We start from the raw sequence: 144,179 nt of genomic DNA on the forward strand, positions 1-144,179 counted from the left end.
AGAGGTGTTAGAGGGGAGAACATCAGTCTTAAGGCATAAATCGATGTTGAAACAGGCCAAATCAGAGTTGAAAAAGGTACATTTTCTTTCAAACGCATCATAAATAAATAAATGATAAATTATAAATGGGTTATACTTGTATAGCGCTTTTCTACCTTCAAGGTACTCAAAGCGCTTTGACAGTATTTCCACATTCACCCATTCACACACACATTCACACACTGATGGCGGGAGCTGCCATGCAAGGCGCTAACCAGCACCCATCAGGAGCAAGGGTGAAGTGTCTTGCCCAAGGACACAACGGACGTGACTAGGATGGTAGAAGGTGGGGATTGAACCCCAGTAACCAGCAACCCTCCGATTGCTGGCATGGCCACTCTACCAACTTCGCCACGCCGTCATGCCACAAAAGTCTCACTCTTGTCATTTTCTGAAACTTGGCAGCCCTGCTTAACTATCTTACTTAATATGGCCATTTTTTGGTTTACAAAATGATGCAGTAAAGGCATCCACTTCCCCATTTTATTTCCAATAATAAACTACAAAAGCCTTAAAAGGTACGCACTTGTTGCAATGCAAATCCCAATGAAGTGAAGATTTATGAGACTTTTCAGTACAGTATTCAATGTAAGAGTGATGGGTTGTTTGCGGAATATCCGGGTCTGTGGAGCGAAAACAAAGACTGAAATCACCACTAGGAGTGCAATGATCCTCAGGGTGATCAGTCCTATAGTCTCACTTCGTCCCATATGGCAAAAGGGCTTACCACACCCTGTCTTTAACTCAAATTGTTGGAGGATGTCCCTCTCACATTCCATCGGTTCATCACAAGGTTCACAAATACTTTCAGTTTTATTCTCAATCTCCCACTTCACATCCTCATCACATCCATCATCTTTTCGTACCTTATTTTTTAACTCGCTTACAATGTTTCTCAGGTGCTTTCTGATTTCTCTTAAAGATCACTCAGTAGGCACGTACACTGAGATTTGTGGCAAAATTTGCTTCATTTGGCAGGTGTTTGCCAAACTTTTAGTCCATAGTTAGCGGACAGTGCTACATGGAACGGCCCTAACCAGCATGGTTAGTTCCAGTTGTGGCAATGTTGTTTCCTCGAGACCCAGTATCCTGTGGAGACTGGAGGTGGCACTTGTTCTTTTGGGATCTTGTAGAAGACCCCAAAAGTGTCCTTAGTGTCAGCACGGGACGGGGCGGTATAGCTCGGTTAATAGAGCGGCCGTGCCAGCAACTTGAGGGCTGCAGGTTCGATCCCCGCATCTGCCATCCTAGTTACTGCCATTGTCCTTGGGCAAGACACTTTACCCACCTGCTCCCAGTGCCACACACACTGGTTTAAATGTAACTTAGATATTGGGTTTCACTATGTAAAGCGCTTTGAGTCACTAGAGAAAAGCGCTATATAAAATATAATTCACTTCACTTCACTTCAGAACAACTTATGGCTGATGATAGCATCCAAGTATATTCAGAGATATCTTCTTGCTGTACTTTCAGGGTTGCTAAGTCAAAAGTCGGAGTTGTTGTGAATTGGACTCTTACTCAGGTCAGATCAAAGAACAGCAAAGTCCTGTTTCACAGAATAAGTTGTATAAGGTCGACATGTAAAATAATTAAGCTTCAGTTCAACTTTAAATTCAATAGTTTGTGTACTTTAAGATTATTAAATCTAATCTGATTATGTTCACCATAACAAGGGCATGGGAATGATCTTAACATTAAATTGGAAACTTGATACCTTACCAACAAAGCGATAGAACGGTGTAATTAATGAAATAAATAATAAAAGTGCATCTCTAAAAAAATCTACTTACCATCTGTCATCATATGTTCTCCTTTCTGGATCTATTATATTTAATAATATATTTTTTAATGTTTATGATCCAACCTCACACCCTGAAGCTCCTACTGGCACTCATATATCTTCCCTGACTGTATTACAGATCTTCTCTTTGTTCAAATTTGGTATGTTACAGGCAACATACATGTTTTCAGTGATTTATGATGTCCTCACCAGCTTCCTGAATCACTCCAATTTGCTTTGCTTCAACTGCCTCTCTATTATGTGTACCATCATCTTCCTGGGACGGCGTGGCGCAGTGGAAGAATGGCCGTGCGCGACCCGAGGGTCCCTGGTTCAATCCCCACCTAGTACCAACCTCGTCATGTCCGTTGTGTCCTGAGCAAGACACTTCACCCTTGCTCCTGATGGGTGCTGGTTAGCGCCTTGCATGGCAGCTCCCTCCATCAGTGTGTGAATGTGTGTGTGAATGGGTAAATGTGGAAGTAGTGTCAAAGCGCTTTGAGTACCTTGAAGGTAGAAAAGCGCTATACAAGTACAACCCATTACATTTATTTATTTAATAAGACATTGTTCACATCATTTTTAACTAATTTTAGACGCAGACATGAAGACAAATGGTCCAGTATGATTAAGTGTTGTCCTTCTGCTGTGCCTCTGTTACTCACACTGGCATTAGCCTACACTAAAAAAACAACAAAAAAAACAAAAAAGTCCTGCAGTTGTTTCAACCTTTTTGTGGTGGTGTACTTAGTACACCACCACAAAAAAGTGTGGTGGTGTGTACCACAGTGTACTCCATATTGTAGTACACTGTACTGCAGTATGGAGGTTAATCTGTGTCTTTATTACAAAAGCTATTTTATGACACTGAATTTATGTAACTGAATTTTTTGCCTTTTAATTTTGTGAATTGAATTTTTTTTACATCAAATTATGCTGACAATTTAATTGAAAAAATCGGGGTTTTAAAATTCATTGTATAAAAATTCAATGTAGAAAATTTAGTGTAAAAAAAAATCACCTTATAAAAATTCAGTTTAAAAAAATTTAGTGTATAAAAATTCAGTGTCGAAAAATTTGCTGCTTCAAAAGACAAGACTCACTTCTGGTAAATTAAGACCGAAGCAATCGATCCTGTTTCAGAACCAGCCAATGAGGTGTCAAGTTTGAAGTCGCACACACACGGGTCTTGTAAAACAGCATAAAAAAAGCAGTTAACATTATATAACATACTGTAATTAACATTTCAATGCGGCGGAGGGGCGGTGAAGGAGGAAGGCGGAAGTAAACCAAGGAGCGGTGGCTAACAGTGAGAGTATCTAAATCTTTTTGGCGGTTGTGCATAAACTGTTTTGTGCCTGGATCGAGATGGAAGGGGATAGTGACGGGATGTATGAGGAAGGTATGAACATTAGTGATGGGTTGATGAAGCCTCATGAAGCGTTTCGACACATTGCAAAACTGTATTGATACTGTGTCGATACCGTGTCACTAAATACTGACATCTGCTGGACATTAAAAATCCCTACAGGCAACCTATGGACCGACTCAACTGACACTGATTTTATGACCTAGTACAGTGGTTCTCAAATGGGGGTACGCGTACCCCTGGGGGTATTTGAAGGTATGCCAGGGGTACGTGAGATTTTTAAAAAATATTCTAAAAATAGCAACAATTCAAAAATCCTTTATAAATATATTTATTGAATAATACTTCAACAAAATATGAATGTAAGTTCATAAACTCCGTGAAACACAAGCTCAGGGTTGTCACTAAAATGTCTGTCAAAAAGAACTGTGAAAAGAAATGCAACAATGCAATATTCAGTGTTGACAGCTAGATTTTTTGTGGACATGTTCCATAAATATTGATGTTAAAGATTTTTTTTTTTTGTGAAGAAATGTTTAGAATTAAGTTCATGAATCCAGATGGAGCTCTAGTCTAGTACAATCCCCAAAGAGGGCACTTTAAGTTGATTATTACTTCTAGGTGTAGAAATCTTTATTTATAATTGAATCCCTTATTTATTTTTCAACAAGTTTTTAGCTATTTTTATATCTTTTTTTCCAAATAGTTCAAGAAAGACCACTACAAATGAGCAATATTTTGCACTGTTATACAATTTAATAAATCAGAAACTGATGACATAGTGCTGTATTTTACTTCATCTTTTTTTTTTCAACCAAAAATGCTTTGCTCTGATTAGGGGGTACTTGAATTTTAAAAAAATTCACAGGGGGTGCATTGCTGAAAAAAGGTTGAGAACCATTGACCTAGTATATACAATAATATAAAGCAAGTCATTGTATTTCATTTAGGATTATTTCATAACTTCATTTAAATAAAAATATATTTTTTGTCTTTTTTAGATACAGTCAATAAATAATGTGAACATGTATCATAACATGGAAATCTAAGAGAACGTGTTGTGAATGAGGATGCTTGTGGACCTGGAAATTATTATTTTTTTTTTTTTTACACATTTTTATAAAAAAAAAAAAAAAAAAAGTTTTTCCAACGTATTCAATTTTAGACGCTTTCTCTTCTTAGTTATTATTTCTCCGGCTGTAGAAAAGACCCGCTCACAGGGCACAGAGGAGGCGTCAGTGCGACACAGTTCGCGTATCGGTCACGTGACCAAAACAGCTCATGATCGGTCACGTGACTTTCTAAAAGCGATACGCGCACCGACACAGGGTTTCGCTCTATGAGCTCGACGCATGCGCCGATGCATCGGTGTTTCCGGACCCATCACTAACATGGATAGGACTAGAGGGGATAGAGGAAGGAAGAGGAGTGCAGGGCATCAAGGAAAATCGAGTGCGAAAATTTATTCAAGTTTATTCACAATACCATATAACAAATACAATAGTAGTAAAATATCATCATTTAAAGATGTTGGTATGTGAAAGGGTCCCCCAAATAAGCTAGAAGAAGCTTTTGACAGGGGGTCCAGAGGATAGAATATACATGAAATGATGGAATATACATGGAATGATGGAACATGGTAGCAAGTACAACAACAAAAAACAAAACAAAAAACAACGCTATATGATTAACACAAGATAATAGTACTAAAGCAAGCATACACATACATACATACATACATTCATTCAACCATGCAAAACCCAACAGTAGTCTACCCTACATGAGGCATTAAATATAGGTGGTTAATAGATACGTTTTTAGTTTATTTTTGAAGTTGGAGAATGGATACAGCATCTTGAGGTTCTCATTAAGCCGGTTCCAAATCTTTGGTCCCCTGCATACAACACTTCGAGCGGTACAATCCAGTAAACGATGTTTCCCTGATATCAAATCTAAGTTACGAGTGTTGTGGGCATGCTGGGGATGGTAGATAGGAACCAAGCTACAGAGCCTTAAATTCAGCCTGTAAATGACTTGATAGGTTAAACAAGCATTTTGATAAATATTGAACTCTGTCAGTCTTAAGAGATGATAATTATGGAATAGATGTCGAGTGGGGGCATTAAACTTGGACCATGACAGGGCCCGTATAATTTTCTTTTGCATAGATTCTAATTTGTGGAGGTAGGTAGGGAAGGTGTTACACCAGATGACATTACAGTAGTTTAGATGTGGTTCAAAGAGAGTTTTATATAGTGTGAGTAGAGCATAAAGAGGAAGATAATGACGAAGGTGAAAGAACAGGCCAACATATTTGGATAATTTGTTTAACAGATGGCTAATGTGACATTTGAAATTGAGGTATTCGTCAATGATGACCCCCAGGAATTTTGTGGAGTACACTCTCTGTATTTCCTGCCCATTGATGGTGTGAGTAGAGTACACGAAGACGATGAAGAAGTAGAAAGGAGGAAAGCAATTATGGAAGATAATTACAGGATCATATATACATTTAAATCAGGTCAAGACATGAATGACATGAGTTTGATGACACTGGTTAAGGGGTTAAAGAAGAACATTGGAGAGGTGGAGATAGCGAAGGTGCTTAGGGATGGACGAATTTTGATTAAATGTAAAAATGGAGAGCAAAATAATAAAGCAATGCGGTTGCAAAAGCTGTGCAACAAGAAAATAAAGGACAAATTGAAGTGGGAGAACGAAAGGGGGCAAGAGGAGTCGTGACAGGAATCCCAAGAGGTGAACATTTAGATGATTTGAAAAGACAAATAAAAGGGAGTACTGTCAAAATGATGACGAGAATGATAGCATTTAGAAACGGAGAAAAGACGGAGAGCGAATCTATGCTAGTACAGTTTGTCGAGGAAGTCCTCCCGCAAAGAGTTATGATTGGGTTTTTAAGCTTTTACGTTAGAGCTTACGTCCCACCCCCAGTACGCTGTTTCAAGTGCCAACGCTATGGGCACATAGCTAGTGTGTGTCATGCTAAGTTGAGATGTGGAAGGTGTGGAGGGGAGTATGAATATGGACAATGTGGAGACAATGAACAGGTCAAGTGTTGTAACTGTGGCGGGAATCACACAGCAGCGCATGGGGGATGTGTCATTAGGAAACAGGCAACAAAAGTACAGCAAATCAGAGTAGAAAGAAATATTACACACGCAGAGGCAGTTAGAAATCAAGAAAGTGCAGAACAAGATAAAAGTGAGAATAGTTCAAGTAATAAAAAACAAGAGGCAGCAAATACAGGAATTTCCATGGACAAACTAGTTGTGTTCCTAGCATACGTAACAAACTGTACGGAACAGGCAAGAAATAAGACTGAGAAGATCAAAATAATCTTTAAAGCAGCAGCAAAGTTTTTAAATTTAAAAGAACTATCTTGGGAACTTAGACTTAGACTTAGACAAACTTTAATGATCCACAAGGGAAATTGTTCAACACAGTAGCTCAGTTACAATGATGGAAAGTGTAAGGATGGAAAGGACAATGCAGGCATAAATAGACTAATATAGCGATAAAAAAATCTAACATATGTACGAATATATACATAATATGTGTACAGAATAATATATGTACATATATATTATATTAAGTCTATAACATATATACAACATATACCAATGACCATGTACAATATTACAGTATATACAGTATATGTGACAGCAGCAGCATAAAATAGAGAGTAGATCCAGCAGAAAATAGAAAATAGACGTTAAAAACAAAGAGAAGTAGCTAACATGTCAGGTGTCAGGTAATAAGCAGATATCATCTATTGCTGTATGGCGAGTGATTATACAGCTGGATGGAGTGTGGAATGAAGGAGTTCTTGAATCGCACAGTGCGGGAAGGAAGCTGGAGGAGCCTGTTGGAGTATGAGCTCCGCTGTCCCTTAATTGTCAGGTGGAGTGGGTGGGCAGGATTGTCCATGATGGCCAGCAGTTTGTTCAGTGTTCTCCTGTCCCTCACTGACACAAACGCCGGTTTGAGTCCCTTTTGCTGGTGTTTCTCCCCCAACCAACCACTGCAAAGTACAGGGCACTGGCCACAACAGACTGATAAAATATCTCCAACAGCTTGCTGCACATATTAAAGGACCTAAGCTTCCTCAGGAAAAAGAGTCTGCTCATGCCCTTCTTGTAAACAGCTTTGCAGTTGTCCTTCCAGTCCAGTCTGCTGTTCAAGTGGACTCCCAGGTACTCGTACTGCTCCACTACTGCCACCTCCCGGCCCTGGATCTTGATGGGCTCCACCGGGGTCACTCTCTTCCTGAAGTTGATGACCAGCTCCTTGGTCTTGTCCACATTAAGGACCAGATGGTTCGCCTGAGACCACTCCACAAAGTCAGCGATCAGTGTCCTGTACTCCAATTCCTGTCCCTCTTGATACACCCGACCACAGCAGAGTCGTCAGAGTATTTCTGCAGGTGGCAGGACCTGGAACTATACCAGTCGGACGTGTACAGGGTGAACAGGAAAGGAGACAGGACGGTCCCCTGTGGAGCACCTACACCACTGACCACAGTATCCAACAGGGAGCTCCCCAGTCGCACAAACTGGGGCCTGTCAGACAAGTAATCAGTGATCCAGGAGACAATGGATGAACTGACACCCATCCTGAGCAACTTGTCACTCATCAGAATCGGCTGAATGGTGTTAAAGGCACTGGAGAAATAAAAAAACATGATCCTCACAGTGCCCTTCCCACCATCCAGGTGAGAGTGAGCATGATGCAGCAAGTAGATAACAGCATCATCCACTCCTACATGGGGCTGATATGCAAACTGTAGAGGATCCAGGGAAGGTGCAAGGTGAACTACAGAGAGTAGACGAGACGGAGTCATGTTACCACAACCCAACGCCATGTTAATTGTTCAGTGGAATGCCAGAAGTTTAATAGCAAACGGACAGGAATTATATTATTATTATATTATTATAATTATTATTATATATTAATAATATGAAAACCAAACCACATATATTATGTATTCAAGAAACATGGCTGAAGCCAAAATTGAAATTTATAATAAAAGGATATATAACAATACATAAAGATAGGGATGATGGGCAAGGAGGAAGATGTGCCATATTTATTAAAGAAGACATGAATAATACAATATTAAAAGTAAAACAAGAACTAGAAATAATAGGGGTAGAAATATGGAATAATAAAGAAAGGTACAAAGTGCTAAACTTCTATAATCCATGCAAGAAATTACAAATTTATCAACTAGAAACAATAGTGGAGCACTTGAGTGGCAATATAATTTGGTGTGGTGACTTTAACGCACATAGCACAATGTGGGGTGAAAGGGATGACTGGAATGGGGAAACATTGGAAGAATTGTTGGATGAAAAAGAACTGGTCTGTGTGAATGATGGGTCGGGAACAAGGTTAGATGTAGTTACGGGTAAAGAAACAGCAATAGATTTAACACTAGTGTCACAAGGGTTAGCAGGAAAGGTGGAGTGGGAAGTAAATAAAGACAGCACTATAGGAAGGGATCACTACCCAATCTTCATTCACATAAACATAAACCAAAGGACAGAAAGCACTAAGATAGAAGGAAGATGGAAGTATAGTCACGGTGACTGGGGACAATTTAGGGAAATTACAGACATGACATTAAAGGAAGTGGATATAAATCCAGATATTGAACAACTAAATAAAGATATTACAAAGTGCATAATGGAAGCAGCCAAACAGAGCATACCAAGGAGTAGAATAGGGAAAACAAGGAAGATAGTGCCGTGGTGGACACAAGCTTGCGCAGACGCAATAAAAGAACGGAATAGAGCATTTAGAATATTGAGAAGAACACATAATTTCCAAGATATGATCCAATATAAAAGGCACCAAGCTAAAGTAAGGTACGTTATTAAAAAAACAAGGAAACACTATTGGAAAACATTTTGTGAATCACTAAATAGAACTACGGTACTCCTTTAGGCCAAGTGTGGGGAATGATCAAGAAAATGTCAGGGATCAGAAGTGAACATAAAAATCATGTGATGAAAGATGGGACACGGTGTGTGGTACAAAATAAAGAAAAAGCAGAACCATCCATCCATCCATTTGTTAAAGTGTACAGTAATGATAATTTGAGAAATGTAGGAAAACACAAGAGAGAAGAAACAATTAGTTTAAATATTGAGAAATGATGGAAGACAATGATAATAGCTTTACTAACACTGTAGATATCAAATTTTCTTTGAATGAAATGGTTTTAATATTGAAAAAGGTTAAAAATACGACACCAGGAAAAGATCAGGTGAGTTATCAGATGATCAAAAACTTAGGTAGCATCGGCAAAGAAGTAGTGTTGAAATTATATAATAGGATATATGAAGAAGGAAAATTACCAGCTGAGTGGAAAGAAGCTGTAATAATTCCAATAGGCAAACCAGGGAAAGACCCAAAAGAGGCAGGTAATTATAGGCCGATAGCATTGACCTCAAATTTAGGCAAAGTAATGGAAAAAATTATTAATGAAAGACTAGTATATTATTTAGAGTCAAAAGAAATAATAAAAAAAACTACCAAAGTGGATTTCGCAAAGCAAGAAACACAAACAACCCAGCAGTGCAGATGGAAAAGAAAATTAGAAAGGGACAAATAAATAAATAAAGTATAATTGCAGTATTCTTTGACTTAGAGAAAGCTTATGATATGTTGTGGAAACGGGTTGCTGATAAAACTAAACTAAATTGGGATTAGAGGGAAAATGTATAGATGGATAAAAGACTTCTTAACAAGCAGAACAATATTAGTAAAAATAGACAATGCATATAGTAGAGAATATGAAGTGGAAAATGGGACCCCGCAAGGGAGTATAATAAGTCCAGTTCTATTTTTGATAATGATAAATTCAGTTTTTAGTGAAGTGGAAGGATTGGTGGAGGTGGCACTGTTTGCTGATGATGGAGTGATGTGGAAGAGAGGTAGAAATACTAAGCATATAGAAAAGAAGATTCAAAAAGCGGTTTAATAATGTTCAAGAATGGGGAACGGCTTGGGGTTTAAGATTCTCTGCTGGAAAGAACGGTGGCAGAGGGGTTAGTGCATCTGCCTCACAATTAGTGATGGGATCGGCAGTTCTTTTGACTGTACTGAATCACTAGAATCAGTTCCTTAAATTGAGTCGTTCAAAAAATTTGTTCACCAAATCCCCCTCGCCCCCCCCCCCCAAAAAAAAGGAGGGGGGGGGGGGGCGTGCGTAGTACAGTACAGTGCAGACATTCGCGGGAGAAGCAGCAAATAGGGTGAACGCGAGTCCCTACACAGCTCTGTGCATGCAGTACATCAGGCAGTGAGTGACTGACACAGCGCCACAGTCAGCACGGTTCAGTACGTGAACCTGAATCACTTCTGCAGCAGCAGTTCTGTGTGCAGGTCGGCGAATCATGAGTCAGTCAGTAACAGCTTCCCCAGCGGCAGATCTCGGTGTGTGTCAGTTCGCGGACGACACAAGCCCTCAGCACCCAATGAACGACGCGCACAGTGACTGAACGAGAGCCTCAATGTGACGTCCTCCTCTGCGACACAGTCCGTTCTCTGTGTCAGTAGGTTCGTGAGTCCTGATGCTGTCATTCACTGAGTGATTCATGTCGTTAATCCGCGGTGAACGAATCGTTCGCTCAGTCCCTCCCCCCGCCCCCATGATGAGTAGCTGGCTGCGTCGTTCGCCGACGTCGAGGGTTCAGTGAGTCACAGAATGCGCCAGTTCCACTCATACTGGCATGGTCGCGGCGGGGCTCAAATGAACTGAGAAAGGAACGAATCAGTTCATGAAGTGATTCGGTTCAGTACGTTCACTCAAAAGATTCGTTCGTTCGAACGAATCGTTCACGAATGACACAACATTACTCACAATACGAAGGTCCTGAGTAGTCTTGGGTTCAATCCAGGGCTCGGGATCTTTCTGTGTGGAGTTTGCATGTCCTCCCCGTGACTGCGTGGGTTCCCTCCGGGTACTCCGGCTTCCTCCCACATGCACCTGGGGATAAGTTGATTGGCAACACTAAATTGGCCCTAGTGTGTGGATGTGAGTGTGAATGTTGTCTGTCTATCTGTGTGGCGACTTGTCCAGGGTGCCCGATTGTAGCTGAGATAGGCTCCAGCGCCCCCCGTGACCCCAAAGGGAATACGCGGTAGAAAATGGATGGATGGATGGATGTTGGAAAGACAAAAGTCATACATTTTACAAAGAGGAAAGTACAAAATAAGCTCCAAATTAAACTCTATGGAGAAAATATAGAAGAGGTACAAGTATTTAAATATTTGGGAATATGGTTTGATACAAATATTAACTGGTCAGCAAAATAGTGGAGAAAAATAAAAAGGTGTTAAATATAATGAGGGCTTTGAGGGGTAAAGATTGGGGGGTTGATACGCAGACATTGAAAGCAATTTATATCACTTTAATTCGATCTGTTATTGATTATGGATGCATAATTTACCAATCTGCTTCAAAAACATTACTTGGAAAAATAGACAGGATCCAATCACAGGCTTTAAGGTTATGTTGTGGAGCTACAAAATCAACCCCAGTTGCAGCATTACAAATAGAAATGAATGAAAAACCTTTAGACATGAGGAGAGATCAACTATCAGCAGTTTATTGGGCAAACTTAAAAGGGTCCAAGCAAGGACACCCGACTCATCAAGTGCTACTAAATTGCCAAGAAAAAGAGAAAAAAAATGAATAGTTTTGGGTGGATAATAAGAGACATATGTAATAAAGCTCAAATTGACAATATTAAAGTTAGCCCTACAGTACCAATCCCTGCAATACCACTGTGGATGTATGAAAACCCAAAGGTAAACATGTAATTACTAAAGAATAGAAATAGTTACCAGATAGAACAATGGATTGAGGAAACGTTTTTAGACAACATCATAATATACACAGATGCATCAAAAAATATAAGTAATAAAGTAGGAGCTGCAGCAGTTATACCACAAGGAAACATAGTATTAAAAAAAAGAATCAGCGATAAGTTATCTGTTTTTACGGGGGAAGTGGTTGCAATTTATTTGGCAGTTAACTGGATAGAGGAAAATAAAGCAAGAAAAGCAGCCGTGTGCTCGGACTCCAGCAGTGCATTGATCAGCATTAAACACATTGTGTCAGAAACAAGACAAGATCTAGTTTATGAAATAGTGCAGGCAATATACAGAATAAATAAAGCGGGCAGGCAATATACAGAATAAATAAAGCGGGAGGTGTGGTAACATTTCTTTGGGTTCCTGCTCATGTAGGAGTTGTGGGGAATGAATTAGCTGATAGATACGCAAAACAAGCAACTAATAAAACAGAAGTAAATATGGAGATTAAGCACAGTAAAGAAGAAGTGAAGAACATCATTAAGATAGAACACAATAAAAAGTGGCAGGATAATTGGAATAAGGAAACAAAAGGTAGAGAGTATTACAAAGTCCAGAGGAGAGTAGGTGTAATGAGAGGAGGCAATAGAAATAGGAAGGAAGAAGACATTATTACTAGAATGAGATTAGGACATACATACTTAAATAGTTCATTAAAATTGATAGGGAAACATACTACAGGACTGTGTGATTCTTGCCAACAGGTAGAAAGTGTAGGACATGTTTTAATACATTGTAGGAAATATAATAGAGAAAGGGAAATACTGTAAAGTAAGTTAGCGAAAGAAAATATTAGGTTAGCAGTGGAAGATATATTAGGATTGAATTCAGAACATATAGGATATAAAGCAATATACACATATTTAAAAAACACTGGTTTAAATAAAATAACATAGAATAGGGATCCATCTTGGTTCACACTGCATTACAGTAGGTGGCGGTAATGCACACCACAAGGTTGCTTTCCAACCGCCATAAAAAATCAAAAGAAGAAGAAGAAATTTAAATGCGGCCCACTGGACATTTTCAAACTAAAGAAATGATTCCAATGGTTAGAATCTGCACTTTTGTGTGAATTACGAAGCACTGCTTCATGCAGACGAGGCACAAACCAAGTGGGGCAGAGTGCAGTTGACGGAGCAGCAGGTGTCAGATGGAGGCAGAGTTCTAAAGCAAAAGTTCTGCAGAACAGTGATATTATATCGAATATGTAGATGTTTTTTACTTGTTATTTGTTTTTTGCGTTTGTGTTTCGCAGTGTTTGTTGCATCTTTGTTGCTCTTGCTCGATTATAGAAGATGTCGATCAAGGAGGTGGTCTGCAGTAGAGGAGCAACGTTCATATATTCTCAATATTTAGTGTTTTATTGTTAATAGTTAGTATTTTAAATCACACATTATGTTTGTTCATGTACATTTTGACATGTACATCTTTTCAGTAAAAAACTGAAAAGACCATCTCAAAAATGGAATGAAGTTTAGTTTTTTTTACTGAACTAGATGACAGTCAGAATGTACAATAAAATATAGAATGAGGGATTAAAAATATAGTATATATATGAAGAATAAAACTCTGAATATATGAACAGTGCTCCTCTACTTCCCAGACAACCTCCTTGATCAACATATTTTATAATTGTGAAACAGTAACAAAGATGCAAAAAACTTGGTGAAAAATAAAGGCAGAAGAATAAAAAATATCCACTTATTCCGCCCGAGTGCCCGAGAGTGACACGGGATAGAAATGGATGGATGGCACTTATTCGATAAAATATCACTATTCTGCAGAACTTTCTACAACAATGTTTTGCAGAACAGTGATATTACATCTAGATCTCAGGCTTGTCGCTTCCCCGTACTTCGTCTTCTTGAAGCAGCCCTTTCTATGGTTACCGTAGTGTTTGGTTAAAAGGTCTGTCTTGTAAACAACAAGCTTACACTCAAACATTTATTCCTCCCTCCATGAATGCATCCAAACATCTAAAGAAACCTTGAAAGGGACCACAGATGTGGGGATCCCCCCTTGCGTGACCAGTGCAAGGGATGCTACATAGTTATATAGTATAGTTCTAACTTATATACGACAGTAGACTAACTATGGAAGCTAAAAACCACAACAGGGAGAAGAAGTTGTTGTTGAAGGAGACCTTTTTGTCATTGTCTGTGAAAAATACATGACAGGCAGGAGGTTTGCAGATCAGGTAACTTTTGTAATGTATGTGCTTCTGCCAGGTGAGATTTTACTCACATTTTTTTATTTATGAAGAACAGAATGTATTGCACATGTCACACTTGAAGCAACGCTTTACATCCAGAAGAATTGTTTTATTCCATTTTCTCATGTCAAATAACACACGGCACCTGCAACATGACTTATGTTTAGTTGTTTATTTACTTTGTATTTTTGGATATAATAGTTGAAGTGTGTTTTTTATGGCACAGACAACAACAGGCCAAGCCCTGCCAGCTGTGTTTCCCTTAAGAACAAACAAGGACCCGAATACGACTGGAGATAAGCTGCTTTATAACCTCAGATATACAGTATAAGAAATTATCAAATTACGTAATAAACACTTGTTTTACTTTGTTGTTCTAACAGTGAGAAACAACTGCTTGCCCACTATCTGACCAAGAACCTCAGTGACAAAGTCCAAGAAAGACTAAAACAGTCTAAGGACAATTTTCGAAAAGCTTTGCAGTCTAGGAGGAGGAGTTTTTAAATGGACTTTGATTGTTGATAAAAATACATTTGTCCAAGAGTTTCTATTGTTTGTTGTTTTACTACTGAGCATATTTTTACACACACACACACACACACACACACACACACACACACACACACACACACACACACACACACACACACACACACACACACACACACACACACACACACACACACACACACAGATATTCACTTAGTATTACTTTCTTTAAAACATTTATTCTGTCACACCTGGGTGAAGTCTTGTCTGGGTTTCGTCTGGTTTCATGTTGTCTTGTCATTTCCTGTTTTATTTTGAAAGGTTAACTCTCCCTCTCGTTTCAGGTCACTTGCTCTTCCTCCCATTTCACTGGTCTGATGTCTCCTGATTGCCTGATTGTGCCCACCTGTGTCACCCTCCCTCATGTGTATAAATGTCTCGTCCTCCTCTTGTCTTGTGCCAGAGTATATCGTCTCGTCACGTACCTCCAGCCTTCGTCCACAGTCTCGAACCAAGTTGCTAAGTATTGCCTCGCCTTATTTATTGATTTCTTTGTTTCCTCTGAGAAAGAGTGATTTTCGTTTGCTAAAGTTTTTGGTCAAGTTTTTTGTGTGTTATTTCATAGTGCCTTGCCTTCCTTTTTTCCTCCTCTTGGAGCGCTTTAGTTTGTAGTTATCTCAGCTCTTTATAGCGTACTTTCTGTTTATAGTTTCTTGTCTCCTCTGCATGATTTATTTACCTTTTTGTAGCTAATCATAGATTGTTTTTTTTTTGTTATTAGATTCGTGTGTAATTTTGCTATTGCCTTTTTCCTCCCTATGGAGTGATTTTCCGTTTATGGCCTTATGCCTATATGTCTTTTGTTACTCTATTGTATCAAAGCTAGATTCTGTAGCCGCTTTGTTTTAATCACTCTGTTCAAAGAGATTTCAAAGAAAACTGTTTAAATAAAGCCTGTGTCAATTGTCCCCCTTCTGCACCTGAGTCCTCATTCTCGCCAAGGCATAACAGTATACTCTGGCCAGTATGGACTCTAGTGATGGGATCGGCAGTTCTTTTGACTGTACTGAATCACTAGAATCAGTTCCTTAAATTGATTCGTTCAAAAGATTCGTTCACCGAATCACCCCCCCCCCCCCTCCCTCCCCCCCAAAAGGAGGGGGGGGGCGTGCGTAGTACAGTACAGTGCTAGTGATGGGATCGGCAGTTCTTTTGACTGTACTGAATCACTAGAATCAGTTCCTTAAATTTATTCTTTCAAAAAATTTGTTCACCGAATCACCCCCCCCCCCCCCCCCCCCCCCCAAAAAAAAGAGGGGGGGGGGGCGTGCGTAGTACAGTACAGTCCAGCCATTCGGGGGAGAAGCAGCAAATAGGGTGAACGCGAGTCCCTACACAGCTCTGTGCATGCAGTACACCAGGCAGTGAGTGACACAGTCAGCACAGTTCAGTACGTGAACCTGAATCACTTCTACAGCAGCAGTTCTGTGTGCAGGTCGGCGAATAACCGAATCACTTCTGCAGCAGCAGTTCTGTGTGCAGGTCGGCGTATCACCGAATCACTTCTGCAGCAGCAGTTCTGTGTGCAGGTCGGCGAATCACCGAATCACTTCTGCAGCAGCAGTTCTGTGCGCAGGTCGGCGAATCACCGAATCACTTGTGCAGTACCAGTTCTGTGCGCAGGTCGGCGAATCACCGAATCACTTGTGCAGTACCAGTTCTGTGCGCAGGTCGGCGAATCACCAAATCACTTGTGCAGTAGCAGTTCTGTGCGCAGGTCGGCGAATCACCGAATCACTTGTGCAGTACCAGTTCTGTGCGCATGTCGGCGAATCACCGAATCACTTGTGCAGTAGCAGTTCTGTGCGCAGGTCGGCGAATCACCGAATCACTTGTGCAGTAGCAGTTCTGTGCGCAGGTCGGCGAATCACCGAATCACTTGTGCAGTAGCAGTTCTGTGCGCAGGTCGGCGAATCACCGAATCACTTCTGCAGCAGCAGTTCTGTGCGCAGGTCGGCGAATCACCGAATCACTTGTGCAGTAGCAGCTACAGTTCTGTGGGCCAGCGGGCGACAGACGTGAATCGCTCTCTGCCCTGACAGACTCCCCTTGACGTTCGCAAATTAACAGACATTGCAGCTGTAGAGATTCCGTTACTTTTAAAAACACTGTGTGCGTTTCCGGCCTGTCCAATAAACAAAATGTGACTAAATGTCTTGGTTGTTAAATATGTTTTATTGCACTGAAATGAAAATAAGAAATAAATAAAAGTAGGAAATAAAAAAAATAGTAATAGCCTACTAAAATGCTTGCAATCAACAGTTAAATAAATAGGCCTCGTTTGTTTAGTGCAAAAACAAATATTAAATTAAGAAACGCTTCACAAATGCCAACATAAAAACTAAATGTTCTGTAGCAAAGAAAATGTAAACTTAAATATGCAAACAAAAACAAAATAAATACCTTCAAAATAAAACAAATAAATTAAGAGCCAGAAATGCCAACATAAAAACTAAATGTTCTGTAGCCTATGTTTAAAAATATAACAAAGAAAATATTAACTAACTAGCTAAACCCATTAGGGCCAGGTCTCTAAATGGTAAGGAGCTTTTCACCATCACACACATCAGTGAACCTTTGCAAATGAACATAGATGGCCATCAGGAACAAATTCGTCCATACCTGATTATTTCACCCTCTCAATCGCTAATCTTGGGGTATCCATGGCTGTACCAGCAAAACCCTCGTGTTGACTGGAAAACAGGGAAGATCAGTGTATGGGGAAGGGAATGTACCCAGAAATTTAGTTTTTCTACTGTCCAAAAGAAAAATGTCAAGGAAATTAATATTTTTTTCTGCCAATCCTGCCACAGACTCAGAATTTCCAGACCTGAATTCTGTTCCCTCCTGTTACCACCACCTACGACAAGTCTTCAGCAAGACAAAGGCTCTGTCACTTCCACCCCACAGTTCCTACGACTGTGCCATTGATTTACTGCCCGGGGCCACTTTTTTCCAAGGGTCGCCTGTACTCTGTCTCTGGTCCAGAAAAGGCAGCCATGACTGATTACATCTCTGCATCACTGAAAGCTGGCTTGATCCGCCCGTCATCATCGCCAGCAGGAGCAGGGTTCTTCTTTGTGAAGAAGAAAGATGGGTCGTTAAGACCCTGCATTGATTACAGCCCACTCAATGACATTACCATCAAGAACTGTTACCCTCTCCCCCTCATGTCTTCTGTCTTCGACCAACTCCAACAGGCCAAAATATTCACCAAACTGGATCTACGCAACGCTTACCATCTGGTCCGAATTAGAGAGGGAGACGAGTGGAAGACTGAATTCAACACACCCAGCGGCCACTATGAATACAGGGTCATGCCCTTCGGACTCACCAATGTATCCGTCGTGTTCCAAAAAATTATCAATGATGTTCTAAGAGACTTCCTGCACCATTTAGTGTACGTCTACCTTGACGATATATTGATTTATTCTCCTGACAGTGACACTCACCAAGTCCACGTAACTCAGGTTTTAAAGAGACTCTTGGACAATGACTTGTATGTTAAAGCTGAAAAGAGTGTTTTCACTGTCTCTTTCCTGGGCTTCATTGTAGCTCCTGGAAGAGTGCAGATGGATCCGGCTAAAGTTAGCGCTGTGGCTGATTGGCCTACACCTGACAACCGCAAGAAGGTTCAGCAATTCTTGGGTTTTGCTAACTTTTACAGGCGGTTTGTCAGAAGCTTCAGCGCAATAGCTGCATGCTCTTACCTCTCCCCAGGTGCGGTTCCACTGGTCTCCAGAGGCAGAGAGGGCCTTCCAGACACTCAAACACCGCTTCACCTCAGCGCCCATCCTCACCATTCCGGACCCGCAGCGCCAGTTCGTCGTGGAAGTGGACGCTTCTAATGAAGGAGTAGGAGCGGTCCTGTCTCAACGTTCTCAACAGGATGGCAAGATTCATCCCTGTGCCTTTCTGTCGCGGCGGCTGTCCAAAGCTGAATGAAACCAGACGAAACCCAGACAAGACTTCACCCAGGAGCAGTGTTGGGACTAACGCGTTACAAAGTACTGTAACATCGTTAGTTTCGGCGGTAACTAGCAATCTAACGCGTTATTTTTTATATTCAGTAACTCAGTTACCGTTACTACATGATGCGTTACTGCGTTATTTTACGTTATTTTTTATGTAGTATCGGCTAGAAACTGAGGATCTGATCGTGTTTTATGGCAGCGAAGCAGAGACGTGCTTCTGATTCTTCCTCTGCGCTCTCTGTGTGTGTGTGCGGGTGTGGGGAGGGGAGGGGAGGGGAGGGGGGTGCGCAATACAATGTAAACCGTTGGCCAACAAAAAAGTAACCACAGAACACTATACGACTATACGGTATAGTGTTCTGTGGTTACTTTTTGGTTGGCCAAGCGGACGTGACGGCAGGCTGTCCTCACTCAGGTCCGTACGGACCTGAAGGGGCGTGCCTTAAGTCCGGCTGGAAATCGGGAGAAATTTGGGAGAATGGTTGTCCCGGGGAGAGGCAAGTATGAGATATTCTCACTTCTTTTCTTTTGTCGAGCACAATTTAGTTAAATGTAAGTTGTGTCTTGGATCAGAGATCCCGTCTACTGCCCAAAACAACAATTCAAATCTGTCTGGTTAGGCTTTGTGTATGTCAGGTGTGCCTTCCTTAGGTGAAGCCAGGTTTACAGCTATGTTGTTGATTGATTGATTGATTGAAACTTTTATTAGTATGTTGCACAGTACAGTACATATTCCGTACAATTGACCACTAAATGGTAACACCCCAGTAAGTTTTTCAACTTGCTTAAGTCGGGGTCTACTGATTCATGATACAGATATATACTATCAAATATATACTAACATCATAATACAGTCATTACACAAGATAATCATCAGGGTATATACATTGAATTATTTACAATCCGGGGTGTGGGATATGGAGGACGCGGGGGGGGGGGGGGGGGGGGGGGGGGTGTTAGGTGTGGTTGGTATCAACACTTCTGTCATCAACAATCAGCATCAACAATTGCATCATCAGAGAAATGGACATTGACACAGTGTAGGACTGACTTGGTAGGATATGTATAGCAAGTAGTGGACACAGAGAGAGAGATCAGAAAGTATAAGAAAAAATGTCTACATTTGATTATTGTAGTTGCCTGGAGATGTTCTTTTAGTGCGGTTTTGAAGGAGGATAGAGATGCCCTTTATTTTACACCTGTTGGGAGTGGATTCCATATTGAAGTGGCATAGAAAGACAATGAGTTAAGACCTTTGTTAGTTTGGAATCTGGGTTTAACGTGGTTAGTGTTAGTGTTAGTGTTATTATGCTGTTTGTTACTTATGTATGTTATGTTGCAGCTATTTAAAATAGTTTTGTCAATTTGTTCTGGCCTGAAATAAATTGGCCCTTTGAAACATATCTTTGTCTTTGTGTGTTGTATGTAGAGCACATTGCTTAGCAGAGTTCAGTGATGCAAATGCATGTCAAGTTGATCAACAGATTGTGTTATTCTCCAGTGCAATAACAGTACTGAAATGAAGGCTAAAAGGGCATTTATTGGGAGCTTTAAAAACAAAAAGTAGAAGAAGTAACTAAATGATTACTTTTCACAGTAACGCATTACTTTTTGGTGTAAGTAACTGAGTTAGTAACTGAGTTACTTTTGAAATAAAGTAACTAGTAACTGTAACTAGTTACTGGTTTTCAGTAACTAACCCAACACTGCCCAGGAGTGACATATTCAGTATTTTTTTACTTTAGAAAGTTGTATGGTTTAAAACGATAATGATGCCAAAAAACATAAAAAAAAGATGGGAAGTCCATAAAGGCTTATTTTGAAAATGTAATTTTGTTTATAGATTATATGCTATCTGTTGTTGTGTTCCTTAATTTGGGTGTACAAAAATGACGGTGTGTGTGTGTTACTGAGTCTGACCTGGACATAATCTGTAGTTTTGTTTATAAATTATATGTAATCTGTTGTGTTCCCTAATTTTTCAGTGTACATGGATGAAGGTGTGTGTTGCTGAGCCCGACTTGGACATTATCTGGACTGGACCTGGTTTTAAAAACCCTTTAAACAAATCTAATTTCATTGACAACCAGGTCTGGTGAAGATAAGGTCCTTTTTAAAAGAAATAAAAAATAAAATAGGATAAATAAATAAAAAACATTTTCTTGGATAAAAAAGAAAGTAAAACCATATAAAAACAATTACATAAAAAATAGTAATTAATGAAAATGTTAGTGGACCAGCAGAACACACAATCATGTATGTGTTTCAGGGACTGTGTCCCTTGCAGACTATGTTGTTCTATGTTGTGGGAACCAGAATATTGGTAGCAGACAGAAACAACCCCTTTTGTGTGAGTGGGTGTGGATGAGTGTGAATGGGGGATGGAGGTTTTTTGGGTTGATGCACTAATTGAAAGTGCATCTTGTGTTTTTTTATGTTGATTTAATAAAAAAAATTAATAAATAAATAAAGACACACACACATACACACTGGCAGGGCCCATTTAGGCGTTTCTCTTTTTAATGACAGTTATTGTTAATTTAAGGATTAGGTTTACAGGTTAATGAAATGTTGACTCTTGAGTCTAGCATCTCACCAACTTCATTCAAGAGTATCCTCTAAACTGGACAATGCACCAACAAGTCAGTTCTTTACAAAAATTCAAACTGAGGTTGGAAACTATAATAGTCAATCCCCCTCTTCATGACTCAAGCAAGTTTATAAATAAAACAGTAATAGGAGATTGTAATGAACAACGTATTTCACCACATATCTTGAAGGAAATTTGTACTGAGGAACGTTTAATGACAAATTCTAATATTTGGTCAATAATTTACATGGAAAATAAATACTTCTGGACCTGGACAAAAGGCTTCATGTTTGATAGAGCAGGGAGAAGGTGACAATGTGAAAAGGAGGTTAGTTAGGTGACTGGCAGTTAGTTGGACCTTTGAAATGTTTTCTGCACACTACTAAGAGTTGCCTTAAAGGCAACTTTAATGATCCCATAATGTGATGTTTGCAAAATATTAAATTCTTCTGATTTTGAAACATAAATTACACTTGGATGTTCTTAAATATAGATACTATACAATCTACTGTATATGTACATAATTTTAACAATTAGGCTAACCCAATTCATAGTTTATTCTAATTAGTTCTGCTTAGTGATTACTATAATGACAATATATCTACATACATGTTTAAATTAGGTTAATTGGCAGCACTAAAATTGGGCCGTGAGTGTGAATGTTGTCTGTATTTCTGTGTTGGCCCTGTGATAAGGTGGCGACTTATCCATGGTGTACCCCACCTTCCGCCCGAATGCAGCTGAGATAGGCTCCAGCACCCGCCGCGACCCCGAACGGGACAAACGGTAGAAATGGATGGATGGATGGACATGTTTAGATTTTTTTTACGTCACCTTTTGTTTGTGACTTTGTTTGATTGATTATATCAAATTATTTGCGTGAACATACTTTACTGTCTAGGCCAAGAGATTTTACTTTACTGTCACGTATTGTCTTTGAAATTTTACTTCCGTCAAGACATGCTTCATTTCCGTTGTCGTCGCCCCTGTGGTCGTTCTATTAACGTGGGCGTTCGTAAAGGCGTGTTCCACGAATTGTTTTCGGTACCGCAGCTATTTGTACTTGGAGCTATAAACCCCCTCTTCCTTCCCGCCCCCCGCGTTTTCTAGCCACTATATAATATTTTTATACACATTTTTATTTTATTTTTGCATATAAAATACAACGTTCAATCCAGAACAGTGCTGTATGTATGCGTCCTTGTTTTGTCCCAGAGACAAAACCTGCAGAAGAAACGAGAACGCGGAACAAGGAAATGACCTAGAGCCTGCCTCATGACGTCACCATTTCAGCGGACATGAGGAGCTATGGAAGATGAGTGCCGGTAGGGTTTTCAAGGATTTCCTGGAGTAATAGACTTTGTGGAAAGCTACCCGAGCCATAGTTTGCGTAAAACAAGGGTAGTGATCAAAGCCACTATCATGTCGGAGGAGGCGACCTCTCCGGTAAGTGTAATTAAGTATTTTCCCACCATGTGTGCAATACGTTCATGGCTGACTATGCTCGGGCCAAGCAACGTTTCCGTATGGGATCAAGAGAGGAAATGCGATTGGCTAATAGTTAAGTCTGTCATGGGGTTCGCATCCACCATTGGTCTTCAAGGAATAAGTGGGCGGACGTTGACAACATAGTCCTGCAGGAAATAGATAAGGATGAATGAATTTCCCTGTTTCAAACAATACAATACTATATAGTGCTTACAATGTCGAATGAAAGCTATGTCGATACGACCAAGTAAACAAATAACTGGTTCATCATGATTCATGATATTGAGTTGCGGATACAGTGGGCAGCATAAAGTAACACTTTATTGGTTGCAGTTGACGACGCCTCTGACTTAAGCACACGGAGCGAACAACAAGCGTCCAGGATTTGAAAAATACAAAGGTCAAAATTTGGTAGTCAGAGGTCAGCGCTGAAAGGTCCAATCCAAAAAGACTCGGTAAAATTAGGACCTAATGTGTTGGCCCTGCGTTGAGGGGGCGACTTGTGCAGGGTGTACCCCGCCTACCACCCGAATGCAGCTGAGATATGCTCCAGCACCCCCCGCAACCCCAAAAGGGACAAGCGGTAGAAAATGAATGGCTGGATGGACTCACGAGCCAGGTGGCTCTTAATGACAGCATCTGGTTGGAGATAAATCTTAGGGCCTTAAAACACTCATGTATTTTAATCCATTCTCCACTGTCAGTTCAGGCTTGAATTTGGCTCCAGCTACCTGCAATGCTTGAGCCAATCACAACTACATGTGTTGTGAGGTCAATAAGTAAAAGACCTGCCTTTCAAAACAATTATTCAGCTCAGTAGTCTTTGAATAAAACCCTTTTGAAAAGAAAAAACATGACGAGTACCGTACATTTCAGGATGAATGGACAGAGGAATTTGCCGTTGTGGACAGAGCAGGTTCGGCGGTGTGTCTAATATGCAATGATAACATTTTCTCAATGAAACGGTCAAATGTGAAGCATCACTTTGACATATGTTGCATAAAGGTAAGATTACTTCTTTCATATTTACTCTTATTTGATTTATTATTGGTTCGCTTCAGTATAACAACATTATTATGAAGAATACATTTTGATTTATCAGAGCAGGGACTCTGCTGAAAATCTGTGTCTACTGAGCAGGCCAGATTTATTTTTAAGTATTTGGAACAAAATAATGTATACTCTAAAATAAGGTTGCACAACTAATGAAATTTTAATCAGGATGACGATTTTTGGTTGCCACGATTAAATGAGGATGATCTTCTGCGATAATAACATTCAAAAAGCAGGCTACGCTGCATATCAAATCTGCTGCATATTAAATCAAGCACTTTCACAACCGCGCCGGCGGAAAACAAGACGATATGTAGCGCGCGCCCGTCCACGCCGCCATTGTGTATGCGCACAAAACTCCTTTACCATGCCCTACTGAACATACACGCATACATAAGCTCATAACATGCAACTCAATATATTTTAAACCTTCTTTTGATATAGTTTTGATGATTATGGCTAAGAGCTTATGAAAACCTCAAATTGAAAATCTAAAAAAATTAGGGGTTTTCAAAATAGTAAGCCAAACAAATAATTTCTCACTTTGCATGTAATGAGTTTATATCACATATTAATTTCACATTTGAAGTTGATTTGCTGACATGACATGCTTTAACACGATATTAAACATTTTTGTTTCACCTGAACAATGACAATACAAAATTTTGCATAAACTAATCTTATACAGTGGTACCCAGTTTATGAGGTTAATTGTTTCTGTGTTGTAGCTGGTAATCCAGAAAACTCCTATCCTAAATCAATGTACTCTTTTAAACTTAATTGAAATGCCATTATTGCATTCTACGTCCAGTTTCAGCATCTATATAATTTCTTGGATAAAAGTCCACTATTTAATAATTATTTTAACGCAGTTCGCTGGCGCTATCATTTTTGAGTCGTCTTCAGAATAGTGCAGATTATTGTACCAGTGCTGTGCTTGTACTGCTTCTTCAAATCAGCTACACATACACCTTGGTACAACTATTTATTTTTTATTTCAATGAATATCATTCACTACTTCTTCTCGGCACCATCCTTCACTTTCTTCGTTCCCATGTTTGGAAAAAACTAAATTATGTTGATCTCCAGCCATTAGCTAATCCTAGCAAGGGAGACGCCATTTGTCATGTATCCCAAAAAACTTGAGTGAGTTTGGGCACTGGTAAGTCGACGTACTAGGGTTGCCACGATACCAGAATGTCAGTAGTTGGTAGGGGTAGTTGTGAATTTCAACAATTTTGTAATTTATTGATACCACGATGAAAATGAAAAACAACTGAACCCATGTTGTTTTAAATTCACTACTTTATTGAAAATTGTTCAAAAAAGTTTGTGACCACACCTTATATGTGACCGCTCCCTTCTTCTCATAACGGACTTGGATGACTTGTACTTATCTTTTGGCACCAGACATCTATTGGGGCGGGGGTTCTGAAAAAAGAGGGTTTGTCTTCCCTTTTTTTAGGTCTACTGTTCAGTATAGAAAGGCTATATGACCTCAGCACTGGTCCGCGCTACGACTCAGCAGGCTGACACAATAGCTTCTACAGTGCAGAAGCCTAGTAATGGAGGAAGGACTGTTCAAGTATATCAGGGTGAGGTTGGATACTGGTTTAGTGATGCTAGGAAAGAGCTGTATCGAAGCAACAAGTTGACTGAAGAGGAATGTGAAATCTAAAACTCTTTTTGATATTCTTGCAGAATGGGGATGGTAAAGTTAGCCGTATCTTTCGCATCGGAACCCGAAAGAGTCAGGTAAATGAATGAATGAATGAATAATAAGTTTATTTCGGTCATATAATCAACCATTAATCATTTTGTGTGACCAGTTTAAGAGTACCGACTATACATATATAACAATCATACACATTTACACACAAAAGGAAAAGAAAAGAAAAAGAATGACCGAAAAAGGAATAGGCTGAAGCCAAAGCTTATATTTGCCTATCCTATACCTTCACTGAAAATAAGATTACCTGGAACATCGATGTTAAAAAAAAAAATCAAAATCAAAATCAATGGGATGAAAGTAATTGTTGCTATATTTTATAATTTTCAATTATCTCACCTTTCAATGTTTTCTTAAACCTTAACAAAGAAGTACATGTCTTCAGCTCATCACTGAGCTTGTTCCACCATTTAACTCCTAAAACTGAAATACATTTGTATTTAATATTCGTTCTTGCTTTACTTATTTCAAAAATCAATATCCCCTGTAAATTATAGTTTTCTCCTCTTAATTGAAATAATTTAAGAATACAAGCTGGAAGGCTGTTGTTCTTTACTCGAAACATAATTTCCATTGTTTTTAAAAAAACAATGGAAATCTGAAAATTTTAACACATTAGAACTTATAAATAATGGATTGGTATGTTCATAGTAGCACGCTTTGTGTATTATTCTAATTACCCTTTTTTGAAGTTTAATTATTGGGTATATGTTTGTTCTATAAACATTTCCCCAAACTTCAACACAATATGTTAAATATGGAAAAATAAAATAATAATATAACATATGAAGACATTTCTTATTCAGCGTGTTTTACTTTATAAAGAATGGCAATGGATTTGGATATTTTTGCCTTTATATATTCAATATGCGGTTTCCAACATAATTTATGATCAATTTTATTCCCAAGAATTTAGTTTCATATACTCTATCAATTTCCACTTGATTTAATTTTAATTTTACTTCACAATTTGTTCTTGCACCACTAAACACCATAAATTTAGTTTTCTTATCATTTAATGATAACTTTTTGATATCAAACCATTTTCTTAGCTGAATCGACTCAACCTCTATTACCCTTAACACTTCCTTCAAGTCTTCTCCTGAACAATATACATTTGTATCATCTGCAAACATAATAAATGTCAATTTATTAGATACTGAACAAATATCATTTAAATATAGTATAAATAACTTAGGTCTCAATACCGAGCCTTGTGGAACCCCACAAGTTACTCTTCTTGGCTGTGATTTAGTCTTATTAATTTCCACATATTGAGATATATTACTTAAATAACTACTTAACCACTCTTGTGAAACACCTCTTATGACATAGTTTTCCAATTTTTGCAGAAGTAAGGAATGATCGATTGTGTCAAAAGCTTTACATAAATCAATAAATACTCCAACGGTGTGTTGCTTTTTTTCTATTGCTGTAGCTACGTTTTCTACAAAGTCCATCACTGCTAGGGATGTAGATCAATTACTCCTGAACCCATACTGATGGTCATTCAGTAGCTCATGTTTGTCAATGAACTTATCAAGTCTATTTACAAATAATTTCTCAAGAATTTTTGCAAAGTGAGGTAGTAGAGACACAGGTCTATAATTTGAGACCATATGTTTATCACCATTTTTATAAATGGGAATAACTTTAGCAATTTTCATTTTGTCAGGAAAAGTTCCAGTTGATAAAGATTTATTACATATGTAAGTAAATGGCTTCAGGACACAATCCATCACTTCTTTAACAAGTGACATATCCACGTTGTTACCATCGACATATTTTTTTGTTTTTAAACTTTCTTACCACTTCTAACACATCACTTTCACAAACTCCGCCAAGAAACATTGAATTTTTAATGTCAGATACACGATTTAACTTTTTCTCAACATTCGTATTAAACTTAATATTTTTTGCCAAATTTGGGCCAACATTCACAAAAAATGTATTGAATTCCTCAACTATTTCTTCTATATTTTCAATAATTGAGTTGTCATCTTTTACCAGATAAGCTGTAAAATCCTTTTTGCTAGATTTTTTAATCATAGTATTATGCACGCTTAAATTTTGTATTTCGACAACAGTAAACTGAGTTTGAGATTTCCACCTCCCCTGAAATCTACAATACGTTGCTTTTGTGTTGTCCCTTTAAACACAGCAGAGCTACTTATAGACATAACTACATCCATCTATTGCCATTTTAGTGATTATCAAACACACATTTGCAATTACACTGCATGTAGTTTTGTTTTGTTTAAATCTGTCTAACCAAAGGAACACTGTTGTCTTTTTCTTGTAGTTGGCTCGCATTCAGACTGACAGTGTTGCTGACAAACTTAAGGAGCTGTACCCTGATATCATTTTTGAAATTGGTAAGAAAACTGCTTGCCTCAATGACTCAGGAAATCCATTTGGTTATTTGTCCACCTTCAATACCTATTTCAAAACTCATCTTTATAATCTAGCGTTTAGTCTTTGATGCATCCAACTTTATTCACTGCCTAGTTTTTTTTTCTGTTTTTCGGTGAAAGACTGTTATTTCTGTTTGCATTTTTTTTTTGTATTCTACTAATTCAACTTTTTTGGTTCTTTTAAAGGGTCTTTGAGTTTTCAGAAAAGTACCGGTACTTGTAAATAAAATGTATAATTTTTTTCCCTTCCCTATTTAATGGTGAAAAAGTTATTTGTTGCATCCGTGTCAGTGTTTCCCATACATTCATTCATAATTACACAGAAAGATTTGGCATCTGGTAGATGTTGTTGTTGCAACTCCGTACAGTAGATGACATCATAACGCTGCATCTTAACACATCCGTACGCACATATCAAAGCTGATTTATGGTTACAGTAATGGTTGTGTTGTTAGTTCATTTCGAACATGCATACAATTATGATATACAGTATTACATTAGTCAAGCATAATAACATATTTGATCATCAATATAATAATACAATAGACGCACAGTGACGTGTACATTAGCTTTAAAATCGGTGCACACTTATATGCAGCCCAGGGAACAATGTTTGTTTTTAAATCGCTCATGCATGTTATAAGATGCATTTAAAAGCGTTTATCGCTGCACAAAATATAACCAAGAAATGGAAGCCAATAACTTAATGTTCTGTTGTTGAATAGGGTTTAAAATTTGAGATAATTTTGCCAATTTTTTTTTTTTACACAAACCAAATAGCTCCGTTTTGCACGCCACATATAATATATATAATAAGATAATTTATGCCTAATGTCCAATTATGCAAATTGGATGATGATGCCAATTTATTAATCTACAAATTCCCCATTGCAGGATAAATACAATTTATCCTATCTCTATGACATTGTCGAACAAAATGTTCTTTAATTTTCAAGTTTTTTAATTCGCAGTAAACTGGGCTCCCCTTTTATCTGTAATTGTCTTCTCAATACTTAAAATTGATCAATCACTGAAATAAATGAAAATTAAAAAAACACATTTGACAAACTCTTAAATTAAACTCTTAAAAACTAGTAATAACACTAATCAGTTATTAAATCCAACAAGTTTAAAAATTGCCCGCATAATACATTTGAGTTGGTCCAACAAAATGATATCACTAAAATAGGTGATGCTGTGAGTGATGCAACTGCAATGAACGATATTCTAATCTATAGTTTTTTTAAAACTAATTTCAATGTGGCATTGCAATTAATTTGTGTTTAAATATTGATACTACCATAACTACCACTACCAGAAATTGCGAACACGGAAAAGTTGCGAAACCGTTGGAACCAATATTTGTCATTGATTGTCACTGTATTCTCTCTTTTAGTGGGTATGTCCACAATTGGAGATAAAATCCTTGACACAGCTTTATCAAAGGTAAGACTTGTCATCAATGTGCACATTAAAAAGTACTAGTCATGATCTCTTTATATATTGAATTGAAAATGTATACACCACTGTAACAATCAAACTGTTCTTAAGATACTGTCTATTGAGCACACTCAATACTTTAGTTGCCACGATATTACAATTTCAGTAGTTGACACCGATACCTGTGAATTTCCACGATTCGTGAATTTTATTCAATACCATCCATCCATCCATCCATTTACTACCGCAATACCATGATGAAAAAAAACCTGAACCCATGTATGTTTAAATTCGCTGCTTTATTCAAAAACTATTACGTATTCAAGATCACTGTGCCTTAACATCACCAGCATTAACCACCAAATGATTCCCGGGCGCGGCCACAGCTGCTGCTCACTGCTCCCCTGTGGGGGTGGGTCAAATGCAGAGGATAATTTCACCGCACTTAGTGTGCGTGTGACAATCATTGGCACTTTAACACTTTAACTTTAACACCATTTTGCACAAAATTCAAATCGCAGTAGCAGCTGCCAAGAGGTAATTATTCGTTCAGAAAAGAACAGCAATGACTTATTGCCTCCAAGTACAGTATATCAAATAAACAATACTGTGCTTAGTATGGTCATAAATAACAATAGCCACTATTTGCCACAATATTAAAAACAATATTGTTCTTAGTATTCTTTCAATATGGTAGCATGACGTCATCATGTAATTTGTAATTTAAAGACCAATCTGTGTTTTTGTTATTATACAGTAATATTATATAATAATTGATATACTTATATTAATTTCTTAGCCTTTTCTCAGTACTTTATGCCTTTTTGCTGTATTTCCCTTTTTTGTTATTTTGTTTATTTTATTCCTATAATATGCCACAGACTCATAAGATATAGTTGCATTCAACAAATGCCCCCTAAGCCACACTTTGTCTTCCTGGTGTAATAAGTAAACTAGTGGTGTTCAAAGTGTTGCCAAATGACAGATACCGTATTTTCCGCACTATAAGGCGCACCGGATTATTAGCCGCACCTTCAATGAATTACATATTTCATAACTTTGTCCACCAATAAGCCGCCCCGGATTATAAGCCGCGCCTACGCTGCGCTAAAGGGAATGTCAAAAAAACAGTCAGATAGTTCAGTCAAACTTTAATAATATATTGAAAACCAGCGTTCTAACAACTCTGTCCCAAAATGTACGCAAATGTGCAATCACAAACATAGTAAAATTCAAAATGGTGTAGAGCAATAGCAACATAATGTTGCTCGAACGTTAATGTCACAACACACAAAATAAACATAGCGCTCACCTTCTGAAGTTATTCTTCATTCGTAAATCCTTCGAATTCTTCGTCTTCGGTGTCCGAATTGAAAAGTTGCGCAAGCGTGGGATCCAAAAATGGCCGGCTCCGTCTCGTCGAAGTCATCGGATTCAGTGTCGCTGTTGTTGTGCAGCAGTTCTGTGAATCCTGCCTTCCGGAAAGCTCGGACCACAGTTGTGACCGAAATATCTGCCCAGGCATTTACGATCCACTGGCAAATGTTGGCGTATGTCGTCCGGCGCTGTCTGCCCGTCTTAGTGAAGGTGTGTTCGCCTTCGGAGCTGTGTGAAAAAAGCCACCCGGCCTCTTCGCGTAAACTTCCCTTAACCACTCGCTCATCTTTTCTTCATCCATCCATCCCTTCGAGTTAGCTTTTATGATGACGCCGGCTGGAAAGGTCTCTTTTGGCAAGGTCTTCCTTTTGAATATCACCATGGGTGGAAGTTAGCATGGCAAGCTAGAACCACAGTGAAGGATGACTTCTCATTCCCTGTGGTGCGAATATTCACCGTACGCGCTCCCGTTCCACAGTGCGGTTCACAGGAATATCAGTTGCTGTGAAATACGGTAGTAATCCGTGTGCGGATGGAGAGATTGCGTCTTTTTATGAACCGGATCCTTTTCGCTTAGTAGGAGCCATTTTGTGGTCTTTACAGATGTAAACAGGAAATGAAACGTACGGTGATATCCGCGCGTTTTTTCTTCTTCTTCCGGGGGCGGGCGGTAGCTTACAGTAGAAGAAGAAGCGCTTCCTGTTCTATGGGGGCGGGTGCTTACCTTGGCGGTTGCTTGCGTAGAAGAAGAAGCGCTTCCTGTTCTACCGGGAAAAAAGATGGCGGCTGTTTACCGAAGTTGCGAGATCGAAACTTTATGAAAATGAATCGTAATAAAGCGCACCGGGTTATAAGGCGCACTGTTAGCTTTTGAGAAAATTTGTGGTTTTTAGGTGCGCCTTATAGTGCGGAAAATACGGTAAGTGTCTCTCAGCTGTCTTTGTACTTTTAAAATCGATATAGGTTGGGTTGCACACTTCTGGAAGTTTTCTGTACGCTGTGGTAATACACACTCCCTGGTGCGCTCTCACTTGCGCAGCGAATGCTTTTGTGAATGCTTGTATTTGATTGCCAAATACATGCACAGTATAATGGAAGATACACCTATTTTTTACTTTTAGTATGTAAGTCTACACGTTAAAGAGACAAAGTCACTAAAGTGCATCACAGATCATTCTCAGGCAAACCAGGCGTGTATGAGGTGAGTTGTAATTCCGAGTTACGCTACACTTAGTTATGCTACTTTGCCTCAGTTCCATCATAATTTGTTTATGAGCGAGGGTGAATCGGAAGCGCCAAATTTGCATTTGTGACAGTAAGTAAACATATGGGAAACACTGGCCCATATTTTTCCAACGTCAGGCGTTCTTCTTTGGCGCTGACACACTGCTAACGTGCTGAGAATTGACAAGGTTCGCCGAGGAAAAGTAAGCATCAATGTATTTTGTGCGTGTTGGTATCAAAGTATTGATACATTTGACAACCCTGCTCATTACAAATCAGTCATCATGAGATTACATTCATCACGCTATGACTTTGTGTGATTATAAGGTTCCATTAAATGGTTCTAAACTTACAATGAAACACATATTTTTTTGTTTAATACAGATTGGAGAGAAGAGTTTGTTCACCAAAGAGTTGGAAAATGCTCTGGAGAAAAATATGTAAGTATTTTGGAAACCTGCATATTTATAGTTGCTGGTACTTACTGAGTTGGTATGAATCAAGTTCCAAAGCAGCATGTACTGCAGATGAATGAGAAACACTTGACTTACAACCTTTTGATTTCTTCCGCAGCTTGAGATAGAGCCTAGGCCTTTAAAGGGATTTAAACCTATTCTAAATGGTTGTATTATACTGTGAGGAAGTGGGGCATGTCAACATGACTGTCTCTCTCTGTGTCCCTCAGGGTGGATCTGGTCGTCCATTCACTGAAGGACCTTCCCACCACTCTGCCTCCAGGATTCACCATTGCAGCTGTGCTCAAGTGAGTCATACATCAAACTGTTTGATGTTGTGTGTCAGTTGTTCATACTTGCATATTAGAAAGGCAAAAAAGAAAACAAACGTGAGAAGTTAGTCCTTTGAGGCGAGACTAAGGTCTTTTGAGATTCTGTGAGCATATTTTTGCCGGTAGACATTCAACAAAATCATCATGTGATTTTGAAAAAACTAATAATAGTTATTAATTTCTGTCTGTTAATTTTGTTATTTTGTACAAAAAAATTATTATTGAACAATTAGTTTCCTGTGTATCCATATTAATCCAAAAACATGCATCGAATCCCTTCAAGTCATGCCTACCTCATACCTGCCAACTACTCCGGTTTTCCCGTAATTAGTACGGTTTTCATCAACCTATTCCGGGTTACGGTTGCAGTGATAAAAAATACGGTTTTTCATTAATTAAAAAAATTTTTTTTTTTTAAATGCGCGAGGCTAACAGGTGCCTCGTGCCAAGCACGAGGCACCTGTTGCCATTGTTTCCAAACAAGCGAACGATCATGGAATCAGCCGGAGAAAAATCGCAAACGAGTCTTAAACCGAAAAGAAAACTGCAGTCATTCCGTGAAGAATATTCAAAAGCCTATCCGGGAATAATTATCTGTTCCAAAAAGGGTGAAAACTACGCGAATTGCACCTTGTGCAGACAAGATTTTTCGATCGGACACGGAGGAATTAGCGATGTAAAAGACCACGTTGGGACAAAAGAACACAAGTCTAATGCCGTTGCTAGCGATACAAGTGGAAAACTTTCAACGTTTTTCGGATTTTAGCCACAAAAAGGTAATGACACCAATGTTATCTATTGGAATTGTTTAGTACTGCTATACTGTTAAAAGGGTTTATACTATTTATGCTTTCAAGTCCAAGTTGAAGAAATCTTGTTAAATGTTGACAGCATAACTACCAAAATACAGAAGTATGTCCTTAATATTTTTGCAGTGCTATTTCTGTTGAAAAGTTAAAATGATTACATTAGAGATGTGATGTGCCACTTTTCAAGTGTCTGATGGCTTAAATTAATTTTCATTAATTTTTCATATTTTGAATTCTTTTGAAAGGCTTACAAAAAAACTACATTTGAATTGTAATTCCATGCTATTGACAGGACTATTAATTTTAATGAAGTTAGCTTACCATGTTTACAGTATGATAATTGTGATAGAAATGTGAATTTTAGGCACAGAATATTTTATACAATTGAACAAGGCAGTAGATTATACAAGCTTGGACAGAAAGTTAATAATGACACCAATTTATTTTTAAATGGACTTGTTTAGTACTGTTTTACCATTTGTTTACTGTAAAAAGTGTTTATACTGTTTATACTTTCAATTAACAAATTTAAGTCTTGTGAAAGGTTGACAGGATAACTGGCATTAACTGTCAAAATAATTTCAAACTATTGAAGTTAGCTTACAGAATAAACATGTCAATCAACCCATATGATTTTTGCTGTAATATTTTTGTTTTGAAAAGTCACTGTGACTGATATAAAAGTGATGGTTTTAGCAACATTTTAACCTGTCTGAATGCTAATAATCATTTTGCGTCGGGGGGCGAAGCCTGAACCCCCCACCAGGACTTTGTCCTGGACCTACCGGGGCCTGCGGCCCCTGGACCCTGGCTACTAGGTTTTTCTGATTTCAAAAGTTGGCAGGTATGCTACCTTACTCAAAGCAATTGTGTCCCCCTCACATCTGAATTCATGTTTTGGCCCTGTTTTTTGCTTACTACAAGGTATCTGCGGGATCTTAAAGTTTTAAATCCAACAATTTGAAATGAAGGCCTAAAAATGTCAACAATTATCTTAAAATCTCATAAAAGGTCTTAAATACGATTTTGAAATGTCTTAAATCTAATAACGTTACTTTTATTTAAAACATGCATACACTTCAGTCTTTCTTTTAAATGTTTCGATTTTTGTGGACGCTATAATGTAACTAGAAAACAACTAAAGTAAGCTACTTGTGCTGTCCGGTCAGAATTTATCACACACCATCAGCTTGTGTGCTGTGTTGTTACAGCTTAGCATAGCAGTGGATAAAACTTAACTAAAGCCCCCACAGCAAGGCTATATTACTTGCATAAGATGCGTAAGTGCAATTTTAACGATTTGTGGCTCCAGAACAATCAAATTAATGTATGATTGAATCCGGTGGATGGAAAAGTATACAGTGTTTAGGACCCAGCTGTGGACCCATCGAGGAGGGAAGCGTTTGTAAACATTGTGGTGAAAGTCAATGGAATGATAATGTAAAAGTCAAAAGTCCGGGATAAGTCCGTGTCAAAAGATGCTGAAACGCCACAAACACTTGCACAACTATACAAGGACCAACTTAACCCCTCCCCAAAGGAGTGTTATGTGGGTAAAGTGGTGTCAATTGCCAAAGGTGATCAATATCAGATGTTAACTGGTGAAATCATACTATTACACACAATAAGCACACGCTAATTTCTCTGTCGTAGTAGTGTGCTCACAGCAGTTAAGCTATAAAAAAACCTAATTATTTTTATTCCAACAATTTCATCTTTTCTAATCTTTTCTCCAAGTTGTCTGTTGAGTGTCTACTCAGTTTATTGTTGGGAAAAGCAAGGAAGATTTGCGAATGTCATCTTGTCATGCTTAAATAAAAACTTGTCCTCGTTTATTCACGATATTTTTTCATATAAGTCACAAAAGAACAGGTAAATATGAGATACAAAATGAGCTAAGCAAATTTAAATGTTATCCACATTATCCATCCATCCATTTTCTACCGCTTATTCCGTCACATCCAAATTCTGTTTGAGGCTTGCAAGCCATAATCACCTTCTTTCTTTTTAGACAAACGCTCTGTCTGCACTCTGTTTTTCACAACTTTTTTGCGGATACAGTAATACTGTAGATATTTTTATCTGTATGCCCAATTCTGACAGCTGCAAAAACATTGCAAAAGTTAACCATTTAGCTTTAGCGGCGATGCCAACATTCCCTTTCAAAAATGATAGATTGTTTTGCTTTTTGCTATCATTTCTGAAGTTCTGGTTGTTGTTGTTACATGGAAACACTTGATATAAAGCACACTGCACCTTTTGCAAGAAAACATTTTCATGGCAAATCCGAAACATTTTATGACTTTTGCTAATAGTTTTTTTTAATTACATTACAATAGAGAGGCTTCTGATGTATTTAGTTAGTTTAACCATTTGGTATTCCAATGTGAAAGAGCAGTGACTTCATTAATATACTTACAATTCATTCTGGCCCTCTGATTTTCCTTTGTCGTTGTACTTTTTTGTCCACATTGATGTGAAAAGGTCTTAAATTATGGTTTTAAAAAAGTCTTAAATTTGACTTGTTGGAACCTGCAAAGACCCTGCAATGGCCAGACGGTTAGCTACTGCTAACATTAACAGTTAAAGTATATACCGGTATGTGTTTCCTACAGGACTACAATACAGGTCACAAATTATAAACAGAGAAAATTAAAACAAGGCAAGTTAATCTTACACTGCCTGAATTGAGAGAATATCAAAGCTACATGCCATTTTGACTGCCAAGTCTATGTGTGACTTTTACATTATTTCTGAATGTTTTTGCTCAAATTCCGACTTGCACAACTTTTACGTTTTTTAGGTTTGTAGGTTTCACTGTAACAAGGTCTTTTTTGCTTTCTTTCAGGAGAGAGAATCCTCACGATGCAGTGGTGTTGCATCCAAAAAATGTAGGAAAATCCTTGGAGACTCTTTCAGAAAACAGGTGCACTCCGCTTGCTAATACACCCATTTACAGTATGTGCAGGGTGTCACTTATGGAAAATACAACTTCATGTTGTGTATTTGTGCAGTGTGATTGGCACAAGTTCACTGCGTCGTGCTGCTCAGTTGAAGAAGAGATTTCCTCATCTGGAGTTTAAAGATATTGTATCCTTTTGTAGATGAAGCACATTTATAGGTTAGAGTGGGCTCTTCATAAAGATAACTATTCCAAACAGGACATTAGCTACTCCTTTTAGAGTAAAATTTTTCTGAGCGCTGTACGTCGGTTTTTTATCAGCAATTAGTTCTAAAAGATCAGATGAAGGTCGAATTGTATGAAAACCGACACAAATTTTCACAAAATAACTGATGTAATTCCATTTAATTAAGACTTTTGTTGGCAATGGGGGAATAAGGCAAGGGGAGAGCCAAGTATATGCCATTTTCTCAATTCAATAGTACTTCTCATCTTCTTTGTCAAATTGCTGGCGCTCACAACTTTCGTTGGCCCAATCGATTTGGTGGTATACGCAATTTGGTACAAGGGCAAACAGTCTAGTTTGTTATGTGCAATGTGTGGCCATACGGCAATTGACAGTAGGGCAGTAGGCCATACAAAAACCAGGGCAAACAATTTGCAAAAATGTTAATTGAAAACTATAGAAATTAAGTGATTCTAGAAACCGAGATACCACTGCAATTTATCTGCGATAGCAAATGTGTCCTACAACACATTTGTATCAAATCCAAATGATATTGTGCACCTGTGTCTGATGATGTTGTTGATCATTGGTCTTTGGGAGGTGTTCTTCCTGAGTGCTCATTTCCAGCGTGGAAACTTAAACACAAGGTTAAAAAAGCTAGATGAGAAAGACGACTTTGCCGCCATCATTCTTGCTGCTGCAGGGCTCAGGAGGATGGGTTGGGAGAACCGGATCAGCCAGGTTTAATTATTTTTCAATAACACTAAGTCTTCTCCGCCTGCTAAGCTGACCGGTTATCTTACAGTGTGTCTGTCCTTGCTAGATCCTGGAACCCAAAGACTGCATGTATGCTGTTGGACAGGTAGGAGCAGGTTGCAGTATTTATCAATTATGTGCGTGTGTTAAAATCATAAACGTATGTGACGTTAGGGCGCTCTGGCAGTGGAGGTTCGAGCGAGGGATACTGACATCCTGGAGATGCTGTCTGTGCTAAATGACGGTGACACTGTGTTACGTTGCATAGCTGAGAGAGCTTTTCTAAGGCACCTGGTACACACCTCCATCATGTTAATGTTGTAGACATGTATGGGTACTGACATCGCTGTATGTTCACTGTAAGTGTCCTTTGTAGGAGGGGGGCTGCAGCGTTCCTGTGGCCGTGCATACAGAGGTGAAAGACTCTCAGGTGAGAACAGTTAGGACACTTAGTGCTGTTTTGTTTGTAAAATTAAACAAAAATAATAGATTCAAATGCAAACATTTAACATTCGACAGTTATGTTACAAAGGCTGCAAACTATGTCATCTAAAATTTTGATGGAGGGTTAATGCAATGGCCCCCGGGTACAAAGCAAGTTTCATAAAGGCATGATTGGATTAGTTTAGTATGGAGGAACAGTTTACAATGTAACACCATTTGTATTTCTTTTCACAAGCAACTCATTCAGGTCTTATCCCCTAAACCCAGCACTGTCGTCAAGTGCTCCAAAATCACAAAGAGCACATTTCCGGCCTTCACAATAAAATCGTTGTATGTTACATCTGTCTGACTACACTAACAAAATATGGGTTTGAGAAAAATGTGCCTATATATTTGCTGTTATGTTGCACTTGAAGAAATAATACTTTATGTAAGTATGGAATATTGCATACAAACACACTTTCACATTCTTTTTTTATTTCAAAATTGCACTTTGAGACTTGAGACAGTTAGTTTAAACGATCCAATTTTCAAGTCTGCACCTAACACCGGTTTAAACTGAACAGAAACCAAGTACATTGTATTTTGTAAGAGAGTTGAGACATTGTTCTAAAATATATGTTTATTATTTTAGTTTCAAAATCTACAACAACATTGTAGCAAATCAGATCTGAAGCCAAAAAAATCACGTTGGATCAGAGTCCAAAAAGGCTGATCGGTACTTCCAAACTTTGTTTAGAGAATAATTATATATTTATAAAATTTTCACATATAGGAAAATGAAAATGCGTAAAAATGACAGATGAATGAACAGTTAAAATCACTCTCTCCTTTCATTAAAGACTCTTGACGGTAATGAGCAGGAAGGAAAGAGGGGACAGGGAGAGCCCCACAAATGTCACCCATACTTTGCTACGACATCAGGTCTCTCTAACAAGGGCTGGCACTCGTGTTATATCCACCAACGTGCAAACAACAACAACAACTTTGTGCTTACACAACTTCGTTTACATCAACTGATGCAATACACACAGGCGCCAGACAGCTTTGTCTCTATAAACTACGGAAGACAGTGTCTAAATGCCATATAATTCTTGATTGTTTGGCTTATCATCGGGGTGTGGGGCCTTCAGTGGCACTCTGGAAACAGACTTGCATGCTCTTGTTGATTTTGATTGGCCTATTACTGTATGCTACAACTTTATTTGGCTCTATGATGGCTTATATTGCAGCCATATTTAGTGAATCAATCAATCAATCAATGTTTATTTATATAGCCCTAAATCACAAGTGTCTCAAAGGGCTGCACAAGCCACAACAACATCCTCGGAATAAAGCAGAGATTGAGTCACCAATGTGTGTAATCCTACTAAAAGGAAGACTGTGTATGAAAACCAAGACATATTTTTGCAGAAAATTTTCCCCGAGAACCAAATCATACTAAAACTAGGGAATATGTAAACTAATGAATCACTGTATATACCGAGACCCCTTCATGGGCCCTGAGATCCTCAGGGCTCCGTAGAACGTTCAGGTTTTTGATTTGGCTTTTTCCTAGTAGTAATATTGTATTCGATTTCTAATAGCGCTTTTGTATCAACTAGATACATTCACACACGGGGGTGAAGCTACATTTGTAGCCACAGCTGCCCTGGGGTACACTGACGGAAGCGTGGCTGGCAATTTGCACCTACGGCCCCTCCAACCACCATCATTCACTGCACTGGGGGCAAGGGTGAAGTGTCTTGCCTAAGGACACAACAGCAATCGATGGCAAGAGGCGGGGAGCGAACCTGGAACCCTCAAGTTTCTGGCTTGGCCGTCCTAATATTAAATAATTTTATTGAATTAGGCTCCAGTACCCCCCGCGACCACGAGCAGGACAAGAGGGAGAAAATGGATGGATGGATGGAATTCATTCGTACTTTACTTTTTGTCTTTTTCCTTATGCAATATTTTATTTAGTTCTATTTATTTATTATATATCCATCTTTACTGTATATTCATTTTTATTTTTTTATTTTTTTTTAAACCTTTTTTTTTTAAATTTTCATATGTTTTACTTGTATTTTGTCGTTACTCATGGTTCTAACTTTTACAGGTTTTATTATTTTTACTTTCCAGCGTTCCTCAGAGGGAGCCATCTGCATCAGAGGTTATGGGCCGTGCTGTGGGGGCGCTTTGTCTCAGCGTCCTGGTGCAGATGGCTCCTGTGATAGTGTTTACTCACATGTCTCTGTACTCAGCCATGCATTCATTTGTTCGTATAGTTGCATATGTGTGTGTGGGTGTGTTTGTGTTTGGTATTTGTGTCTGTGCGTATGTAATAATGGGGAATCTGGGTCATCGGGGTATTGTTTTTAAGTTTGTAAAGCACTTTGCGTTGCATTTCTTGTAGCTTTATACAAAACCCAAAACCAGTAAAGTTGGCACGTTGTCGTAAATAAAAACTGAATACAATGATTTGCAAATCATTTTCAACTTATATTCAATTGAATACAGTGCAAAGACAAGATATTTAATGTTCGAACTGAGAAACGTAATTTTTTTTGCAAATAATCATTAACTTAGAATTAATGGCAGCAACACATTGCAAAAAAGGGGCATTTTTACCACTGTGTTACATCACCTTTCCTTTTAACAATACTCAGTAAACGTTTGGGAACTGAGACCAATTTTTGAAGCTTTTCAGGTGGAATTATTTTCCATTCTTGCTTGATGTACAGCTAAGGGTCTCCGTTGTCATATTTTACGCTTCATACTGCGCCACATGTTTTCAATGGGAGACAGGTCTAGACTACAGGCAGGCCCGTCTAGTACCCGCACTCTTTTACTACAAAGCCACGCTGTTATAACGTGCAGAATGTGGCTTGGCATTGTCTTGCTGAAATAATCAGGGGTGTCCATGAAACAGATCTTGCTTAGATGGCAACATATTTTGCTCTAAAACCTGTATGTACCTTTCAGCATTATTGGTGGCCCCCATCACAGATGCTGGCTTTTTGCGCTTATAACAGTCTGGATGGTTCTTTTCCTCTTTGGTCCGGAAGACACAGCGTCCACAGTTTCCAAAAACAATCTAAGATGCATCAGTCCATTTTAGATGGACTGATGCATCTTAGATTGTTGATGTTGATGTTGTTGATAAATGGCTTTCGCTTTGCATAGTAGAGTTTTAACTTGCACTTACAGATGTAGCAACAAACTGTAGTGGTTTTCTGAAGTGTTCCTGTGCCCATGTGGTGATATCCATTACACAATGATGTCCCTTTTTGATGCGGTACTGCCTGAGGGATCGAAGGTCACTGAACCTTTTGATGATATTACGGACCGTAGATGGTGAAATCCTTAACTTCCTTGCAATAGCTCGTTGAGAAATGTTCTTATTAAACTGTTCGACAATTTGCTCACGCATTTATTCTCAAAGTGGTGACCCTCGCCACATCCTTGTTTGTGAATGACTGAGAATTTCATGGAAGCTGCTTTTATACCTATTCATGGCACCCACTTGTTCCCAATTAGCCTGTTCACCTATGGGATGTTCCAAATAAGTGCTTGATGAGCAGTCCTCAACGTTCTCAGTCAACATGTTGCAGGCATCAAATTCCAAATGAGCTAATATTTGCAAAAAATGTAGTTTCTCAGTTTGAACGAAGTATCTTGTCTTTGCAGTGTATTGAATATAGGTTGAAAAGGATTTGCAAATCATTGTCACTTACTGTTTTTATTTACCATTTACACAATGTGTCAACTTCACTGGTTTTGGGTTTTGTAAATAAAGTTTGATTGATTGACAAAGAAAAAGATGCTATGGGAGATTATACAGTGGTCAAAAACCAGGTAGTCATGAAGCTGTCTGGCTGGATAAACCCAGCAGAAACATCTTTAGTTGACCCCCTATTTGAGAATATGTGAATTGATTGTTTGTTCTCGTACATCCACAGCTTTACTTGACAGGTGGTGTGTATAGTCTGGATGGATCTGAGAGTCTAAAGGACACCATGCAGACATGCATCCCTGCTACTGCTAAGGTAATGTGGATTATACATCAGGGGTGTCCAAACGGTGCATACTAAGTGTCATACGCTTGGCATAGTTAGATATTGGTAATTTTAGCATATTACTGTTAGTAAAGGCTCAGTGGGTAGAGCGGCCGTACCAGCTGCCTGAGGGTTCCTGGTTCGATCCCCAGCTTCTGCCATCCTTGTCACATCAGTTGTGTCCTTGGGCAAGACACTTCACCCTTGCTCCTGATGGGTCGTGGTTAGAGCCTTGCATCGTAGCTCCTGCCGTTAGTGTGTGAATGTGGAAATAGTGTCAAAGCGCTTTGAGTACCTTGAAGGTAGAAAAGCGCTATACAAGTATTACCTACCGGTACTTACCATTTAAAGACAGTACAATATAGATACACTGCTGACCAAAGGTTTTGGACTACTAAGCAATGGCAGATTGTAGGTTATAAGGAGAGCATCAAAATATAAAAATAATAAAGGGGAGAGGAAAATGGACAGTCTGAATGTATTTAAGTTTAAACTCAAATAGGCTTTCCATCACCTGATAAAACGTTTAAATCGACAGTCCAAATCTGCTGTCAGACGATTACTATGTCATGACCTGCTGATGGCAAAGGCTTTAAATGTGTTAGGATTGTTCAACTGCATGTTCAGTGCGACATTGTTGCCGAGGTTGGACGCAGTACTAAAAGATGCTGATGATTTTAAAAAAGCACTAAGTAGGAGGATCTGAAGGGCTTGTTTTCTACAGTTGGAAGTGGAAATATTTTAAGCTGAAATGTAAACATTTCTACTGACAGAGAAATTGGTCTTTTTCGTAGTTTGTGAGGTAAACATTGATTAAAGAGATGTGCTGCCTCCTGACATCAATGTGTCACTTTTTATAGAAGGAGGACTCCGATATCTTGAGTGCAGTCATGTGACTGCTCTGCTTCGTTTGATTGGTGAAATGGAGTCAAACGCCACTAGTGCTTACGTTGGATAGGGGAAACAGAGTTATGTGACAGAACTGGCTCTCACCTTTCTCTGACAAACCAAAACAATACGTCTTTGCAAGCTGTAATCAATAGATAAAAATAATTATAGCGATTGGTGTAAAAGTAGCGTTTCTTCTTCACAAAAATATTCACGTTAAAGTGAAACTATGGTTATTAATACTCCAAGGACAAACCCAATTAATCCAAATACCGGTAGTTACTATAACAGCGTAATTGTAGCATGTAACTACACACCTCTGGAAGTGACACAATGCATGTTCCAAGTAAACACAAACTCAAACATTGCAACCTGCAGAAGTCCATCCCGTTTGTCAACCTACTCATCAAATCACGATGCATCGTGTCGTTCTTAATAAAACATACTCTCTAAGCTGACGCTGACATGCTTGGCCGACCGTTTTTGTTTATATAACATTTGAGACTCAAAGGGGTAATTTCTGTGAAAAAAGGGTCTGTTTGTGTCTGTTGTCTTACAGTGCATACATAAAGTATTTACAACAAAACAAAACATTTTCACATTATTATTTGGGGTATTGTGTGTAGAATTTTGAGGACAAAAATGGATTTATTCCATTTTGCAATAAGACTAACATAACAGAAATGTGAAAAAAGTGAAGCGCTGTGAATGTTTCCGGATGCAGTGTATGTTTGTCTGTTCATCATCTTCATCATTATTGCTAAGCAGCATGAAACAATAGCAACATACGTACTGTCTAGTTACCGTATTTTTCGGACTATAAGTCGCAGTTTTTTTCATAGTTTGGCCGGGCTCCAGTGTGACTTATGTTTTTTTCCTTCTTTATAATGCATTTTCGGCAGGTGCGACTTATACTCCGGTGCGACTTATACTCCGAAAAATACGGTACACAGCTTTAAAACATGCACGCAGTGACTAGAGCCTGGACTATACTCTCGCATCACGTAGCTTGGTTCGTTTATAGCCATTCACTGACACAAACTAAGCGACACGAGAGTATATTCAATCAATCAATCAATCATTTATTTATATAGCCCTAAATCACAAGTGTCTCAAAGGGCTGCACAAGCCACAACAACATTCGCAGTACAGAGCCCACATAAGGGCAAGGAAAAACTCACAACCCCAATGGGACGTCGATGTGAATGACTATGAGAAACCTTGGAGAGGACCGCATATGTGGGTGACCCCCGCCCTCTAGGGGAGACCAAATGCAATGGACGTCGAGTGGGTCTGACATAATATTGTGAAAGTCCAGTCCATAGTAGATCTAACATAATAGTGAGAGTCCAATCCATAGTGGGGCCAGCAGGAGACCATCCCGAGCGGAGACAGGTCAGCAGCGCAGAGACGTCCCCAACCGATGCACAGACGAGTGGTCCACCCTGGACAGCCAGCGCTTCATCCGTGGCCACCGAACCTGTGCCCCCCCTCCACGAAGGCAAGGGGGACAGAGCAGAAAAGAAACGGCAGATCAACTAGTCTAAAAGGAGGTTCTATTTAAAGGCTAGAGCATACAAATGAGTTTTAAGATGGGACTTAAATGCTTCTACTGAGGTAGCATCTCTAACTTTTACCGGGAGGGCATTACAGAGTACTGGAGCCCGAATAGAAAACGCTCTATAGCCCGCAGACTTTTTTTGGGCTCTGGGAATCACTAATAAGCCGAAGTTCTTTGAACGAAGATTTCTTGCCGGGACACATGGTACAATACAATCAGCAAGATAGGATGGAGCTAGACCGTGTAGTATTTTATACGTAAGTAGTAAAACCTTAAAGTCACATCTTAAGTGCACAGGAAGCCAGTGCAGGTGAGCCAGTATAGGCGTAATATGATCAAACGTTCTTGTTCTTGTCAAAAGTCTAGCAGCCCCATAATGTACCAACTGTAATCTTTTGATGCTGGACATAGGGGGACCCGAAAATAATACGTTACAGTAATCGAGACGTAACGAACGCATGAATAATGATCTCAGCGTCGCTAGTGGACAAAATGGAATTAATTTTTGCGATATTACGGAGATGAAAGAAGGCCGTTTTAGTAACACTCTTGATGTGACTCAAACGATAGAGTTAGGTCGAAGATAATACCCAGATTCTTTACCGAGTCGCCTTGTGTAATTGTTTGGTTGTCAAATGTTAAGGTGGTATTATTAAATAGATGTCGGTGTCTAGCAGGACCGATAATCAGCATTTCCGTTTTCTTAGAGTTGAGTTGCAAAAAGTTAGCGGACATCCATTGTTTAATTTCATTAAGACACGCCTCCAGCTGACTACAATCCGGCGTGTTGGTCAGCTTTAGGGGCATGTAGAGTTGGGTGTCATCAGCATAACAGTGAAAGCTAACACCGTATTTGCGTATGATGTCACCTAGCTGCAGCATGTACAAACCCCGTTTTCATATGAGTTGGGAAATTGTGTTAGATGTAAATATAAACAGAATACAATGATTTGAAAATAATTTTCAACCCATATTCAGTTGAATATGCTACAAAGACAATATATTTGATGTTCAAACTGATAAACATTTTTTTTTTGCAAATAAATAAATAAATGATAAATGGGTTGTACTTGTATAGCGCTTTTCTACCTTCAAGGTACTCAAAGCGCTTTGACACTACTTCCACATTTACCCATTCACACACACATTCACACACTGATGGAGGGAGCTGCCATGCAAGGCGCTAACCAGCACCCATCAGGAGCAAGGGTGAAGTGTCTTGCTCAGGACACAACGGACATGACGAGGTTGGTACTAGGTGGGGATTGAACCAGGGACCCTCGGGTTGCGCATGGCCACTCTTCCACTGCGCCACGCCGTCCCATTAATCATTAACTTTAGAATTTGATGCCAGCAACACGTGACAAAGAAGTTGGGAAAGGTGGCAATAAATACTGATAAAGTTGAGGAATGCTCATCAAACACTTATTTGGAACATCCCACAGGTGTGCAGGCTAATTGGGAACAGGTGGGTGCCATGATTGGGTATAAAAACAGCTTCCCAAAAAATGCTCAGTCTTTCACAAGAAAGGATGGGGCGAGGTACACTCCTTTGACTATTTGCTCACGCAGTTGTGGACAAACAGTTTAAGAACAACGTTTCTCAAAGTGCAATTGCAAGAAATTTAGGGATTTCAACATCTACGGTCCATAATATCAAAAGGTTCAGAGAATCTGGAGAAATCACTCCACGTAAGCGGCATGGCCGGAAACCAACATTGAATGACCGTGACCTTCGATCCCTCAGACGGCACTGTATCAAAAACCGACATCAATCTCTAAAGGATATCACCACATGGGCTCAGGAACATTTCAGAAAACCACTGTCACTATACAGTTTGTCGCTACATCTGTAAGTGCAAGTTAAAGCTCTACTATGCAAAGCGAAAGCCATTTATCAACAACATCCAGAAACGCCGCCGGCTTCTCTGGGCCCGAGATCATCTAAGATGGACTGATGCAAAGTGGAAAAGTGTTCTGTGGTCTGACGAGTCCACATTTCAAATTGTTTTTGGAAATATTCGACATTGTGTCATCCGGACCAAAGGGGAAGAGAACCATCCAGACTGTTATCGACGCAAAGTTCAAAAGCCAGCGTCTGTGATGGTTTGCGGGTGCATTAGTGCTCAAGGCATGGGTAACTAACACATCTGTGAAGGCACCATATGTAGGCACTGTATGTACCGAAAGTACATACAGGTTTTGGAACAACATATGCCTGCAGTCCAGATTTGTCTCCCATCGAAAATGTGTGGCGCATTATGAAGCGTAAAATACGACAGCGGAGACCCCGGACTGTTGAACGACTGAAGCTCTAATAAAACAAGAATGGGAAAGAATTCCACTTTCAAAGCTTCAACAATTAGTTTCCTCAGTTCCCAATGGTTTATTGAGTGTTGTTAAAAGAAAAGGTGATGTAACACAGTGGTGAACATGCCCTTTCCCAACTACTTTGGCACGTGTTGCAGCCATGAAATTCTAAGTTAATTATTATTTGCAAAAAAAAAGAAAAAGTTTATGAGTTCGAAAATCAAATATCTTGTCTTTGTAGCATATTCAACTGAATATGGGTTAAAAATGATTTGCAAATCATTGTATTCCGTTTATATTTACGTCTAACAACTCATATGGAAACGGGGTTTGTAGATGCTGAAGAGTGCAGGGCCAAGAACCGAATCCTGGGGAACTCCACACGTTACCTTAACATACTCCGAAGTCACATTGTTATGGGAGACGCACTGCATCCTGTCAGTAAGATAGGAGTTAAACCAAGACAAGGCTAAGTCTGACATACCAATACGTGTTTTGAAACGCTCTAGTAAAATATTATGATCGACGGTATCGAAAGCAGCGCTAAGATCAAGAAGCAGCAACATTGATGACGCATCAGAATCCATCGTTAGCAATAGATCATTAGTCATTTTTGCGAGGGCTGTCTCCGTAGAGTGATTTGCCCTGAAACCGGCAGAGATTGTTAGATGCTAAGTGTTCATTTAGCTGTTGTGCAACAATTTTTTCGTGGATTTTTGAAATAAACGGAATGTGGGACACCGGCCGGTAGTCTACCATGAGGTCAGGATCGAGGTTAGGTCTTTTGAGCAGAGGATGAGTAACCGCTTTTTTGAATACTAGGGGAACAGTGCCAGAGGAAAGTGATAAGTTTATAATATTTAGCACTGATGGTCCTAATATTACAACAGTTCCTTGATAAGTTTCCCAGGAAGTGGGTCAAGTTAACATGTTTGTTTTATCCCATTTACACGCCGTAGTCGTTCCTCTAATGTTATTTCATCAAAAAGAGAGAGACTATTTTGGAGGGCAATATTCGTCGTATATACATTCGTATCTGTGTTAATAAAACCCAGTTGTAGCTGGGACGCGTTGTCTTTTCTAATGAGTTAAATTTTCTTATTAAAGAAATTCATAAAGTCATCTGCCAAGTGGGTGGAGCTACTGGGAGGAGTCCCTTGTTGGGTTAGCGATGCTACTGTACTGAACAAATATTTAGGATCGTTTTTGTTGAAGTGGATGAGATTTGAGTAGTATTTAGCTTTAACTAAGGTAAGCATGCGTTCATAAATTATTAAACTGTCAGTCCATGCTTGATGGAAAACCTCAAGTTCAGTCGCGCGCCATTAGCGTTCCAGGTTTCTACATGATAATTTAAGTGCTCTAGTTTCTTTTGTAAAGCATGGGGTATGCCTTTTAGGGGCCCTCTTTAGCTTTAGCGGTGCTATACTATCAATGGTTTCACGCAGGGCGTCGTTAAAGTTGTTAGTGAGGTTATCAATAGAGCCCACATAATTTGGGAATGGTGCCATTACCGAAGGCAGTAGGCCAGCAAGAGTCATCGTTGTGACAGCATTAATGTTGCGGCTGCTAAAGCAGTGATTATTATTAGCTTGTTGACAATGAGTCAGAACTTAGAATTTTATAAGGTAATGATCGCGCATTACTTTAGTATACGGGAGTATCATAACTTTGGACAGCACTAGATTTATCGTATTACTGTTGCGATGCGTGGGTTCATTTATTATTTGTGTAAGACCACAGCTATCAATTATAGTCTGGAGCGCCACGCGCGGAGGGCCTGATGGGGTATTCATATGGATATTAAAGTCCCCCATTATAATTATATTGTTTGCGTGCGTCACTAGCTCAGCGACGAACTCTGAGAATTCACTCATAAAGTCCGAATAGGGCCCAGGGGGGCGGTAGATAACAGCCAGGCAGAGAGGTAGCGGTGTGACAGACCTCATAGTAAGCACCTCAAATAATTTATATTTATTACTTAAGTTAGGGGTAAGGTTAAGGTTTTCAATGTATATTAGTGCGACCCTCCCACTCCTTTTAAGGGGACGGGCAATATGCGCATTTGTATAGATAGGAGGAGATGCCTCGTTCAGCGCAATAAAATTGTCTGGTTTGAGCCAGGTTTCGCTGAGACCAATGACGTTAAGATTGTTGTCTCTAATGACCCCATTAACTAATAACGTTTTAGGAGGCAATGATCTTACGTTTAAAAAGCCCATTTTATAGGTAGTGTGCTGTTTTGAGGAATTTTTGTTAAAGTCATCCATAGTAGTAATATTAATAATGTTGCGTTTATTTTGCATGTGCGCTTTAAATAATTTCGACCATATCTAGGAATTAATATGACGGGAATCTTCAGATTGTTTGCTTGGTGCTGCGATACACTGAACGCATAATAATTTGCCACCTCAGTAGAATGCATGTCCACCTCTGGCACTGTCACTGCAGAAAAAACATTATGTGAGTTGTGTATTATTCTAGGAGAAATGCTATGTGTGTAGGGATTTTCCAGCCTGGCGCTGGCTAGTTCTGGCTTAACTGACTCCTCACCCGGACTAACAGACACTGTAATTGCCTGTGACCGGGCTTTCTCTAGTGTACTTAGTCAAGTGTGACTCAAACAATAATCTACAGGTAAAAGCCAGTAAATTAGAATATTTTGAAAAACTTGATTTATTTCAATAATTGCTTTCAAAAGGTGTAACTTGTACATTATATTTATTCATTGCACACAGACTGATGCATTCAAATGTTTATTTCATTTAATTTTGATGATTTGAAGTGGCAACAAATGAAAATCCAAAATTCCGTGTGTCACAAAATTAGAATATTACTTAAGGCTAATACAAAAAAGGGATTTTTAGAAATGTTGGCCAACTGAAAAGTATGAAAATGAAAAATATGAGCATGTACAATACTCAATACTTGGTTGGAGCTCCTTTTGCCTCAATTACTGCGTTAATGCGGCGTGGCATGGAGTCGATGAGTTTCTGGCACTGCTCAGGTGTTATGAGAGCCCAGGTTGCTCTGATAGTGGCCTTCAACTCTTCTGCATTTTTGGGTCTGGCATTCTGCATCTTCCTTTTCACAATACCCCACAGATTTTCTATGGGGCTAAGGTCAGGGGAGTTGGCGGGCCAATTTAGAACAGAAATACCATGGTCCGTAAACCAGGCACGGGTAGATTTTGCGCTGTGTGCAGGCGCCAAGTCCTGTTGGAACTTGAAATCTCCATCTCCATAGAGCAGGTCAGCAGCAGGAAGCATGAAGTGCTCTAAAACTTGCTGGTAGACGGCTGCGTTGACCCTGGATCTCAGGAAACAGAGTGGACCGACACCAGCAGATGACATGGCACCCCAAACCATCACTGATGGTGGAAACTTTACACTAGACTTCAGGCAACGTGGATCCTGTGCCTCTCCTGTCTTCCTCCAGACTCTGGGACCTCGATTTCCAAAGGAAATGCAAAATTTGCATGGTTGGGTGATGGTTTGGGGTGCCATGTCATCTGCTGGTGTCGGTCCACTCTGTTTCCTGAGATCCAGGGTCAACGCAGCCGTCTACCAGCAAGTTTTAGAGCACTTCATGCTTCCTGCTGCTGACCTGCTCTATGGAGATGGAGATTTCAAGTTCCAACAGGACTTGGCGCCTGCACACAGCGCAAAATCTACCCGTGCCTGGTTTACGGACCATGGTATTTCTGTTCTAAATTGGCCCGCCAACTCCCCTGACCTTAGCCCCATAGAAAATCTGTGGGGTATTGTGAAAAGGAAGATGCAGAATGCCAGACCCAAAAACGCAGAAGAGTTGAAGGCCACTATCAGAGCAACCTGGGCTCTCATAACACCTGAGCAGTGCCAGAAACTCATCGACTCCATGCCACGCCGCATTAACGCAGTAATTGAGGCAAAAGGAGCTCCAACCAAGTATTGAGTATTGTATATGCTCATATTTTTCATTTTCATACTTTTCAGTTGGCCAACATTTCTAAAAATCCCTTTTTTGTATTAGCCTTAAGTAATATTCTAATTTTGTGACACACGGAATTTTGGATTTTCATTTGTTGCCACTTCAAATCATCAAAATTAAATGAAATAAACATTTGAATGCATCAGTCTGTGTGCAATGAATAAATATAATGTACAAGTTACACCTTTTGAATGCAATTACTGAAATAAATAAAGTTTTTCAAAATATTCTAATTTACTGGCTTTTACCTGTATGTTCTTAGGCAGAATGATGGCGCATTCCCGGTTTGCCCCAAAAAGAGGGCCAATCATCAATAAACGTTAGTCCCTGTTGTCTACAAAAACTAGCCAGCCACTTGTTAAGCAAGACTAATCTGCTATATCTCTCATCATTGCCTCTCACAGGCAGGGGGCCAGAGACAAGTACTCGATGCCTGGACATCTTTCTAGCGAGATTACAAGTCCTAGCTATGTTTCTCTTTGTAATCTCTGATTGTCTCATCCTAGTGTCATTGGAGCCAACATGTACAACTATGCTCGCATAGCTCGTGGTGCGATTAGCCTGTCGTACGTGTTTAGTAGGCCTGTTGCGAGGTAGCTCCCTAAGATTAGCTTCAATGTCAGGTGCTCTGGACCGGGAATATACTTAATTGTGGCTGGTTTGCTAAGCTTTATGTTTCGGGTGATGGAGTCCGCTATGACTAAATTGTGGACTAGCTAAAGGGCTAAATATATTATGCGTCTCAACCGGTTCACCGTTGCTTATAGGCCGCTTAGGGCTGCTATAAACTGGGCTAGTTAGCTCGCTACTGCTAACGCTAGCAGATGTGTTCGCAACGTCTAAAGTTACGAGATTACTCTGCTCTAACTGGCATACATGGCCCTCTAGCAGAGCCAACCTATCCATGAGAATGGTGCACGAAGAGCAGGGAGCCATACTCACGGTATTTCTTTCATCGAGTGAAGTTCTTGCTGTCTTCGGGGAAGTGGTCACGACGTGCGGGGAGCAGATTCCTTCAGACCGACACCGCCTTTCTCCGCGCTAGCTACGTTAGCTTAGCAGCTAGCTAGCTGAGAGAGGGGTGGTGAGACAGAGATCGGGTGATTAGCAAGTTAAATAAGACTACTAAGTATGTTTGAGAAGTAGTAAAGAAAACTGTAAAACAATTAGAAGCACACAGAACGATACTTAGCTTTTTTCGCAACAGCGAGCAGTCAGCGAGCAGTCACTGGTACTCTCAATCATAACCACAATTTTAGTTGTGAACATCCTTTACTGTAAATTTTGTTGTTTTGCAAACCCAGTCCATAAATATTTGGACAGTGACAGTTTTTAATTATTTTGCTTTTACAGTAGGCACCGCCAAAATGGATTATCAATCAATCAATCAATCCATGAGCATGCCATTTAAGTGTAAGCTTTTTAACTTTAATTTAAAGAAGAACTGCACTTTGTTTGGGGAATTTTGCCTATCCTTATGTAAGACAAGAAGACATATGCTTTTCTATTTTTAATGCATTCTAACTCGGAAATAAAAGTGCTTGCAATGGAGTCAATAGGATGCCCTCTTTTCCGCCCATAAAATAAAGCCCTCTAAATAACCATCTAAAAACTGCCGATAATACTCCATTTACATCTCGTTACCAAAATATTACCTAGTTTTAGTGATGTTGTTATAAGCGCTAATGCAGACAAACTATTTTTTGCGGCGCTGCGATCACAAAGACTAACTAGTTTATGCAGCTATATTGACATCAGCTGGTAAGCTGCTTCCTCACCTCGAGGCTTGTGTAAGTTTATTCTAGATAATTAATAATGCCTTTTACCTTAATAGTAGAAGGATGAGTACCGTACATTATCAAGTCTCATTGAATAACATCGTCTCGTTGTAAAAAAGGAAAAACATGTGCTTCTCAGTGTTGAAACTAAGAAGTAGTAGAGTCAAGCTAAACATTTTTTTTTCTTTTCTTGTGCACAGACTCAAAATGGGCAGAGATTCCCCTGGTCTATACCTACAAATATTCTGCATGTTTCTCTTTAGACTGATGTGCCTTACCTGGGGTTTGATTGAACACATGTTGACATTGTTGAACTTGTGTTCCAGTGCCAAGAGGAGGTGGACGAGCGATGCCAGCGAGTGGGCGTCACAACCGTCAAAGTCGGCGGGGAATCTCAAGACAAGGCTGAGCGGCTGGGTATTGATTTGGCCAAATTGCTGCTAAGCAAAGGAGCAAAGGAGATCCTGACAGCGGCCAGACAGCAAAATGATGCCAGATAATTGTTGGTCAGGGCTTGATGGCGCTCACGCAAAAAAGGCAGTGAGCAATATTTCCGGTCCTTGAGATGGTATCCTCTTGAAGCCTATTTGTCTTTTGCAGTAATCTGGGCTGTTGCGCCAAAAAGCTTGTGAAACAAACCATTTTTTCACTGGGAAACCAACCGTACAATCGAGATTTTAAGTCTCTGCAAAGTTTGTCTTTTGAAGATGAACTTTTGATGACGGACCACATACTTTTAAGAATTGCAAGTAAAAAATACAAGCTCGGTCTGTAATGACCACATTTAGTAATCATGGCTGCTGCTCTTGGTAAACTCACCTACAAATATTCTACCTTTTAGCTTTGCTTTTTTAAAGAAAAATGAAGTTATCAAGAAACAGAATGTGAAATAAATGAGTCATTTTGCAACTTACTGATATCAGAGATTGTTGTAATGTCTGAATTTACATGAATTATTTTCTTTATTTTTTGATTTTATAACTGCTTCATGAAAAAACAAATATTTGCCTTACATGTATCACTTATTTCAGTGGCTGTGTCCTACTTCACTTGGATCATAGCGTCATACATTTAGTTTTATTATCCTTTTCTTTATCGTATCGTGTTTGCTTAACTTTGTACAATGTAACTATTGATACAAAGGTGAGCTATTGAGAAAATATTGAGTGTATGTGTGAGCATTGCTGTTAAAGGAACAAAATGCAAATAAAAAGTGTGCCCTATCTTAATTTTTGTGTCTTTTGATCAATCATCATGACAAATACGCTTTGTGCAGATGACCTAATATGGCATCTTTGGTGTCACTTGAGACTTCAGATCAATGAGCATCAAATGCAAAGTCTTTCTCCTAAAGCCCTGCTCTAGAAACAGGTCGGAGCATGGTGATTGATCATCATTCTATTTAATAAAAAAGTCAAAGCAAACTGCCCTAGGCGTGGCGAAGTTGGTAGAGTGGCCGTGCCAGCAATCGGAGGGTTGCTGGTTACTGGGGTTCAATCTCCACCTTCTACCATCCTAGTCACGTCCGTTGTGTCCTTGGGCAAGACACTTCACCCCTTGCTCCTGATGGCTGCTGGTTAGCGCCTTGCATGGCAGCTCCCGCCATCAGTGTGTGAATGGGTAAATGTGGAAATACTGTCAAAGCGCTTTGAGTACCTTGAAGGTAGAAAAGCGCTATACAAGTATAACCCATTTATCATTTATTTATGTCCTCATTTGCAGCAGCCAGTACAGTGAGAACTGAGAACCTATTATTCACCACCATTGTCTACTTCTAGCGGGACCCTGCATTACTTATTCAATATCACCATCAAGCACTTGTTGCAGGTAGCTGAGTCTGCCTTCATTTAGCTGCAAAATGAGGCACCAAAAACTCATTTTGGAAAAAAGAGTTTTTGGTGCCATTATGGAATCAAGTTTTTGTAACCATCCTTATTTGTCAGTGCTACTATTAGCGTCCCCTAGTATTGACATTTCAAGCATCATACATATAAAAAAAAGTCACAAAAAGAACCACTAAAGTAAGATTTGTAGAGCCGTATTCGACTAAGGATTTTTTTTAATAGTCAAATCTCTAAAAAAAAAAACTTTGACAATGACTGTAGAGGTTGGAGGTCCTCTGATTGGCCCCGCCTGGGTTGGCTTTGGCAGAGAACCAAAGGAAACATAAATTAGGTCACGAATCGACCAATACACATCCTAGTTCAATTAGAAACAATCCTTGTCGTCATGCTGTTCACATGAGACTAAAACAACAATTACAATTAATAGTACAATAGTAACAATACCTCAGCATTACGAGGTTTCAAACAGAATGTTCTTGGAGCTGTGGCCACTGAGCTTATACGCTTTTTTTTCCAAAAGGCTCAACAAATACATTTGCCCAAAACTAGCATGTTATCAAAAACAATGTGTTTTCTTTCTTGAGTGAGATGCAGTCTGGAGAAGGATATTTTTTGTAAATTAGGTAACGGAATAATTCAATTCACAAACTATTAGCCACCAATATGAATGCACACATAGTTATGGCTAGTACAAACTTATGCTAACGTAATAATTATTTGGGATGCTAATTACAAATATATTTGATGTATGACACAAAAAGTTAATACCATGGTTTTTAATGTGTACAAAACATAGTTTGTATATATAAAACAATATGGATTACAGTACAAATCATGTCAATTCTGCTGTACAATTCATGTATGCAATAACTGACGTTTACATTCTTGTCTGATTAAGACACATTTGTTCATCAACATTGTCATTTTTCCACTAGCTAATAAAATACTCCTCAGAAAGAGTAACAATTTCTTATGACTTGATTAAAAACAGTATTAAATCTTAACCAGTTCATGATTAAACAAACAATAGTTTTGATGTAGTGAACTCCTTTACATTACTAGTACTTGAGTCTTTGGAGCGGAATGAGTTGACAGCTGATTGCTGACCGTGCTGGTTGTTGGGTTGTACGGACTGATGACACAGAAGACACAGCCGGCCTCCTGAAATGCTTGCCTCATCTCCACCTGGTAACCCAAGCACAGGCTGCATCAGACAACAGAATATCACTCCGCTGTTAGAAACTGTACTACCGTAATTGGAGGTTTTCAATTCTTTAATGACTTTTATTAAGCCCAGTCTTGAGGCATTTTTTGTATCAAAATTAAACAGTTTTGGTCTGCCCTACTTTCTGTATAATTCTGTTTTCGATGAAAATTTTTGCCAAAAGTTTGTCACAGTCGGTTATCGTACGGCAAAAACATTTTGTGTGACAAATACAACAACATGCGCACATGGAAAGAAGAACATTAAATAGGGACTTAACTCCCGACGGTTAGTATTACCATTTTAAATAAAATGTTACTTTAAAAGGTGATTGATAAACACACTTTGACAAACTCATGGACAGATGACACTGCTTTTTGACTGCAGAAGCCAGCTAGCGCTAGCTCGTAGCTAGCTTAAATGCTAACATGAACAACTAAGATATTCAGTTGCGCAACTTACAGGCTGTGCTTTCTTAGCACAGAGGGATCGATCTATACTCAAAGTAATATGACGCAGTGTCTGCAACAGGAAGAGACGTAAACCGCATGTGAAGCCTTTTTTCCCTTTATCATAAAGAAAACCCACTTGAAGCTTTACAAATCAAAATGAAAGAAAAAAAACTTGCTATTTTTCCAATTATTGGAAATCTAAGAACACCGGAGCGTTCCCCAAAGCCTTAGGCGCTCAAGGTGTGTTCAAAAAGTCGATATCTCGAAGCGTTTGGCCACAATCAGACTTTGTTTGACATGAGGTTTTTCAACAAATCCTACATCAACTGCTGTGTCATTGTGTAATGGTGGCAGGTTAATCTAATTACATGAAGTCCTGTCTAGTCACTGACAGCCCCTCCCCTCTCGGTGTCTGAGTCTTATGTTTGTACAGGGCCGTAACTAAAAGTTCAATGGGCACACAACAGACACACAACAGGGCCACCCTCAGTACAAAAATCATGTTTTTTTTTCAGTATGCGTTGGTGTCGTGCAAGTTTGATAGTAACACACGTTAACTGTTAACGTTTTTTTGCCAGCTTCTCTTATACTAGCATGCTAACTTTTTATGCCAGCTACTTGCTACTTTCTATGTTTACGCCTACAAATACTGCATTTTGGTGTTTCTTCTTACCCAGTTTTGACACTTTTTTCTGTAATTCCACAGCCATATACCTAAGAGTCATATAACTTGGTATGTGCCACTTGTTAACTGTTAGGATTTGAACTTTTTCAGCTATTTTTTTTTCTTTTTCTCTAATTCCGCATCTTAGAGTCATATAACATGTGTGATACATGCTAACTTTTTAAGCTAGTTTTGCAACCGTTTACCCCAGTCATAACTTGGTATGTGACACTTGTTAACTGTTAGCATGATAACTTTTTCAGCTAATTTTACACAGGTTTCTCACCTGTGTGAAGTTGGCCCCCGCCCCTCGCAAACCCCTATTGAAATAGTTTCACTCATTTGTGCTGCGTTTGTGCTGCTTTCGTTTCAGAGTTATTAAAGATTATTTTATAGGTCAATCAAAGGTCACTGAGCACCCCCATTCTCCAAATTAAGTCAGAAATAAGGCAAAATTGTTTCATCTGTTTGTGCTGCGTTTTTGCTGGTTTGCAAACATTTTTGGTCTTGCTATTATAGTTTTTAAGTTATTAACATTTTGTTTTTTATGCTATTAACATGTAATTAAGTTATTACATGTAAACAGTCATGAACCATGTCAAAACTTCCCCAAACTAATCCCATTTGTTTGTGCTGGTTTGTGCAGTTGAATTGGTTGTTTGTGCTGCTTTCGTTTCTGAGTTATTAAAGATTACACACCCCATGTTCTCCAATCGATTGTGCTGCTATAGTTTATGAATTTGTAACGATTAAGTATTTGGGAAGTGACATCACGAACGAACCGGAATTCTCAATTTCCGAACAGTCTAGTTTGTGGTCCAAACAATACCAAAATAGTCACATTTATTTGTGCTATTTTTTTGCTGGTTTCTGACATAGAAACTATCGATTGTGTTGCTATAATTTATGAATTAAATATTACGATAACGAAAGTGACGTCACCGCTAAAAGTAGATCAGGAAGTTTTCTGTTGTTCCTGCTATGCTAGTCTGCCACGTGCTGCTTGTACACCACTTCTCAGGTCATACAGTTCCCAGACACATTCTGCCTTTTTGCAGTAGGATACATAATGTCCAATATAACTCTGGATCAAGCCTGCCCGAAAAGCAATGACTGCCCTCAATGTGAAGGTCTGTCCTTGCAGCATTATGTTGGAGGGGAATTCACACAAGGGAATCCTCTCTGGTGGACACCCCTGTGTACTGGAGTTGCTGGGCAATGGCTGCCAAGGTCAGTGTCAATACAAATAAGTTATCCCAGCCTCTAACTGTGGGTAACCCTCCCTGCACATATTTTATTTCCTGTTTGGTGTCTTCTCTGATTGGCCGGAGGAAGTCCGAGTCAGAAAGGATGAGTCCTTCTTCCACAGCAGTCGCAAAATGAGAGATATCAGAAATCTGGAGGACACCAATGGAGGTAGAGATTAATGCAACCGTCCTTGTGCTTCGTTTGATTAGATTGCAATACGGTGAAGAACATTGTTTTAACAAATAAACACTTGCAATGTTCTCTATATCATAGTAGAGATGTTGCAATGTGCATCTGTTTGTAGCGTACCAGATTTTAGTTGGACAGCTTCAAATATTTTCTTCTGAAGTCTTGCCTCAGTGCTGAACTCTGTAGAACATGCACCTGGCTCGCTGACAACAAGCTATCCATACACTTGGGTAAAACGGAATCCATCCTATTTGGGTCCCACATCAACCTTAAGAAAGTCAATGACTTCACTATAAAAGTGGGTGACATTGTTATCGCCAGGAAAGATGAGGTCACCTACCTAGGTTCCATTCTAGAGGCTAATCTTTCCTGTGATAAAATGGCAACCAAGGTAATCAAAAAGGTCAACCAACGAACGAGATTTCTCTATAGAATCTCCTCTCTGGTCAACAAAAGCACCATGAGGGTTCTGGCGGGAACTCTCGTTCAATCCTTTTTCGATTACGCATGCACCTCCTGGTACCCTAGCACCTCCAAAGCACTGCATTGGCATTAACATCATGTTTCTCCGACAGCATTTGCACCACTGGGAGACTGATGTGCTGTGTCAGAACACCCTGATACAGGAAGATATGGCCGGATGAGCACTTTGGCCTTGTCAGTTTTCCTACAACTGATCCACTTGCATCAAAACATACTCTCTGGTGAGTTTTCTTTATGAAGGTCTTGTACACATGCATTTTTGTTTGACTCCAGTAGTGACAGAAAAACTTGTGCAGTCCAATGTCTCTGTGAGGTGAACTGTATTTAACAGCTGCAAGGAATAAATAGGATTTTTGTGACCTAATTCCAAATGATTCCTTTGTTTTTCTTTGCGCAGATTGGCCAAATTGCGCAGATGAGTTGGCTCTGGACCTCCAAAGTCCATAAGCTTGTGTGCCTGTGATGCCCTCGCCAGTTCTGTGGCTACCTGCACATGCAAGTCTCCAGACAAAAAAACGCTTTAAACAGCCATGTGCAGGAGTCATCTGTGTTTTTGATGCAGCATTTGACTGCCATTGTGCTGTTAATTGCAGGCTCTCTGTCACATGTTAAATGGACATGACCGTGACACTCATTACAGTTGCCTTTCATGTCAATGTAATTTCTGGTGATTGATGGATACCTCGGCTCTTTTAAAAACAAATATAAAGAAACTCTTCACTGCCTTCCAAATGTGCTCATTGATAACAAGAGCCCAGGCATCAAAATTGTATATTCCCTTTTTTGCTTAATACTGTTTGTCTTTGTATTCAAACTTTTCTGAAATGACTTTGATCCATTTTCAAGTGAAGTGAAGTGAAGTGAATTATATAGTGCTTTTCTCTAGTGACTCAAAGTGCTTTAAGTTAAAGTTAAAGTACCAATGATTGTACATAGTGAAACCCAATATGTAAGTTACATTTAAATCAGTGTCGGTGGCACTGGGAGCAGGTGGGTAAAGTATCTTGCCCAAGGACACAACGGAAGTGACTAGAATGGCAGAAGCGGGGATCGAACCTGGAACCCGGAAGTTGCTGGCACTGCCACTTTACCAACCGCCACATCAAGATGAAAAACTTGATGATTTGGTTCATCAGAAGGAGAAGCTGAATAATCTGTGTCATCAGTAGTCGCTGACCAAATGTTGTGTCTGTTTAATTTGAGAAAAGTATACAGGGCTTTGCCGTGATGCAGTATTCCAACTGCTCACTAAGCACTGTCCATATATTGGAATTAGGAGCGCTTATGTTGCCATTTTGTTCACTGTACAAACATACATTCACTGTACAAACACATACATTCACTGTACAAACATACATATACACATACTGTACATATACATTCACTGTACAAACACATATACACATTCTGTACATATGCATACGTACACTCATGCACATAATCACGTTTCATCAAACATATATTAACGTTGTTGCCCTAGGGTAACTGACAAAGCTTAACCTATTGTTCCTATAACAATCTACAAGGTTAATGTAGGTTGCTTCTCTTTCTCCCCCTCCATTTTTCTGCATTCTTTCGTATCTGAAGTTATCATTACGTATATGTATTGTTGCATTTGAACAACTGCATTGTTGATAGTAGAGGTAAATTATTGGTATTGTTCATTATCATTAGCGCTATTTCTATTGGTATTTGTATTGCTCCATTTGTAGTGTAATAATGCTCATTGTCATTTCTGTATTATTTTTTATTTTCGCTAACTGCTTATTTGCTATCACTTTTACCATCATATTTGTATATGTCATATTTGCTGATGTTGCTCTATTGTTGTTGTTGTGTTTGCTGTTGTTGTTTTTGTCTCTGTGTCTAATCCCCCTCTTGTCCCCACAATTTCCCCCTCTGTCTTCTTTTTTTCTCTTTCTATCCCCTCCTGCTCTGGCCCAGCTGCACCAAATGATAATATAAATACATTTAATAAAGTCAAATACAAATAAGGTATTTGCCATTTTGGATTATGGCCTCTTGATGTGCAGAGAACTGAAAATATGAAATCCCTGTCTACTGCTGATTTTTGGGGCATCTTGTTTTAAGAAGAAATACATACAATTGGCATCAATTACTTTATTTCTGCAATGTATTTTACTACCAATTAAAAGTGCTAGACCCAACATGGTACCTTGATCAAATCATTAGAACATTGATATAGGTATCTGCAAACCTTACAGTAAATGCAATGCACGTTTGAAAACACGTACATACTGTTTTACATGCATAGGTAAAGCTTACCCATGTTCATTCCTTTGCAAATAAACTTGTATGTAGGTCTGTTGAGTTAAGTTGAGACTAATTAACCTTGCATTTCTGCATTAGAAGTTTGCATTCAGCTTTGTATACAACTTCAGTGTTTAAAAATGTTTACATTGGCCAAAGGTATACTTTTTTTGGGTCGTATTTACACAGCTGGAAAAATAAAACTTGCAAAAGCTGTGTTACAACTTTCAATTCCACAGGTGTACCAGTCTGTCTCCCGCCCCCCGTAGGCAGTGAAGCGTAGTTCATGATTCTTATTTGAAACTTAATAACTCATAAATTATAGCAACACAATCGATTGTTTAAATGGCACAAACCAACAAAAACATAGCACAAACAAATGTGATTGTTTTGTTATTGTTTGGACAACAAATTAGACTGTTTTGGTCGAAAACGTACAATTCCGGCACGCTCGTGACGTCACATCCTAAATAGTTCACATCCATGTCAATGTTAATAATTCCTCAAGTATAGCAGCACAATCAATGATTTTGACTGCACAAACATAGCACCAACAATTGAGACCATTGTGTTATTTAGACCACAAATTAGACTGTTCTGTCTGATAATGGAGAATTCCGGTTCGTCGATGACATCACATCCTAAATAGTTAATCGTTAATAATTCATAAACTATAGCAGCACAAGCGATCATTTTAACTGCACACACCAGCACAAACTATTGAGACTATTTTGTCCTAATTTGAGATTATTTTGACCTAGTTTGAGTAACCCATGGGGATCAGGTTCACGATGACGTCACTTCCGTAAATTTGAAACGTTAATATCTCTAAAACCCCAGTCAACATTTTTTGCTGCACAAACCAGCACAAACGAAATACTATTTTTGCATAATTTGGAGAAGGGGGGGCTGGGTGACCTTTGATTGACCTATGAAAGAATCTTCAATAACTCGTAAAAACGACCATTTCAACTGCACAAATGCAGCACAAACGAATGAGACTATTTCAACAGTTTTGCGAGGGGCATGGGGCCAACTTCACACAGGTATGTTTCTCGAATTCCACAGCCATACATCTTAGAGCTATGTAACTTGGCATGTGACACATGCTATCGTCTTCTTTATACGCATATTGGCATTAGCTTGCTAACAATTTTTAGCAAGGTTTTTAGCTAATTTTGTATGTTTAAACCTAAAAAATATGATACTTGATACCTGGTGTCATCTTGGCAGTAAGGCAACATCTCATATTAGCATACTAACGTTTTATGCTAGCTCTTCAGCTAATTTTGTACGATTACACCTAAAACTCATGGATTCGGACACTCGGTACCATCTTAAAAGTACGCTGGCTTCCACCAAGCCCTGGCTAGAGGTTCAGGGCACAGATAGCAGGCTCATCAAAAGGTTTGTGGCAATTTTGTAGTTATATCATGCAACCCTATTTAAGTATTATAACAACTAATAATATGCAACACAAAAGCTGCAACAAAAAATCGGCCCTTATAAGGTGATACCGAGGTGTTGTGAAAGTTATTTTTAAATTTGACGATTTGAGGCACCACGCTGCCTATATGGTATTCACAAATTTCAAATGCAGAACATATTATTTAAGAATGGACATAATCAAGAGATTTTAATGACGAGACCATGACTTATGCATTTTACAATGCCATTTTTGTGTTTTCTCTCAAACCATTCAGAAGTATCAGCGGCATTTGGCAATCGCAGGCTAATCTTACTAGTTTAGTCGGGTCCAGACACAGTCCAAACACTGCTCCGCCGCTGCCTGGCAACTTCACTGCTGAGCCAAACTGTGGAGTAAACACAGATCATTAGACAAAACGTAAAACACTCATAAGAGCAAGATGCTGAAATCAAAAAGTGAATGTTGTTGAGCATAATTTATACTTCGTAACTACAGTGCATCTGGAAAGTATTCACAGCGCTTAACTATTTCCACATTTTGTTATGTAACAGCCTTATTCCAAATTAGAATAAATCAATTTGAAAAATAACCCCATAATGACAATGTGAAAAGTTTATTTTGCTAATTTATTAAAACTAAAAAATCACATGTACATAAGTATTCAAAGTCTTTGCTCAATACTTTATTGATGCACCGTTGGCCAAAATTACAGCCTGAAGTCTTTTTAAATACTACGCCACAAGCTTGGCACACCTATCTTTAGGCAGTTTCGCCTATTCTTCTTTGCCCATTCCCCTTTGCAGCACCATCAGGTTGGATGAGAAGCGTTGGTTTTCATCCAGGATGTCTTTGAACATTGCTGCATTCATCTTAAGCTAGTCAAGAAGGTGAAAAAGAACTCGATGGTCACTCTGCCAGAGCTACAGCATTCCTCTATGGAGAGAGAACCTTGCACAGGGACAACCATATCTGCAGTAAACCACCAACCATGCGTGTGTGACAGAAGCCATTTCTTAGTAAAAAGTTTACCAAGACTCTCAGACCATGAGAAACAAAATGTTCTGTTCTGATGAGACAAATATTGAACTCTTTGGTGTGAATGCCAGGCGTCATGTTTGGAGGAAACCAGGCACTGCTCATCACCAAGCCAATACCATTCCTACAGTGAAGCATGGTGGTGGCAGCATCATGCCGTGGGGATGTTTTTCAGCTGCAGGAACTGGGAGGCTCATCAACGTGGGGGGGAAGATGAAGGCAGCAATGTACAGAGACATCCTGGAAGAAAACCAACGCTTCTCATCCAACCTGATGGGAGCTTGAGATAAACTGCAAAGGGGAATCGGCGAAACTGCCAAGCTTGTGACAGTGTATTCAGAAAGACGTGAGGCTGTAAATGCTGCCAAAGGTGCTTATACAAAGCATTGAGCAAAGGCTGTGAATACTTATGTTCATGTCCTTTTTTTTAGCTTTTTATTTGGGGATGGCGTGGCTCTGTTGATAGAGCGGCCGTGCCAGCAACCTGAGGGTTCGTAGTTCGATCCCCGGTTTCCGCCATCCGAGTCACATCCATTGTGTCCTTAAGCAAGACACTTCACCCTTGCTCCTGATGGATCGTGGTTATGGCCTTGCATGGCAGCTCCCGCCATGAGTGTGTGAATGGGTGAATGTGGAAATAGTGTGAAAGCGCTTTGAGTACCTTGACGGTAGAAAAGTGCTATACAAGTATAACCCATTTACCATTTATTTTTTTTATACACTTTCAAAAATAAAAAATAAACCTTTCACACTGTCATAATGGGGTATTGTATGTAGAAATTTGAAAACAAAAAAGTAAGTTATTCCATCTGGGAATAAGGCTGTAACATAACAAAATGGGGAAAAAGTGAACTGCTGTGAATACTTTCCAGATGCACTGTAGGGCAACGCAAATTCTGAGCACCTACTTGCTTTGCCAGCTCAACCATCTTGAGGTTACCAAGACCAAGGCACTCATCAGAGTACACAGACCTGTAAGGTATTGTTTCTGATGTTACTTTATATATACAATGTATGTAGATGATATAATATATTCTATCTATTCTATTCTATTCTAAATACAGTATACACCACTTGTTATACTGTATTTAGAATAGAATAGATCTTTATTGTCATTATACATTGAAATTGCAAGCAAACTCTTAATCACCATTTGAAACTATGTCTGACATATTCCCATTTTATCTGTATTGTATTAACCGAAAGATAAATGACAGGAAACAATTCTATATATTTAATGTTTATTAACATTTCCAAATGAAATACAAATTTAAATCATGCTAAAACATGACATACCTCTTTACTTTGTATCTAACATGTCCCTCCCTACAAGCTCTGTAAAATAGGCTATAGGCTTGAGTTACAGGTATTTTGAACAATATTTTAATTTCTAAACGCAGTACTATCACTTTTAACACAACTGTTAAGACTTTTGCTTGGTTTATAGCTGGATTGCAATCACGTGACCTCGAGGCACATCCGGGCTTCAGGCAATGGTATAGAGTCCCACTGTTTATTTACCTGAATCAGTGCAGATATGGGCATATTTTGAAAGGTTGAGAGGTAAATCATGATTAGTATTTTTATTTTTATTTTTTAATAAATTGGATGGAGTGGTTTATACACACTTAAGAAAAATATTTTTTTAATGATTTAAACCATTTATCATCACCAAGCTGTTACTACTCGCTACGACCTCACTTCATTTGACACTCACGGTATTTAGAGAAGAAAAGATCATGTCTTTACTTCTGAGGGGTCCACAAATTAAGCATTATTCAGTACCGTACTTGATTGACATAACGAGTTCCGTGCTGCTGTGATCGTGACGGTAATGAGAGAAAGGATTCGTTAGTTTGCAGTTGATTTCCTGCTACAAATATTATTTTAATCTACAATTCATGTCTGCAGTTGTTTATACGGTGTGAAGTTCATATTTTGTCTCATTATTTTGCTATAAATGTCGCTGTTGTTCAGCAATGGTTGCTAGCGATATCAAGATTCACTATATGCTGTTGAGCCCAAAAGAGAGTTGTTCATCTAGTTTATTAATTCCATCCATCCATCCATTCATCCATCTTCTTCCGCTTATCCGAGGGAGGGTCGCGGGGGCAGCAGCCTAAGCAGGGAAGCCCAGACTTTCCTCTCCACAGCCACAGGATCCCGAGGCGTTCCCAGGCCAGCCAGGAGACATAGTCTTCCCAACGTGTCCTGGGTCTTCCCCGTGGCCTCCTACCAGTTGTACGTGCCCTAAACACCTCCCTAGGGAGGCGTTCGGGTGGCATCCTGACCAGATGCCCGAACCACCTCATCTGGCTCCTCTTGATGTGGAGGAGCAGCGGCTTTACTTTGAGCTCCCCCCGGATGGCAGAGCTTCTCACCCTATCTGTAAGGGAGAGCCCCGCTACCCGGCGGAGGAAACTCATTTCGGCCGCTTGTACCCGTGGTCTTGTCCTTTCGGTCATAACCCAAAGCTCATGACCATAGGTGAGGATGGGAACGTAGATCGACCGGTAAATTGCCTTCCGGCTCAGCTCCTTCTTCACCACAACGGATCGATACAGCGTCCGCATTACTGAAGACGCCGCACCAATCCGCCTGTCGATCTCACGATCCACTCTTCCCTCACTCGTGAACAAGACTCCTAGGTACTTGAACTCCTCCACTTGGGGCAGGGTCTCCTCCCCAATCCGGAGATGGCATTCCACCCTTTTCCGGGCGAGAACCATGGACTCGGACTTGGAGGTGCTGATTCTCATCCCAGTCGCTTCACACTCGGCTGTGAACCGATCCAGTGAGAGCTGAAGATCCTGGCCAGATGAAGCCATCAGGACCACATCATCTGCAAAAAGGAGAGACTTAATCCTGCAGCCACCAAACCGGATCCCCTCAACGCCTTGACTGCGCCTAGAAATTCTGTCCATAAGAGTTATGAACAGAATCGGTGACAAAGGGCAGCCTTGGCGGAGTCCAACCCTCACTGGAAACGTGTCCGACTTACTGCCGGCAATGTGAACCAAGCTCTGACACTGATCGTACAGGGAGCGGACCACCATAATCAGTCTCCATACATACATACTCTCTGAGCACTCTCCACAGGACTTCCCGAGGGACACGGTCGAATGTCTTCTCCAAGTCCACAAAGCACATATAGACTGGTTGAGCAAACTCCCATGCGCCCTCAAGGACCCTGCCAAGAGTATAGAGCTGGTCCACAGTTCCACGACCAGGACGAAAACCACACTGTTCCTCCTGAATCCGAGGTTCGACTATCCTCTCCAGTACACCTGAATAAACCTTACCGGGAAGGCTGAGGAGTGTGATCCCACGATAGTTGGAACACACCCTCCGGTTCCCCTTCTTAAAGAGAGGAACCACCACCCCGGTCTGCCAATCCAGAAGTACCACCCCCGATGTCCACGCGATGCTGCAGAGTCTTGTCAACCAAGACAGCCCCACAGCATCCAGAGCCTTAAGGAACTACGGGCGGATCTTATCCACCCCCGGGGCCTTGCCACCGAGGAGCTTTTTAAACTATCTCAGCAACCTCAGCTCCAGAAATAGGAGAGCCCACCACAGATTCCCCAGGAACTGCTTCCTCATAGGAAGACGTGTTGGTGGGATTGAGGAGGTCGTCGAAGTATTCCCTCCACCGATCCACAACATCCGCAGTCGAGGTCAGCAGAACACCATCCGCACCATACACGGTGTTGACAGTGCACTGCTTCCCCTTCCTGTGGCGGCGGATGGTGGTCCAGAATCGCTTCGAAGCCGTCCGGAAGTCGTTTTCCATGGCTTCCCCGAACTCCTCCCCTGTCCGAGTTTTCACCTCTGCGACCGCTGAAGCCGCACACCGCTTGGCTTGTCGGTACCTGTCCGCTGCCTCCGGAGTCCTATGAGCCAAAAGAACCCGATAGGACTCCTTCAGCTTGACGGCATCCCTCACCGCCGGTATCCACCAACGGGTTCTAGGATTACCGCCACGACAGGCACCAACTACCTTGCGGCCACAACTCCAATCAGCCGCCTCGACAATAGAGGTGCAGAACATAGTCACTCGGACAGGAGACGTTCCCAGCAGACCCTCACAATGCGTTTGGGCCTGCCAGGTCTGTCCGGCATCCTCCCCCACCATCGCAGCCAACTCACCACCAGGTGGTGATCGGTAGAAAGCTCCGCCCCTCTCTTCACCTGAGTGTCCAAAACATTAGGCCGCAAATCCGATGACACAACTACAAAGTTAATCATGGAACTGCGGCCTAGGGTGTCCTGGTGCCAAGTGCCATATGGACACCCTTATTTTGAACATGGTGTTTGTTATGGACAATCTGTGACGAGCACAAAAGTCCAATAAGAAAACACCACTCGTGTTCAGATCCGGGCGGCCATTCTTCCCAATCACTCCTCTCCAGGTTTCACTGTCGTTGCCAACATGAGCGTTGAAGTCCCCCAGTAGGACAAGGGAATTTTCCAGTACTCCCTCGAGTGTATCCAAAAAGGGTGGGTACTAAGGTTAGTAAAAGGGTGAGTTTATTAATTCTATTAAGGATATTTTCTTGATGCTAACAAATATCACGAAAGACGTTCTAATGTGGTCATCCGTGTCGAATAAAGCACTGGGCTTTCCTGCACAACAACAACAATGCTTTTAGTTTCTGTTCAGAAATTAGACAATAAAATATGGTGGATTAGACCAACAATCACAATATTTTTTAACTAGGACTTAACAAGACGTTAGTTTATTTGCACAACCAGGTCTTCCTAGTTATATGTAGGCATTGTAACCGCAAACAAACACAAACTAATGTAATCTCTTGTCGTTTACTTATGTTTATTTCTGCTCTCAAACAATAATAGAGAATAAACTCGATTGCATCACAGAAAGATTCTAAAACAAATCAAATGTTGAAATAAACCTTTTACAAAGTGATCGCTGCAAACACAAGCATGGTCCGATTGTATTCTACAAGATGATGAAAGTGATATTTATAATTGCCCTTTTTTTTGATGAACTTCCATTTTTTCCTTGACTTTATTACCTTTATGAACCACTTCTTTTGGGACTCTATTAAAGCTCTTTCCTATCCCTCTATTTGAACGACTGGGACACCTACAAACAGAACAGTCATATGGCATTTTCTGCTCAAACTTTACACTCACTCTCACTTGTTCTAATGCTACACTCAAGCTGCTTGACCATCATGTCAATTAAGCCGCGAAGAAGAAAAACGGATATGATGTCATATGCAACCCAGCTATTCTCCTGTTGTGTGCTTTTATTTTGTTACATCTGTTACCTATTATATCACTTCGCTCACAGCCTTAAAGGGGAACCGCACATTTTTTGGAAATTTGTCTATCATAAAGGGACAAGCGGTAGAAAATGGATGGATGGATTCACAATCCTTATGTAAGACAAGAACACATATGTTTTTCTTTTATTATGCATTGATATGCATTTATGCAAATTATATATTTAAAAAAAATAAAAAGTCAGCTTACAATGGAGCTGATGGGAGTCGCTCTATTCTGCCTATAAAGCGCTTAAAACATTTAATATTTACGAATTTTGATCATTTTAAACATTCAGCGACGCATTCGTTTCAAAAACGCATCACAACGTTCGCTTTTTTTTTTTTTTTTAACAACATCACTGATTTCTACTCACTGCAAATCATGAGCGCCAACAAACAAAATCAAACATCACTTATTGTAAAATGTCTGCTCTCATTAGGATGTCGACTGTTAGGATTTTCATATATTCCCATTTAGATGAAGAATGACTCATAATCCTCGCAAAGAAAAAAGGGTGTTGAACCAAGCGCAAACCAAGTGTCTTCATTTCTTTCTTGCCATTTTTGGGTCTAAATTGAATGCCAAAGTTGACCAACTTGTCAGATTATGTCTTTATCCTTCTACTATCCAGGTGAGAAGCATTATTTATGATCTAAAATAAACTTTCGAGCTCAAAGCCGTAAAAGCACCTAACCGTAGCCGCTGATGTCAATATGGCAGCACAGAGCTAGTTAGCTCCCTCTGATCATGCGGCTAAAAATAGTTTGTCAGCGTGCTTATAATAACAATATCACTAATACTTGGTTAATATTCAAGCCACAAAATATAAATGGAGTATCGATGGGCGCTTTTTGGATATATTTTTTTAGAGGGATCTGTGGGCATAATATATTGACTTTGTTACAAACTGACTTTCATTTACAAGTTAGAATGCGTAAAAAAAAATACATCCGTCGTCTTGCCACTCATAATGATTGTGAACGATAGGAAAAATTCCCCAAATTCCCCTTTAAAGGAGAACTGCACTTTTTTTTTTAAATTTATGCCTATCGTTCACAATCATTATGAAATATGTCTTTTTTAGGATTTCAAAGATGATAAAAAACGTTGCAAGATGCGGCTAATGGGAGTCATCGTTGTAGCTTTCAAAGCCCTCTAATACAATTTCAAAACCCACCATCAAACTTTTTATATACACGCGATTAATCTATATAAAATGTAGTCACAGACACAATCATAACAATATAAATGATAAATGGGTTGTACTTGTATAGCGCTTTTCTACCTTCAAGGTACTCAAAGCGCTTTGACACTACTTCCACATTTACCCATTCACACACACATTCACACACTGATGGAGGGAGCTGCCATGCAAGGCGCTAACCAGCACCCATCAGGAGCAAGGGTGAAGTGTCTTGCTCAGGACACAACGGACATGACGAGTTTGGTACTAGGTGGGGATTGAACCAGGGACCCTCGGGTTGCGCACGGCCACTCTTCCACTGCGCCACGCCGTACAATATTTACCGTATTTTGGTCAGTTTATGCACAGCCGGAAATAATACTTCAGCGCATTTATTTCTGTCTCCATACAAGCGCACTTCAGACTTCCTGCAACAAATACGTTCCTACTACCAGAATCAAGTGCGAGTGTGTTTTCTAATCATGGCAGACTCGGTAATAGACAGCGAAGACGACTAATTTTCGACAAATTAGGATTCACAACCTTATTTTTTTTTAAACTAAACATACGGAGGATGAACAACTGCTTATAGAAGAGAGCACGAAAAAGAGGCTGAAACGCTGGAGCAGGCGGAAGTCGACAGAGTGCGACATGGTCATGCTGCAAATGTGGAACTTTGAGCTTACCCAAATCAACTGGAAACGTCCACGACCAGCTGGACCAAACGGACAACTGTCCATCGAGTAAGTCACTATACTATTGACCATGATACATCACTGTGCATATGCTGTCGAGCTAGCTGTGTACAAAGAAAACATGAAATGTGGGCTAATACTTTACAGAAAGTGTAATATGACTGTTCATGTTTTTCAGTCAGTAGAAATTGTTGTTCTATCGCAGTGTTGTGCATTACAAACTCAAACGCATTTTGTGCTGATGTAGAAACGAGCTTATCTCTTTATGTAATTAATTTTTACGGCTAATACCGAAGCACGCCGATGTGTTACTACGCTAGAAAAAGAGTTCCTCAGTGTTCACTCTTACAATAACAATGTTGCTACAACTTGGTTATTTACGGAACGTAAATGAAGTATTGACGTTTTTTTTTATGTATTTTTAAAGTGATTTAGAGATAGAACTGATTGCTCCCATTAGCTGCATTGCCAACCAAGAACGTGCCAATTTGTTAGAATGCAAAAAAAACAAAACACCTTATGTCTTCTCGTCTCTTATAAGGACTGTGAACGATAGTCAAACTTCCAAAAAAAGTGCAGTTCCCCTGTAAGTCTTCAATCACAGAGGAAATGACGACGCCTGTGGTTAAAACCTGGTCAGTAAAAGACATCTTTTTTCGACACCTTAAAACTTCACACAAAAATGCCAGTATATTCTAAAATTGTTGACCTAAAAACACCATTGTTAAAGGTAAAATATTTTCATGATGTTTCTGATGTTTAAAAATTGTCCTTTTAAACCAAGCACTTTTTAAAATACTATATTTTGTTCTTTAGTGTATTTATTAGCTGAGGATTTGAGCATAGCGAAAGGTTTGTTTCAAAGAAGACTGAAGATTGTAGTTAACTATTCTCATATTTATTTAAAAACATTTTTTTTTCAAGGCTTTTTTGATGTAATATTTTTTAATGAGCATCAATCTACGCATGAAACTTTTACATTTCAAAATGTTACTTATGTTAACTGTTTGTTTCAATAAAACAACTTTGGCTTTGAGTTTCACTTTCCAGAAAAAATATTGGGATATCTGTTGTACAAACCCCGTTTCCATATGAGTTAGCACATTTTGTTAGATGTAAATATAAACGGAATACAATGATTTGCAAATCATTTTCAACCCATATTCAGTTGAATATGCTACAAAGACAACATATTTGATGTTCAAACTGACAAACATTTTTTTTTTTTGCAAATAATCATTAACTTTAGAATTTGATGCCAGCAACACGTGACAAAAAAGTTGGGAAAGGTGGCAATGAATACTGATAAAGTTGAGGAATGCTCATCAAAAACTTATTTGAAACATCCCACAGGTGAACAGGCAAATTGGGAACAGGTGGGTGCCATGATTGGGTATAAAAGTAGATTCCATGGAATGCTTAGTCATTCACAAACAACGATGGGGCGAGGGTCACCATTTTGACAACAAATGCGTGAGCAAATTGTTGAACAGTTTAAGAAAAACCTCTCAAACAGCTATTGCAAGGAAATTAGGGATTTCACCATCTACGGTCCGTAATATCAACAAAGGGTTCAGAGAATCTGGAGAAATCACTGCACGTAAGCAGCTAAGCCCGTGACCTTCGATCCCTCAGGCTGTACTGCATAAACAAGCGACATTGGTGTGTAAAGGATATCACCACATGGGCTCAGGAAGACTTCAGAAACCCACTGTCAGTAACTACATGGTCGCTACATCTGTAAGTGCAAGTTAAAACTCTCCTATGCAAGGCTGGGCCTGAGCTCATCTAAGATGGACTAATACAAAGTGGACAAGTGTTCTGTGGTCAGACGAGTCCACATTTCAAATTGTTTTTGGAAACTGTGGACGTCGTGTCCTCCGGACCAAAGAGGAAAAGAACCATCCGGATTGTTATAGGCGCAAAGTTGAAAAGCCAGCATCTGTGATGGTATGGGGGTGTATTAGTGCCCAAGACATGGATAACTTACACATCTGTGAAGGCGCCATTAATGCTGAAAGATACATACAGGTTTTGGAGCAACATATGTTGCCATCCAAGCAACGTTACCATGGACGCCCCTGCTTATTTCAGCAACACAATGCCAAGCCACGTGTTACATCAACGTGGCTTCATAGAAAAAGAGTGCGGATACTAGACTGGCCTGCCTGTAGTCCAGACCTGCCTCCCATTGAAAATGTGTGGCGCATTATGAAGCCTAAAATACCACAACGGAGACCCCCGGACTGTTGAACAACTTAAGCTGTAGATCAAGCAAGAATGGGAAAGAATTCCACCTGAGAAGCTTAAAAAATGTGTCTCCTCAGTTCCCAAACGTTTACTGAGTGTTGTTAAAAGGAAAAGCCATGTAACACAGTGGTGAATATGCCCTTTCCTAACTACTTTGGCACGTGTTGCAGCCATGAAATTCTAAGTTAATTATTATTTGCAAAAAAAAAAAAAAGTTTATGAGTTTGGACATCAAATGTATTGTCTTTGCAGTGCATTCAATTGAATATGGGTTGAAAAGGATTTGCAAATCATTGTATTCCGTTTATATTTACATCTAACACAATTTCCCAACTCATGGAAATGGGGTTTGTATATCAATACAAACACATAATGTATATGTGTTTGTATCGATATACTGTATATATTCACGTAAGTAAATGAATGTATCTTTAAGGGTTAACTCTAGGCTTAGAAATAGTTTTCCTAGAAATGTATCAGACTAGACAGCTTACCTCCTTAACTCAAAGTTCTGGTCCATTAACTGTGCTAGACGGTTCCAGTTCCTGTCTGTTAGAGCCACCCTGAGAGAAGAGATTATTTTTTTGTCAGCCACAGATAAAGTGAAATTAAGTCCTCAATTACCGGTAATTGTTTTATTTTTTTTTAAAGAACAAACATCTGACTTTAGAAAATGTTGTATACTGTAAACATCATTCCAAAAATGTTAATATAGAAGTATTTGATCTAACCTGGCTTGATCAGTTAGTTGAGCAAAAGTCTCCATCGCTTCAACTACAAGAGGCTCCCCTACGGAAAGACAACACTTATTTTAATTTAAGCAGTGAAAATGAATGTGTAATAGTGATCATTATTTGAACACAATGTGACAGATAAAAAAAAATACAGAGGCCTACCGCTGAGCCAACGCTGACGGATGTTGCTATGAATGCGCCCAGAGTCACTGGGGTCACTCAAGTAAGCCAACCAGAATGGAGGCAGACCACACATATCCATAGAGATGTAGTTGCCTGAAAGTATCAAACACACATGTAATGATAGTATTGATTTATATTTACACATATACAGTGATATGAATACCATAACCCTTCTCTTCCATGAGCTTCTTGCTAAAGTCCATGTAGATTAAGCCTTCATAAACCTGCACATGACAAACAATAATTTCCTGCTACTTTCAGTGAAGTGAGGCAAAATAAATTATGTGTACATTATATGGACCAAAGTAGTGAGACACACCATTTAACTAATAAATGGATTAGAAGTTGGAGTTTATGTTATTTGCCTCCAACTTCGCAAGACATTTTTGAAAGTAATTTTCAATTCACTGGTTGAACAAGACCTCTCATAGATCTCAGCAAAAAAACATTAGATGAACTACACCTGGAAGGAAGCGTGTCTAAATGAAATTAATCGATAGATATCCACTAAATTTTTGCAACTTAACGCAACGAAAACGGAAATGCTGACTATTGGTCCTGCTAGACACCGGTACCTACTTAATAAAACCACAATTACACAAAGCGACTCGGTAAACAATCTAGGTATTATCTTCGACCCAACTCTTTCATTTGAGTCACACATTAACAGTGTTACTAAAACGGCGTTCTTTCATCTCTGTAATATCGCTAAAATTTGTTCCATTTTGTTCACCACCGACGCTGAGATCATTAATCATGCGTTCGTTACGACTAGATTACTGTATTGTATTATTTTCAGGTCTCCCTATGTCTTGCATTAAAAGATTAGTTGGTACAAAACGTCCCCTCCGAGGTTTCTCATTGTGCTCATTGGGTCGAGTTTTTTATTGCCCTGGTGTGGGATCTGAGCCGAGGATGTCGTTGTGGCTTGTGTAGCCCTTGAGACACTTATGACTAAGGGCTATATAAATAAACTTTGATTGATTGATACATCAGAGATAGTAAGCCATGCCTTCTTACGCAACATCTGTGGCCTCTGAACTCAGAAATGTTCATCTGGATGACAGTCTTTCCAAACCATGGACATTACTGTTGATTTCGTGTCTCAATGCTTTGGTCACAGTTTGGTGCATGTAAAGTGCATCTGGAAAGTATTCACAATACTTCACCTTTTCCACATTTTGTATGTACAGCCTTATTCCAACATGGAATAAATTCATTCTTGTTCTCAAATTTTACAGACACATCTCCATAATGGAAATTTAAAAAGTTATTTTTAAAACATGTTTGCAAATTTGTTAAAAAAAACAAAAAAACATGTACATAAGTATTCACAGCCTTTGCTCAATACTTTGTTGTTGCACTTTTGGCATAAATTACAGCCTCAAGTCTTTTTGAATTACAAATGTCTGCACAACTATTACCATTAAAGAAACCTACACCTTGAAATATGATGCCTTAAGCTTAGCACGCCTATCTTTGGGCAGTTTGCCCATTCCTCTTTGCAGGACCTCTCAAGTGCCATCAGGTTGGATGAGAAGCGTTGGTTTTTATTCAGGATGTCTCTGCTGCATTCATCTTAGTCTAGTCAGGGAAGTGACCAAGTACCTGATGGTCACTCTGTCCGAGCTACAACATTTATCTGTGGAGAGGAGAACCTTCCAGAAGGACAACCATCACTGCAGCAATCCACCAATCAGGCCTGTATGGTATAGTGGCCAAACAGAAGCCATTTCTTAGTAAAAAAAAAACAAACAGTTTGCCAAAATGCAACTGTGAGACCATGAGAAACTAAATGATCTGGTCTGACGAGACAAAGGTTGAACACTGGTGTGAATGCCAGGCGTCATGTTTGGAGGACGCCTGGAAATCACCAAGCAAATGCCATCCCTACACCGAATCATGGTGGTGGCAGCATCATGCTGTAGGTATGTTTTTTAGTGGCATGAACTAGGAGGCTCATCAAAAAATCGTTTCACATTTTATGGGGTATTGTGTGTAGGGTCTAGCGGTAGAAAATGGATGAATGTGTGTAGAATTTCCACAACAAAAAAGTATGTTACTACATTTTGAAATAAGGCTGTAACATAAAAAAAACTGAACCACTGTGAATACTTTCCAGATGCACTGCAAATAGGATTTATTGTCATACGAACCTGCACAACCCTGTCCTGCAGGCCTGCGGTAATGAAGAGTTCATCAGTTTCCACATTGAGAATGAAGTTGGCCCGTATTGGCTTTGGGAGATCCTGGTATGCATGTAAACAATAGTTTGTCACCTTTTACAACCAGGTAATTTTTCTGACGTAATAGGTCTACCACACAACAATGGAGGAGGTTACATATAGTGTCACTTGTTTGGAAGGCGCTATATAAATCCAAGTAATTGTTTTAATTGATTTTATCTACATACATTTGTATACTCAAGGCAGGGGTGTCAAACTCAAATAGAGAGTGGGCCAAAATTTTAAACTGAACAAAGCCGCGGGCCAAGGTTGAACAAATTAACCTTTTTAATAGGAACCCAAACAAGTTTTGCATTGAATATTGAACAAGCAAGGCTTATATAACTTTATAGTGACATGCAAAATGGAGTTTTAAATAATAATAATTAAAAAATATCAATGGCATATCAAATACAATTTAAATAAAAATTGAATACCTCTTTTCTATTTGCAGCCTTCTAAAGTAAATATCAACATTAACTTTTTCCACAGGCTAATAAATTTGAAAATAAAATAATGACTAAACCAACCATTCAGGACTTTAAACTGCTCAGTTTGCAACACACTGATCTAATCTGATGTGCCCAAGCCAGATACCTGCCATCTTTTCTGGGATGCTAGTTCATTAATGTCGGGGCTCAGGCTTTGAGTTGAAGCAACCTTCATTGTCGAACGAAGGTGTCTATCAGTCATTATTTCTCGTATTCCACAGTCTTGGGAGCGTGCCTTACAGGCACTGCTTTTAACGTCCTTTATGAGCTGACGTCACGTCCGCTTTTCATCCCTTCTAACAACGTGCCCGCCCAGTCACAAGATATGAGCAGCTCCTGTACGCACACACACGTAAATGCAACGCATACTTCATCAACAGCGATACAGTTTACACTGAGAGTGGCCGTATAAGCAACTTTAACATTGTTAGAAATATACGCCACACTGTGAATCCACACCAAACAAGAATGACAAACACATTTTGGGAGAACATCCGCACAGTAACACAACATAAACACAACAGAACAAATACCCAGAACCCTTTGCAGCACTAACTCTTCCGGGACGCTACGCTACAACACACACACACACACACACACACACACACACACACACACACACACACACACACACACACACACACACACACACACACACACACACACACACACACACACACACACACACACACACACACACACACACACACACACACACACACACACACACACACACACACTTGTAGCATCCCGAAAGAGTTAGTGCTGCAAAGGATTCTGGGTATTTGTTCTGTTACGGTGCAGATGTTCTCCCAAAATGTGTTTGTCATTCTTGTTTGGTGTGGATTCACAGTGTGGCGTATATTTCTAACAATGTTAAAGTTTTTTTATACTGGCACCCTCAGTGTAATCTGTATCGCTGAAGATTAAGTATGCGTTGCCTTCCCTACTGCGTGCGTGCCAAAGCTGCACATATTATGTAACTGGGCCAGCACTCGTTGGACTGGACGAAAAGGGGACGTTACAATTCTCGGGAGGGGCACTGAAATTTGGGAGTCTCCCGGGAGGTTTGGCATGTATGAGAATTACCGGTGTACCGCGGCACCGCCGCTGTATATGATCGGCGGGCCAGCTCTAGTGTTAATTTGATATCGCCTCACGGGCCAAGTGAAATTACACGGCGGGCCAAATTTTGACACCCATGCTCAAAGATAAGCCATTTTACTTTATTACATTCCTATTTTATTAATTCTTGTTCTTATTCTATTTATGTATTATCATTTTGTCTGTTATCTATTTTGCTAGTTTATGTTAAGTTATACAACAGTGTAAACTTGTCAAACACAAGTACAACATGAATAACAATAATTCATATTATGAATTATTATTCACAATATGAATAAGAATAATTATACATTTTATGAATAATATTTAGTATTATAATTTCACAGACCTGGCTTAATATTCATGCCAGGTCTGTGAGTATTAAACTAACACTGAGGCAGGTGTTGCACATTCAAATGTAGAGAACCCATATTCACGCACACACATTTACACACTCGCACTTATTAGGAGGAAGTCTCAATAATTAAACCCTTATGTAACTTAGTTACAGAATCAATTTCAATTTCTTCGCCGCAGATCCTTTTTACAAGTCCAAAAATACCAACTTAGCCTTGATGATGGTTGCAACGTTTTAACGGCTTGCACCGAGCATGCAGCCAGCGTTGATTAGAGTTTCTCCCATTTTTTAGCATTTCACAATTACTATTTTCACTTCACTTTTTACCTTCCTTTTATTTTATGCTGCGCCATTAGAGGATTGGCCTTACGCATGGAAACATAAAATAGAGAAACAATTAAGTTGTTTCTTCTCACTGTAGCGATGCACATAAGTTGTTGTCTTTTTCTTTTTATACAATAAATACAATAGTAGTGCGTCGTAACCACAAAAAGACAACACATGCAAGAAAAGCCTGTCTGACATTTTTCAAATGTATTGATTGAATGAAAAAATTGAGCAACAATGCAATTTATAACTGAACTACTTTTTGATAAATGTGGATAGATGCGCACAGAGTAGAAACTGATTACCGGATTTGTTAATTGGACTTGCATGACTTTGGTACGGGTTCAGCCCCTGACAAGGTTTTGTTGTATTCAGCTTTATATTATAATGATAACAAATACAACACCCAGTGTCATGAAAGTAATGAAATCAAGGGTGGTCAGTGACACAGTGTCAGGTAAATACCTGACCACCTTACATCATCTGTGAGGTTGTAGAATTTCATGAGACATTTCAGGGTAGCTGAGACAATGGCGCTGCACAGAGGATTGCAAGAAAGAATGAAAGTGTTTAATACATTACTGCATGTTTAATATGAAAACATTTTACCTGCTTCCAGCAAGACCCTTCAATAAGACAGACAGAATGTAGATTGTGTGAAGTTTGTTTGATAGACAGTAGTTCACTCTATTAGTTATAAATTGATAGTATTTAAGTGACTCTCACCACTTGTCGAGGGATGTTTGTGTCATACTTCAGCGTGAAGTTCTGCTTTGTCAAAGCAATACTGCAAAAGTTAAAAAGTTAAGTTGTCAATGATGAAGCATTCTCATAAATATAATTCATTCATATAAAGTGCACCTGGAAAGTATTAACAGCGCTTCATTTTTCCTACAGTCTTATTCCAATATGGAACGAATTCATCTATGTCGTCAAAATTTTACACACAATACACCATAATGACAATGTAAAACGTTTGTTTTTTTTTATTTTGGGAATTCATAAAAAAAAACAATAACGTACATTAGTATTCACAGCCTTTGCTTAATACTTTGTTGATGTACCTTTGGCAGCAATTATAGACTCAAATATTTTTGAATATGATGCCACAAGCTTGGCACACCTATCTATGGGCAGTTTCGCTCATTCCTCTTTGCCCATTCTTCTTTGCAGCACTTCTCAAGCTCCATCAGATTGGATGGAAAGCGTTGGTTTTCATCCAGGATGTCTCTGTTCATTGCTGTATTCATCTTAGTCTAGTCAGGGAGGTGACTTTCAGAGCTACAACATTCCTCTGTGGAGTACAACATTCCAGAAAGACCACTATTTCTGCAGCAATCCACCAATCAGGTCTGTATGTTATTGTGGCCATTCTTAGTAAAATGTTTGCCAAAATGCACCTAAGACTCTCAGACCATGAAAAACAGAATTCTCAGGTCTGATGAGGCAAATATTGAACTCTTTGGCGTGAATGCCAGGCGTCATGTTTGAAGGAAACCTGGCACCGCTCATTCATCACCACGCAAATACCATCCCTACAGTGAAGCATGGGGGTGGCAACATCGTGCTGTGGAGATGTTTTATAGCGACAGGAACTGAGAGACTAGTCAGAACAGTGGGAAATATGAATGCAGCAATGTACAAAGACATGTTGGATGAAAACCAACACCTCCCATCCAACCCAACTGAGCTTGAGAGGTGCTGCAAAGAAAATGGGCAAAGAGGAATGTGAAAAACTTCCCAAATATAGATGTGCCTTAAGGCTGTTATTGCTGCCAAAAGGTGCGTCAACAAAATATTAAGCAAAGGCTATGTACATGTGAATTTTTTATTTGTAATACATTTGCAAAAAGTTTTTAAAAAACCTTTTCGCATTCTCATTATGGGGTATTTTCTTTAGAATTTTGAGGACAAAAATGAATTAATTCCATTTTGGAATAAGGCTGCAACACAAAAAAATGTGGAAAAAGTGAAGCGCTGTGAATACTTTCTGAATGAACTGTATTGTCTACTATTTATCCAGTGTAGGTTTAAGGGTGAGCTGGAGCCTATTCCAGCTAACTTTTGGTGATATGCAGACTGCACCTAGGACACCATTCAATCAAAAAACATCCTGTGATTGAATAATAATATTACAATATTATAAGTAGCATCAGTAGTCTAAGCCAGACACGGGCAAACTGCAGCCGTGGGGCCATACATATATGGCCCATTATGCTTTTTAAACCGGCCCACTGAAAGTTTCCAAATTGTTATTAAACCTTTAACATTGACCCTTGCCTGCAATAAGATTGGCATTTCCATTTCTACGTTACCATATATCTTGAGCAATTGAAATGATTCCCATAGCTTTTTAAGCAGAGATTGTGCTTTTAGTGATGTTCAGTATGGGTCATTACAGTAATTATCAGTCAAAGCAGCTCCAGAATGATGAGATTTTGATATAGCAGAATGGTTCGGTGCCTGTTTATAAAGTAGCACAAACATATGTGATGAAGAAATAATTTTCATACAACCAGGTTCTTGAGAAAATGTATATCCTATCAGACTTTTGGGTGTTTGTTTTCAAGTTTCAGAGTTTCTCGTATATTCTTCTGTTATTGCTTGATTGACATTTTGAGAAAGTTCGGAAGTAAACAAGGAGAAATCTTCACATTCTCTTAATGCTCAATGTTTTACAGTTAATATTGGAAACCCCAAAACATTTATTCATGTACAAGCTTTTTGAGGTTACCCGTCATAACACATTTAGCATGCAGTAATGCAAAACAACCTTCAGATATTTACAGTAGAGTACACCTGAAAGAGGTTTGCCGACAACTGATTAATCAATAGTGTTATAGGCAATCATACCCTTGTTCGGAGCAGAGCTGGTAGAATTTCTTACAAGTAGCTTGCAGCAGCCGGAGGCCTCCAAGATATCTGTGGTGGATGATTTGTACATTATACTGTAAATTTAACAATAACAGTTGAGGCTATCATAATATAAGCGTTTGAATATTTAAACTCATTTACTGATTTGTTTTATCATACACACCCTTCTTTCCTACTGATGCTAAACAAATCCTGCAAGCTTCCAAACTCTGTAGGGTCGTTAAGCGGGTGAGGGAGTAGGACCTGTAATATCAGTGTAGCATGTAGATGAATGAGAACATCCTATAGACACAGACTCTCATCCAGATCATTGTATTCTCAGGGCATTCAATTGGTCAGAACTAGACAGTTTTGTTTGTCTTAGAAGACGTTTCACATTTCATCTAAATAAGCTTCATCAGTTCATGCTCATAGACTTTGATTGTTTGGATATCGTCTTATACTTAAGTTGATCAGATCTAAGTTTAAGACATATGAGCATTACCAATGAAGCCAACTTGGATGAGAGGAAAAACATATTTTAAGACAAACTGAACAGTCGAGTTGGGATCGATTGTATGTCCTAAGAAATCAATATAACATGATTGTATGTTTTCAGTGATAATGATGTGTGTATCAATGTTTGTGAATCGTACCAAAGTTTGGCTCTCTATGAGGGTGACTTCAGCCCAGAAGTTTGAGATAGACATAGCAATGGTTTTCCCGTTGAAGCCATCTGACGGATTCCCCATCAAGCCGACCCTGTATCAAGTGTTAATATTTATTATTGTAATAATTCCATTTATGGCAGGATTACGACACTCAATGCATTGAAGAATGAATCATTACTAATTTTTTTTTAACCAACCTAGCGTAAGACCGAAAAGTGATAGGTCTGGCAGATTTGTCTTCTTGCTTGATTGCGAAACAAGTGAGCCACTTGGTGTAGTCTGACAAACCCTAAAATTTTCAAGACACAAATGTTTATAAGTGAATAATTAAATGCAGTTCTTGAAAACTCTCTCAACTGCATTACATGGAACTGCATCAGATGTTTAGATCCAAGATCTCTTATTTGCAGTCCAATATAGAAAAAAACGGCTCAAAATAACCCAGCCAGTATAATTCAATAATGAAGTAAAGGCACGCATACTGTAAATAAACAAGCTGAAGCCTGAATACTGCGGAGCAATATAGATACAGGATTGCCTCGTGTGATTTCACTTTAAGATGTTACAAAGCCAGCATCCAGTCCAAAATTGACAATCTCCCTACTAATTTTATGATGAACATAATTTAAATACATTTTAAAAGACCACTGATGACAGAAAACTGTATTGGATGTAGAGGCTATAGAGGAGATTAACAACGAGGCTAATAAACCGGCTAAATTATGAAATAATCAAGATGCCAAATGCAGCATGACCCACGACACTGCAAAACACTTTCAATTAGCAGGCATTTGCTCAGGCTATGCATTATTTATTGCTGCAACCTGTACATGACAGGTACAAAAGCCCTCACTGTGTAATGCTTTTTGTTTTCCTAAAAAGAAACATAAAGCAAAAGGAATTTGTACAGTTTAAAAAGTGTATACAAATCACAAACCACTTGTCCAATGAGCTGAAAGCCAGTTGGAAGCTTCATTCCAAACACCTCAAGCAGATTCTCGTTGATCAGCCTCTCCTGAGAGAGAAGAAATTATTGTACCAGCATCTTTGCTCCTAAAAGTCAGTTTTACCATTACAACCAAAAAAATAAAGTGAAACCTCTTAAGTTGACTGCCCCGTAAGTCATTGTAGTGACTGGTAAAATGTGACAAAACACAAATTTTACATTAAAACCATGACGTGATGTAATGAAAAACGCACCCAACGAGCCTGGCAGTTTTTGTCTAAAGGCACCATCTATGACAAGCAGTGATGCAGGCACCAAGAAATGACAGATTACATCTCTAAATTCATATGTGTAGATAGAGTATACACTGTCGAATAGAAGAGTTGGTCCTATAACTACTTTTTATTGTTTAATAATTGTCTTGTCTTTTTTATACTTTAAATATATTTTATAAATGAAAGGAGAAAAGATAAGGGAAATTTGCATTAATTTAATGTGTCATTTCACGTCAAAATACTATATCAGTATCGAGATACAAAAATTACAACTTCTTGCAATGTGCATTTCATTCCAGCACACCAACACAGTTATTGCCAGTGTTTTGCCAAAAACAATTGCATGGGGTGCGGAAAATAGGTTTTGTTGTCTAGACTGTCTCTATATTGCAGAAAAGGTGCCACAGATAATAGTTGTTTCCTGCATGTTCATCTACATAGCATACCAGCAATACCACAGGTCGTGGCAGGATACCAGATGTGCAGGAAATGACCGGCTCCATGGTGACAGCAGGGAGCACACGCAAAATCCTTATTTAAATAGGGCATCCATATTTGCACTTTTGTTCTTGCAGTCTTAGTCAATCACCCACTCATATTATTACCAAATGTTATAGTTTGCACATACTATTTCACACTTGCTATTTGAGATATCAATAGATCAGGCCCTATGTGGGCTCTACTGTAGTGTTTTTTCACAAACCCAGAATTTTCCAAACGACCTGTCGGGGGCTTTCGTCTGGAGACTCAGGAAGTCAGACAGGTAGGGCAGTGTGTCTTTCTGGATGCAATAAAACACCACACTTGCAAAGCGGGAAGATGTCCGCCCTTCATCTGGTTTTTCCAGGAAGCGAGTTATTCTTCATCAAAAGGCAAAAAAAAGTTGCCTTGTGGTAATTCAGTATTTTGTAGACGAAAAATAAAATACTCTAATTTCTGCTGACCTGTTAGAATCACGGCAGACCTCTACAATTCCCCTGGAGCTGCTTTTTTCACTTTCTTCCATCTTGTAGAAGATTATCAACTCTCCAGGCTGTAACACACACACAAAAAAGTACAGTACAACATTGTAAGTGAAAAACACATGAAGTACAATAATTTAAGATAACAAATTATGGATTTAGATTTGAACTTCAGAGGTTAAAACATAACCATTCATCATGCGATGTGGAAGTATCAGTCCAATCAACTGATGAAAAAAAGCCAATTTGTGGTGATGAGCATTGAATACAAAATGGGGGGAGAGGCCCACACATCTCATCTCTCTACTTTGCTACAACTACGGTCTTTAAAATATTTTTTCACCTTCTTTAGTAAAGTGCTGGCACTCGTTAATTTGCAATTTTATTTTCAGTTATAAAGAGTTCTGGCAAACTGCGTGGTCACCCCTGCTATGTTTACATCAGCAAGAAATACAATGTATAACTAATCTTCAAGGCAATCTGAACGTGCTGAGTATATTTTATAAAGGCGGACCGCGAAGAGCGTTTGGAGCTCTTTAGGCTAAAACAAGTTCCATCTCTGCCATCAAGGTGACAGTGCATGACAAGGTTCTCTACAAAACTACGGAGGATGACAACCGTTAAGTGACTGTTTGGCCAGACTTACTGTAATATTGTGGTGCATTCAGTGACACCCTAGAAACACAGACTAAGGCTTTCATTGACCTTGCTTGTGCTATTACTGTATGCTAAAACTTAATGTGGCTCTATGGTGGGCTATTCTGCAGCTGTACTCAATAAAAAAGCACACCAAAGTGTGTTTAGTTGTCCTAAAACAGAGTTTCTGAAAAATAAATAAATAAATGTTTCCCCGTGTATACGGAATCCTATTAAAACCGGGGCGATTGGGAACCAAGGTACCACTGTATTTTTGACAGCTCCATTTAGCATCTAGCAACATTGTGTTCAACCTTCAACCATAGAATTTACCTTGACAAGTCATTACAAAATAAAAATGATTCTCACCTTTGATCGGAAGAAACGGATAACTTGACCAATGTCAAAATTGTGGTCTGCACACAACATGTCTCCCGCTATCTGCTCACACAAAGGTGAAATCAAAAACATACAATGTCAAAGACACTGATGATTGATAGAAAATTCTACATTCATACAAATTGGCAAAGCAAATGTGAATTTATCGCACCACCATGACATCATCCTGCAGCTTGCGACTGCGTATGGCCAGCTCCAGGTCAGCTACAGCGCCAAGGCGGTCCTCCAGGGTGGTGCTGCCGTCATTTATTATGTTTTCTACAGGGAAATCATTGGCTGTAGCCCAGCGCTCAAAATGCTTGTATCTAATAATCAGGGAGAACAAAACAGATTTTAGCCAGAAAGCCGTTTACATTAGGTTTAAATCGCAGGCCAAAGAGGTCCAAATCTGATCTTTTCGAAATCAAATTTTTTCTAGCTGACTGTTTTAGTTTACAATTAAAATGCGATCTTTATCAGACTTCAGTATATACGCACACAGGCCCCAATATGGCCTCAAGGTCACTTGCATGCGCAGTTCGATAAAGTAAAAACATAAAGGAAGTTCACCAGATTTCTTAAATGAACAAAGAAGTCGCTACTACACGAGAAAACACGTTAGTGGATTTGTGTCATGGCTGTTGTGTAGAGGAAGTAGGGCTGATGATGCAATACAACTGCAGGAGGAGGAAGAAGAGAATTGAAAAAAGGAAAGTGATTGTGCTGCACACACAAATGACGATCAAATATGACATAAAGGTCCAAATGTTATATTTCCATTTATATAGCAGTCAATCTGAAAATATCATATTCCAATGGATGTGGCCCAAATCTAATGCGAAAAATAGCAGATTTGAGGCCCTTTGGAGTGTTTAGACTGGCAAAAAAATATCCAATCTGTGTCACTTGAGGGCAAAAAAAATAGTTTTGGTGAGCCATACAAAAGCAAAAACTAATGTGATAACTGATAAATGATAAAAGATATGGCAAACTGTTGGTACTCAATATTACAGTTGCGTACTCACTTGTCTGCATTAGTGACAAGATACACCTCTGTGAATAACTGACGCCTAAGGACAAAGCAGACATACAATCAGCACAATGACAAGTTATGTAAATGTTACAGTGGCAAAGAATCAAGAAAACACATGAATGACAATTCAATGTTCGAGTGATTAAGTCACTGAGACTCACATGTTGACGGTTTCCCACCAAAAGTCTAGGATCTTCTTCCCACCAATGCCAGGAAGCAGGGCCTTCGGTACCCCAGTTAGGTAGTTGTACAAGCCCGTATCATCATTCTGGTTGAGGAGTAAATGAATAGAACACAACCATCTGATTGGTTACAAACAGAGCGGTAACAGCCAATCAGCAGTGCGTATTCAGAGCGGTAACAGCCAATCAGCAGTGCGTATTCAGAGCGCATGTAGTCAGTGCTTAGCGTTTAGCAGGTAAGCATCAGGCAGCGGACTCTCCCCAAATTATAATAAACACCTCCCAGTCAACTAAGAGTAACATCACTATGAGCCCGTTGACCTTCTAGAAATATAAAAGGCAGCTCAGCTCGCTCGCAGTCCTGGCTTGAGGTGAAGGCTAATTCGCTTTTAGCGTAACGTTAGCTCATTTTGCGGTGTGTGTGTGTGTGTGTTACGGACAGCAAAGCCCTGTCTGTCTGTTATTTCACTTGACCTTTTTCTGTGTTGATTGAGCTGTGTTGAAGCAGAAAAAAAGGACATTATGTTAAATGAAGAGTTTCTGTCTCTGATAGTTGATATATAGGGATGTCCGATAATGGCTTTTTTGCCGATATCCGATATTGTCCAACTCTTAATAACCGATATCAACTGATACCGATATCAACCGATACCGATATATACAGTCGTGGAATTAACACGTTATTATGCCTAATTTGGACAACCAGGTATGGTGAAGATAAGGTCCTTTTTAAAAAAAATTATAAAATAAAATAAGATAAATAAATTTAAAAAAAATTATTGAATAAAAAAGAAAGTAAAACAATATAAAAACAGTTACATATGATGTAGTAATTAATGAAAATGAGTAACATTTACTGTTAAAGGTTAGTACTATTAGTGGACCAGCAGCACGCACAATCATGTGTGCTTACGGACTGTATCCCTTGCAGACAATATTGATATACAGTATATTGATATATAATGTAGGAACCAGAATATTAATAACAGAAAGAAACAACCCTTTTGTGTGAATGAGTGTGAATGAGTGTAAATGGGGGAGGGAGTTTTTTTTTGGTTGGTGCACTAATTGTAAGTGTATCTTGTGTTTTTTATGTTGATTTAATAAAAAAAAAAAAAAAAAAAAAACGATAATTTCCGATATTACATTTTAAAGCATTTATCGGCCGATAATATCGGACATCTCTATTGATATAATAATGTAACTGCATCATTAAGCCTACATGAACTCCATGGTGTTCAGGCTTGAATAGTCTCTCCTATTGCTATTGTACCATTTTTTCAGCTATAGTTACATTAATCATTAGTAATGCAGCAGCCTAGTTTTGAATGGCAGGGTCCCTGCTATCACATGTTGATAAAAATATAACATTTACATAATAAATCAACTACAGGCTTCCCAAATGCTGTAATAAATTAAGCATGATGAGTTGACTTGAAACTGTTTAATGTTGCACTTTTTATATGTAAAAGAAAAGTTTTGTCCATCCATCAATCCATTTTCTACAGCTTGTCCCTTTTGGGGTCACGGGGGGTCGCTGGAGCCTATCTCAGCTGCATTCGGGCGGTAGGCGGGGTACACCCTGGACAAGTCGCCACCTCATCGCAGGGCCAACACAGATAGACAGACAACATTCACACACTAGGGCCAATTTAGTGTTGCCAATCAACCTATCCCCAGGTGCATGTCTTTGGAGGTAGGAGGAAGCCGGAGTACCCGGAGGGAACCCACGCAGTCACGGGGAGAACATGCAAACTCCACACAGAAAGATCCCGAGCCCGGGATTGAACTCAGGACTACTCAGGACCTTCGTATTGTGAGGCAGATGTACTAACCCCTCTTCCACCGTGCTGCCCGATATTTAATCTGAGCAACAACTTGAGGCAGTTTAATGTTGATTAACGTGGGCAGAATTATTATAGTGTTCCCAATGTTAAAAGGATAATGCCATTGTTTACAAATTTGGTAAATAAATAACCAAAAAATGTATATTTCGTTGTTTTCTTACTGTACCGAAAATGAACTGAACCGTGACCTCTAAACCGAGGTACGTACCGAACCGAAATTTCAGCAGTGCGTATTCAAAGCGCATGTAACAGCCAATCAGCAGTGCGTATTCAGAGTGCATGTAACAGCCAATCAGCAGTGTGTATTCAGAGTGCATGGAGTCAGTGCTCACGACAGAGGCAGGCAGAGAGGAGAGACGGTGCGGGTGAGCAGATAGGTGTTTTTCAGGTAAGCACAAGGCAACGGACCCTCTCCAAATTATAATAAACACCTCCCAGTCAACTACTAGTAACATCACTATGAGCCCGTTGACGTTCTAGAAACATAAGCGGCAGCTCAGCTCGCTCGCAGTCCTTGAGGTGAAGGCTAATTAGCTTTTAGCGTAACATTAGCTCACTGTGCGGTATGTGTGCGTGCGTGCGTGCGCGTCCCACATTAAACGGACAGCAAAGCCTGTCTGTCTGAGAGAAAGACAAGCATTATTGACCTACAGTTAACAACTAAGTTATTTCACTTTACCTTTTTAGGTGTTGATTGAGCTATGTTGAAGCAGCAAAAAAGGACATTATGTTAAAAGAAGAGTTTCCTGAAGCTGTCTCTGATAGTTGATATAATAATGTAACTGCATCATAAAGCCTACATGAACTCCATGGTGCTCAGGGATGAATAGTCTCTCCTATTGTATTGTACTATTTTTTCAGCTATAGTTACATTAATCATTAGTAATGTAGCAGCCTAGTTTTGAATGGCAGGGTCCCTGCTATCACATGATGATACAAATATAACATTTACATAATAAAAATCAACAACAGGCTTCCCAAATGCTGTAATAAATTAAGCATGATGAGTTGAGCATATGTCAGCATGTGGCCCCACTTTTAACTCTTTTTTTCAAACGCTTATTGCAAATGCTTACTTACAGTAAGTCATTAATTTGACTTATGTCATTATTTTGACTTAGTAAGTCATTATTTTGACTAAGTAAATTACTAAGTCATAATAATGACGTATTTAGTATCTCAGGTAACTAGGACTGTTTTGTTTTTACTTTACGGAAACAATATCGAGATATATATCGTATATCGGCATTCAGCATACGGAGCGGAAAACACCAACAAAAAGTTGTAGGCTTCCTCACGCTTCCTCAAGCCGGCCTACTTCACCACAGTCTGTAGTCTATTGCCTCCCCAGGCTGTGGTGGCAGCGATGAGATGAGACGTGATGCCGACAGGCCGAGTTACGCTGTTCCTTACACCCACCCACCTCCTCCCTCCCTCTCCTTGGAGAGACACCACCTTAACTAACACATTTTCTGGGGGAAACACTAATATATATATATATATATATATATATATATATATATATATATATATATATATATATATATATATATATATATATATATATATATATATATATATATATATATATATATATATTAGGGCTGGGCGATATGGCCTTTTTTTAATATCGCGATATTTTAAGGCCATATCGCGATACACGATATATATCTCGATATTTTGCCTCAGCCTTGAATGAACACTTGATGCATATAATCACAGCAGTATGATGATTCTATGTGTCTACATTAAAACATTATTGTTCATACTGCATTAATACTTCATACTTTTAAACTTTCATGCAGAGAAGGAAATCACAACTAAAAAAAAATCACTATTTTTTTCATACGGTGTTGATCTGGAAATGTTTGCCTCGGCATTTTGATGGTGTGGACGTGTGGCACCGAACGGAGATATTGATGTGCGGAGTAAGCCCTCTTCATTGTCTAGCGGGTGACTTTTCAAATGATGCTACATATTAGCAGTGTAGCCGAGTGTCCTGGGTTCGCCTATACAGTGTACTTATCTAATAAAATAATAAACGGGAGACATTAGAGCAGGTTCGGTAGCCACCGCTTCTTTAATGTCAACATCACACACCTCCTTCCACAACCACACACACCCTACGTCACAGCCCTACGGCAACAACTCTGGAGGGACAAAACTCCTCCTCCTTACCTAACACTCCGGTAACTTGGGACACCCTGAACTGTTTGTTACAGCAGTAATTCTACTTTTTATAGCAACGCTTTTGCTCCACACTTGACAAATTACGGTTGTCTGTTCGACATCTTCCCACTTGAAACCAAACCACCGCCAGACGATGGACCCCCTGCTGTTTTTTGGGGAAATTAATTATTCCTCCATTTGTTACCAGATTCGCACCTTCTTTCTCTTGTATTACCACTCCGCTAGCATCACAGCTAACGTTAGAAATGCTGCTACCTCTCTGCTGGGAGAGGGCGTATACGTATGTGGCGTATGACGTGACAGTATTTGACGTGTGTAAGAAGGTGCGCTTGTCTGTCTGTGAGAAGGAGAGACTGGAAAGAGGAGGAGAGCCTGTAGTGTAATGCCCGCAGCTAAAAGCAACTACGTGAGAACGTATACTCGATATCACGATATAGACATTTTCTATATCGCACAGAGACAAACCCGCGATATATCGCGTATATCGCCCAGCCCTAATAAATATATATATATATATATATATATATATATATATATATATATATATATATATATATATATTAGGGCTGCAACAACTAATCGATTATAAAAATAGTTGCCAATTAATTTAGTCATCGATTCGTTGGATCTATGCTATGCGCATGTGCAGAGGCTACGGTTTGTTTTTGTTTTTTAACCTTTATTTATAAACTGCAACATTGATAAACAGCTGAAAAGCAATAAACAAAATAATAGGGGTGTATTTGTATCGAACCATTTCGGTACGGGGGTTTCGGTGCGGAGGTGCCGAACGAGTTTCCACACGGACATATTAAGTAGCGTACTGCACGTTGTGTAAACAATACTCAAAATGCCGGACATTTGAGGCATTTATGAAACTCTGCCCTGACAGCTCCGCAAAAGAGGACATGTCCGGTGAACAGAGGATGTATGGTCAGTCTATCGTAGCCCGTTAGCTGCTAGCATGCTAGCAAAAGAGGACATGTCCAGTGAAACCGATCGCTACTAGCATGCTAGCAGCTAACGGGCTAGGTCCTGACCATACGTCCTCTTTTCACCGGACATGTCCTCTTTTGCGGGGCTGTCCGGGTGGTGTTTCTTAAATGCCTCAAATGTCCGGCATTTTGAGTTAGGGTTGCGTGTATTTTCAATGTACGTTCAGGGTTAAGAAGGTTAAAAACAAAACAAATTGTGAAGGTGTGCAGCAGCATTCGTGAGGGAGGGGAAGAGACAGAGAGAGCGAGAGAGTTGTGATAAACGCGCATGCGTCGTCAGGCTCTGCTTTTTTTCCATAGATTTATCAGATTACATTTTTTATTATCTATAGCAGGGGTGTCAAAAGTGTGCATTTTTGTAACATTTTCCTTGTTTTATTTGGCAAGTTGAAAGAACATGGCGTCAGTATGCTGGTTTTTTTCAATAAAATACTGGAAAGGATAGAAATGTAGTTTGTCTCTTTTATCCAATTATTAATCGATTAATTTAAGTAATAATCGACAAATTAATCGATTATCAAATTAATCGTTAGTTGCAGCCCTAATACATACATATATATACACACACACACACACACACACACACATATACATATATATATATATATATATATATATATATATATATATATATATATATATATATTAGTGTTTCCCCCAGAAAAAAAGTATAACCCATACACCATTTACTACACCCCAAAACCAGTAAAGTTGGCACATTGTGTAAATCCTAAATAGAAACAGAATACGATTTGCAAATCCTTTTCATCCATCCATCCATCCATCCATTTTCTACCGCTTATTCCCTTCAGGGTCACTGGAGCCTATCTCAGCTACAATCGGGCGGTAAGCAGGGTACACCCTGGACAAGTCGCCATCGCAGGGCCAACACAGATTTTGAACATTCACACTCACATTCACACACTAGGGCCAATTTAGTGTTGCCAATCAACCTATCCCCAGGTGCATGTCTTTGGAGGTGGGAGGAAGCCGAAGTACCCGGAGGGAACCCACGCAGTCACGGGGAGGACATGCAAACTCCACACAGAAAGATCCCGAGGCCGGGATTGAATTTACGACAACTCAGAACCTTAGTATTGTGAGGCAGACGCACTAAGCCCTCTTCCACCGTGCTGCCCTCCTTTTCAAATACTTTTCAACCTATATTCAATTGAATAGACTGCAAAGACAAGATATCTAACATTCAACATACCTAACATTGTCATTTTTTTTTTACAAATATTAGCTCAGTTGGAATTTGATGCCATGTTTCAAACAAGCTGGCACAAGTGGCAAAAAAGAATGAGAAAGTCGAGGAATGCTCATCAAACACTTATTTGGAAAATACCACAGGTGAATAGGCTAATTGGGAACAGGTAGGTGGGTGCCATGATTGGGTATAAAAGCAGCTTCCATGAAATGCTCAGTCATTCACAAACAAGGATGGGGCGAGGGTCACCACTTTGTGAACAAACGCGTGAGCAAATTGTCCAACAGTTTAAGAACAATATTTCTCAACGAGCTATTGCAAGCAATTTAGGGATTTCACCATCTACGGTCCGTAACATCATCAAAAGGTTCAGAGAATCTGGAGAAATCATTGCACGTAAGCAGCATGCCCGTGATCTTCGATCCCTCAGGCGGTACTGCATCAACAAGCGACATCAATGTTTAAAGGATATCACCACATGGGCTCAAGAACACTTCAGAAAATCACTGTCAGTAACTACAGTTGGTCGCTACATGTGTAAGTGCAAGTTAAAACTCTACAATGCAAAGCGAAGGCCATTTATCAACAACACCCAGAAACGCCGCCGGCTTCACTGGGCTCAAGCTCATCTAAGATGGACTGATGCAAAGTGGAAAAGTGTGGTCTGACGAAAATTGTTTTTGGAAACTGTGGACGTCGTGTCCTCCAGAACAAAGAAGAAAAGTACCATCCGGATTGTTCTAGGCGAAAAGTTTAAAAGCCAGCATCTGTGATGGTATGGGGGTGTATTAGTCCCCAAGGCATGGGTAACTTACACATATGTGAAGGCACCATTAATGCTGAAAGGTACATACAGGTTTTGGAGCAACATATGTTGCCATCCAAGCAACGCTACCATGGACGCCACTGCTTATGACAGCAAGACAATACCAAGCCATGTGTTACAACAGCGTGGCTTCATAGTAAAAGAGTGCGGGTACTAGAATAGCCTGCCTGTAGTCCAGACCTGTCTCCCATTGAAAATGTGTGGTGCATTATTAAGCGTAAAATACGACAAACGAAGACCCCAGTACAACTTAAGCTGTACATCAAGCAAAAATGGGAAATAATTCCACCTGAAAAGCTTCAAAATTTGGTCTCCTCAGTTCCCAAACATTTACTGAGTGTTGTTAAAAGAAAAGGCCATGTAACACAGTGGTAAAAATGCCCCTGTGCCAACTTTTTTGGAATCTGTTGTTGCCATTAAATTCTAAGTTAATGATTATTTGCAAAAAAAAAATGTTTTTCTCAGTTCGAACATTAAATATCTTGTCTTTGCAGTATATTCAATTGAAGATAAATTGAAAAGGATTTGCAAATCATTGTATTTTGTTTTTATTTACGAATTACACAACGTGCCAACTTCACTGGTTTTGGGTTTTGTACATCTGCTCTCCCGTGCTCGGGGACCCTCCTCTTCAAAAGCTGACCAATCACAGCTCTGCAGTCACCAACGCAAAGCCAGGATTTTTGGGAGGTACACAGAGGGCTGCACGATTAATCAACATGGAATCGACATCAAGGTTTTAATTAGTGAAGTAAAAAACAGCAAGAGGCAGTTTCTTTTCTCTCCACCATCACAGGCATTTGAGTGACAGTTATATTCGCCAATCAGAGTTGTTAAACCTTGCCTTTGTTTGTCTCTCGCTTTAAACAGGGAGAAAGACTTATCACTCTGTGCATCGCTGTCAGCACCTGAGCACGTTCATTTAACAGTGGAATGAACTGAACACATTGAGCCCTTTGCCCCATGAAGCAAAGACAGCCTCCCTAATCGTGACTCCCCACTAAGAAGTGCAGCAAAGTAACAAAAATAAAGAGGAAAAAAATATGATTACAGAGCCAAATGTTCCGTTGCGGTAATATTTAAGCTTCAAATTGGATGGGAAGTACACATCCATCAACAAAGACAAACGAGCGAGAATGCCGTGATGGCAGTAAACAAAAAGATAATGTACGACTAGGGCTTCCTTATCATGAACAAAATAATAATCACAATTCTTTTCATCAATATCGAAATCAGTTATTAATTACAACTACTTTTTGTTATATAAAACATATTTGATTGCACTTTCTATTTCAAACAAACAAGTATCATGGAATGAGAAGGGACTATTATTTTGAAGGTGGGTTCCGCTCCTTTAATTTCCAATACTAGTCGTACGGCAAACAGACGCAGACTAGTTTACACACAAGACGTGTTTACGTGTGTCAGTGTTCCTGTTTGGTCTTGAAAACATTGTCTGTATGTCCTGTGCCTGTTTTATGAGTGTCATACAGATGTTGTGTGCAAATGTAATTGTAGAACTACTGTATATGTTGCGACGATAGCTTGGTCTTCTGTTTAGCTTGCTGCTACTTAGCATGCAGGATTCTCGGAAAAACCCAGCCTCTGTTGAGCGCATCGACTGTGAACTTCGGTGGATGCAGCATTGCAGAACTAGTAATCGATATAGCACTGTCCAAATTCACACCCAAGTACGCATACACAGTAACATACACAGTAGCTGTGTATGTTCTTTGGCGGCTGCATCCTTTGCAGTGCGCATTTGTAGAGCGCTGACGTCATTGCGGTGCACGAAGGCTGCCCCAATTCTAACAAGTTTCAAGTGTCCTTCCGGCCAACAAATGTGTCGTTTTGCCCAAAAGCAGAAGGGTTGCATCCGTGTACACTTTGCGTTCTTTGATATCCCAATATCCTTTGCGCGCTCAACTCTGAAAACTATTTTCAACGTGGCGGCGCTATGCAGAGCAGTAAGAGTGACTTTAAATACAAGTATAGCTTTATTTAGTCATTTAAAACAGCTTAAAGCAGACACGTCAAGCTGGGATGTCAGTAGTGATATACATTTGTGTTAAAATACGAGACCTTGACTATCGTAATGTTGAGCGACCTCCGTGCTCTGCCCTTCTTTTTACCCCGAGAGAGAGCCATATATCTGGCCATTGCAGACAGTTTCGTGCCCAGAGCTTTTTTCAACAGTAAAACCTTATCTTTTAATTTACTTTTTTAGGCTGCAAGGAGTTTACTTAATTGTGTTCTATTAATTTGTGGCCGGAATAAAATGGGACAAGCGGTAGTACAAACCCTGTTTCCATATGAGTTGGGAAATTGTGTTAGATGTAAATATAAACGGAATACAATGATTTGCAAATCATTTTCAACCCATATTCAGTTGAATATGCTACAAAGACAACATATTTGATGTTCAAACTAGGGATGTCCCGATCCGATATTTGGATCGGATCGGCCGCCGATATTTGCCAAAAAATGCGTATCGGCAAGGCATGGGAAAATGCCGATCCAGATCCAGTTAAAAAAAAACTCTGGTCCGTGTTTTCCAACGCACCGATTTAAATAATACATTCCACTTTTCTGCTGCTCCCTAATTTCCGTTCCGCATTTTCCAGCACACCTTCAACACATCCACAGGTCTGTGGAATCTCACGCAGTTGCTTTTAGCTGCTGGCATTACACGACAGGCTCTTCTCACTCTTTCCTGTGTCTCCCTCTCACAGACAGCGAGCGCACCTTCTTACACACGTCACATACTGTCATGACATACGTCACATACTGTCACGTCATACGTCACATACGTATACGTCCTCCCCGAGCAGAGAGGTAGCAGCATGGCTAACGTTAGCTGTGATGCTAGCGCAGCCGCTAAGGTGCGCGCCTGCTCAAACGTCCTCTGCGCACGGCAAATCTATGCCACGCACAAAATCAAATAAAAAAATAAGCGCATAACAATTTTCGACACACGGACACGACAGAGAAAACCGTTTTCGTCATCATTGTTCAAATATTGTAATGTCTGTCGAGACGCTTATCTCCGTTCGGTGCCACACGTCCACACCATCAAAATGCCGAGGCAAAAATGTCCAGATCAACACCGTCTGAAAAAATTTCTGATCTATTTAGTTGTGATTTCCTTCTCTGCATGAAAGTTTAAAAGTAGCATATATTAATGCAGTATGAAGAAGAATGTTTTAATGTAGACATGCAAGCCTTGAAAGAAAATGTTGAAAATCAAGACTACATTTCCTGCAAATGGGTGCATTTCTACCCTATATTTTAACTTTAGATTTATTCTCATATCAAACTCTTTTGGCTGTCTTTTTGACACTTACATCCGGCGCCCCCCTCCACACCCCGGATTATAAATAATGTAAATAATTCAATGTGATTATCTTGTGTGATGACTGTATTATGATGATAGTATATATCTGATAGTATATATCTGTATCATGGACCCCGACTTAAAGAAGTTGAAAAACTTATAGGGGTGTTACCATTTAGTGGTAAATTGTACGGAATATGTACTTCACTGTGCAACCTACAAATAAAAGTCTCAATCAATCAATCAAAACACATAGAATCATCATACTGCTGTGATTATATGCATCAAGTGTTCATTCAAGGCTAAGGCAAAAATATCGAGATATATATCGTGTATCGCAATATGGCCTTAAAATATCGCAATATTAAAAAAAGGCCATATCGCCCAGCCCTAGTTTCAATGATGCCATTTCTGTTTGTCATGTATAATTTTGTCTATTTTGTGTTTATCCTTGAATAAACAGGTCAGTTTCTTGTTACCAACCATTGTGTATTATTCAAACTCCCCTAATTCAGCTGGCTAGTTGTTATCAAGAGTACTAAAACCCTTTTCAACATGATTCTGACAACTAAGTAGGCTAAATAACTTTAAACTTTAATACATGCTCGGGATAGGCCAGTATCGGTATCGGATCGGAAGTGCAAAAACAATATCGGTATCGGATCGGAAGAGGAAAAACCTGGATTGGGACATTCCTAGTTCAAACTGATAAACATTTTTTTTTTGCAAATAATCATTAACTTTAGAATTTGATGCCAGCAACACGTGACAAAGAAGTTGGGAAAGGTGGCAATACATACTGATAAAGTTGAGGAATGCTCATCAAACACTGGCCGGAAACCAACATTGAATGACCGTGACCTTTGATCCCTCAGACAGCACTGTATCAAAAACCGACATCAATCTCTAAAGGATATCACCACATGGGCTAAGGAACACTTCAGAAAACCACTGTCACTAAATACAGTTGGTCGCTACATCTGTAAGTGCAAGTTAAAGCTCTACTATGCAAAGCGAAAGCCATTTATCAACAACATCCAAAAACGCTGCCGGCTTCTCTGGGCCCGAGATCATCTAAGATGGACTGATGAAAAGTGTAAAAGTGTTCTGTGGTCTGACGAGTCCACATTTCAAATTGTTTTTGGAAATATTCGACATCGTGTCATCCGGACCAAAGGGGAAGCGAACCATCCAGATTGTTATCGACGCAAAGTTCAAAAGCCAGCATCTGTGATGGTACGGGGGTGCATTAGTGCCCAAGGCATGGGTAACTTACACATCTGTGAAGGCACCATTAATGCTGAAAGGTACATACAGGTTTTGGAACAACATATGCTGCCATCTAAGCGACGTCTTTTTCATGGACGCCCCAGCATATTTCAGCAAGACAATACCAAGCCACATTCAGCACGTGTTACAACCGCGTGGCTTCGTAAAAAAAAAAAAGAGTGCAGGTACTTTTCTGGCTCGCCTGCAGTCAAGACCTGTCTCCCATCGAAAATGTGTGGCGCATTATGAAGCGTAAAATACGACAGCGGAGACCCCGGACTGTTGAACGACTGAAGCTCTACATAAAACAAGAATGGGAACCCTAACCCACTTTCAAAACTTCAACAATTAGTTTCTTCAGTTCCCAATCGTTTATTGAGTGTTGTTAAAAGAAAAGGTGATGAAACACAGTGGTGAACATGCCCTTTCCCAACTACTTTGGCACGTGTTGCAGCCATGAAATTCTAAGTTAATTATTATTTGCAAAAAAATAAATAAATTTTATGAGTTTGAACATCAAATATCTTGTCTTTGTAGTGCATTCAATTGAATATGGGTTGAAAAGGATTTGCAAATCATTGTATTCTCGAAGACCTCCATGAAAAATAAAAACAAAGGACCCAGATTTCCCTCGCCCGGATGCGGGTCACCGGGGCCCCCCTCTGGAGCCAGGCCCGGAGGTTGGGCACGATGGCGAGCGCCTGGTGGGCGGGCCTGTCCCCATGGGGCCCGGCCGGGCACAGCCCGAAGAGGCAGCGTGGGTCCCCCCTCCAATGGGCTCACCACCCATAGCAGGGGTCATAGAGGTCGGGTGTGATGTGAGCTGGGCGGCAGCCGAAGGCAGGGCACTTGGCGGTCCGATCCTCGGCTACAGAAGCTACCTCTTGGGACGTGGAACGTCACCTCGCTGGGGGGGAAGGAGCCTGAGCTAGTGCGCGAGATGGAGAAGTTCCGGCTAGATATAGTCGGACTCACTTCGACGCACAGCAAGGGCTCTGGAACCAGTTTTCGCGAGAGGGGCTGGACTCTCTTCCACTCTGGCGTTGCCGGCAGTGAGAGGCGACGGGGTGGGGTGGCAATTCTTGTTGCCCCCCGGCTCAGAGCCTGCACGTTGGAGTTCAACCCAGTGGACGAGAGGGTAGCTTCCCTCCGCCTTCGGGTGGGGGAACGGGTCCTGACTGTGGTTTGCGCTTACGCGCCAAACCGCAGCTCAGAGTACCCACCCTTTTTGGATTCACTCGAGGGAGTACTTGAGAGTGCTCCTCCGGGTGATTCCCTCGTTCTAGTAGGGGACTTCAACGCTCATGTTTTGGACACTCGGGTGAAGAGAGGGGCGGAGCTTTCAACCGATCACCACCTGGTGGTGAGTTGGCTGCGATGGTGGGGGAGGATGCCGGACAGACCTGGCAGGCCCAAACGCATTGTGAGGGTTTGCTGGGAACGTCTGTCAGAGTCTCCTGTCAGAGAGAGTTTCATTTACCACCTCCGGAAGAACTTTGAACATGTCACGAGGGAGGTGCTGGACATTGAGTCCGAATGGACCATGTTCCGCGCCTCTATTGTCGAGGCGGCTGATTGGAGCTGTGGCCGCAAGGTAGTTGGTGCTTGTCGTGGCGGTAATCCTAGAACCCGTTGGTGGACACCGGCGGTGAGGGATGCCGTCAAGCTGAAGAAGGAGTCCTATCGGGTTCTTTTGGCTCATAGGACTCCTGAGGCAGCGGACAGGTACCGACAGGCCAAGCGGTATGCGGCTTCGGCGGTCGCAGAGGCAAAAACTCGGACATGGGAGGAGTTCGGAGAAGCCATGGAAAACGACTTCCGGACGGCTTCGAAGCAATTCTGGACCACCATCCGCCGCCTCAGTAAGGGGAAGCAGTGCACTATCAACACCGTGTATGGCGAGGATGGTGTTCTGCTGACCTCGACTGCGGATGTTGTGGATCGGTGGAGGGAATACTTCGAAGACCTCCTCAATCCCACCGACACGTCTTCCTATGAGGAAGCAGTGCCTGGGGAGTCTGTGGTGGGCTCTCCTATTTCTGGGGCTGAGGTTGCTGAGGTAGTTAAAAAGCTCCTCGGTGGCAAGGCCCCGGGGGTAGATGAGATCCGCCCGGAGTTCCTTAAGGCTGTGGGGCTGTCTTGGTTGACAAGACTCTGCAGCATCGCGTGGACATCGGGGGCGGTACCTCTGGATTGGCAGACCGGGGTGGTGGTTCCTCTCTTTAAGAAAGGGAACCGGAGGGTGTGTTCTAACTATCGTGGGATCACACTCCTCAGCCTTCCCGGTAAGGTCTATTCAGGGTACTGGAGAGGAGGTTACGCCGGATAGTCGAACCTCGGATTCAGGAGGAACAGTGTGGTTTTCGTCCTGGTCGTGGAACTGTGGACCAGCTCTATACTCTCGGCAGGGTCCTTGAGGGTGCATGGGAGTTTGCCCAACCAGTCTACATGTGTTTTGTGGACTTGGAGAAGGCATTCGACCGTGTCCCTCGGGAAGTCCCGTGGGGAGTGCTCAGAGAGTATGGGGTATCGGACTGTCTGGTTGTGGCAGTCCGCTCTCTGTATGCTCAGTGCCAGAGCTTGGTCCGCATTGCCGGCAGTAAGTCGGACACGTTTCCAGTGAGGGTTGGACTCCGCCAAGGCTGCCCTTTGTCACCGATTCTGTTCATAACTTTTATGGACAGAATTTCTAGGCGCAATCAAGGCGTTGAGGGGATCTGGTTTGGTGGCTGCAGGATTAGGTCTCTGCTTTTTGCAGATGATGTGGTCCCGATGGCTTCATCTGGCCAGGATCTTCAGCTCTCACTGGATCGGTTCGCAGCTGAGTGTGAAGCGACTGGGATGAGAATCAGCACCTCCAAGTCCGAGTCCATGGTTCTCGCCTGGAAAAGGGTGGAGTGCCATCTCCGGGTTGGGGAGGAGATCTTGCCCCAAGTGGAGGAGTTCAAGTACCTCAGAGTCTTGTCCACGAGTGAGGGAAGAATGGATCGTGAGATCGACAGGCGGATCGGTGCGGCGTCTTCAGTAAGGCGGACGCTGTATCGATCCGTTGTGGTGAAGAAGGAGCTGAGCCGGAAGGCAAAGCTCTCAATTTACCGGTCGTTCTACGTTCTCATTCTCACCTATGGTCATGAGCTTTGGGTTATGACCGAAAGGACAAGATCACGGGTACAAAGGGCCGAAATGAGTTTCCTCCGCCGGGTGGCGGGGCTCTCCCTTAGAGATAGGGTGAGAAGCTCTGTCATCCGGGGGGAGCTCAAAGTAAAGCCGCTGCTCCTCCACATCGAGAGGAGCCAGATGAGGTGGTTCGGGCATCTGGTCAGGATGCCACCCGAACGCCTCCCTAGGGAGGTGTTTAGGGCACGCCCGACCGGTAGGAGGCCACGGGGAAGACCCAGGACACGTTGGGAAGACTATGTCTCCCGGCTGGCCTAGGAACGCCTCGGGGTCACACAGGAAGAGCTGGACGAAGTGGCTGGGGAGAGGGAAGTCTGTGCTTCCCTGCTTAGGCTGCTGCCCCCGCGACCCGACCTCGGATAAGCGGAAGAAGATGGATGGATGGATGTATTCTGTTTATATTTACATCTAACACAATTTCCCAAATCATATGGAAACGGGGTTTGTAAATGGATGGATGGATGTAAATGTGTGCATCAAAGTACCGATATTAGTTATTACTGTTTTTGTGTACATTTGAATGTTATTATAAAATGTCTACTTGTATTAATGATTATTGTGATCTTGTGTTTAACTTGTCTGTTCTTTTTCGCTGTGCAGAATAATTACAAAGGACTTGGACTAGGGATGTCCCGATCCAGGTTTTTGCACTTCCGATCCGATACCGATACTGACCGATACCGATACTGGCCTATCCGAGCATGTATTAAAGTTTAAAGTTATTTAGCCTACTTAGTTGTCAGAATCATGTTAAAAAGGGTTTAATACTCTTGATAACAACTAGCCAGCTGAATTAGGTGAGTTTGAATAATACACAATGGTTGGTAACAAGAAACTGACATGTTTATTCAAGGATAAACACAAAATAGACAAAATTATACATAACAAACAGAAATGGCATCATTGAACTAGAGCTGGGCGATATGGCCTTTTTTTAATATTGCGATATTTTAAGGCCATATTGCGATACACGATATATATCTCCATATTTTGCCTTAGCCTTGAATGAACACTTGATGCATATAATCACAGCAGTATGATGATTCTATGTGTCTACATTAAAACATTCTTCTTCATACTGCATTAATATATGCTACTTTTAAACTTTCATGCAGAGAAGGAAATCACAACAAAAAAAAATCACTATTTTTTTCATACGGTGTTTATCTGGAAATGTTTGCCTCGGCATTTTGATGGTGTGGACGTGTGGCACCGAATGCAGATAAGCGTCTCGACAGACGTTACAATATTTGAACAATGATGACGAAAACTGTTTTCTCTGTCGTGTACGTGTGTCGAAAATTGTTATGCGCTTATTTCTTTATTTGATTTTGTGCGTGGCATAGATTTGCCCTGCGCAGAGGACGCTTGAGCAGTGCGCAATTTATGGCGTCACATTAATGCCAAAAATCTAAGAGCATAAAAACTGTTATCGCGCGCTGATTCTCCACTTCGCGGTGCCTTTCTACGCGCGCGCGGTGCCTTTCTGCGCGCGCGCCGTCTCGGTCTGTGCGCTCTCTGTGTACTCCTGGCATCTCTCCTCGCGCTGTCATGTTTCTTTTTGGCACTTTGGGGGCGGGTATGCTTAGACGGCCCCTCTTTTCTGATTTGCTCTGAGCATTTTTCATATGACCAATCATTCTCCAGCGTAGCAACGTTGTAGCCATCTTACCTCGGACAGCTAGCCTCAATCATTACATTGATGTCAATGGTACATGTACTAATTACATTACCATAACTTGCTCGATTTTCGACCAATTTACAAACGGTTTGCCTTGTTACAAATCTTATTACATGTAGATATGACATAGGATGCTGTACCTGTTGAAATTACCTCTTTCGCTTTAAAAAAAAAAAGACTTAATTGTGCAACATGGTTGTGTAGGGTCAGTGTTAGTCAGTTCTCTGATTATTTAAAACTGTTTCAGAATACATTATTAAAAGGCTATTTTTAACATTTTAAAAACAAAATTCAAGTATGATTTCATTACTTTTATGGCTGAATCAAAAGAAATTCCATAAATTAGAAAACAAATGTTCAAGAAGAAGTGAAATTATAAAATAATGTTATGGTTGGATGTTATTGCTGGTGGACCAGTTCTGGCTGAAAGATGTGATTATGGTGTTTGTTGTCTTATTATTTATTTGGGTCACATTTTGTATTAGCCTGTATTGTGTTTAGGTGGTATGAAATAACCTTCATCAGCGCGCGACATTTTTTATCCACTTCTTCCGCCGTAAATCTTGATACAAATTGACGATGACCCGCCCTGCTATACTTCTGATTGGCTCTGAGCATTTTTCCCCTGACCAATCAGAAAGAAGGGGCCGTCTAAGCATACCCGCTCCCAAAGTGCCAAAACGAAACATGACCGAGACGGCGCACGCGCGGTGCAAAAAGGCACCACGCGCGCCCAAAAGGGTGTCGCGCGCACGAAGTGGAGAATCAGCGCGCGATAACAGTTTTTAGGCGCTCGGATTTTTGGCACTAATGTGACGCTATAGCAATTGCACAGGCGCGCACGGCTGCGCTAGCACCACAGCTAACGTTAGCCATGCTGCTACCTCTCTGCTGGGAGAGAGCGTATACGTATGTGACGTATGACGTGACGTGTGCCGTGAAAGTATGTGACGTGTGTAAGAAGGTGCGCTTGCTGTCTGTGAGAAGGAGAGACAGGAAAGAGTGAGAAGAGCCTGTCGTGTAATGCCAGCAGCTAAAAGCAACTGCGTGAGAATCCACAGACGTGTGGATGTGTTGAAGGTGTGCTGGAAAATGCGTAACGGAAATTAGGGAGCAGTAGAAAAGTGGAATGTATTATTTAAATCGGTGCGTTGGAAAACACGGACTGGAGTTTTTTAAAAACTGGATCTGGATCGGCATTTTCCCATGCCATGCCGATACGCATTTTTTTGCAAATATCGGCGGTCGATCCGATCCAAATATCGGATCGGGACATCCCTAAATTGAACAACAGAGCAAAATGAAATGACACAAAACACATATATACCAGTTTGGATGATCATTTAAAAACAAACTTTTTTTTTAAATTTATACAAATTAATAAACTAATCTGCTGAAACTGTAGTTGTGATTATTTTCCTATTTCCTATTCCTACATTGGAAATAATTAAATGATAATATTACGCTATCCCAATATTTACTATTACTGGCTATAATGCAAGCAATATGGCACAATTAGAAAAGTACATTAATTGTGAATCACTTATTAATAAAGTAACTGCTAAAAAAGATTGTGTAGTGTTACTGTACAGATAGACCACGAGGACTCTTTCTGGATCTTCAGCATGTTTTTAAAAGGTCCAACTCCAACAGATATAAAAATAAATACATCATTAACTAATAATTAGGAATAACAGCTTTAAAATGCTTGTCAACACGTGACACATCTTCATGACAACCATCTCCCATAATCAATAGGCTCGAACCGCAGGAAAATTCGACGGCGGCGGTGCCGTAAGATCTTAGTCGCTTCCTCTAAAGGTAAAGAACTAGGAGATTTCAAAAATAAAAACGATTCGACATTATTCTCTTAAGTTTGTCATTATTCAACTTCGCGCGATTGATCAGCAGATAAGTGACGTAAATGTAACTGCGGGACAACATACGTAGCCAGGTAGAGTTTGTACTGGACTTTCGGACCCACCTTTGTCGACCGCATGGGCTGGGTCCTTGGAAGGATGCAGAGCTCCGAAATGAGACACAGCTGGAGTGGAGTATCTCATTTGCGACGGAAGCAAAAGTGTTCCAATTGAAATCTGTATATATGTGTATCCACGACAAATTACGTATAATTTCCGTGAGTTATAAAGTCCAAAATTAATTAAAAACTTAACTCACATGCGTTTTGTCAACCAATTCCACTATTGCATCGGGGTTAGATACTAGTTTGGATCTAAAAACAGCAGTTTGATTAAACCCTTTCGCTAACATAACAGTACAATAACTGCAAATCCGCGAACTTTGCCTTAGTTAGCTAAATACTATTGTCGCATACGCACTGCTTACCTTTATTTGAGTCTCCAAAACGGTGCCGTGACCCGCTACCAGCAATATACAAATCATCAGGGAATCTTTTGTGTTTCCTTCTAAGGATATTTCTCTGTGGTTGAATATCAGCACGTATCGCTCCAACACACTTCTTTTGCTAGTGAGTCATGATAATGTCTAAGTACTTCCGTCACGCAGTTAACAAAATAAAAGTTTTTTTAGGGGGGGAAAAAATAATAACTATTTATATGTCAATATTTAATGAACATTCATCAAAGTAAACCAGGGCAAACATGTGATATGATTACTTTTCGCCTACCTATATCAACAAGATGGTACATTGTTACAATGTAATTATTTACAGGTCACAGAAAATACCAGGTAAAGTGCATGGTAATATACATACAAAATAGTGTTGCATTGGTTGCCATAGTTGCCAACCTTGAGACCTCCGATTTTGGCAGGTGGTGGGGTGGAGGGTGGGGGCGTGGTCTGGGGTGGGTCGGGGGCGTGGTTGGGGTTGTGGTTAAGAGGGGAGGAGTATATTTACAGCTAGAATTCACCAAGTCAAGTGTAATTTTGTAATGCAACTCTGAGTGACAGTGACAACAAGCGGACCTAACGGTGTTCGTCAACACCGTTCAATTGAACACCGTTCAATTATTGTAACGTCTATCGAGATGCTTCGAGGACAGGAATTATATCGATCACTTTATTGAGCAAAACTGTTTATATTGGGCCATAACCACACCAAAAACATGAGTAAAAAACTTCTATCTCGAAAAACTAGTCATTTTCTGCCGTACAAACCAGGCCAAAACTAACTTGTCATCTGTCACCAGCACGCATAGCACTCAGCCACTGGTGCGTTTATGGCCACACAAAAAGTCGGACAACTCAAACACCACACAAAGTTACACTATGACTCCTCAGTCATACGTGTGCTTATTCTACTGTCATTTACTATTCATGTTAATTTATTGATATTAATCATGGAATGCTGTTACTAGAGAAAGTTACAGGAATGCACACTTAATCCTATGCTTACATTTCATTGTGCAACATGAGGATGTTTAAGGGGAACTAAATGTGATCTCTGAAAAGGGTACAAATGATTTCCAAAGCAGGACCACCACCCAGACATATTGTACAATACTAATCCATAGCTTATGAAAAACAAGATTTATTTTATTTTCATTACAAGTGGGCCAAATCACTAATATTACTAAATAATCTCATGAAAATGACTCCTCTCATTTGAGTGTTATTATAAAAGATTGGTTTGAGACAGGTGTGCTGCTGGTATTGCCACGTGTGATGTTGCTCACATATGCTCCACTGAATGCTCAGGGAGTTTTTGTGTTTGCTCAGACACATGAACAATTAGAGGGAACATTGCTTGGCAGTGAAGATCTTCCTCAGGAAGCAAAGATTGACCGGTTTTGGGCCATGCTAGGGAGAGATGGAAGATACCAGACTCTAGTGCATTTGATGAAAGCACTTTTGTGCGTGCCACACAGCAATACATCATCAGGGAGGGTGTTCAGCATGGTTAGAAAAATAGTGACAGAGAATAGAACAAGAATGGACAATTCAACCCTTAACTCACTCTTTTCCTGCAAATTAAATTTCACATTTCCTCGAGAGCCATATACCACACCGTGATTGGTAGATTCCTTCAGCTGCGCACACAACGCTGTCAAGCGCCATTTATATAAAACTCGCGGGCCGCACTAACATTAAACTTTCATATTAAGGTGGGGGCCGCAAAATAACGTCTTGCGGGCCACAATTGGCCTGCGGGCCACGTGTCTGAGACCCCTGTGGTAAACTGATGGCAAACTGGTTGCCAATTTGTGCTGACGGCATCTACGACCACCACCAAACATTCATTCATTTTGTGCAAGGTGGGTGAAGAAATCAATCGATCAATCAATAAATCAATCAATCAATCAATCAATCAAAGTTTATTTATATAGCCCTTAATCACAAGGGCTGCACAAGCCACAACGACATCCTTGGCTCAGATCCCACATCAGGGCAAGAAAAATCTCAACTCAATGGGCACAATGACAAACAATGGAGACAAGTCAGCAGCGTTACCGGGAGGGCATTCCGGAGTACTGGAGCCCGAATAGAAAACACTCTATAGCCCGCAGACTTTCTTTGGGCTCTGGGAATCACTAACAAGCCAGAGTTCTTAGAACGCAGATTTCTGTCCGGGACATATGGTATAATATAATCAGCAAGATAGGCTGGAGCTAGACCGTTTAGTATTTTATACGTAAGTAGTAAAACCTTGAAGTCGCATCTTAAGTGCACAGGATGTCAGTGCAGGTGAGACAGTATATATATATATATATATATATATATATATATTGTTGCGTTCTGACCAGATGTTCCTCCAAGGGAATTTAAGTTACTGGTCAATCCCAAGTTCTTTTGATGACACATAAACTGAGTTTAAATTATCACCAGAACAGAATAGGTATTTTGCAATTTATTTTCAAAGCTTTGAAGAGACCAGCCTAGGACAACTCATTCAATTGCATAGTCAAGTTGATCTGAAAACATTACGGATGTGCTGTGTTCTTCAATATGTCCCTCGCCCCCACCCTCCAGAAGTAATACACAAGTCAATTGTTCTACTCTGAGAAGAGACAGGATAAAATAAGAAAAAGGAGTATTGCTACTCCCTGCATTCCGAGCTCAAGGTAGTCCACAGTGTACACTCGGTCATGAGATGGAGAAAAAATAGAAAGAGCACAAAGAGAAAACACTAGTTATTTCAAACCTGACTATAGAAAGAAATAACTCTTAAATATGGATATATGTAATAAATATGATAAATGGGTTATACTTGTATAGCGCTTTTCTACCTTCAAGGTACTCAAAGCGCTTTGACAGTATTTCCACATTCACCCATTCACACACACATTCACACACTGATGGCGGGAGCTGCCATGCAAGGCGCTAACCAGCAGCCATCAGGAGCAAGGGGTGATCTTCGTCAATCCCCCTTTAGATCTTCCACAAAAGATCTCTATCACCATTACAACACTTCTAAAGCTCGCCCCACATTAAAGTAGGTGCTGTTTTTTTTTCTTTGAGCAAGCTAGCAATAAAATAACAGCATAGTTACATGGGAGATAGATGGAGGGAGTCCACGTCAATGTCGTCATGGTCAGGGAAGGAAACTAGCAATTCTCGAAAGTCACCACTTTGCTTGACCCCCTTTAGAGACATAGCAAACCCAGAAACAGGGTAGGTTTGACCTTCTACAGCTCTAACAATGATGCGGGTGCATAGAGACCTAGCACAAGGGGCGATAAAGCAACCGCATGAGGCTATGATGGCCAAGAAAACTCCAACGGAGACCAGGGCAGACTTAGTCAGTCCACCTGCCAAAAGTGCCTTGGAGCCACTCTTTGAAGGGGTCAGAGACACAGGAAACTTCAGTAAGTTCCTTAGACAGGGCTTGGAGTCCCTCTAAGGCCCTCTGGACCGAGCCATCGGGGGCGGTGTTGTTAGGAATGAAGGTGCAGCATTGGTCACCAAACATTGCACACACACCTTCTTCCTTGGCTAGGATGCGCTCAAGGGCTATGCGGTATTGGACGGTCATGAGGGAGGTCGGGGCAAGTTGTTCAGCAAGTCCCTCAACAGCATCACGAGTCAGGTTGGTCAGTCGCAACAGATTATAAAAAACATAGTTAATGCGTTCTACATTTTTAGTAGCAGTCACAGGGAAAATAGCACCAATGATAGGAAGGTTCTTGAAACCTGCACAGGATTCACACCACAATTTGTGTTGTGAGGCCCCCCCCTTGGTTGTCCAATTGCATCAAAGTAAACACCATCAGGGTTTCTCATCAAATCAAAGGAGCCCGTTACACTCCTCCGAGATAAAACATGGCGGCGTCGGCGGGAAGTTAGAGAGGCCGCTGAAACAGGAGTTCCAAGGGGTGTTAATTTGGTACCCACTAGGGTGAGTGGGGTCACCAGTCTAACCATAGCACAAACGGCTGACCTCGGGATTGTAATGTACAATCTGTGCTCCCCACAATACCAGAATAAGTCAGCCCGTGCCCAAGGGCCTATCCTTGAGCCATCTATCAGTGTGGTGCACCAGGAAGGGTCAATGTCACCAAATTTGTTGGGGAACGAAGAGGGTCCTGTGAAGTGAAAACACGTGTAATTCAGCTTTTGGGCCACAAAGGGAAGAAGTCGGGTGGAATTGTCAACAGGAGGGTACACACTAGCCAACAAATCGCACCCTGGCGGCGTGGGTTCAGAAAACAAGGAGATAAGACAGTTTGAGCCATTTGTGTCAGTCAACTTAAAAGGGGCGGGGTAAGTGTGGGGAAGAAGGACGTCCAGCGGAACAAGCAACACAGTCACCCAGGTTTTGGCTCTTGGCCAGGCTGGTCATCCACCTGAGCCACAGGTTGCCTGCACCCGCTCCTAAGGTCAAAGCTACCAGGTCTTCGGTGGTGATGTCAGGATTATACACAGATGTGAGAGCCTTTGAAACGTCACTGAGGTGGAGTGGCACTTTAGGTGCTACATGTCATGATCCGTGGTCTGATCATGTTTTGCGTTATCGGTTTGTTTTGGACTCCTTTTAGTTCCTGGTTAAGCACTTCCTGACTTTAGTCACCATGGTTACTTATGATTTTCACCTGCCTTTTTGCGCACCTGTTGCTCATCAGAGACTCTATTTAGCCTTTTCCGGTCACTCGGTGTGGATTCATTGTTTGCGTCACATCTATGCCACGTAAGTTTTGTTTATACCATGTCCTAGTCCATGCTAAGTAATTAGCTTCATGTGTTTTAGGCACTCTTGCCTTTTTTTTGTTTTGCCTGATTTTTGGTAGTTTGGATTTATTTGATTTTAATAAACCAAAGCCTACCTTCACGCTGTCGTCCGGAGCCGTCCATTGTTGCTTTGAGAGAACGAACCGCAGCAAGCTGCAACCCCCATGTGACAGAATGAATCCACCATCATGTTCTCTCGCACCTGGCCACGAGGAGATTTAGACGCGCTGGCGAAAGTGGAAGCCAGCCAGAAAGGCTTCGTTTCGCCATCAGGGTGCGTCATTCCCCCAAACTCCTCCTCCGGACAGCAAGACTCCACGGGCAACCCAGTCTTCCTCGCCGCCATTGTATGGTAATCCTCTAGCACACTTCGCTAAGCAGTTCACCGATTGGGCTGTCAGTCAGCTGGACACCCGCGCGGATGACGTCACCCCGCCCACAGGTGATGACGTCAGAGACGAAGATTTTTTTTTTCAATCTAGCTCTTTCTGTCAGCCACCTCCTAAAGACTTCATTCCTAAAATAAAATATTGTCAGGACAATTTTTTAAAAGTTAGATTTTGTCAACCTCAGTCACCTCCGCCCCCAGTGACTCTGACCCCGCCCCTAAGGACTAGAGCCCCGCCCACGTCATCAACCTTTTTCTCTCGTCCTCCGACACGACCTCAGGTGGGGGATGGGAAAAGACATTTTGGACAATTTAGAGGGAAGGATTTTCCCCCCTCCTGACCTCCCGCCACCCGGTCTTAAAGACATTTCCAGACCGCAAGGAGCGCGTCTGGTATCCGCCCCATGAGGGGGGGGGGGGGCTGGGGCCGGGAGCTGTGCTGGTGGGGTGGCTCAGCTGCATCCAGCCAGGCAGCAACCTCCATCCCGGCCGACACCACCAGTCTTTCGGCCTGCCAAGCCGCAACCTCCAGCCCGTCCTCCACCACCAGTCCGTCGGCATGTCAAGCCGCAACCCCCAGCTAGACCGCCTCCGCCATGCTCATGGCTAACCTCAGCCCGGGTGGGCCTGCAGATGCCACCATCATCTCCAGTGGGCTTGCAGATGACACCATCATCTCCGGTGGACTTGCAGACACCACCATCATCTCCGGTGGGCTTGCAGACACCACCATCATCTCCGGTGGGCTTGCAGGCGCCACCATCATCTCCGGTGGGCTTGCAGACGCCACCATCATCTCCGGTGGGCTTGCAGACACCACCATCATCTCCGGTGGGCCTGCAAACGCCACCATCTCCAGTTCCTGTTCCTCGGCTAGCACCTGTTCCTGTTCCTCGGCTAGTACCTGTTCCTGCTCCTCGGCTAGCACCTGTTCCTGCTCCTCGGTTGACACCTGTTCCTGCACCTCGTCTGACACACCAAGCTTCGTAACCTGTACCTGCACCACGCCAAGCTTCGCCGCCTGTACCTGCGCCACGCCAAGCTTCGCCGCCTGTTCTTGCTACCACGCCTGACTCGTCTGCTGCGGCGTCCACGCCTGAATCGTCTGCTGCGGCGTCTACGCCTGACTCGTCTGCTGCGGCGTCCACGCCTGACTCGTCTGCTGCGGCGTCCACGCCTGACTCGTCCGCTGCGGCGTCCACGCCTGACTCGTCCGCTGCTGCGTCCACGCCTGCCTTGTTCGTTGCTTCCAAGCCTGCCATGACGGCGCCGACGCGCCCACCTCCCCGTCGACCACGGATGTGGCCTCTCCCTGGTCGTCCGCCTCGCCCAAGTGCGCCCACCTCCCCGTCCGCCACGAATGTGGCCATTCCCTGGTCGCCCGCTTTGACTGCTGCAGCGGCGTTCCACTCGCCGCCGCCACTTGACTTTGCCTCGGTGGATTCGGGGACACTTGGCCTGGCAACCCACCGCCAAGTCCTCCCTCCGCCCTCCCGTGACTTTTGACCCTGCATGTGTTTTGTTTTTAGGACATCTAGAATCTGTCCTTAAGGGGGGGTGGGCTCTGTCATGATCCGTGGATCATGTTTTGTGTTATCGGTTTGTTTTGGACTCCTTTTAGTTCCTGGTTAAGCACTTCCTGAGTTTAATCACCATGGTTACTTATGATTTTCACCTGCCTTTTCGCGCACCTGTTGCTCATCAGAGACTCTATTTAGTTCTGCCTTTTCCGGTCACTCGGTGTGGATTCATTGTTTGCGTCACATCTATGTCACGTAAGTTTTGTTTATACCATGTCCTAGTCCATGCTAAGTAATTAGCTTCATGTGTTTTAGGCACACTTGCTTTTTTTTTTTGTTTTGCCTGCATTTTGGTAGTTTGGATTTATTTAATTTTAATAAACCAAAGCCTACCTTCACGCTGTCGTCCGTAGCCGTCCATTGTTGCTTTGAGAGAACGAACCGCAGCAACCTGCAACCCCCATGTGACACTACAGAGGGTGTAGAGGTAGTTAACGCTCTCTCAAGGACATTCATTTTAATAATCCTTTTAGGGTCTGTACCAGTCTGGTCAACCCCCAAAACAACATAAAAGGGACTAGGCATGACACCCACATTGGCAATTGTAAGGGCGAGGGGGTTCTGGGAACGATCAAAATTCCTCTGAAAGGTCATCCCTTTCAGAATAATTTTGAATTGTGGAGGTGTGCTGTGATAATAGGGATCAGGGGGATTCCAATGCCCTGTGTAGTGGATTACTTCCGTCCACGAGGGGCACCACTTACCAGAGTATGTTGTCTGCTTCCGACACCAATGGTTCAGGGTTGAGTCGTAACAAAGATAGAGGTTACTACCACGGTAATAGCGAGTATGTCCACGGTAATAGCGAGTATGTCCCTCGCAATCAATCACACTGCACAAGTCAAAAAAATAAGTCTTGCTGTCCCCCTTGACCCAGTCCATTTCATGTCCGCCATATGTTCTAAGACTAAGACACTGTCGTCGGGAAAGAAGGACTGAGGCACAAGGACAATAGAACAAGCCCAAGCACCAGTCCGTCAGGGAATACTACTTGGTGTAACATCCTGCCTTTCGTCTATCAAAATCAGAGCAATTTAGGTAACGAAATGGGGACAAACATCAAACTTTTCACTTATTGTAACGACACAAATAGTTACTCTGAAAACAAGCAAGAGAAATTGGATAACATCGAGTACATAGGCTGGTCTCAAGTAAGGATATACGATACAGCAGTTGAGCAGGTCTGGTAGATTTAACGAAGGTAGACGGCAGCTCAACGGAGGGAGCTCTCTCTCGGCCTCGTCTTCTGGGCTGTGAGACTATGTGTTTATGAGTTACTATAGCCCCGCTCTTCTATGACCTGGGGGAGAGGTTACCAGCACGTCACCCCTTTCAGTGGCTAAAAATGAGTCTTCTGCCTGCTCCCGTTCTTCTTTAGATGCCACAGGCTCAAAAGGCGCTGCTAGGGTGTCGAGTGGGGCAGATGATGTGGCGATGTCGGCAATGACATCTGCTGGAGATCTGTCGGGTTCTTCAATAGGAGTGCAGAGGGAGAGGTGGTACCAGGTGTCCCCTTTACCAGCCAGTTGAAGGGCGTGGGACGTCCGTTCCACGATCTTGAAGGGACCAGTCCACCTGGGCCCCGTCCACTTGCGTTTGATGACCTTGAACTTGACCCACTCAACGGGAGGAAGGGTTCCTAGAGTGGTGGATTGTTGCCCACGAATCTGTGCAGAGAAATTATTACACAAATTCTGAATTTGATCAAAGTACCATTTTGGTTTTACGCTGATTCCTCCTTCAGTGGGGCTGCTGGTCCTGGGAAGGGCTGACCTGAATGCAGTTCATAGGGTGAACAAACAGTTTGGTTCATGGACATTCGGATGGTCATTAAAGCCAATGGTAACGCGTCAACCCACTTCAATTTGGTCTGTGCACAGATTTTAGCCAATTTGTTTTTGATGTTCTGGTCCATCCTTTCAACCTTACCTTGGGACTGAGGATGGTAACCCCAAACCGAACCTGTGTTCTAGTCCGAGAGCATTTTCGACCAAGGCTAAGTGAGTATTTTTAAAATGGGTGCCGTTGTCTGACCTAATCTTTTTGGGGCAACCATGTCGGGGAATTCGGTCATTAACGAGCCATTTAATTACTGATTTTGCATCCTCTTTTGAGGTTGGGGTTGCTTCCGGCCAACCACTGTAATTGTCAACGCAAGTCAGCAAGTACCTTTTCCCTTGTACCGGATTGATCATATTAATGAAATCAAAAACTATACACGATCCACCCTCACCTCCTCCATATTCCAAATTAATCTACTAAACTACTATCGATGTGCAAAATCGTTATTTTCAAATTAAAATTAGTTATAACTTCTTACCCACGGGAAAAATGTTAAAACTATTATTGTAAGGAGTCTGAATCCACCCTCACCTCATCCCCCTTCTGTTTCTGAAAAAGGGACTGTGTTAGTAATACTATCACTTTCAGAAACATCCAAGAAAAAGGGCAGCTAATAGTCAAGTACAGCAAGAGCAGAGGCTCTTGTTTGAGGTCAATGAAAGTCTTTTCAGACTCTGTGGACCACTGGAGGGTGGTATTAGGGTAGGGGACCTCTTAGCGATATCAAAAATAAACTCAAACTCAACTCAACCCTAAATTTTATGTAAATTATTCAATATGGTGAAAGCGACAAAATATGCTTATATTTATATTGACACAAATACTAGAAAAATACTAACCTTATGGCGGATGCCTTCACAATAGTAATTTGATATTTTACCACACCTGGTGGCCATAATAACTCATTAAGTCAAGCTCATGTTGTAGAAAGTTGAATGATGCGGACACGTTTGTTACTGAATACTTTCTATCAGACTTATGTCATGGCGACTTTGTGTATGTAATAAGCAACTATAATTGTTTGATATGCTTAAATGTAATGTGTCGTTTTAGCTCAGCTGTTGTGTAGCTGCTAGCTCCTCGTAGCCTACAGCCGGGGTGTCTAAAGTGCAGCCCACAGCTATGTGTTTAACAGACAACTGAAACAACTGAAAATGTGGTATTTGTGTGTCGGTTCAATGAGTGGCAGCTACGCCGTGTTTTATCGTTGGACCTAAGTCTTTGGTTTTGTAGGCGGGACAGAGAGCAAGGGAACAATGTGGGACAGCATTGGTGTCCATCTTATACCATGCTCGTTGTTGCAAAGACAGGTAAACATGAGCAGCCACATCTTGAGTTCCAACATATATATAAAGGAGTCTAAGGCCTCCTGGTATGAGTGTCTAACTGGTGATCATAACATATGGCGGGTCGGGTGGCGGTACACACGGAAACAGCTCAGTCAGCCAGGGTTTTCACTGATAGAGCAGTTGGAGCAGGAGTTGGGGTACTCAGTAGATGTCAGCCATTTCTGGTGTTTCAGGCTGTGGTATGAGCTCATGGAGGAGCCTTGGTAGTGGTGTCGCAGTTTGGTGGTTGTGCCGTCAGGTAACACCAGGAAGGTTCCTTCTGTGCGATATTGAATGTCAGGGTACAGTTTGTGAAGCATGTCATTACCAAGCAGGCAAGGTATGTGCAAATCGACCACGAAGTGATGCTTCAGTTTGTGTCCAGCAATCTGAACCGGAAGTGGTTTGGTGACAGGTAACATTCTTGTGACCTCAGCGAAGCCTTCGACTTTCAAAAAAGAAGCACACAGTTTCTTTGGTACCTCTGCATTCAGAAATGAGTGGGTGGCACCAGTGTCAATCACAAACTGATAACATTGTCCGTTGACACTTATGTCCAGCAGGGGTCCTGTCTGTATGTCCTGCTGGGGCTTCTGCCTTGGGCGTCCTCTGCCACGCCTTCGTGTTCGTCTGGCGGCATAACGGAACCTTTCCTGTTCGGAAATGTTCGGACAGTCTCGACTCCAGTGACCAGGCTGGTCACAGATGAAACAGTTTCCACCCCGGACTGACCTTGAAGCACCGCGTCGTCCACCACCCGTGTCCAACCGTCTGGTCTCACGTTTGTTGAGGATTCTTTCCTCCACCTGCTGGAGCTCAAAATAAAGGTCACCCACTGCTGAATGTACTTTGGCTGATTTTTTATCTTCAGCGATCTGTAAACCAAGGGTTTGTTTCCTTGCTACTCCACCACCAGCCTTGTTGTCATCATCCTGCTCTGTCCAATTCTGCATATGATGAATAAGATGTCCCTCCCATGTGCTGCTTTCGGCACTGTGTACATCAGGGTTAGCTTTGTCTAAAGTGTTTAGCCAAAGGCTCCCTCCTTCAGGTACAGGTGGGAGTTTGTCAACAATGGCTTGCATGTCTGCAACAACAAAAGGCTTATATTGAAATATGCCCATATTATCAGGAAAACGTGGATATGTGTGGCCTTCCTGCGTTCCGTAGCGTGTGTTATATGAATGTATGTCATGTGTCAAAAATGTCTGGTGTCCACGCGCAAGGTTGCCATCTGCCGGAAGAAAATGGTCAGACGTGCAAAGGGAGGGGTCAAAAATTTGAGCCAATGGAGACATTTTAAGTTTCGGAGGTAGGATCAATCTTAGAGGGGGCGTGGGAGTACCGCCCTCACTTGTCACAGGAGTAGGGGGTGGACCAAAGAGCTTTGTTTCTGTTTCGACCACCAGGGCTCCTCCTGTGACTGTCAAAAGTGGGTATAAAGACGATTCCGGCTTTATGTCATAGGGCGGTGGCTTAGTCAAAGTCTGGGCAGGTCGTTTGAATAGTCTGGCGCATGCGCGACAGGCGAAAGACCAGTCAGTCCATTTTTTCATATTCATCTCAATTCTTATCAGTTGTTTCGCTGCATTTCGTTTTTCCATGTAACTCCCGCTTACTTTTATTCCCTCTAACTTCCTTTTCTCGTTCGTCAAACGCTTAAATTCTCGAGCACATAAGTTCTGCAAGCTCTCATTTAACCCGTTAGGTATCTCCTTTTCAACTTTCTCTCTTTCCCTTTTTTCTCTCCCCGTGGATTCCATTGCCACCAGCAGCAGCACACACACACACAAGCGAGCGCACACACACAAGCGAGCGCACCCACACACACACACACACACACACAAGCAAGCGCACACACACACAAGCACGCGTAACCAGCAGCACACACACACACAAACACGCGTAACCAGCAGCACACACACACACGCACAAGCAAGCGCTCACGCACAAAAGGAAAAAGCTGCACGAAAGCTCTTTCTCTGCGTTTCACTTTACCATAAAACTTCCAGTTACTTTTCTTCATTTACCAAACGTTTGAGTTCACGACTTTACGAGTGTTGTAAACTCCCTCTTAACCCTTTCAAGAAACGTTCTCTTTTTAAAAAAAATGTTTTTATTTTTATTTTTTTAACTCTACCTGCTAATTTCATTGTCAACAACAGTACATTCATCACATTTTCCCCAGCCGCCATCACATTCCTGTCTGTCACACTCCATGGCCATTGTGTCTATTTTTCCTTAATTTTAGCGCACACTTCAGTGTCGCCTGGAACTCGCAACCAGGGAATCTTTATTGTACTTATTACAAATGGCCTCCAGCCGCGGAATTTATCATATGGTACAGAAGGGCCTCCTCCCGTACGGTTCTTAATTTTAATGCACACGTTAATGTCACATGGAACTCGCAACCAGGGAGTATTTATTGTACTTTACAAATGGCTTCCAACCCATTCCTTAGTTTCAGTGCACATAAAAATGCCACAGGGAACTTTCAACCAGGGAGTATTTAGTGTACCATATGAAGGGCATCCAACCCGTTACTCTTTTAGGGGTGACCAAACCCCCAGGGCGAGCCACACCCGACTATTTGTTCACTCGTCAGTGAAGCAGCCTGTCACGGTAATCTTGACACAATGACGTGAGTTGACCACTATTATGCAATGGCGGGCACGGCAAAAATGCATTCAATCCATCAAAATCACCACTCTGTGTCTGGGGTACAAAACAGTGTTTGACTTACAGATTTCAGGACAGACTCCTAATGCAGATTTTAGAAAAAGGCTCTGCTTACCTTGATTTATGTGTTGGCCAAGTGAGTCTGTCCAGAAGGTTGCAAGAGGTGTCCAATTCTCAGCGTGTCATCCCGGACGATAGCCCCCAAATTGTTGCGTTCTGACCAGATGTTCCTCCAAGGGAATTTAAGTTACTGGTCAATCCCAAGTTCTTTTGATGACACATAAGCTGAGTTTAAATTATCACCAGAACAGAATAGGTATTTTGCAATTTATTTTCAAAGCTTTGAAGAGACCAGCTTAGGACAACACATTCAATTGCATAGTCAAGTTGATCTGAAAACATTACGGAAGTGCTGTGTTCTTCAATATATCCCTCGCCCCCACCCTCCAGAAGTAATACACAAGTCAATTGTTCTACTCTGAGAAGAGACAGGATAAAATAAGAAATAGGAGTATTGCTACTCCCTGCATTCCGAGCTCAAGGTAGTCCACAGTGTACACTCGGTCATGAGATGGAGAAAAAATAGAAAGAGCACAAAGAGAAAACACTAGTTATTTCAAACCTGACTATAGAAAGAAATAACTCTTAAATATGGATATATGTAGATATCTATCTTCGTCAATATATACGTATATATATATATATATATATATATATATATATAGGCCCTGCGATGAGGTGGCGACTTGTCCAGGGTGTACCCCGCCTTCCGCCCGATTGTAGCTGAGATAGGCTCCAGCGCCCCCCGCGACCCCAAAAAGGGAATAAGCGGTAGAAAATGGATGGATGGATGGATATATATATATATATATATAGGTATACATGTATATAAAAGTATATACAGTATAGGTATATACAGTATAGGCGTAATATGATCAAACTTTCTTGTTCTTGTCAAAAGTCTAGCAGCCGCATTTTGTACCAACTGTAATATTTTAATGCTAGACATAGGGAGACCCGAAAATAATACGCTACAGTAATCGAGACGAAAAAGATGCATGAATGATGATCTCAGGGTGGACAAAATGGAACGTATTTTTGAGATATTACGGAGATGAAAGAAGGCTGTTTTAGTAACACCCATAATGTGTGACTCAAATGAGAGTTAGGTCAAAGATAATACCGAGATTCTTTACCGAGTCGCTTTGTGTAATTGTTTGGTTGTCAAATCTTAAGGTGGTTTTATTAAATAGGTGCCGGTGTCTAGCAGGACCAATAATCAGCATTTCCGTTTTCTTAGCATTGAGTTGCAAAAAGTTAGTGGACATCCAGTGTTTAATTTCATTTAGACACGCCTCCGGGTGACTACAATCTGGCATGTTGGTTAGCTTTAGGGGCATGTGTTGGGTGTCATCAGCATTTCTCTGCGTTTCACTTTACCATAAAACTTCCAGTTACTTTTCTTCATTTACCAAACGTTTGAGTTCACGACTTTACGAGTGTTGTAAACAAAATGTGTTGGGTGTCATCAGCATAACAGTGAAAGTTAACACCGTATTTGCCTATGATGTCACCTAGCGGCAGCATGTAATTGCTGAAGAGTGCAGGTCCAAAAACCGAACCCTGTGGAACTCCGCATGTTACCTTGTCATACTCCGAGGTCACATTGTTATGGGAAACACACTGCATTCTGTTAGTAAGATAGGAGTTACACTAAGAAAAGGCTAAGTCTGACATACCAATACATGTTTTGATACGTTATAATAAAATGTTATGATCGACAGTATCGAAAGCAGCGCTAAGATCAATTAGCCGCAACATGGATGAGGCATCAGCATCCATAGCTAGTAACAGATCATTAGACATTTTTGCGAGGGAAGTCTCCGTAGAGCGATTTGCCCTGGAACCGGACTGAAAGGGTTCACAGAGATTGTTAGATGCTAAGTGTTCATTTATGTTGTGCCACAATTTTTTCGAGGATTTTTGAGAAAAAAGGGAAGGTGGGACACCGGCCGGTAGTTTACCATGATGTCAGAATCGAGGTTAGGTCTTTTCAGTCGAGGATGACTAACCACTTTTTTGAATGCTAGGGGAACATTGCCAGAGGAAAGTGATAAGTTTGTAATACTTAGCACAGATGGTTCTAATATTACAAACAGCTCTTTGGTAAGTTTCCCAGAAAGTGGGTCAAACGTGCATGTTGTTTGTTTTGTCCCATTTACACGTCGCGGGAGTTCCTCTAATGTTATTTAATCAAAAAGAGAAACACTATTTTGGAGGGCAATAGCCGTCGTATATACATTTGTATCTGTGTTAATAGAACCCAATTGTAGCTGGGACGCGTTTTCTTTAATCTCCTTTCTAATGAGTTAAATTTTCGTATTAAAGAATATCATAAAGTCATCTGCCGAGTGGGTGCAGTTACTGGGAGGAGTCCCTTGTTGGGTTAGCAATGCTACTGTACTTAACAAATATTCAGGGTCGTTTTTATTGAGGGGGATGACATTGGAGTAGTAATTAGCTTTAGCTAAGGTAAGCATGCACTCTTAAAACGAATGTGTTGGAAGTAACACAATTTGTGTTGTTTTTTTTACACATTTCCATGTCCAGAGGAGGACAACGCGGTATAGCTCGGTTGGTAGAGTGGCCGTGCCATCAACTTGAGGGTTGCAGGTTCGATCCCCGCTTCCGCCATCCTAGTCACTGCCGTTGTGTCCTTGGGCAAGACACTTTACCCACCAGCTCCCAGTGCCACCCACACTGGTTTAAATGTAACTTAGATATTGGGTTTTCACTATGTAAAGCGCTTTGAGTCACTAGAGAAAAGCGCTATATAAATATAATTCACTTCACTTCACTTCACAACTCAATTTTTGTTAAGTAACAAAGTTAATGTGTTAAAATTATATTAACACAGTAAATGTGTAGGTTTTAGTAACAAATGTTTGTGTTTTTTACTCAAAATCAACACATTTTGTGTATATTGGCAACACATGTTTGTGTGTGTATGTGAATGCTATGCTATATAAAAAACAACATAATTGATATTTAATTGGCATTTAATTAAATAATTCCTTCTATTCATTACGTTTACTTTTACCAACAACAACAACAACAAGTCACAACATTTAGGAAATAAGTCTGTATCTTGTCAGTAAATGCAATTCAGAATCTCTCAGCTTATACTGTATACATCAAGTGGCAAAGCATCAGTTGCATCTTTCACATTAGTCACTTGAAATTAATTTGTCTTTTTAATCACATACGTGTGAAGGGGGCGGGGTTTGGTGGTAGCGGGGGTGTATATTGTAGCCTGGAAGAGTTAGGGATGCAAGGGATTCTGGGTATTCTGTTGTGTTTATGTTGTGTTACGGTGCGGTTGTTCTCCCGGAATGGTTGTCATTCTTGTTTGGTGTGGGTTCACAGTGTGGCGCATATTTGTAACAAAGTTAAAGTTGTTTATACGGCCACCCTCAGTGTGACCTGTATGGCTGTTGATCAAGTATGTCTTGCAGTCACTTTCGTGTGCATGCAAAAGCCGCATACAACATGTGACTGGGCCGGCACGCTGTTTGAATGGTGAAAAAGCGGACGCGTCGACAGGTTGTAGAGGTGTCATGATCGGGGGTGCAGCTTGCTGCGCGGTTGTTCTTCCAAGATGCAGAATGGACGGCTGCGGACGACAGCGTGAAGGTAGGTTTTGATTTATTCATCATAAATCATCCAACTTACAAAAATACAGGCAAAACAACAAAAAGGCAAGCGTGCCTAAAACACGGGAAGCTAGCACTTAGCATAGGCTAGGGAACAAAGAAGCTAACACTTAGCATGCACTTAAAACCAGTAATACTCACAAAACTTACGCTGACAGGTTGCATGAAGCAAACAATGAAGCCACCACGAGTGACCGGAAAAGGCAGGCTTAAAATAGTAGTCTCTTGATTAGACCCAGGTGTGTCCCAAACAACAGAGGCAGGTGAAAATCATAAGTAACCATGGTGACTAAACTCAGGAGGTGCACAAACAGGCACTAAAAGGAGTCCAAAACTAACAGAACATAACTAAACAAAACATGATCCGGACCACGGATCATGACAGACCCCCCCCTCCCCCTTAAAGACAGATTCCAGATGTCCAAAACACCAAAACAAAAAACAAGGCAGAATCGAGAGTCATGGGAGGGCGGGAGGGGGACATGGCGGTGGGTCGCCAGACCAAGTGTCCCCGCAACCAGCGAGGGAGAGTCAGGTGGTGGCGACACGTTGAACGTCGCTGCACTTGGCGAGGCAGGTGCACTTGGCGTGGCGGACGACCAGGGAGCGGCCACATCCGTGGTCGACGGGGAGGTGGGAGCATTGGTGTCGTTGTGGCAGGCGTGGAAGCTACACGCGTCGTTGTCGTCGTCGTCGTGGCAGGCTTGGAAGCAGACGACGAGTCAGGCGTGGTAGCAGCAGACGAGTCAGACGTGGTAGCAGCAGACGAGTCAGGCGTGGTAGCAGCAAACGAGTCAGGCGTGGTAGCAGCAGACGAGTCAGGCGTGGTAGCAGCAACAGGAACTGGTGCCAGCCGAGGTACAGGAACTGGTGTCAGCCGAGGTGCAGGAACTGGTGTCAGCCGAGGTGCAGGAACTGGTGTCAGCCGAGGTGCAGGAACTGGAACAGATGCTAGCCGAGGAGCAGGAACTGGAGCTGATGCTAGCCGAGGAGCAGGAACTGGAGCAGATGCTAGCCGAGGAGCGGGAACAGGAGCTAGCCGAGGAGCAGGAACTGGAGCAGATGCTAGCCGAGGAGCAGGAACAGGAACTGGTGTTAGCCGAGGAGCAGGAACAGGAACTGGTGCTAGCCGAGGAGCAGGAAGTTTAGGTGCTGAAGATGATGGCGTCTGCAGGCCCACGGGAGATGATGGTGGCATCTGCAGGCCCACCGGAGATGATGGTGGCGTCTGCAGGCCCACTCGGGCTGAGGCTAGCCATGAGCTTGGCGGAGGTGGCCTAGCTGGGGGTTGCGGCTTGGCATGCCGATGGACTGGTGGTGGTGGACGGGCCGGAGGTGGCGGCTTGGCAGGCTGAAAGACTGGTAGTGGCGGCCGGGCCGGAGGTTGAGGCTTGGCAGACCGAAAGACTGGTGGTGGCGGCCGGGCTGGAGGTTGCTGCCTGGCTGGGCGCAGCTGAGCCACCCCACCAGCACAGTTCCCGGCCCCAGCCCCCCCTCAAGGGGCGGATACCAGACACACTCCTTGCGGTCTGGAACAGTCTTTAAGCCTGGGTGGCGGGAGGTCAGGAGGGGGGTAGACTCCTCCCCTTTAAATTGTCCAGAAAGTCTTCTCCCACCCACCACCTGAGGTCGTTTGGGAGGACGAAAGGAATAGGTCACTGACGTGGGCAGGGCTTGAGTCTTTAGGGGCGGAGTCTGAAAATCAGGTGACTGGGATTCACTGAACCTAAATTGCGAAAAATGTCGTGATAATATTTTTTTTTTGGAATGAAGTCTTTTGGAGGCGGCTGACAGAAAGAGTTAACAGACTTAAAAAAAAAATCTTCGTCTCTGACGTCATCACCAGTGGACGGGGTGACGTCATCCGCGCGGATCTCCAGCTGACCGACAGCCCAATCAGTGAACTGCTAGGCAAAATGAGTGAGGGGATTACCAAACATCGGCGGCGAGGAAGACTGGGCTGCTTGTGGCGTCTTGCTGTCCGGAGGAGGAGTTTGGGCGAACGACGCATCCTAAAGGCGAAACGAAGCCTTTCTGGCTGGCTTCCGTCTTCGCCAGCGCGTCTCCATCTCCTCGTGGTCCTTTGCGGAAGAACGGATTGGTGGCTTCATTCTGTCACGATCGGGGGTGCAGCTTGCTGCGCGGTTGTTCTTCCAAGATGCAGAATGGACGGCTCCGGACGACAGCGTGAAGGTAGGTTTTGATTTATTCATCATAAATCATCCAAATTACAAAAATACAGGCAAAACAACAAAAAGGCAAGCATGCCTAAAACACGGGAAGCTAAGACTTAGCATAGGCTAGGGAACAAAGAAGCTAACACTTAGCATGGACTTTAAACCAGTAATACTCACAAAACTTACACTGACATGTTGCATGAAGCAAACAATGAAGCCACCACGAGTGACAGGAAAAGGCAGGCTTAAAATAGTAGTCTCTTGATTAGACCCAGGTGTGTCCCAAACAACATAGGCAGGTGAAAATCAAAAGTAACCATGGTGACTAAACTCAGGAGGTGCACAAACAGGCACTAAAAGGAGTCCAAAACTAACAGGACATAACTATACAAAACATGATCCGGACCACAGATCATGACAAGAGGACGCTAAAGGCAGTGCCATCACGGCACACTCTTAATATTGTTGTCCGGGTGAAAATCGGGAGAAATTCGGGAGAATGGTAGCCCCGGGAGATTTTCGGGAGGGGCACTGAAATTCGGGAGTCTCCCGGAAAAATCGGGAGGGTTCACAGTAAAATCCCCAGTGTTAAATATGCAGTGTTAACATGAATTACATCTATCAGAGTTATTACAACAACAGCTGGAGTAAAACGCCCCCCAGTGTTGGTGTTGATTTCCATCGTTAAACGAGACAGTGTTAGAGGTACTCTGATTAGCCCCGCCCTCCAGCCCCACCTCATGTCCACACCCTGAAGAATTTTCTGGAAGGCATATTCTGGATGTTTAAGGACTGTGGTAAGTTGCTTCTCCTCTCTTACTAAATCAATTATTTGTAATTTGTAGCATCATGTCAGAATTTACTTTATATTGTTGCTCAATATGTAATTAAGTTATTTGTGTACGGTTTTGTATCTAAAAAATATAGTATTCTAAAAGGGCTAATGTCACCCAGTGAATGCTAGCTTAAATGTTAGCCACCTCAGACTTCGTTTTTGCGTGGGATGTGGGACAATTTCAAACATTATGTGAAATAGAATATTTAATATGTAAATTGTACATAATTATATACTGTATAAACCTGGAAAACTTATGTTTTACTCACTTATTCACAAAATACCGGTTTTCACTGTAGTATAGTGATGTACATGTACATTGATCCCTGTACTTGAGTACTTAAAATGCCTAATGGAGTGCTTCAGTACTTATATCTTTTAATTATTATTATTTTATAATTTTTTTTTTTTTTTTTATGTATTTGTTTTTCTAACTTTTAATACGAGGGTTTTTCGACCACGGAGCACAACATTAGAAGAGTCATTTTAGCACGTTTGTTACATTTACAGGAAACATTTAAGCCCAAAAATAGATTATTTTTGCACCCAGTGCAAATAACGCAGAACCTTTGTCATTCCGCGCCCACAACAGTGGAAGCTAAGAATGTTAGCTGCTTGGCTAACAGACCTAACTAGCAGACGAGGCTCGCAGAGCACTGGGCGGACTGGTGAGTTTACCGTCGCTGCCACGAAGCGAAAGGGGGAACTCGTATAAATACCACAGTGTTTCTATGTCTAATATCAGGTTAGTGTGCTGGGTAATTTAATCATTGTATAATCTTGTGACTATATGCTCCGTGTGCAGGCTGGGAAAGGGAGAGTTAAAAGATGTCAAAGTATTGTAAGGACGCCACTCGCGCCGTTATCAACAGTGAATGAATGTCGTAACCCGACTACTGTAAGCTGTATTCAACGCCAAAATAAATATATAATAATGAACGCACAGAAACCGGCTTTTACTCTGTTCTTCGTTACACACACAGACCAAACTTGAACCTCCCCTTGCTCTGTAAACTGCATGTAACAATTGGCTTCAAATTTATATCAGAAACCAGAACATTTGTAACTATTAAATAAACTAACATAGGGCTCAGTCCGTTACAGTATAGATGCATATATATATATATATATATATATATATATATATATATATATATATATATATATATATATATATATATATATATATATATATATATACCGTATATATATATATATATATATATATATATATATATATATATATATATATATATATATATATATATATATATATATATATATATATATATATATAAGTATTTATAACTTTCACAAATGCGTTGCAGTTCATACAAATAATAATTTAAAAAAAGGCTGCAGTATCACATATACCCAGAACTGTGATACGTTGACTTCTTTTCTGGCATTCAGAATGAAATGTGCATGTGAATGGATCTTTATTATGTTGCTCTAATCCTGCTTATGTGCTATATCTTTATTATGTTGCTCTAATCCTGCTTATGTGCTATATACTTTCTACAGGGAAAATGCTGGTAAAAGTGAGACTGGGTGATGTCCAAAAAGTTGTTAGAATAACAGAACCAAATTTGTCGGACTTTTTAAATGCAGGTAAGAATTTGATATTGTGAATGTGATGTTTGCACACAAGCTTTAACTGTGCTATGAGCAGAGTTTGTACACAGCCTTGAATGTCTGGAAATATAGTGTTTTCCAGGTTTGAAATCAGAATCCTCTTTGTTGGCCATGTATGTAAAACACACAAGGAATTTGACTCCGGTAAACTGTGCTTTCTCTGAAACAATGAACGAAAAAATAAAAATAAATATATATTTATATATATATAAATGTGCTGGAAAATGCTGGATTTACTCTATGATGGCCAGTGTCACAATTTAAAAATGTATAGTTTGATGTAATTGTGTTACTCCCGGTGTAAGCATCAAATGTGTCTGGGTGGGGCAAGCCCAGTTATTTGTCATGCAGTATATATATAGATATAGTATATTTAAAGCTTTGGCTTCTTTAAAAAGTTTACATTTTATCTTGAAAGTGCTGGAAAATAGCTTAAATTTTGCTCCTAAAAAGCTGTATGTTAGTTAATAGCACTGTTTCAATTAAATTAAAATTCAGTTGAATTTAGTTATAGAAAACTGCTCTCACTTTATAACTAATAGTAAGCACAAAGTTTATATTATAACTCAAATGATAGGTTTGAATTCCAAATGTAGTGTCTGTAACTGGGTTTCCATTACAGATTTTTTGCAAAATAAAAGCAACATTTCTAAATGACGACAGTCGAATTGCGCATGAAATCTTATCCCGCAAGAATTCGGCATAGGAAGATGGACTCTCCAAAAATCCATATAACACTCCGTATTCCTATGTTGTTATAACACAAAATGGCTTCAAACACTCACAAAATGCTACAAAAACCCATAAAATGACTTAAAAAACACACAGAATACTACAAAAACCCATAAAATGACTTAAAAAAACCCACACAGAATACAACAAAACCCATAAAATGACTTAAAACACACATACAATACCCCCAAAACACACAAAATACTCAAAAAACACACAAAATGACTTAAAAGACACACGGAATACTACAAAAACCCATAAAAAGACTTAAAACACACATACAATACCCCCAAAACACACAAAATACTGAAAGAACACACAAAATGACTTAAAAAACACACAGAATACTACAAAAACCCTTAGAAAGACTTAAAACTCACATAAAATACCCCCAAAACACTACAAAAACACACATCAAAAACACAAAACTCAGAAAATGACTTAAAACGCACATAAATACCCCAAAAACACACAACATGACTTAAAAACGCAATATACTCAGAAAATGACTTGAAACACATAAAATACCCCACAAAACACACATAACACTACAAAAACCCATGGAATGACTTAAAAAACACAAAATAGTCCAAAACACACAAAATTACTTAAAAAACACACAGAATACTACAAAAACCCATACAAAGACTTAAAACACACATAAAATACCCCCAAAATACTCCAAAAACACACAAAAGTACTTAAAAAAACACGTATTACTACAAAAGCCATACAAAGATTTAAAATACCCCCAAAACACACAAAATACTCCAAAAACCAATAAAATGACTTAAAACACACAGAATACTACACAAACCCATAAAATGACTAAAAAACACATAAAACACTCAGAAAATGACTTAAAACACACACAAAATGAGTTAAAAACCAAAATAAATCTACAAAAATACACAAAATACTTTGAAAACACAAAAAATTACTTAAAAAACACAAAATAACTTAAACACATGTAATTACTAAAAGAAAATACAACAGAAAAACCCTTACAAAATGACTTCCAAAAATACACAAAATACTCCAAAAACACACAAACCGACTTCAAAAACAAAATATTAATAAAACTAATAAAACTAATAAAGGTCACATAACTTACAGTAGACCCCCAACAACATGGTTTGTATCTATGGTTTAAAATGTGTTTCTACTTCCCTGGTTACAGTGTGTTTAACCAGTGTGTGTATGGACAAAGAGTCTAGTTACAGTTAAAACACTTCTAAAGATGGGAATTTAGGGTTTCGGCTGAAGACGGGTTTCGGCTGTTGTTGAAGCAGCTCTCGCCACAATTTTGCTGTGGAGATGTGGCGAAAAAAATAGTGAGTAACCCTGGTCTAGGCACTATTGAGTGTAGATGGGCAGAGCACAAAATCATGAGTTGTGTGTGTAAATATTTTTGCTTCATTGTTAATGGCGAGGTTACTAAACAATCACCTGTTAGCTTACCAGCGTGAAGATATGCAGATAAGATTACAGGTATCATAAATCATGTTTCATTGTATGTGTTTTTTGAATTGAGTGTGCAATTTCACATTTGTTGGCCCTTTTTTTTGGTAGCCCTACTTGAAATTATATATAGGAGTATCAAGTCATTAGGTTTTTCTAATGATAATTTTTCTTATATTTGTGTATACAGTATTTGTTTTGACTGGGCCTTTCAACTTTGGCTGTATGTTTTGCTTCAAAATAACTGATTTGAAACTCATTTTAAAAATATATCAAATGACCTGTCGGTTTCTGCTTTTTTTCTGTTTCCTAGCATTTGCCAAATTCGGTGTCCCAGCTGTAACAGAAGGTGTCAAAGTTGTTGACAGTTCAGGGACTGAGATAGATGATGATGTTTTTGAGGAAATTGTGAAGGATCCATCCACTGGGGTACTAACCATCAAATACGAAACAGGTTTGTTACTGCTTTAAATTTGTAAACTATATTAACATTTGTATTCCAATAGTGAGAAGAGGTAAATCTTTATTTATAATCAAGCTAAGTAACTTTTTTTTTTCAAAGCAAACCGATATTCTCCATTAGATTAGGTGTGGGTTTATGAGCAAATTGTGTCCAACATGTCTTCTTTCTCCTTTTTGCAATGGTGGTTAGAATCTGTCTCCATGGTAACCTCTCCGAAGTCCCAATCATCCGTTTGTTCATCGGACTCAGACACAATCATCCTTGAAGACACTTCTAACAGAAAGCGTCAGAGGCTGGACTCTGAAGCCATGCAAGTAAGACTTCATACAGGCACTAATGCTTTTATTGAACAATGATTAAAATGGTTCGAACAATGATCTTAAATTGCATCGTATGAGGGATATGTTTAAGTTATGTCCAGATTTTAACATTGTATTGTACTAAATATAGATTTCTTAAACTGTTTTATATTTTTGTTTGATATTTTTATTTCAGCTGGTGAAATCCATTCTTACCAAGAAATCGGGTGGAGAATATATAATAAATGAATACAACCGAACTAAGTCCTTGACAGATGAGAGCAGAAGAAAATTGGTGAATATACTGGCAGCTGAGATGACGGAGAAGAATGGGTAAGTTGTTTATTGCTTTTGATTGGCACATGCGTTCTTATTTAGGTTTCAGAGTAATTTTAAATCTAAAGTAAATAATAAACATTTCACTACATCTTATAAAACGTGTGTATGACGAATAAACTTGAATGTGATGGGTTTTTTTTAAGTACATCTCCATCAGACAGGTGAAGGAAATGTATGCACAACGAATTGTGAACTTGTTCCCTAACCTCAGAGACCCATTTTCCAAGACTGGCTATGTGAGTTACACACTCTTAATTGTTGTTATAGTTTTTATTTTGAGTTGTCCAAGAGTATGTTGTGACTAATAGTGCCTATTTTTGCAATTCTCTCAAAGGAACATTTTTAGGATAGCAACAGTGGTACTGGGTACTTGGCCTGGAGAATTAAAACTATTCAGAGATGCCGTGCTAAAGAAAGGCGATCATCGTTTGGAGGTAATCCTATATTATTCTTGAAAAATGTATTGAATAGAATAGTCATATGAGCACTTATTGGTTTTGTTGCATTTGTTGCAATGCTTTTCAGCCAATAGTCAAACATTTTTTCATAAAAGTTGGGTCACATCCAGCTGACAAAGTGTTTTGAACTGTATGTGATTGTCATGAGTAGTATGTCCCCATATTGTTTAGCTTTGGCGGAAGGACCATCTGATGAAGACAAGTCGGGAGGACCAACTGTTGGACGAGTTACCCTATTCATTCCAGCGATTGTCCTGTCTGAAGATGAGTGCAAGGAAGCGATGTCACTGATGAAACATTCGGCTGACGTGGACATGGTCATCAAAAAGATGAAGCTGACATTTGCCCATCGACATAACATGGTCCTGGACCCACAGCAGTCAAGCAACATTCTATCTTATTTTCCTCGTTTTAAAGACATCAAAGTCTTGGTAATTATCTCATCAACATTTTCTGTATTAATGTTGTACAACTATTGCACATTTTAACTGTCGTTTACTGTGTAATTTTAAAATTGGTACCTAACTTCCCACCACAGGTTGAACAGGATTTTGTTCTAATGTTTGGAGAGCATGTATCGGGCAAGTTTCTGGAGAAGTGGCCAACCACATTCAAAAAGATCATCCAACAATGCAGAAAGCTTCCCTCCATCACTGAGCTTGAGGAACTCCTGATGGCAGCTGACCCTCCTGAGGATGGGGCTGAAGTGAACGTTGACTTTGGTAAGATGTTTGTAAGGATACATTCATTTAAATGAGGAAGCATGTTCAAAATGCGGACTTACAACCATAATTAGAACAAAATTCCAAAGTCTTTGGCCTCACCAAGAAGATTTTTTTGAAAAAAGTAGCTAATGAAAATGCCACTGACCTTGCAGTGTATTAAATTAAATTGTTGGTCCACATTTGAAGTAGGCTATCAAACTTGCTCTGTTTCAGGTTGGGACAGTGACCTCTCATCGATTTTGCTGCTCTTACACTTGATCCCACCGACTGCTGTAGGTCGGAAGAGGCCAGGAAAAGTTTCTGCATCCCGGGCTGAGAAGCATCTTGTGGTCTTCAGGAAGGTTTGTATTGTTCTCTAATAAAGGATTTTTAGTTTTTAATAATTTATGTAATCATTTCTATATTATAACCACAACCATGTCGATTTTTTTTTATTCTTCTCTCCGTAGACTGGAACAAGCATCCAAGAACATCTTGACACCATTACTACCAGCACTCAACCCTATCTCCTGGCTGTTGGAGTGAGGAAGAATACAATCCACCAGTTCTTTATAATTCTCGACAAGGATGCCATACCTTGCAGGTCACACTCCTCTCTTGGTGCTTTTGATGAACTGTTAAAAGCACACTTTGTGTTTGCGACATCATACCACACCATGCTCCACAACATGTACACATTCATCCAGACTACTTTGTACAACATTGATGTTGGGAAGGTCAAAGAGAGTCCTCGTGTAGCTGAAATTAGGCCAAGGTTGCTTCTGTAGTGTTTGACTTTTGTCTTCCACCATTAAGTGTTTTGTTTGTCAGGCTGAGTTCCCGAGTTCAAACATGCTTGTTCGTCATTTACGTTTAGTTCACGGTTACCTGCCTGGAAAAAATCTTAACCTTAAATGCGTTCAAACTGGATGTGGAGGTGTGTTTGGTACTTTCTCTGGTTTTAGGAAGCATTTGAAAACAAAACACTCAGAGTGTACTGAACTACAGATTGACACCAATGTTCACTTAGACAGGACAGAAGAGACAGTGTCAGTTAATGTAGATGAGTCAGCCACAACATCTGAACAGTCAAGACAAGCTAATAGGAGCAGTCTGGATATGTGTGCCACTGCTATTGCACAATTTAAGGTAGCTGGATTAAGTCAGTCTACTATGAATGGTTTTGTCTCATCCATGGAGGAAGTGTACAGAGTACTGCTGTGACTTCATTGTCTGTTCAGAAGTGGCATTTGACATGCCCGTGTTTTGTAAGATAAAAAATATTATTGTCAAAGATGATGATGTATTGCTCTGTGGGAAACTGATGGAAACTGTGTTTTGTGGAGCATTACCATGCCGATAAGGTCAGGCTGCATCCAGACAAAGTTGTTAAGGTTTTGGACATAAAGAAACTGCCTTACTCCAAACCATTTGATGTTCAAATGGCGTGTGGAACATCATGTTCCACATTGTATGTTGTCCCATATTGCCATTTCATGCAGACCTATGGTCACCATTTCTGTATTCTCTCCTAAAGTTGATTGTTCTGCCTGACAAAGAAATAAAGGTAATTAAACGTATGATATTGTATTACTGTGTTTTGTACTCATTTGCTATTTACAAGACAAAGTTGGTGAGACTTAATTTGACACTGCACAAGAGTAAATCAAGTAGAATGAGCACCATTTTTTTTTTTCAGAAAGTGTGAGGTTTTATAAACACTGCAATGTTAAAACATTTTTACTATTTACTAAATTTTTTTTTTTCACTCAATCAACATATTAGTGTATTATCAAACCTTATCAGAGTTCTTTGAACACCAAAGCAGTGTTAATGAGCAAATACATTTAACTTGGTGTACATTTATCACCACAGAAGAGTAATCTATCAACACTACTCAAGAGTAATATTTACACTAATCAGAGTTAAAAAAAATAAGTTGAACAACACTCTACAGTGTTACAATTTTTGACTCTATTTAGTGTTCATTTAACTCTATAAATGTAACACTATGGAAAGAGTAAATTCAACACCGGACAACACTCTACAGTGTTACAATTTTCGACTCTATTTAGTGTTCATTTAACTCTATAAATTGAACACTATGGAAAGAGTAAATTTAACACCAGCTCAGGTTAGGAACATATAGACTCGGGAATAGTGTTAAATTTAACTCTGTAAGTGTTGATTTAACACTATGGAATTTACTGTGTTGGCAAGTATGTCATAGAAGTGTTCCTTTACAACACAGAGTACAAGTACAACACAAATAAAACAGTGATCTAATGAGCTACTATCAGAATCAATCGACGTTATGTGTGTTTCACACTCTTAACATCATTCTCTTACATATCCTTCATTTTCGTCCTCCATCTTGATGTTAAGTGATGGGTAAAGTGTCACAATGGTTCTGGCGAGGAGTTTTTTGTCCGCACTTACTGGATAACTGAGGAAAAACATAATGAACAAGAAAAAGGACACATTAACATTGGGCATAATATTAGACCTCCTGTAGTTCAAAATAAAATTGTTTACTGCCTCTTGACATGGTTAATGGTAAGTGGGTTATACTTGTATAGCGCTTTTCTACCTTCAAGGTACTCAAAGCACTTTGACACTATTTCCACATTCACCCATTCACACACTGATGGCGGGCGTTGCCATGCAAGGACCTAACCACGACCCATCAGGAGCAAGGGTGAAGCGTCTTGCTCAAGGACACAACAGACGTGGCGAGGTTGGTACAAGGTGGGGATCGAAACAGGAACCCTCGGGTTGCTGGCACGGACACTCTCCCAACTTCGCCACGCTGTCCCAGACATCACATTTTATGCTTTTTAAGTTTTGCAAAATCCATTTAATGTTTTTAAATGCTTTTTATTGCCCAGAGAAAACTTCAATTATGCATCATCATAAAGTTATTTAAAAAAATATACATATCATGATCCGTCTTAAAATAATAAATTTGGTATTCCCTAAAATGAGACCATCCATATCTAATTTTAATTGTAGACTGTTAAAGTTATAATTTATGAGACATTTATGGTGTTGGTGGTTGTACTTTGTAGACCAGGGGTGGGCAATTAATTTTTACCGGGGGCCGAATGAGCAACCCGAGCACTGCTGGAGGGCCACACCGACAATATTTCAAATACATTTTTTAAATTATTTTTGATATACTGTAAGATAAATAATAATAGTAATAATATTTTCATTTAACCAAACTTATCTTTATACAAAAGCAGATGGCCTTTGATGGTTTTATTTTTAACACTTTCTTACACAACACTTCCTGATGTATAATACAATGCAAAAATTTCAATTTCTGTCACTTTATCCTGCATCCTCTTTGTTGTGAACGTAGCATGCCTGTAAGGTGATTGGCAAAGAAGGAGGAAGCGTTGCTGTTGCGGAAATGAGGAGTGAGGATAAACGTGCATGTGGAAAGAACGAGATCAGTTGAGCTGTGTTAGTATTGGTTGCTCAATAAAAGTTTAAAAAGAGCGTCACACTTGGTGTGCACTTCTTCTGGACGCTACAATTGGTGTCAGAAGTGGGATGCAATGCCTCCCAGTTCGTCTTGCCATCAAACCTGGGAGTCTTCATTGAGGGCGGAACTCCCCCATGCCAAGCAGCGTGCGCTGCACCTGTAGACGCTGCCTCTCTCCTTCCTCCCTCCCTCTCTCTCTCTCTCTTTCTCTCTTTGCAACGAGCTCCTCACGTCCGGGATTCACACAGACATCTGCAGTCGCTGCCGGCGCCTTAAGTCCCCACTCAATGTCCTCCCCCTCTTGTTCAATCTTGACAAAGTCGCCAGGAAACATCATGGCACGTACCTCCCGATGACGTAGCATGCTGAGCACACAAGCAGCGCAGAATGCTCACACAAGCAGCGGCAGTATGCGCAAAGTTTTACTTCTGACACCAATTGTAGCGTCCAGAAGAAGTGCACACCAAGTCTGACGCTCATTTTAAACTTTTATTGAGCAACCTATACTAACACAGCTCAACTTATCTTGTTCATTCCACACGCACGTCTATCCTCACTCCTCATTTCCGCAACTCAAGAACACAATATCAACTTCAGCAGGTCGTTACACTATATTCTTTAAACGCAGCAACCTGTGTACCACAAATTAAGCACACAGCTTTACCTTTAATTTCTGTAAAGAAATACATGTCTTGTTGAAAACACGCCATTCGTCATCAACTTTTCTTTTTTTAGCGTCTCGGGGATAACCGGGCATCACTTGTCGCTGTGCACCTTCACTCACAGGTTACACACGGACATACGCCCATAAATAACACTTTTCAAAATAAAAGCAGCACAGTTGTGTTGCACGCACGACATAGAAGTTTTTTTTTAATTTATTTTGTAATTTGTGATTGCCGCTGTTCACATTCACTCACAATCGCGCACGAGCATACGTCCACACGGAAGTAATACAAATAACGCTTTTCAAAACAAAAGCAGCACCGTTGTATTGCACACTCGAGATAGATACTTGGCGTTTCGAACTTTAGAAGGCAGACCCAGAGGGACTTAAAGTTAAAGAGGAGTTAAAAAGAACAAAGCGATGTTGTCCCTCCTCTGGCTAACACCATGCGATTTATGTATTCTCAAGGTTCAAGGTTCAAGGGTTTTATTCGTCATATGCAGAGTACATCACAGTGAAATGCTTTTTTCCATGCTCTTCAGATATTCCGTACAGTGGGATCCAAAAACTAGTTGCTGAATCTAATACACTAAATACAAAAAATACAACAATTTGAATAGCTCTGATGTACATTAATTACAAGACAATAAGTTGCACAATAAGTCCCAGTAGTTATGGTAGACGGACGAAATATTAAAAGTGTCAACGCACCCAAAGTTACCAAGAACAAAATATAAATTATTTCATTACAATAAAACCATGAATCATTTCAGAGCATTTGTGCCAACTCCTTCCTACCTGTCCACTTCCTCTTTCTGTCTTCAATAAATATTTGATGGGTCTCTTTTCTGAACTGCCACCTTATCGTGGTAGAGGAGTTTGGGTGTCCCAATGACCCTAGGAGCTATGTTGTCCGGGGGCTTCATGCCCCCTGGTAGGGTCTCCCAAGACAAACAGGTCCTAGGTGAGGGATCAGACAAAGAGCAGCTTGAAGCTGTGGTCGCAAGGTGGTTGGTGCCTGTCGTGGTGGTAATTGCAGAATTCGCTGGTGAAAACCAGCGGTGAGGGATGCTATCAAGCTGAAAAAAAGAGTCCTTTTGGCCCATGGGACTCCAGAGGCAGCGGACAGGTACCAACAGGCCAAGCGGTGTGCGGCTTCGGCGTTCAAGGAGGCAAAAATTCGGAAATGGGAGGAGTTTGGGGAAGCCATGGAAAACGACTTCCGGACAGCTTCAAAGCTAGTCTGGACCACAATCCGCCACCTCAGGAGGGGTAAACAGTGTGCACTGTTGACCCGTGTATGGTGTGAATGGTGTGGCTCCGAAATGACAACACAGGCACGGCTTCTTAAAGACGGGCTCTTTACTTGGGTTTATGCCGTGAAAACTACAGGACAAGACATGAAATACAATGTTTTAGACATAAATCAGTCACAGGCAAGTGCTAAACAAAATAGCTACCTCGTGGCCGCCTGCCACTTCGGAGGTTCTTGGGCAGCAAATATTTCAGTCTTGTGCATACTAAATGAGCGTACAATAATTAAACCAATGTACTTTATAAATATACAGAACAATTCGACACAATATGACAAATACCTTGTTCAGCTCGCTAAATGTTCTTGCTGCTGCTGATGGCTCGTCCAAAGTCCTTTGCATGTCTGGGGGAATGCAGGTCTCGCAACTTCCAATAGTAAACCAAAACCTCGCGAGAATAGCGGTGTAACAAAGGAAATAAATTGCCCTTTTTATAGTAAACAAAATATGTCTTATTTACAAAAAATGTAACATGAATTCACAACCATAATCATTTTCAACAAAAAATATTAACCCTTAAAACAAAAATATTATGTGTAAGTTTCAACGACACTTACACTCCCACCAAAATCACTCATTGTCTCTCAATGTGATTTTTTAAGAAGTATCCTGGTTAGAGTCTGTTTTACTGTGTAAGTCAGTCTCAAGTAGGGTCACGACTTTGTGAATAGGTCTTTCTAGTTATATCAGTCTTGTCAGTGGTTTCCTTTTGTCAAAAGTGGTTTCACTGGTCTTCAACTTCACCTTTCGAACTTTGCCGTCTGGGCTTTCCAAAGTTTCTATCACTCGAGCTAGTTTCCATTTACATCTAGGAGCGTTGTCATCCTGTATGATCACAATATCATTTACTTGCAGGTTTCTTGAAACTTTCTGCCATTTCTGTCGCTGTTGGAGATTCAACAAATATTCTCGCCTCCATCTTTGCCAAAATTCATTTGCTAGAAATTGCACCTTTTTCCATCTTTTGTTCTAGTACAAATCATCCTTGCAAAACTGTCCTGGAGGGGGAAGAAAAACTGAAGATTTCATCGTTAATATGTGATTGGGAGTTAGTGGTTCTAGACCCGTGGGATCATTTAGATATTCAACACTTAAGGGTCTACTGTTGATGATTGCCATTGTCTCGTAAAGTAGTGTTCTTAAACTAGTTGTATCGAGTCTGTTTGAGGACTTGTCAAGCATTGCTGTGAGTATGCTTCGCACTGTTTGAATTTGGCGTTCCCAGATACCTCCCATGTGGCTTGCTGATGGAACGTTCATCACAAATTCGCAACCAATGACTCTTTGTGGTTCTTGATCCATGTCTTTCATTAACTCCGAAAACTCTCTCCTAGCACCCATAAAGTTTGTCCCTTGGTCGCACCTTAATTGTCGGACAGGACCTCTTATGGCGATCAGAGTTCGAAGGGCATTCATGAAAGCATCTGTCGATAAGTCGTCGAGTGTTTCAATGTGCACAGCTCGCGAACATAAGCATGTGAACAATAATCCATATCTTTTGACTTCTTTTCTTCCATCCTTTACTATGAATGGGCCGAAACAGTCGATGCCACAGTAGGTAAAAGGTGGCGCTGTTTCTGTTCTCACTTCTGGCAAATCTGCCATCTGTTGTACATTTGCAGCTTTTCTGTATTTTCTACACTTAACACAGCGGTAGATGTGCGATGAAACAACATTTCCACATCCTAAGATCCATATTCCATTTGCACGCAATTCATTTGTAGTCATGCCTCTTCCTTGGTGATGTACACGTTCATGGTAATGTTTGACGAGTAGGGCTGACACGTGAGATTCTTTGGGAAGAATTGCGGGATGTTTCACATCATGATGTAAGGCTGATTGGGATAATCTTCCTCCCACCCTGAGAACATCTGACTTGTCCAGGAAAGCATTCAACTGTATTAGTCTGTTGTGCTTGTGTAGAGAATTTTCTTTTTGAGATCGGATTTTCTTTATTTCCTCAGAGAAAGCTTCTCTTTGCACTAGCTTGATGATGAACACTTCTGCATCCTTTCTCTCTTCAAGATCTGTGACTTTGTTCGTTCTTTGCTGGATACCTTTATATTCTTTGATGAATCTCTTGAGTCTGGCGATGGCCTTTATTGCTCTTGACCAATCGGAAAATTTCTGTAAATGCTCTAGCACTGGGTTTGCTTCCTTTGACTGTGTTGTGTGCGTGTGACCTTTAAGGAGTTCGGGATCCGTTTCTTCAATCTCTCCCACTATTTCCTCATTGACTGGAATATCTTGTTTCCAAAGGAAATCTGGGCCTTTTAACCAGTTTGATTCTTTCAGCTGAGTTGCACTTAAACCTCTTGAGGCATAATCAGCAGGGTTGTTTTCTGAGCTGACGTGCTGCCATTTTTCAGGACTTGTGCTTTGTCTTATTCGTTGGATTTGATTGGCGACGAATGTGTGAAATCTTTTTGTATCGTTGGATATGTATGCCAATACGACTTGTGAATCTGACCAATAATATTCCTTGAGATTTTCAATTTCCAGTTCTCGCTTGATTACATCTGCATTGCGGACTGAAGTCACGGCTGATGATAGTTCGAGTCTTGGTATGGTGGTTTGTTTAGTCAGTGCAACTCTCGCTTTACCCATGACTAGTGAACAACTGATTTTTCCTTCTTTACTTATTGCTCTGAGGTATGAACATGCGCCATAACCTTTGAGGCTTGCGTCTGAGAAGTTATGTAACTCGCACTGTACAACATTGCTGTCTTGTGAGTAACTTCGTGGGATTTTCAGAGCTGCCAGTTTGGGCAGGTCTCTCAACCATGCTCCCCACCGTGGTAGTATGTGGTCTGGGAGATCGTCGTCCCAATTTACTTTGTCTTTGCACAACGTTTGGAGTATTTGCTTTCCAATCAGTATGAATGGGGCGACAAACCCAAGGGGGTCATAGACTGATGCAACTGTCGAGAGCACCCCTCTCCTTGTCAACGGGTTGTCTTTGACTTGGACTCTGAATTGGAATTCATCTGCCTCGATACACCATTGTACTCCGAGTGCGCGTTCAACGTGGGGTTCTCCAAGAGCCAGGTCTTGGTCTTTGGCTTGAGCTTGTTCTTCTTGGGGAATTGCTTCGAGCACTTCTTTATTGTTTGACACAAAGTTATGCAAATGAAGTTTGCCTGTCTTGCAAAGTGCTCTTGACTCTTCGACCAGCTTTATGGCTTCGGCTGTTGACGTTACACTAGCAAGTCCATCATCAACGTAAAAACCTCTTTGGATGAACTTGATAGTCTCTTTACTGAACTTGTCTTTACCTTGAGATGCAAGATGTTTGAGTCCAAAGTTACAGCATCCAGGAGAGGAAGCTGCCCCGAAAAGGTGCACTTTCATCCTGTACACTGAAGGTTCAGAGTTCAAATCACCTTTGTCCCACCAGAGAAATCTCAGGTAGTCTTGATGTTCCTTGACAACATAGAATTGATGGAACATTCTCTCCACGTCACACATGAAGGCGATGGGAGCCTTTCTGAAGCGGCATAACACTCCGACCAGTGCGTTGGTGAGGTCTGGTTCAGTCAGAAGTTGATCGTTGAGAGATGTTTCCTGTAAACGGGCAGAACAATCAAAAACCACGCGGATCTTTGCAGGCTTATAGGGGTGGTAAACTCCGTGGTAAGGGATGTACCACGCTGTCGTGTTATCCAGCTCTTGTACTGGGACTCTTTCTGCGTCTCCGTGGGTTATGATGTCGTCCATAAACTTGACATAATCCGTGTAGTATTTCTCATCCCTTTTGAGTCTACGTTCCAATGAAGACAATCTGTGTTCAGCATATCAGAATCAGAATCAGCTTTATTGTCATTACGCAAGGTAACGAGATTGAGGCCATTCCATACAGTGCGATGTGTGCATGCTAGAAAAACAATGTGCAAATATATAAAAATACAAAAAATGTAGAAGTGCAATGAATATGGTGTGAAATGAATATATACATGAAAAAAAACCCCCAAAAAACAGGGTGGTTGGTGGAATGGGTTATTGCACCGAAGAGAAGGCAGTTATGAGGGACAATGGGGCAGTCCGTTCAGGATGGTTATGGCCCTGGGGAAGAAGCTGTTCTTTAGCCTGTTTGTTTTGGTTTTAATGCACCTGTAGCGCTTCCCAGAGGGCAGCAGGTGGAACAGGTCAGAGCCAGGGTGGGTGCTGTCCTTGATGATGGTGATGGCACTGGCTCTGTTGAGGCAGCGGGAGGTGTAGATGTCCGTCAGAGAGGGGAGAGGGCGGCCGATGATCTTCTGAGCCGTCTTGACCACTCTTTGCAGCTTCTCCCTGTCTGCTGCAGTGCAGCTGCCGTACCATACCGTAATACAGTAGGTCAGCAGGCTCTCGATGGACGAGCGGTAGAAGGTCAGCAGCAGGTCAGGCTTCAGGTTGTACTTCCCGAGGACTCTAAGGAAGTGTAGCCGCTGCTGAGCCTTCTTGATGATTGATGTGGTGTTGACTGTCCAGGAGAAGTCATTAGAGATGTGGACTCCAAGGTACCTGAAGGTGTGGACCCTCTCTACACGCTCGCCGTTGATGTAGAGGGGGGCAGGGTCGGTGCTGCTCCTCCTGAAGTCGACGATGATCTCTCTGGTCTTGCTGGTGTTGAGAGCGAGGTTGTTCTCCGAAGACCAGGCCGTCAGCTTCAGGACCTCCTCTCTGTAGGCAGCCTCGTCACCCCTGGAGATGAGCCCGACCACTGTGGTATCGTCGGCGAACTTGACGGTAAGGTTGTCACTGTGGGCCGGACTGCAGTCATGGGTGTAAAGGCAGTAGAGGAGGGGGCTCAGCACACAGCCCTGTGGGGAGCCGATGGTCAGCGTGCGGGAGGATGAGAGGTGCGGGCCAAGTCTCACATTCTGGGGTCGGTCTGTTAGGAAGTCCCTTATCCAGGCGTTTGTGAGAGGGGGGAGGCCAAGAGTGTCCAGTTTATTGCAGAGTCTGTCCGGGATTATTGTATTGAAGGCAGAGCTATAGTCCACAGAGAGCATCCGGACGTAGCTCTGCTGCTGCTCCAGGTGGTTCAGAGCAGAATGGAGAGCAACAGCGATGGCGTCCTCTGTGGACCTGTTCGACCGGTATGCGAACTGGTGGGGGTCGAAGTCTGGAGGGATATGGTCCTTGATGTGCTGGAGAACAAGTCGCTCGAAGCACTTCATGATTACCGGAGTGAGGGCCACTGGTCGGTAATCATTCAGGCTGGTGATGGGAGACTTCTTCGGCACCGGGATTATTGTAGATGACTTCAGGCAGGATGGGATGACTGCCTGAGCCAGGGAGAGGTTGAAGATCCTGGTGAGGGGGGGAGCAAGCTGGTGGGCGCACGTCCTGAGCACCTTTCCAGGTACTCCGTCTGGTCCGGTAGCCTTCCTGGGGTTCACAGCCAGGAGCACTCGTCTGACACTGTGCTCCTGTACAGTGAGTGGAGTGGCGCCGGAGCCCGGTGGGGGCGGGGGCAGGGCTGGAGCAGATGAGTGTCGCTGGGGGGTTTCGAAACGGGCAAAGAAATAGTTAAGCTCCTCTGCCAGTGTCGCACTCTGATCCGCAGTTGTCATTGTTTGTTGTTTGGAAGATTTGGATTGTCTGTTTTGAATGGTAGTGGAAGTTCGTAGTGACCGTCTTCCTTTTGTCGTATACCTTTTGTCACCTTTGTCAGGAACAAAATGTCTTCTTGAGAAATTGGATTGTCGTCTGTTGCATGCTCAGAGAAGTCAGATTCCAAAGCCTTTATCACATCAATTGGACTGACTTCCTTTACTTGAGTTCTGCATACAAAACGCACTTCTTGTTTGAGTTCAACTGCTGGTTGTGACACAGGAGTTACATCACGCACAATGAGTCTGTGACTTGTGCCGATGGCATCATTGTGATTGTGGACTTGAGACGAGCAACCAACTATGCTCCAGCCGAGATCGGTTAGCTGTGCGTAGGGTTGGTTTTCTTTGCCTGCAAGAACTTCTCTTGGTAGAAGGGCTTGTTGACAGTTATAGCCGATAAGAAGGCCAACTTCACATTCAAGCAATGGTGGTAACTTATCTGCTAGCTTTTCCAGATGAGGCCACCTCAAAGCGGTTTCAGACGTCGGGATATGTGACCTGTTAACTGGGATAAACTCTCTAGTAAAGACTGGTGGTAATATGATTTTCTTTCCCCACTTATATCCTCTGACTTGAAGGTTTACCAGCTTCTCACATGGTATAACTGTTGACTTGGCGGACATAGTAGATAGCCGCAGACTGGCTTTGCTTTTATCTGTGTTGAAATCTTGAGCTACTTCATCCAAGATGAAAGATGTATCGCTCTGTGAGTCGAGAAGCGCATACACTAGAACTTCTTTCTCTGGATGGTTTGTGGATGAGACCCAGACAGGTAGTATAGAGGATGTCAACGTGCTTGAGGTGTCTTGAGTTACCCTGTTAGAGATTGCGGTAGATTTGTCTTCATCCTTTGTGACTTTAGTGTCTACCTTGTCTTGAGAGTTATCTTCACTCTTTGCAGGTGTTGCCTTTTTACGTTCCATGAACTTGTCGTCATGCAGACATGTAGGATGTCTCCTTTGACATTTCTCACATGTGCTCCTTTTATCGCACTTCGCACAGTCTTTAAACATCCGAAACACAGCTTTTCTGTCTGTGCAAACTTGATACGATCTTGAACCATTTTTTCCGTGAACTTGAAACATTTATCAAGCGTGTGGCCATTCCTTTTGCAGAAGAGACAGGTTACAGTATTTGTGTGACCTGAGCCCTTTGAGTAACTTGAGTTTGTAGTAAACGCTTTTGCTTGAATGACTTGACTGCGTGAATGTTTGGGTTTACTTGTGTCCAAACCTTTGAGTGCTTGCATTGAGGCTATGGGATCGCACGCTAAGTCAGCTTCCATAGACACAAACTCCACAAACGTGCGGAAGGATGGATACTCTCCATTATTTGTTCGTCTTATTTTCATGGCTGTGCGGTTCCATCTTGTAGTCAACCAATCTGGAAGTTTCAACAAGAGTCTCTGAATTTCCATACAATCATTGAGAACTTCTAATACCTTAATGTGTGGTATCACAGCTTCACAACTTCCAAGAAAGTCAGCAAATTCCCTTAACTCACTTCCATCTTTGTAGCTTATTTTCGGCCAGCCATGAAGCTTGTCTCTGAAGCATTTGCCTATGGTGAACAGATCTCCAAAACGCTTTTCCAGCACTTTCCAAGCTGAGTCGTACGCTTCATCTGTGCCTACTAGGAAAAATCCTTCTACTGCTCTTTTTGCAGATCCACCGAGATACTTCCTGAGATAGTAAAGTTTCTCATTCTTGGGAATGTTCTTTCTTTCAATTAAGGATTCGAATGACAACTGCCAGTCTTTGAACTTTAGTGGGTCTCCAGTGAACAATGCAGGTTCTGGAGTTGGAAGTCGATTTGCACTTATTGCTTGTGCTAGTATGCTAACTAGATCCGAATTTGACTGTGGTTGCGTTACAACCATTTGAACTTGTGTGTCTTGAGGGATGAATGGTGGACTTGATGCCTTGAGTGTTTGACTTGTGGCCTTTGCTTGTATGATAGGAGTTTGTTGAATGTGTGGAGCAAACGCATGGCTTGTAGCATGAAAGACTTGGGTTGTGTTTATAGCTTGAAAGGGAGTGCTTGGTGTGATAGGGATTGCTTGGGTTTCACTCGCTGCTTTAATACTGTGTAACAAACTTCGACTTTCAGCAGTACTTTCAACTTCATCGTAAACCTTTACGCGAGCTTTGGCAGCATTCATTTTCTTAACTTCTTCCAAGCGGTTGATCTTTCTACGCTGCTCTTCCATTGCTTGTTGCCTTGCAAAGTTCTCAAGTTCCAATTTTTGTAGTTCAGCTGTTTCCTTTTCCTGCTCGTCCATTACTGCTAGTATTTCTTGAGATGCAGCTGCTTCAGCTTCAGCTTCCATTCTTTTTATTATTTGTGAGCAGGATTGTCCTGAACCACTTTTGGACCTTTGTGATATTGACCTTGATTTAGAACTTTCAGATCCTAAGCATGATCTGACATCTGGCCACGATTCTTCGTCATCCTCAATGTCTCCTCCAAGCCATTTCTCAGCTCTGTTGACTATAAATCCGGAGAATGACGTGCATGCATCAACTTTACGTCTAATGTCTGCTTCAGGAGATTGTATTTGACGTATCTGGTCATAAACGA

At 40.8% G+C, this 144,179-nt stretch overlaps 2 protein-coding genes across 7 annotated transcripts; one reads left to right on the forward strand and one right to left on the reverse strand.

Moving 5' to 3' along the window:
- The first annotated feature begins 22,371 nt into the window (after window positions 1-22,371).
- On the forward strand, window positions 22,372-53,850 carry LOC133572667 (porphobilinogen deaminase-like). 4 transcript variants are annotated; one of them, XM_061925536.1, is made up of 14 exons: window positions 22,372-22,869; window positions 25,666-25,719; window positions 27,996-28,068; window positions 29,504-29,553; window positions 32,533-32,588; window positions 32,834-32,911; window positions 36,593-36,670; window positions 36,759-36,834; window positions 37,500-37,613; window positions 37,696-37,734; window positions 37,803-37,922; window positions 38,005-38,058; window positions 42,017-42,103; window positions 52,948-53,850. In XM_061925536.1, exons 1-14 carry the CDS (start codon window positions 22,846-22,848, stop codon window positions 53,119-53,121), a joined length of 1,077 nt encoding a protein of 358 aa, XP_061781520.1. In that variant the 5' UTR covers window positions 22,372-22,845; the 3' UTR covers window positions 53,122-53,850. The 4 variants fall into 4 exon arrangements, with proteins under 4 accessions (XP_061781520.1, XP_061781522.1, XP_061781521.1 ...); XM_061925538.1 differs by having other exon boundaries at window positions 22,372-22,748; XM_061925535.2 differs by lacking the exon at window positions 22,372-22,869 and adding an exon at window positions 25,499-25,559.
- An 845-nt stretch (window positions 53,851-54,695) lies between these two features.
- gkup (glucuronokinase with putative uridyl pyrophosphorylase) lies at window positions 54,696-105,254 on the reverse strand. Of its 3 annotated transcripts, none has more exons than XM_061925540.1 (23): window positions 104,735-104,809; window positions 86,201-86,307; window positions 86,032-86,076; window positions 85,179-85,332; window positions 84,998-85,069; window positions 83,975-84,063; window positions 83,734-83,890; window positions 82,747-82,824; window positions 82,007-82,098; window positions 81,795-81,900; window positions 81,323-81,402; window positions 81,139-81,207; window positions 79,012-79,072; window positions 78,895-78,911; window positions 78,764-78,821; window positions 75,937-76,029; window positions 73,944-74,004; window positions 73,760-73,873; window positions 73,595-73,652; window positions 73,358-73,426; window positions 64,349-64,412; window positions 62,719-62,790; window positions 54,696-55,650 (listed from the first exon to the last, which is right to left on the reverse strand). In XM_061925540.1, the coding sequence occupies exons 1-23, from the start codon at window positions 104,747-104,749 to the stop codon at window positions 55,516-55,518; spliced, it is 1,866 nt and encodes a 621-aa protein (XP_061781524.1). In that variant the 5' UTR covers window positions 104,750-104,809; the 3' UTR covers window positions 54,696-55,515. The 3 variants fall into 3 exon arrangements, with proteins under 3 accessions (XP_061781524.1, XP_061781525.1, XP_061781523.1); XM_061925539.1 differs by lacking the exon at window positions 104,735-104,809 and adding an exon at window positions 105,097-105,254 and having other exon boundaries at window positions 54,697-55,650; XM_061925541.1 differs by lacking the exons at window positions 78,764-78,821; window positions 78,895-78,911; window positions 79,012-79,072; ... (1 more) ...; window positions 81,323-81,402; window positions 104,735-104,809 and adding an exon at window positions 105,097-105,254.
- Window positions 105,255-144,179: the final 38,925 nt, after the last annotated feature.

Source organism: Nerophis lumbriciformis, linkage group LG30, assembly GCF_033978685.3.
Source record: "Nerophis lumbriciformis linkage group LG30, RoL_Nlum_v2.1, whole genome shotgun sequence".
Taxonomy (NCBI): domain Eukaryota; kingdom Metazoa; phylum Chordata; class Actinopteri; order Syngnathiformes; family Syngnathidae; genus Nerophis; species Nerophis lumbriciformis.

What these genes read in the sequence shown, in the direction of transcription:
- LOC133572667 (XM_061925535.2), top strand. Translation starts at nt 25,530, where the DNA reads ATGGAGGAAGGACTGTTCAAGTATATCAGG. An exon ending in TGATATCATTTTTGAAATTG is followed by an intron (nt 28,069 to 29,503) that starts GTAAGAAAACTG and finishes TCTCTCTTTTAG; the next exon opens with TGGGTATGTCCACAATTGGA. An exon ending in CAGAGGTGAAAGACTCTCAG is followed by an intron (nt 38,059 to 42,016) that starts GTGAGAACAGTT and finishes GTACATCCACAG; the next exon opens with CTTTACTTGACAGGTGGTGT.
- gkup (XM_061925539.1), bottom strand. Translation starts at nt 105,153, where the DNA reads ATGATTTGTATATTGCTGGTAGCGGGTCACGGCACCGTTTTGGAGACT. An exon ending in TGCAGGACAGGGTTGTGCAG is followed by an intron (nt 74,005 to 75,936) that starts GTTCGTATGACA and finishes TGTCATGTGCAG; the next exon opens with GTTTATGAAGGCTTAATCTA. An exon ending in TGGTTGAGCTGGCAAAGCAA is followed by an intron (nt 62,791 to 64,348) that starts GTAGGTGCTCAG and finishes TTTACTCCACAG; the next exon opens with TTTGGCTCAGCAGTGAAGTT.